Below are 121896 nucleotides of genomic sequence, written 5' to 3' on the forward strand. Positions count from 1 at the left end.
TAATGGAAATAATTTCTCATTTACGTGGACAGAATTGAGATAACAATCAGACTCAAAGTAGCCCTTTGAAAAAATGTAGGGTTTGTCCCTAGGAGGTGATGTATACCTAGCTGCTAAGAGAAGTCATCCTGGGGTGTTCCTGGGTACTGACCTGGGCTGGTAGTGGAAGCAGTTCATACAGAGGTGACTCCAGTATCTCTGCCCTGTCTTGCGTTGTGCCACAGCTTCAAAGTGCTGAGCAACAATAAACCTGAAAGTCTTTAGGAAACTAGTGAAGTTAAACAAAGTCCACTGAAAGTGGAGAGAAAAGTCTCTGGTAAGGCAATAGATTAGATACCAACCTTGCAGTTTCTTTGTTCTCTTTCTAGGTGTGGAATAAAGACAAGACATAGACTTTTATTCCAGAAACAGTCACTCTCCAGTGAGACAAACAAATTCTCCCCAAACTTTGCTGGTGACAGAAGACAGGGAAGGGTAATTGATGAACCATTGTGCAGATGTTTAGAGAGCTGTTAAGATTTATGGGTGAAGACTGTTCTACCCTGAAGATGCAGTGGTTTTATAAGGAAGAAACTGACATGTCAGTGGGAGATAACCTTCTCAATTTCTCTTCCTGTCAGTGTAAGCTGATTTTAGACCTAAGAGTAAACTGCAAATTACCCAGCTGCAGTTTTTGGATGGTACAGTACTTGGTGCAATAGAATAGGCCATTTTTCTATGTGATTTTTTTGCTAGAAATAACATGTCCAAGTCTATGACTGGACTGTTACAGGAAGATAAAATCATCATGTGCAATAAATAGGACATAAATCCTGGGATATACCATTTAAATATTTCGGTGTTGAGCAATTAAAGTCTTTGTGTTGATTAATTTGATTTTTTTGTGTCTATGTGTTTGAGATTCCTGCTACGGACTGTATCTAAAGACGCAGATAGCTTGAGCTTTCAAGTATCAGGCACTACAGCTAAGAGGTGTTTATGGCTTTCCCCCTCTGAAGGCAATAAAGGCCTTGAAGGAACAATTTTTATGGAGCCTTCAGATAAAAGATATTAGAGTAAAAGGCTGGTTTACTTTCTATGAACATGGGAAACAAAGGGAAGAAGAGTGCTGTATTTTTAGGATGCTAGAGAGAGACACTGTTCATAAGGTCTCAGTGTTTTAAATAAGTCTGGTGCTGAATATAATACCAGGTAAATAAGGAAAAAGATACTATCTGTATTGTGGAAGAAAGTTAAGCAACTCTTCAATTGAAAACTTTAGTGAATTTCTACAAAGTAATTGCCTTATGTACCTACTAAATCATTTTAATTCTTGACAGATAACGTACTAAAGAAAATAAAGTGGGATTATAATGGGGTTTGGAGGCTATGTACTTTGTGGGAAACCAGACTGTTAGGATAAATTTTTCCACTTGGTTTAACCTGTTACCTTGCAGGGCTCCTGTCATCAGAGACTAAAGTAGACCAGACTCCCTCACTGAGTTGCCATCTTGTTCTGCCTGAAATGTGCCCTGCTCTTGTACCTCCCTCTGCTGAGCTATCCTATAGCTATTTATTTTCCGGCCTTTCCCTTCTTTAGACAAAAGCAGCCTTGTGATGTTGATCAAAAGTGGAAGGAAAACTTCTTGATGTTATGCCGTTATTCCAGTTTTTAATGACGCATGGCCATCCTGAGACATTTTGTCATTTCTGTACTGCTTTTTAAGGTCAATTCTTAATAAAAATAAGCCAGTATGTTAATTGAGTAGATGATCTGTATCCCAGATCAGCTTACAGGATTCATAAATTATCAGAGAACAGGTCCAAATCTGTTTGAAAAAGTCATTGAGGTTAATTGCGAAGATGAAGTACAGCATAATATTACGTAGCACAAGCCAAAGCAAGGTGAGGTGCAGAGAGTTAGGCAGGGCTCTTACATCAGCAGTGAAACTGCCCACAGAGCAGGTGAGAGGTCTTGCTGAGAAAGCAGAAGAATGCAAATGCTTTTCTTTTTGTCCACAGTTTGCAACTTCTTACTCAAGTCTTTTTTTTTTTTCCCTTCCCCTAGAACATTCATTTAAAAGAAGAAAAAAAGTCTGACACAGCTTTGGGGGGATCTTAACCTTTAGCTTCCCGGCCCCCCCACCCGCATCCCCCATCTGCTTGTGATTAAGTGATGTTTCGAGGCAGATCTCTTATGATGGTACATTGGTTGTACACCTTGTAGAGTGTGGCCAGCTCTACCTACTTTCAAGCCAACTTTGACTGTTCAAATTATCCAGGGAATGGACTGCTGAATGGAGGTTTTTTGCTGTGTGAAAAGCAATGGGTTGCACTTTGATGTCAGTGAAGTATTCTGTTAAATTTGAAGGCAGGAGTTGAAAAGGGGAAAACATGGTTGAAAGCTCAACAGTGATGTTTAGCTGTTGCAGGATTCATACAGGCAGAGAGCTCTGGCTGTATGGATCAGGCTGAAGGTCTAGAAAACTTTTGACCTTGCTTATAGGCTGTGCTCCCTTCCACTCTTTCTGTTTCAGTCTGCTTATTTATTTTGTTTATTGCTAGCTAACAATTCTCACTTGTTATATAATTCTGAATGCAGATTGTTTGAACCGAGATTTGTGTTTTGACTTGCTTTTATGAGGTATCTGGTACATAAAGTAATTAACAATTAAACTGACAACTCAGGTGGAGAAGTCCTTCTGGTGTAAAGACATAATGTAAATGTTAATAGCTCTTATTTCAAAAGCAGTGTGTCTTAAGCTTAAGTCATAATAGGGAGTAGATAATATTTAGAGTACCTGAGTAGGTTCCTCAGACTTGGGAAGAATTCTGAAAGCGAGACATCAATTCAACTTAAAAGGATCAATGCTATGCATAGATCAGGAAGCCTTTTCCTGGACATACCACTGTAATATGCAAATAGGTGCCTATGGAATGAAAATTTACAGAATGCTGCAAATGACTGATTTTTGTTGGGGCTGCTAATGCAGTTGGTTTGGTGTGGTGAATGGTTGGATTGTAAGCCCTTTTGGGAAGAGAATATTTTCTCGTGTAAGAGGCTTCAGTGTTCTTCAAGGCCCCGTAGTCCTCTTGAACAGTAACCTACAACATGCACTTCGGCTGCTTTTGTGGAGTGCCACATGTGGAGTTAGGATTTGGTGGTGCAGGGAAAGAAGTAGGGGAAGCCCTAATGGCTTATTTTGACACGTGACCTAATTTACCTATGATGTTGATAAATGGGAAAAACGCATGCAGAAATAGAACACGCTATATATATTTCTGAATGCTTTTTTAAAATTCTCTGCAGCACTCTCTCCTCTGTGAGCATATAGGATTATGCATTAAGACAGAATTAATCCCTCATTGTGAAACACACAGGCTCAGCATTTGCCACGGCTTTGCTCTAAGAAAAGGATTCAGACATTGTGGTCTCCATCAAAGAATGGCAGATTCTTGGCAGAACCTTCTTCCATTTGTTTCTGCAAGTGAAACAGTTAATAAATCAGTCATGCATCATTGCTGGATTAGCAATCACACCCCCAAATGCTAATAACTGTTCTCACTCTTTCTCCTGAAGATTACCCTTAAATCCTATCAAAGGACAAGATGCCTTTTGCCTTGCCTGGCATTAGCACCCTAGTGACTTACAGGCAAAGTCAATAGTCAGTAAACTAACTCTCCGACATGGTGAAAGAACAGTCTGCCTTAACCAGACCCACTGTTTTGTAATATGGTTTTAGTTTCTCCTTTCTGTGCCTCCACTTTTTTTGTTTTTCCATCTCAGCGAGTCTGGCCACTTAAACTCGGGCTGAACAGAAGGAAGTTTGCCACAATGAATCACTCAAAGGTCTGTTGCAGGGTCTCACAGACTGGGAGAGTTTTACAAGGCTGAAGACTGTGGAGAAGCTGGAGCCAAGAAAATGAGGAGAAGGTAGGTACTTAACATATTCGCTCTTTCTTGTTAATAGAGCAGATGAGCTTATTTATCTCTTGTCTGCAGCTGAATGTGGTCTGTAAAACTGCTTGCTCGTCTTGGTCTGAAAGCAGAGAAACAGCACCAGAGGCAGGTCATAAATTTCCGAGAATTCATGGTCTGTGAGCTCTCCTTGTCTGCAGTTTTAAAGGAGAGTTGCTTAAGGTTGGAAGTTGGGCAAATAAATTATAACACTTTCCTTGGTTTTGCAATGTTCACCAATGAAATTGCTTGGCTCAGCAAGGACTCCTTTATTTACCTTGTAACTACTTCGTGTTGATTTTCATGGTGTTTGTTTATTATCACTGGGATTCATTTACAAAACCACAGTATTTTATATGCAGAAATAATAAAAAAAGCAAGATTATGGGTTATCATCACGTATTTCACTTTTAAGGAGCAGATATTTTAAAAATAATTGGGTTGGACACCTACAAGATACATACACTAAAATATGTTGAATAGTAATTTATATTCTTATAGTTTAATTACATTTTACTGCATGGAGGATTCATATTAATATCTCTGTTAAATATTTTTCTCACAGCCGTATAATTTTTTTTTGCTAATCTGTTATTAGATTTAAAGGATGGTCTGGAGATCCTAAATCTTCTTAGTACGCAGACAAAGATAACAGGATATAAACTGAGGTATAAACAGCGTTTAAACTTTATCTTGAATACATAACCAGTGATGCATGATTGTGCAAGTAACTTTTTCAAGTGCTTCCCAGTAAATATGCAGCCACAGTATGTTTGCAGAGATGTTCTTTCTGATGTTATCAGCACTGTTATCTGTTGGAGTGAACTGTTAGATAAATAAATGGGCTAACGCTCAGATCAGGGCTCACCATGTCAGGCTGTAAGGCATCGGGCTGTTTAATTTGGAACTATTATTTCCTTGGATCACAGAATAAAGTCTTCACCAAAATTTTAGTTTGTTTCTTTTCTAGAGACTGCAAACAAAAACGTTGGAAGGGGTAGTGTGGGTGGGGCCAAAACCAGTGCAACTGGACAAAGAGGAGACATTAAATTTTTGATCATAGAATTGGAAAAAATTACTTGACCTGCATGAAAAATCTATATGTAGGGAGAGCAAAAATGTAAAAAAAACCCAAAATGTGGGAGGCACCCAGACTGAAACCAAACTTTGGTTTGTACCGTGTGCTCCCTTAAATGAGTAAGTGGTCCAACTCACTACCATTTAATCCTCCACCCTCACCTGACACTTATTCCTCTGTGGCCAGAGTCTCAGCTCACAGGCCACTTCTTTTTAAATGTAAAGGAACAGGTACTTCTAATTTAATTAAAAATTCAGGTTGTGAATTTCATAATTGTGAACAAAGTATTTCAGTGGCTTTCAAACCACCTCTTCCCTTTCTGGTTTTCAAACTACATTTTTCTGGCTGCTTAAAACTCTGCTTCTTTGTGTGTTCACTGACAGACTTGCTGCCTAACTGTGCCTGTTTGTCTCCCAGCAGACCATGCACGTGGTCCTCACTGGTGTCATGCCAAGCAAAAAACATGGCATAGGAACCAGAGGGCCCACATGATGCTTCTGTAATGCTGGGTTGCCTTCTTGCAGCCTGAGATCACTTGCTGTGTGAAGTTTCATTTGTTCTCTTTTGGTTTCAGCTTCTCCTCAATTGAGGTTAATAAAATTTTGCTTGCTACATAAAAAATACGGAGGAAAAGCAGTGCAAGTGCAAATACAGTTATGTAGCAGCTACTTGGGAAATGGAGTAAATATTTTAGATGAAAAACAATTAAGAAAATGTAAAGGCCTTAAAACTTTAAACTGATGGTTTTCAGTCCTCTAAAGCTATGAAACCTGTAGTGTTCAGGGCCTTTGATTTCTTTCTTTTTTTTTTTTCCCTCTCCCCAAAATGCTTAAAACTTCTTGGCTTATTTTAAAAGGGAAATTCTTTTTGTAGCATATCAGTACCTTACACTTGTCTTTTTTTTTAAAAAAAGAAAAAATAAGATGTGCAGTATAAACATTTGCATCTTAGCTTTTAATATGGCATGCAAACCTAGCATGATGTAAGGAAAGGTTGTTAAGAGAATAGCAGACTCTAAGCTCTGTGGCCACCAGGAAAATCTGAATTAAATTCCTGCTTTGCCACAGACCTTTCTCTCTCTCTCTCCCTCCTTTTCTTTTTAAAATCACCTTGGGCAAGGTGCTTTGTCAAGAAGGTCTCTCAACACCTAGGCTGTCTCTCTACACAGGGGCATCACAATGATGAGTACATGACAGTGAGGTGCTTCAGTTTTGCTCTGATGGGAACTGTGTGAGTACCTACAACAGTCACCCCCTCTTCCTGCAGCAAGCCCTGCTCTGAGGAAGGTGGCTTCCTATCTGAATGGATGATGAGTAATATTTCAGTGTTGTGGTTTGGTATTCAGGCAGGTATTCAGTGGGCAACAGGAAATTGTGTGTGCACAAAGAACCAAATGTGAAATGCTGAGCCATATTGCCAAGCTGGAGAAAGATGCAGTGCTTCCATCTTGTGACATATGGTGTGTACTCCATTATGTTTCTTCATCCGCCTCAGGACACTAGAATCCTGAACCATGACTAGGTTTTAGAGGTGCTGTGGTAATACAAACACTAGTGCTACCACTAACCAGCTTGATTTTGTTTTAATAACGGTCTTCTCTGCAAAACCACAAACCAAAATTAATTACACAAGGCAGGGGAATGTGGAATTGCTACAATAATTAGACCAGGACAGCAGCCTTGGTCCAGAAGAATTGCTTTAAGCACAACTGTGCTGGAGAAAGTTCAGTCTAGCTCATTAGGACCAAATGTTAAAATCATAGCCAGCTCCTGAACTGTCTTTTTAAAATTGCCTTTCCTACTGGCTACTGTTGTCTGCTTCCTCTGCTTGATAGCAGCTCCCACCCGATGGTGACTGCGCTCTGTACCTGCCCTGGCATGGGAAGTCAGAGGCTGTGAACCTCCTTCTGTGCTCTTCAGAGAATTTCCCATCTAATGTGTGCTTGTGTGCCAATTTGTTCAGATAAATATGGGTAGAGGAAAACATAGGTATGCCTCTCATTAGGGTTAGTAGTTACAGTTTATTTATGGCACCTTCTAGTTCTTGAAACTCTCTGGGACTAGTGAATATCTTATGTTCCAATAATACTTGTTAGCTGTATCTACAGAAGCTTATTTTCCTGTTTTTTTCCTTCACCTGTTACGAGTCCTGACCTGACAGCTTTGCTCTGCCAAGTGAGAGACCTATTGGATTTTACACCTACTACTCCCTTGCCTGTTTAGAAGCTAGTCTGCGTATGACTGCTATCATGCTGCCATAGCAAATAACTCCTCACAGGGCTGAGGTTAGGCTTTTGAAGCAAATAAAATTTGTAGTCACCCAAGTTACATCAATCAGAATGGAAATTTTAACTGCAGTTGTTCTAAAGATCAGTATAGGATTAGTGCTGATGAAATGTTGTAATCCCTGATTTCTTAAATCTCCTAAGAGCAAGTTGCATCCATAGTGGCATCTCCTTGGTCTCAAACAGCTGTGAGAGCAATTCTAAGGCTTTAATGAGTCAGTCCCCATAGGGAAGGACAGCAATGTTCACTTTCCTGAATGGATGCTAACTTCAAAAATGGGTACTGCCCCGCTGTCCACGGCCTGTGGACTCCAGAAAACAATGTATTGGTTTGATAGTGATAGTAGCAAAGAAGATGATATAAGGCTGAAGAGGAAAAAGACCAAAAGAAAAAGTGGTGGAACAACTTGACAATTGCATGGAGATGAGGAAGGATGCCTGAGGGAAAAAAGCAAGCAATATGGATGTATTCCTTATGAAATGGGATAGATGGGATTAAAGAAAACCTAAGAAAGTAATATTGAAGAAATATAAAACATAGTCATATCTAGTAAATATAAGCATAAAAGAGAGGTTCTGAGAGGAAAAAGAAAGAGCAAAAAAGAGAATACGTAATGAAAAAGGTCTTGCTGAGCTGACAGAAGAATGCCCCTGGAGGATAAAAATACAAAACTATAAAGAATTGAATATTATGACAAGCCTGAGGTGAAACAGAAGCCTTGGCAACAAGGGAGATGAAGCACTTTGGAAGAAAGAAAAAGTAGGTTTTCAAATATAATACAAATGACACACATTTAGTGTTAATGTTAAGTGTTACTCTATTGAAAGCTGGTTGATCAAGTATTATGCTAAAATATCTAGATTTTCTTTACCTGGGTAGGAAAATCACTGAGAAAGTTGAAGTGCTGTAATTTTTTCATAGCCTTTTCTACAACAGGTCTCATGTTTTTATTACCATCACTGGACGGTATGGTGGATGACCCAGAGAGCCTGCTACCCAAGGACATTAATTTTTAGCAGGTCTAATTTCCTTGATGCCTGCAGCATGACACAGAGGAAAGATGCCCCAGATGGCTTAAGGCAGGCTGAACGTAGTTATTGTCACACTGTGGTTGAAGCAGCACAAGCCTCAGTGTGGCCTGCATATGTCTGAGTAATGTTTGAGAGCTGAAACCAATGCTGTTGTCATTACTCTTCATATTTGTATCACTGGCGGTCAGGTGCAGGACTGTAGTGAGGTGTGTCAGGATTTAACTTCATAGATGTGAGAACAATGTCAACATTTATAAAAATGCACTAATGAACATGTTTAATGTTTTATGTAGTTGCTTCCACTTTTCTGCCCACAGACACATCTTTGCGTCTCGTTAGCCCTGGCTACTGCTAGGAAACTTAAGTGCCAAAAACCCCCACCCCATTTTAGCAGGGCTGACAACTGAGGGAAACCTGAGCTCCTGAAAGCCTTCCTTCACTTTAAATGGAAAACACAGTCAGGGCAGTTTAATTTTTGCTGGCAGAAGCAAGGATACACTCAAATGATCATCTTATCCTACAGCACAGCAAAGGTCATAAAAAGGACATTTTTGGAAATTATTTCCTCTGTCCCTAGCGGAAGAATGACACTTCTTGTAGAAGAGGAGTTGCTTTATTCAGCTAAGTTTTCACTGAGACCGAAAGATTAATCTTCAGGTAGCTCAAACCTCTTAGCATAATTGATTCTAAAAATATCTGTTTAGAACAAGACTTGGAATATAACTATATTGTTTCAAGTGAAAGGGGTAAAGCTCCAGTCTAGTCCTTCATGAACATAGTAAGTGCTGTGTATTTGATTTACCTCTTTAAAGTAACTTTTCCTTAGAATATCTTACCCCAGACTCTTTAGTGCATCTGATTTATGCAAAGCAGCTTATGTGTGTGGCAGTGGTGAACTACAGCTGTTAGGAGTTCTTTGTATTAGTATGTGTTAATTCTTGTATCCCCACTCAAAACATTTATCCCTGTTCTTGAAAAGTAGAAAACCATCACCCTGTGTCCTATTACCTCCTTTATAAATTTTATTTTTTGAAGCACAGAAAAGAAAACAAAAGGATCAGAGTGTGAAACAGAAGCTATTAGATGATTGAAAGAGTATATATACAGGGTGACAAAGGATGCAGGCAAAATAAAACCCATCAATTGAAACTGGTAAATTTTCTAGGCATACAATATTCTTGAAAAATTATGATGACAGGAGTACAAGAAAAGAAACTTTTGTTTCAGGTCTTTGGAAAATTTTATTACTAGCTTTAAGGGTCATTGCTGCAAGTTCAACCAAGTTCTAGAAAGTGTTATTCCTGTTTCTAACAAACCACATTTGATGGGACTCTGGAGTACTGTCCTCATAATAATCCTCTTGTGTATTATTCTTGTATTTCTACACAATACCTCTTTAATGTATTGTCATGCCAACATATGCCTTTCTGTTGGGAAGTTTTCCACATAGAAATTATTCTAGCTACTTTTGTTGAACAAGCAAGCCATGGTGTATAGCTTGTTTCATTTACTCACATTTACACCTGCTCTGGATGAGAACCATTTTTGAGAGTTATGGAGTTTGACTCTACCACTAACTTTCTGTGTGATTGGTCTTAGAGACATAGGACTAGATATTCAAAAGTGTTCTTCAGATCTGGGTATTTAGCTTGAAGTGTTAATCTTCAAGTTCTGGTAACATTTTCAGAAATGCTAAATGCCTGCTGTGATCACAGAATTGTTCAGGGGAACACCACTACCTCTAAAACTCAGTCTTTTCAGTAGCTTAACCCTGCAACAAAAACATTAGGGTATTCAAAGAAGCAGCCATTTTGGACAAAAATAAAAAAAATATTTCTGTAGTGTGTCAGTTGCCTTCAGTAGTGAAGCGCAGCCAGTTCTTAGCAGCCACCCTTGTAAACCCTTTTAAAATGGGTGAATGAATGTCTCTGAATAGATACTTTTGTCTTGAGCCTGGTAGTAGCGAATGTTCATGCTGTGAGACTCCTACTACTAAAAGCAGCTTCAACACACTCTCATGGAGGCCCGTGACCAGTAACCTTACCCAAAGCTTTGTTGTAGCCAGGCACTCATCCTGCTGTGAATGGCATAGACGTTGTAAGGGGACTACTCACATGCCTTTTTATTTTTGTACATATCATCTGACTGGACTGGGAGTGGAGAGCTCTAGCTCTTGAGCTAGAGCAACAGTAGCAAGTTCCATTTTATGTTGACATAAATTATGATTTGCACCCCGACCATCCCGTGCCATCATTTCTCTCTAGTTCTGGTAAGTCAAGTTTACCCTCAATGCTTTGGAGGTCTAGAGACCCTTGGCAGATTGAGCTGATCAGCTGTGCCAGATACCTGATGCACTCTGCGTTCAAGTCCTGTCTGTTTCCTCCTTTTTGAGAGTGTGTTACCCATTGGTGTGCTTAGCTTTTGATATTTATTCTGGTGTGGTTTTAGAGTTTTCGTTGTCCTTCTGTGAGATTATTGTGTATTCTGCATTCATTGGTACAAAAAGGCTTGCAATGTGAGGAAATGTGGGTAAGCATCTTCCTTTGTGTATTTAATTTATGCCTATCCCTCCTGATAATATGTTCCATAGCTCAAGTATGTCAGCTAAAAATGCTCATCCCTGAGCACCTGACAGTTTTTCCTGATAAGCTTCAGATAGTTTCAGTATCTGCAAGGCCTGTTGTTATGGTAGTGGAGTGCTGCAAAAAAAATATAAGAATTAAATGGTTTACATATAGCTAAGTCCTAATAATTAAAGGTACCTTTTAGGTTAGGAACAAGAGCTTAAAATGTGTGTAGTTTGACTAGATGGGAAGCCAGCAGGAGCTCTACAGTACTGAAGTTGATGTGCTTTCATAGCCTGCTTGGAAGGCACGCAGCAGGAACCTGGACATTTGCAGTAGGCCAAACTGGAGATACCTAAAGGCATATACCATGATCCCCCACCATCTGAAAGGGATATGGGTGCAGCCTCCAGACTATGTTTTAGCTGAAGGTGGAAGAAAGGTCTGTTTCTCAATATTTTTCCTGCAGACCATTAGCATGGCTCTGTTGCCATCTTTTTAGCTGCTGTTGCTATAGAAAATAGTGGTTAAAGCTGGCAAGATAGTGGAATTATTTTAATTCAACATTCTTGAAGGCTGTGGTGTCTCTATTTGCCAGTCTTTAATATTTGTACAATGGTGGAACAGTCATGGGCATGTTTGCAAATCCCAGAAGGCTTGTCATGGAAATCTATTCTCTGTTGTTTGCTATGGATTATTTTCTAGGAAAGTTTCAGCCATCCACTCAGCAAAAAAGGCAATGGGTGAAAAGCATACACATAACTCCAACAGTCGATAGCTCGTATGTTCATGAGCAACCAGTGTCTGCAAAATGGGTCACCAAACTGTTTGGAAAAACCATACAGGGACAAAATGTGTTCCTCAACAGTAAGAAATATGTGTGAGTGATTGTGAATTAAAGAAGATCAAAATTAGTGTCAGCTGACAAATAGTATTCATTCAACACTGGCACTTAAAACCTCAAAGACTTCCTGGAAGCGTAGAAAACAGTTTGCTTGTAGGGGATGTACCTTACATAAACATAATGCCTCTTTTTAGTCAATCTTATGTAGACATTCTGAGAAGATTCAGTCCAACCAACATAAAATAATGCAGCATCTAATTTTCTGCTGCTTTGCAACTCATCCATTTGCATACATATGTCCAGCACTATAAAGACTGAAGAATCAAAAGTAAAGCTCATAGTTACCTAAGGAAATCTACAGGGAAAATACTTTAAAGCTATTTCAGTATGGTTACAACGAGGTGCTTCGTGTCAGTTTGATGTTGAATCAGTGGAATGTTGTTTCAGCAATGGGATATGACAGAGCGATAAAAGCAAGACTTCTGGTTTTCTAACAAAGCAGTTGCTGTCAGACTGAAGGCCAAGTATAGTACTGGAAAAAGTTGTGTTACGTACAGGAGGTGGTATACAATGAAATTTCTGATAAACCACTTTAGAGGTCTTCAAATATCTCAAATCATAGAGCTGAGGTAATGTGTAAGAAGTTACACAGATCCTCTGTAGTGAGATGCTTCTCACCCTAATCATAAACAGTTTGATCCAGAGGGACATGTAGGCATCCCTTTATGGATTAAAGCCCTAGTGCCTATATTGATTACTGAATAGAAAACAACTTTATAGGATGTTACAGCTTTTGTAATTCATTCAGATACTTTACAGAGATTGTGGAGGTGATACCTGGATAGGTTATAATAAATACACAGATCTTGGGAGCTACAATGCTTTCACTGTACTGGATGATCAGCACCATGTAAGCACAGTATAGAAATCCACATATCACAGCACTGTTCTGTTTCTTCTCTGAATGTTTTATTGCTTGGCTAAGTTAATTGTACACAGGCACAGCATGATGTTCCTTAGCTGCTTCCTTTCAAGCTGAGGGAAAACACTTGATAAAGGACAAAAACTCTGATTTGCAGCAGATCAAAGCAAATCCCATTTTAATTGGAAAATGTGAAGGCATTTCTTCTTATTTAGTCATCTTGCCTGCCAAATTTGAGCCTTCTATCTCCAGCCATTTCAGCACAAGTCTTTTTTTTACATTCTTTTGGTGTATATGTTTAGAAAAGGAAAAGTTTATTTTATTTTTCATACTGCAAAGTTACTGAACTGCTTTTGCTTAGTTTTAATGTTTGTCTTTTTAAAAGCTACCTGGAAGTTATCAGCTTGAAATGTGAGTTTCAGAGTTCTTCATAACTGATACTATAGTATTATCAGGAGATAAGGAGAGAGGAAAGGAACTTTCTATAGATGTTTATTAATTTTGCTTGTTAGTTAATGAAATTGTTACCTTTGCATATTGGTTACCTACAAAGAGGACTCTTTCCATAAAGACTTTGTTGACTTTTTGGACATGCAGGCTGTTGTCCCAGGATAGTGTTCTGCCAGTAGCTTCCAGTGGCTCATTTGTCTTTTACTGGAAGCTACCTTACCTTCACTTCTGCTAGTGTGACTGACTTCAGATCTATGAAATGGTCCATTTAAAAATCAAATAAGATAGGTTCACATTTCAGCAGAGCCCACTCATTTTGCAAATCTGTTTTGGAGTGCAGTCACATGAATTGTTGGATTGTGCAGGGTATAAACTTCTGCCAGGCAGCTGTGTCTGTGAGGAGCAGAGCTAGGAACCTGTGGCAGTGGATATTCTGTTGAAGGAACAATGGCAAGGAACAACAGCCTGAAAACACAGATTCTCTGTAGAATTAAAAGGGCAGTATTCTTGCTGTTCTGCAGACTCCTCTATGAGTATTTTCTCCTGTTATAATGTGGAACTAGTCCCTGTCTTGGGTGCTTCCAAGTTCTAGTTTTGCTAGAAATGTTTTACATGCCTTATGTCATGAATGTGATGAAGGAGTTGAACAGGTTGTACCTAAACTGGGAAGAAACGATACATAAATAATGGGGTTTATTCTTTTAGCATCTGATACAAAGACCTTTTAAAGGTAGTAGAAAGTCATGACTGACTTCAGTGAACATGGAATCAATCCCTAAACCAATAACACCTGTTCAGTGATACAGTCATTGAAAGACTAATCAAATGAATAAGAAATGCTTTTGCAAAGGATTCTAATCATCATATGGCTCAGCCTGGTTCCTTATCTGAGGTCCCTCAGTGGCATGACTGCTTTCATCTCTTTGCCTAGCTTTGCAATAGCCTGAAGCATCGTAAAATCCCTCAGCCCTATGCCTTTTGTTGTATATAAGCGTATTCTTTGCCAAACTGCCTGGAACAGACATCACCTAGCATTGAAGTCTATCTAAATAGGAATGTTTTGTGGTTCTTTTGTTGCTGCTGTTCTTGTTTTGTGTGGGAGGATGATCTGTTTTGTTGATTTAATACGTTTCTGCAATTTTAGACTTTTTAGTAGTGCATTTGGTGTTTGAAAGCAGCTGGATTCTTTTATCTCTAAATTTGCCAAATGGAATTTATTCCACAAACCCTTTGGCATTTTCCAGAATATGCTGCCAAACCTGACTTTTTTAAAAAACTCTGTAGCTTATTTTTTTGTGCTGTCTGTCATCTTGTTTTCCAGGTATTTTTGGTATAGAATAAAAGCTCGGAAATAAATGCATGAAGCGGGTACATCTCAGAAAGAAGCCTGAGTTTTTGAAGAAAAATGGCGTGAGCGACAAAGGCATATCAGAACATAGACCTGCCAGGCATTTAGGATCAAATGTAGATCATCAGTTTCGTGCTGTGGCGTGCAGAGAAATCTCAGAATTCAGTTGTAGCCAGTAATTGAGCACTTGGAAATTGTTTCTGTGAAAATGAAAAATCATGAAATACTGTGTTGATCATGCAGTGAACACTGCCATTTTGTGGATCAGTTTTCTATGCAAATGGTTTTAATTTTGTTTGGATTGATCTTTTCAGTGGAGGTCTGAGGTCCCAATGAAATAGGAAGGGATCCACATTCTGAACATTTGGAATGTCACTACAAGTATTTCTGTTGAGAACTGTAAGTGGAAAGTCCCAGACTGTTAGAAAAGACATCTCTAATCAAACATGATACAGAAGACATACATAACTACAGCTCCTGAACCCCATAATACATAACCTTTGAAACCTTTGTTTTTTTCTTTGTCTGAGTAGTTGTGTTGTATTGATAATCTTAGGAAAGCACAGTGATGATAAGCAAGCTAATAATGCCCCTTAAAGAGGTGAAGTGTGGGAAATTGCTGCCAGCATTGAAGTCTTGTCATATGTTGGACTTGTGATTGGTGACTCTCTCTCTCTGAAAAAGTAGAACTATCTCTTATCGTTGCTGGGCAAGAAACAGGAACATTCAATAGGAGGGGGTGTTCAAAACATTTGTGATGCAGTTTAGGAATATATATGTACTTATCAGGTTCTCGCTCAGTGCTGCCTGGCCCAGATGGAGTATTATGACATGAATCATTAAAGAGGTTTGGGTGATAACCAAGGTCCTGGCATTTCCCCATGTTTCTTGCATGCTGGGATATCTCCAGCTGATGTTAATCAGTGGGGATGGCATTTTCTCCACATTGACACTCTGCACTGCCAACTTCCCTGCCAGGCAGAACAGCTTAGAAAAAGGAGGTGGTCTTCACATTATTTTTTTTTATTCTGTATGATTCCTTGTGGTTGGGTTGAGTACTGGCATCTTGAAAATGTGTCCAATACCCATGTCTTAATGATCATCCACTCCCATCAGAGCAGAATGTTTTATTTATTGCCAGCTAACCTAAAATCCCCTGTAAGATAAAAGTGGAAGGATAATTTATTTGCATAAGCCAAATATAGACAGCAAAGCTAGTAGGTCAGAGGCAAGCCAAAAGAATTAAAAGCAGTTCTATCTACCTGTATTTTAGCTCATCTTCAGTTAACAAGCAGTCAACTTTGGTGCTTTATGGCTGGGATCCAGTTCTTGGACAAAACCCACTGGCTGGATTTAAATGTCACTGAAAAAACCCTCTGTTTAGCGGTTACTTGTATATGATAACTGGCCAAACTTTTCTTGGAATTCTGTTCAGATTCAAGCATTCCCTCACTTTCTCTTTGATTTCTTGTAATTTATCACTTACTTAGAGGTCAGTTTGAATATTCTCACACAGGAGAAGTGACGGTTTGCCTTACTGTAGAAATGCTGATGTATTTCAGATGTTAGCTAGACAGCCATCTCCTTTCCAGATGGCATAGACACTGGTTGCTTCACTTGGACTACAAACAAGTCATTAGCTCATTGTGAGATAAACATATTTCAGCTGATTGATGATGCTGAAACCTTAGTATGCAGCTCTTCACAAAGCCATATCCTACATAAACCAACACTAATATGGGGTACAGGTATGTAAAAGAGATCAGGAGTTAGGTACATTACCAATTCCGGAGGCTCATCATGCCAATAACCAGTGTCTTTGTTGAGATGGTGGATTTGAGATCACAAGAGTTCCCTGACCTTAGAGATAAAATGACAAGTTATTTTCTGAATCAGCAGACAAAAAGGGATGGAATGGATTTACTATTGCCCTTGACTTTTTAGGTGCAACTACGGAAACATTGTTACCAGTGACCTATTTAAACAGGACAAAAGCAGATTTTAGGTAATTTAAGGGAGTCTGTGGCGGGGAAGGCAGGGGAGAATTGTTTTCATTGCTGCTGAGGAGCAGGGAATATACAAGGGTTTTTTTGATAAAATGTGATTTTGTTGATTCATTCGGCAGTAAAATGTGCTCTCCATCCAGCAGGTATAAAAGTTAAGTCTGTGCATTGGTTTTCCAGTGTGTCGGAGTTAGCTACTGTGGTACTGTGGCATGTGATGGCATATTACAGAGAGGATGTAGATCAGAGGTCAAAATGAAATGTGATTCTGAAGACCCTTGACCGCGATTTTGTAATAACTCTATTTAATAACATTACATATGAGAACAAAAAGATTTCTTTGAATTAGTAGCTCTACTCTGTTCTTTATCACCATTTTTAATTTCAGCTACACCAGAGGGACTGAATGTTAGTGGAACTGTGCTAATGAGAGAAGACAATGAAAAATAACCATGGCCTTGACTTTAGCTTGTGTATATATATGTAATATTTCCCAATTTCTTTGCATATGTAGATAGATAAATTGAGAGCTGCTTAAAAACTGTGTACAGCACAGTATAATTGACAGGGAAAAGAGTCTTATGAAAAACTTGGGGTTTACCCATTAGTGTTTATTGCAACATTTTTGTTTGCAGTGGGAAAAAAAAAAAGGTTTTTACTTTCTCCTTTGCTCTTCTTCAGATCATAGACCCACTTCTTAAACACTGTGGATGAAAGCCCACCTCTGCTGAGGCCTGTAGCAAATATCCCATTGAATTCATTGAAACCAAGATCTTGCCCTGAATTTGTGAAGTGGTAAAGCACTACTAAACCACACATGCCATAATGCACACCCAAAATGCCAGTGGTTTCTTTTCAGGGATTGGCAAAAATGCTATTGCAAGATCATGGGGTATTAAACCAGTGTTGCTGTTGTCAGATATCCAGCAGCACCTTTGTTGGTATGCAGAGGAATGTTATTAAACACTCCGCTCCCAAAACTGTTCTTAATGTAAAATGGACAGTGTATATTTTTACATGTTACTTTGGGGTTTAAATATATTTGCCTATTTGCAGTGTTTTGGAATTTGCCTTTTATGAATACATGAGATTAATCTGCAGTTGCCTAAAAATGTCAGTATCATGCTTTAGCATGGTTTCAAAATACCACAGGTTTGTGTGTGAGCACACTGTAGGATAACCAACCTCTGAAGATCTCTGTTATGAGCTCCTCCAATCTATTTCTGGCTTGTTTCAGAAGAACTTTCTTTAGGCATAGAAGTGGAAGAATCCTTGGTGCTAAGATTTCCAGTAAGGACAGTTAACTCTAATTTTGTATGACACCTTCTCCCTAGGTACTGAAATAGTTTTGTATAGCTTACTATGCATTTCAGAAAGTGGTATTGCCCATCACTTCTGAATTGATCTAGTTATAAACTATGCATTGAAAATCAAAAGGTTTGTAATGAATACCAACTCCAGTCTGTACTGATCTGCCCAAGAACTGAGCACCATTGTTGTACAGACTGGAAGTGCGAGAGGAAACATGGAGCTGCAATAGTGGAGCTGCTTCCAAACAGTTTACTAGGACATGTGAAATAGATGAAGACGCACCGTGGCTGACACGTTTAAGGCTGTTGATATTTTTTTTTTATTGGGTATACTGTGATTGCCCAAATTATGGAGATGTTTAAACCAAATTGCTTTTTGTAAAGGACTCAGCTTATAGACTACACTGTTCATATGTCTCCATATTTAAATGGAATTTTATGTTTCATTCACTAAGTTAAAGATTACTTCCTGCAGTGGCTTAATACAGAAGGGAGACTCTCTAAAGGTGTAGTTCTTCTTACAGTCAAAAGATGGTAGTACAATTTCTATTCCAAGCGGCCCAGCAAAACAGAGCAATGGCAATGCATCTGTTGCTTGCATTTATAGGAAGGGATATGGGAACAAAAGAAGGATGAGAATCCATAGATGAAAACACACCAACCAGTTTGTCAGGCAGTGATTACGACCGTGATCTTCTCTGGGAGTCAATAATTCTGAATGTGGCCATGATGCCCAGGCTTAACTGGCTGTAGTGCAGCGATTGAGCCAGCTGGTGATGGACATCTGTAGTGAAGGGCTTAATGAAAGGCTTAGGGGGTTGAGAGAGCATGAAATGAGAATGTCCTTCTCACCATCTCTGATGTTTGCAATAAAGTCTCTGAAAGCAATGATTGATGTAATGAAAGCAGCAAGTTTAATTAGGCCTGACTATTGATTAGTATAATGTTAATCTCAAAGTATTTTATAGTGAGGTGCATGAGATTCATAGCAAGGAAATAGTGTTTCTGTGGGAACAAGTACTACAGTTTCCTTAATTTCAAAAGGAGAGAAGTCATCATGCACTAACTGCCCAAACAGAGATTTAAGACAGACTGTTCCCCAAGAAATGTGGACTCCTCCCATCTCATTTTATTTTCTAGGAATAAAAAGCAAGTAAGATACTAATGCTAAAGAAAAGGAACTATTTATCTGCTTTTTCACTAGTCAACAACGTTTTGTCTGTAATGAATGCTGTTAGAGCAGTTGTTTGCTTGGACATACTGCTGATCGTAGCAGAACCTGGGAAACTTATTTTACACAAGGGATACGTGATGCTGTTCAGCAAAGTAGAATCATTTAGGATCTAATATCCCCGGCACAGAAATATTTAGACGTGTATGATGCCGCATCTGAGCTGAGAAAGCAGGAACATGGCTGCACACAGTGTGTGCAAAGATTGTGATGGAACATTTGTATCCTTGAATAATACAGCAAGTACCTCTGTATGCACTGAGATGCCATAGTGAATCTGCTTACAAATTAGACTAATAGCTAACTTGAGATCCTAATAGAAGTGCTGTGATTTTAGATGTGTAGTATCTACTTCAAGAATTCCAGCTCTGCACTGCAGTGCCTGTAAAAATCATGCTCAGTCCTAACAAGTTAAGCCTAGGCACTGGAATTAGGCACCCTGTGGAGTCAATGAATAGCCTTCAGGTTCAGCATAGAAGTAGCCAAAAGAAAATAGCGAGCACAGGACTTTGTCCAAATTTTCTTGTTTTCAGGAACCAAGGTGCAGTTGAAAGCCACAGATCATCACATTTTTACACTGAGGATTCTATTACAGATGTCATCTACTGCAGCAGGACTGTATTTGGAGAAGGCAAAACAAGTAGTGGGATTTTTCAATTATCTTGCTTCTGGTTGAAGGGTACAATGAGATACATTGCCAAAAAAGCTGTGCAGGTAAAGGCGGAAGCCTGTTTCTGGGGGTGGGTATGAGAGCATTATGTCGCAAAACCAAAGGTTTGTTATCTGTTCTCTGATCTCAGACTCAGCCTGGGAGCATGAGGAAGTTTGCAGCTCCTAGAGTCAAAAGGTCAGTTCCAGGCACTGGGATTATCTGAGATCTGTGTAAATAAATCTCTGTATTTTCTGGGGAAAATGATGCTAGGAGCACACTCTCACCTTTGATTCCTTCCACCAAGCCAGAGCCCTCTCACTTCTAGAAATCAAGGAATTCTCTGTGCATGGAAAAGGACTTCTGCAAAATCTGAAGGAGTGAAAAGATACTGCTAATGAACATCATTGCAGCTCTTCCTCTTCCAACAGTCTTAATCTTAATTCACGGTGATTTCTGCAGCATTCTAGTTGTCTCTGGGAAATCATTTTTTCAGGCATGGCATAGTGTGTGGTTCCTAAATTATAAGTAATCCTCTCAAGTAGCTGATTTGGACAGGAGTGCTGGAAAAAGTTGCAATGAGTGTTTTAAATAAGCACCTTCACCATTTCCATTCCACTTGGAACACCAACACCCCCGGAAAGTTACTCAATTCATTCTAAATGGGAGGTAAAGTCATAAAGAGTTCTAACTAGCTGAATGTGTTGGTCACATTGGTCACATAATTCTCCTGGTGAATACTTTTGGTTTGTGTGTTTTAAGTTGTTTCCTTGTATTTAACAAACATAAAGACATTCCAAGGAAGTAGTGCTGTTTGCGGAAAGTTCCCTCTGAAGGTCCCTGGAATCTGGAGCCATCCATTTCAGTTCAGAATTTCTAGGGCACAAATGGTGTCATAGCAGGTGACAGTGTCTCTGCACTGACTTAGGTGAAGCAAGAGAGCTAAAGGTAATTATTTTTTGTTCTTTTTTGAGCTCCCTGGGCTCATGAAGTGAATGCTGGCTATGGTGATGGTGCCGAGGTACTAAAATGCAGGAAAAACAGGGAAGATGGACAAGGCAAGGACCAAATTGTGCCACCAGCTGCTCATTTGTTTTCCAAATAAAACTGTATTTGACTTCTCTTTTACATTTACATCTTCCCATGTGTATACCAACGCCTCAGTACCACCTGCTGTCTCATAACTGCTGCCCTGTAGTAACTGCAAGCAAACCAAGCAATTTTATTTAATAGTAAAAGCAGGGTAGACCTCTGGAAACAGGACACTGCATGTACTGTGTTCAAGAGGCTTTTGCTAGATATAACATTAAAACATGTTCAGATGTGGTTGAAATCACTAATGCCTATTAAAGGCAGAACCTGGAGGACTGGAAAACAGGTCTTCCGTGTGACTCTAGATCCATGAGACAGCTGAGAAGCTGTGCTGTGCCTCTTGGATGCAGTGCTCTCTGGGCATGAGACAATTTTGACAGCTTTTATTTTCTTTTCCAAATTTATGTCAATACAATCTAGACCTTAGCAGAGAAATATGAAAACTTGGATAATTTTCTGCCTGAATAAAACCCCTCTCTTCTGTAGAAGCTCGCAGAATTATTTCCCTTTTCAATTATAATGTTAATGGTTACGTATCTGAATTTCCTGCCTTTCTGGATAAACTAGTGATGCACAGATGTGGTTATCGCCTTTCACTTCAATGCTGCTAGAACTCTGTAATTTCAGATGGTCAATGACAAATGTTACTCTTCTGTTGCTATCTTAATGCAGCCTCCTGTGCTGTAGCTGTATAGATCCAGTGCAGCTTCTTTCTGCTCTATCCATTCTGCACCTACAATTCAGATCGAGATTTCTGGCTAACATTCTTTTGATGTTGATGTTATGGGGCGCTTTTTTTTTTTTTTCAGTCTAAAAGCATTTGATTTCGTATGCATTTTATTTGGATAGGATGGGTACAGAAAGAGTCAAGTAACAATGTTAATTGGCAACATTTCAGGTAGGGTCAATTTATTTGGTCTGGCGATGTAAGAGAAAATGTGGAAGCATTTAGAGTATTTTGGATTGAAAAGGGAAATGTTATGCAGTTTTGTGATTAGAAGCTTACAGAAACATACCCTGTAGAGCAAGGAAAATCATCAGATTAGAAGTAGATAGTAGAACTAGGAGGCTGTTTTAAGTCCAAGACAACCTTGCCATGAGCACAAACAACTCAGACTTCTTGAAATTCTGATAAAATAATACTTGACCCAGTAAATGGAGGATCATTCTCAAATGTTCCTTGAAAAACAGTCTTAAATGATGAGAGCTGTAGGCTTTGCATAGGAAAAAAAGCAAGACATCCTGACTGGGATGGACTGCTGATCTTACATCGGCCTTTTGCAGATCTCTTGATGCTGCCCTCCACCCCCCCACCCCCCCGCCACACACACACATTGCTTAGCCCTCTTAGGAATAGACAGACTGGTATTTAAGGTTTATTTGAGGTGAAGCACCTTGTTTAGAGATGGTGCTTTGCATCTTACGTTGTCATAACATGTAATTTCACAGAGCAGTCTATGTTCCACTCTCCCAGCAGTTGAACATCATCTCTGCTTCTCACCCTAGGGAGCGACTAGTTCATTGGCCATGTCATGCAATCATATCACAAAAACCTTGGGGACTGTCAGTGTTTAATCTGCCCTTAATGAAGCCTGCCAGATCAGCTTACACTATTTGTCACTATTTTCTGGCCTAGCTGCCAGAGCCTTGGCAATGATTTCTGCTTCTAAAACAAGGAAAGAAATAGGCAGGCCTGCAGTTGGGAGCATTAACTGAAATTGAAATCCATGAGAAATCCAGGCAGAAATCCACCTTTGATCTCTTTCCTGTGTGTTCTAGGCTAGATGAAATCAGATTAGTTTTAATCCCCATAATGACTATTTCCTTGGCTGAACCCAGGCAAGATCCATGCAGGGACTGAGGCCAGATGTATGGACTGCCTACTCTCTGGAGTAGACTAGAGTTCAGGAACCCTTGATCTGGAAAAGTCACAGTGAAGTGCAGCCTTGTGCACAGCACTATGGCTTGTTAGTGACCACGCACAGAGCCAGATTGTGTGTTTCTGCACTGAACTCCCTAGCATTTCTGGTTTATGAGTCAGTATGCAGATGCCTGCCAGCTCAGGTGGCCCTGTTTCCACATTGTAGACATGGCCTTAAGTATCTAATGGCCACCCTAAACACTCCAGGCAGAAATGTAGGTCTTTGAAACATGCCACGTAACCCAGGTGTCTGGAGATGCTAAACAGCTGCCAGGGCTGAGCAACTGGGCATCTCCCTCTTCCCAGACACATCAGGACCACCACAGAAGACACTCTGTGCCTATCTTCTCTGAAGCAGTTAGTCTGGCAAAGCTCAGAAATCACCTGCTCAATCTCAGAAAAATAGCTCCTGCCATCAGGGACACAGAAACCTGATTCTACTCCTAATGAACAGCCAATTACTGAAGCAGAGATTGGACTTTCAAGGTTAGTGCCTTAAACAACAGCCTGACTACTAGGCTACACAGCGGTCTCTGTTCCCTTCTTCACTCCCTTTGTTATTTAGTAATATCAGGACAGCAGCTTCAGGAGGATTCCTACCTTAGAATAATCTAAAAAGTTATGGTTAAATAAGGGAATGTTGGTTAAACTTTCAGCTGGCTGCTAGTAGATTGGAGTCCCAGTCTGTCATCTCTTGAGTACTGTAATTGCCTCTCATCTCTTCTCCAGCCAGCTTTTGTGAGAAAGGGAAGTTAACTCAAGAGAATGGGTATGTATGAATCCCAGCTGGAGATGGGCATTTTCCTGCAGCCCAGATGAGGATACCAAGTTCATGGACAGGGTTTAAGATCTTGGCATTTTGCGGTAGCTAAGTTAGGCAGCTCTGTGCTAATGTGCTGGCTTTTGTGAGTGTCATTCCTGTGGATTGCTTAAGCACAGAACTCTTGGCAGGGAGACCTGCAGACTGCAAGGCACCTTGTGGTTAGGAATTGACACCCCTGCCTGTGCCTCTTTGTAAATCTGTCTCTCCCTTTATTTACTGCTAAGATTTTTTTTCCTCATTCAAAGCATGTCAATCCAAGTAGATAGAAAGGAAGACCATTCTCTATAATAGGGCCATGGGAGGAAAGAGATTGCGGTATCGAGAACAGTATAAATCTGATGAGCATGTAATACCCTGGAAATAAAAGTAGCTTGTCTATGTAAAAGCCTAGCATGGAGTTACATGAGGTAGTGTGTCGACTACAGATTTCTTTTGGAATAAGTAATGTGATATTGTACAAAGGGTTTCCATTGTCAGTTCTCTCTATCTCTAAGCAAAGCCATATGTAAAATTGTGTTGCTAAGACATTGTTTTCGTAGGCTTGATATAACAACATGGGAAAAGATGTAGGAAATATACAATAAATGCTGCTGGAATGGTTGGATGCCATTTTAAATAACCACTGGAAGTCTGCCTTTCTTAGCTGCATGGTAGGCTGTAGGGTTGCTATTATGTTGGATGTGTGCCAAACAATGTCCAGGTTGTAACAGCTCAATTACATTTTTTTCTGAGTCTATTCACTGAGAGACCATTATTGCAGATCCTGGGCTGTCAAGAGAAGCTTGGACTCGTGGAGTGAGCTAATTCCCTGATGGAAGGAAACTAACAGCAAGTTCACAGGTTACAGCTGCATCTCTGTGTGCCTGAGTCCTGCTGTGAACGCAAATCTTTCTTTTGTTAGTCTATCTGCCTTCTCAGCAGTATCTCAGCCAGGTTTCTTACAGTGTGATCAGAAATCTGGGTAACTTGGGATCCCCGGGTAGCTAAAGGCAGAGTTTAAGGTAAGAATTGTAAGTGCTGTAGGTTAACATACAGGAAGTACGCTGGTACTGCTCAGGTGCCCACTCCTGAGACTGGTGCCCAAACAGGAAGCGGCAAGTGTCCAGGAGCTGGATACACACAAAATACTTATGTAGATAAGTGGAAAAGGATCCAAGTTTATGCTGCTTCCATGCTGAGCTGGCTAGATGTTACTTAGCTCAGTCCAGAAGCCACGTAACCATGTAGGCTTTTGCTGCGCTATGCTTTTCTGTGTTGGGAGAGTTGGGAAAACTATGAAAAGTAGTTCTTTTGTTCCCATTCTGTGTCAGATATTTGCTTCTTTATGTAAAATAAGCTATTAACTTCATTGCTTCACCTTGTTATGATACTCATTTCTCAGTTTGTCCCTGACATCTTTGTGCAATGTACTGTCTGAAGTTCAAGGTTTTACATGGCAAAAATGTCAGAACTATATGAGTTTGACAGCTTATCCCTTTGTAATACGCTTAAGAAATCTTTTAGTGCTTTTCTGAATATATTGTCTTTCCTAGGGGCACTGAATACATGTTTCACTAGACATTGTCTAATTATTGTGTAATTCTATATATAAGATTAATTCAGAAGTGGATGTAGATGTTTGAAAATATTTTCTGATTTCCATTCTTTTATTTTTTTTACTTTTAGATGGTGAAAGATTGTAAAACAGTGTGGTTGGTATGCCTTGTGGGTAGAACATGAGAGCCTTGGGGTTCAAAAGACAAACACCAGGGAGGCCTGACTCCTGTGTAATGTTTGACTAGGAATGTGATATTTGATAGATCATAAAAGTTTCAGTCATGTAAGGTGGTACTGAACTTTCTCATATCCAATTGAAGTTAACACCATGCACCAAATCTCCTTTGTTTTTCTGTATTACAGAGATAACATTTAATACTTTCACATCTTCATATAACACTTGAATTTCACAGAATAAAAGGTATGTGTGCACAGCTTTTGACAAAATACTGCTCTGAGTAGTTGTTGGAGTAGGTCTCCTGTGCAGGAAAATACAGTTTGGGTATTCAGTGCAATGTATGGAGCAGTTTTCTTCTTGAATTTAAAAGTCAAACTTTTCCCAGTTTGAGGGAAAAACCCCTTTTGGGGATTTTGTATTAGAAAATATCCCATCACTTGTGGCACAAGCAGTTTTTTTGTGAAACCCTGGTCTTGGTTCTTGAACACCTGCTTGGTGAGGCAACGTCCCAAACACCACCTCACCTTCAGGCAGTATGACTCTCCTTTGTAAAAGTGCATGCTGGTTTTGGCTGGAATAGAGCTGATTTTCTTCGTAGTAGAGTATGGGGCTGTCTTTTGAATTTGTGCTGAAAACAGTGTTGGTAACACAGGGATGTTCTAGTCATTACTGAGCAGTACTTCCACAGATTCAGGGCCTTTTCTGCCTCTCATCAACCCCACCAGCGAGCCGGCTGGGGGGCACAAGAAGTTGGGAGGGGACACTGCTGGGACAGCCGGCCCCAACTGACCCAAGGGGTATTCTGTTCCAAATGATGTCACGCTTAGCATATAAAGCTGGGGGAAGAAGGAAGGGGGCCACGTTCAGAGTGATGGCGTTTGTAGCTGTGACACGTAATGGAGCCCCACTTTCCTGGGGATGGCTGGATGCCTGCCTGCTGAAAGGAAGTGGTGAATGAATTCCTTGTTTTGCTTTGCTTACACACACAGCTTTTGCTTTACCTATTAAACTGTCTTTATCTCACTTTTACCCTTCTGATTCTCTCCCCCATGCTACAGGAGCAGGGAGTGAGCAAGCAGCTGTGTGGTTCTTAGTTGCCAGCTGGGTTAAACCATGACAAAGTGTCTCCACTACACAAGAAAGGAACATAAATGCTGTGGGGTTTGAAGAAATGCTTCCTGCCTGCTTTGTCCCACCTGGAGAGCCCCTTTGCACAGGGGAGTCTAGGAGGACCTTGCATAAGTTTTGGGGAAATGTTCTGTAGGCAGGTTGCTCTCTCTTGTTCATCTTCTGAATAGGAGTAGAGAATAAAAATTAGTCCCCATGTATTAATGTATTTCATGCTAATAAAAGTTGCTAGACCTGTAGACAGGTCAGGAGAGATCTCGATCCACTGAGTCACAACACAGATACCTCAAAGGTAGGGTTTTACTAAAGTTTTACCGATAATATTTTTCAAACTGTAATCACTGATTTTGTGTAGTTAAACAGGGGGGTTTGCCTTCTTAACCATTTGACTTTTGATTTGTATTACCAATAGAAGGGTTATCTGCAAGAGTGGCTGAAGATAGAGAAGGGAGGCGAGACATCTACCTACCCGTTTCACAGGGGTCACAAAACATCTGTGACATGGCTACCACTTCATGTCGTTCCCAACCCAGGCAGGTCTTTAGCTGCTGACTTAGAAGGCAAAGCCACCTCACTCAGCCCAACCCCATTACCGGAGGGCTAAACTTCCTACCTCCCCAGCGCGATCTGACAGCTCTGCCCTCCCCACCTCTGCTGTGGGCAGGTTTGTCTCCTCGGAGCTGAAAGGAAAGTCCTATAAACAGCACCGTGTCTTTTCTGCTTCTGCTCCACTGCATGCTCTGCCTCACTGACACACAGCTCCGTTCAGGTGCTTCCTTGAGTCTTACCGTAGCGTGATTTCATAATGTAGTGACTTCAAAGTGACTTCAGAGCTGATATTTCAGTTTTGAGTAAGGTAGATGTAAACAGCATTTGGGCTTACATCGTTTTGAGTGAGGTCCTGGTTGCTTGGAACGATAAACACACAGAAAAAACCCCCTCCACTCCATAAGATGCAGTATTGATTGCTACATTGAGCCATGATGTCAAGTATACGCTTCCCTTCCTCCTTGCTTCCCAGAAATGCTAAATAGTAGACCTTGTTTACTGGAATTTACAAATTATTTTGTCTTTGTGAGTGATGCAATGACAGTGCCCCCTACACTGTCGTTTAATTCATAATACCATTTGGGTTTTTTTTATCCTACATTTCTAATGCAGTTATTAAATAACTATATTTCTTGCCCCCCAGACAGTTCAGCTCTGATTTTATAATGAGAATTTCAGTGTTAGATTATTTTAAAAGAGAATCTAGGCCATATACATTATGTAAGGTTGCCATAGTAACAGTTTCTCCGAGGGGAAAACCAACTGTCTGTAGTTTCCACAGAAACCACTCCCCGCTGAGACAGGTGCCTCCAAGGGAAGTGAAGGGAATATAAATGAGACAGAGAAAAACACTCACACAGATGTCATATGATCTCTGCGGCATCCCCACGCTGTTACAAATTCAACCGAGTATTTCTGGGTTTATTTTCAGTTCGTTGTTTTTTGATTGCATGACTGGCGCCTTCTCTTGCCATGTAAACTCCGGCCACCCTTCCCTCGCATGGAACTGGTTTTGCAGCTGGAGGTACGGCAGTGTTCCACCGTGGCAGTGAACTGACCACAGCAGATACTAAAGCCCAGTGCTCTAGGAACCACTGTGCGTGGGAGAATTTAAATGGTAAATGAGAATTTTCTCCCTTTTTTATTAACTTCCCCACCCCCTCCCCCGACCCCTCAAAGAAGTCAGCAAAGACAGACAGGTATGGAAATACTTTCATCCAGAGAGGAACTGGAGAGGAGTGAAGCTCAACTAATTTGTCAGTTAATTTTTATTCTTTTGGGGTACAAGCATGCACTGCTAGAGAAAATGTATTCTGAAAGATCAGGATGTAGTAAAAAGGAATTAAGTCCTAGGATTTGTTAACTGAGAAAAAGTGGAGAAATTTCTTTAATGTGCTTTAATGTCATGGAGACATGTGTGGATTAACATTTCTGAAATCCTTTTGCACGTTTTTTTCACAAACAGTGTTGATTTGTTTTATTTTTTTCTTCAAGGGCAATAAAACCGTGACATTCATTCAAGGCTTAGTGCAGCCATAACTACAGATTAATGCGCTGGCTACTTCATCTTCATCCTGTCATCTCTGTGCTGCTTTATGGGGAAAGCAGGCTGACATGGTTATTAAATCTGGCAGCTGTGTTGTATGCACATGGGAAGCAAGTAGAGCACAGCATATAGAAAATGAGTAGCTTTCAGATAACAGTCCTCTTTTCACTGCTGCGAGGCTTGAAAGGCAGCCTAAAAAGCTCTTTCTCTTCTTTGTAATCACATCGCTGGATCAGTGCGCAAATATCACAAATACAGTTGCAAATGTAAGTATTCGTTGCCTGTGTGGTGCTTTCAGATTGCTAATTAGGGTTTGTACCTCAGTGTTCTGCTTGAAAAAGCAGAGAGATGAAAGCTGAAAACATCCTGACAGGGAAAGCTGCTCTGCAGTATTGTTCTGGCTTTCAGTGGAAGAGCTACTGAGGGAAAGGGGTGCATGAAAGCTTTCCAGAACAAATAGTTTGTGCTTGTGTTTGTTGATTTTTGGGACATCTGCTTGCTACTTTGTCTGTGAGGGGAGAAGCCAAGCAAATGCAGGAGGTACTTCTGGAGAGATGGTTTTCTGCTTAAGTTAGATATTATTTGATATTAAGGCAAGAAAGATACTTCAACAGTAATAGGACGCTTGTGAATTCTTAGGGGAGAAATCTGCCATGGTATTTTTCACCTGGAGTCTTTTCTTTAAAAATCCATAAATGCAGACCTGGACTTCTTATTAAGAAACTCGACAATAGCTTATTAACAGAAGTGCTGACAAATAGTCGTCATAAGGGGCACCAGTAAGTTTGCATCTGACCTGATAAGAACAATGAACATAGCACGGTGAGCAATGCATGTTTTTCACTAATCTCACTCTGAACATGAAGACAATCTTTATCTGCTATGTGGCATGAAGGCAGGGTAGTAAGGTGGCTGGGAAGCAGCGGAGTTGAAGGTTTTTCAGTGTTGTGGTGATACTGCAAGGAAGAGAATTGCTATTTGTTGGTGGGTTTTGGTCTCATAGCACTGAATAAACAGCATCTTGGGGTTTATTCTTCTTTTTAATTCAAAGCTTCTGTAGTGCATTGTCCTATGGAGTTTATGGCTAGTGAATTCTTACTGTGCTGTGAATGAAATCTGCTTATTGAAAACAGCCACTGATCAGTACCAAGTATAAATATCATATAATTGTACAAGAAGTGCAGGCTGTAGCCAGTTTGTGTTGCCATGTCATGTTTTTTGCTTTAGGTACGGGTTTTGTTATTTCTTAGGGACCATTGTGGTACTGTAAGCCATTTATGAGTTATGTGAAAATGTCATTATCACAGTTAACAGGTGACTGCCATTAAATGAGTAGGGAGAGAAGTATATATGTTGTGTTGTTTGCTGCACACAGGAGGCTAAACATTCGTGGTATAGCCCCCTTGACAGTGCTGCTATAAGACGAGTACGATTGGTGAATCTGTTGATTATAAAATGCTTTTGCGATACGTCAGTCTCATCTTACAGATGTATATGTAGAAGTGCCTGTCTTCATTATAGCAAGTGAAAGGTGATTTTGGAGCTTCTCTTTCCTTCCTCTTGTCTCCTTTCCCCCCTCATAAACAGTCAGAAATTCATAGCTTTCCTGAAACTTAGCGGTGAAAATGGTCATTTTTGATGACAGCTGTGGAGCTAAGCTTCCCAAGCCTGAGTGGCAGCCAGCCAACTGCCGAGGCAAGTGGTGACCTTTCAGGACAATGTCTCTCACAAAAATGTCAAAATACTAAAATGGCAGACATCAAATGCCATGTGCGCAGGGAAGGGTTGTCAGCTGGCAGGCTTTCAGCTGAAGGCAGTTAATCCACTGCTTGCCGGGATTAAACATTGAAAGCCCCTGCCTAAGTCTCTAACATGTAGAGATAATATTCATGTGTGTCCTGAATAATTTCAGAAGTTCTTCTGGGAAGATTTGGGATATGGATAGAAAATTTCAGAGGTGTTTTATTTAAAAATCTGCTCAGTCATCTTCCTGACGAATGTCCAGAAAAGCAGCTTTTTGCCTTTTCTTTTGCACTTTGCATTGCATACCAGTTTTCCTCCCAAATCTCATTCACAATGTAAATGGATCCTGATGAAGCCTAAGCAGAGTTCATTGATGCACAGCAGGATGCTGAAATTCTGATAGTGTGTGCACTGACTTTTTAGGCATATGCTCACTGAATATTAAACTATCCCCTGCAGTTCTTGGTGCCGCAGCCCCGAGCTGAGACTTCATTTGCTATTACATGCATCGATGCTTTGTAACTTTCTTGGAAGGCACTGAGGTGTGAGCTTTCCCATGCTTGCTGGTGTGTCAGCTTCTCAGATACCTTTACCCCTGGTAAACAGATCCGTGACACTGTGATTGCCTGCCTTGTTGGTTTTCCCCCTGCTGCGTAAATATTTCTGGGAGGTGTGAAACTGCCTGATCCTTTACCTCGGCCTGTAGGAAAGCCAGGCAGTGTGCATAGCTGATCAGGGAACTAACCTGTTCACCTTGTGGTTGACCCCACTTGGAGAATAAGAAAGAATACACCAGTGACTGCACCAGACCAGTCTTGTCTGGCCAGTTTGCAACTGGCCACAGTTCAAAAGAAATCTCGGTATTCTCCAGGCAAAGCACAGGGTGAGCTGCCAACACAGGTAATCCCTGAAAAGCAGCCAATGGCCAGGTTTGATGGTGCCAAATCCATTGTTACTACCAAGATGCTGAAAAGGAACATAGTCCTTTCCAGTATTTCTTTCCTTTTTACCTTCTCTTTCATGACAGGTGTTCTGTTTCACTCCAAGTTCTTTCTCTTACTACAAGCAAGCAAAATTTTATAACTGTGTTTTAGTGTTCTTCACTTCTATTCTTAGAGGAAGTGTCATATCGTCCATTCCCCTCTCCCTCCCCCTCCCCCCCCCTCTTTAAAACTGGGAACACTGCATTCCATTACGACCTTCTGTCTTCCGTAGTCATAGGAAAGCGTAAGTCTCCATGTTGGTCTTTATTTTTCAGTCAGTATTCTGTGATCACTCCTCTCTCCTATTCCCTACAAGAAGAATTATGAAGCAAACGAGGTAGGTAAGGACATATTCCCATAAACATCTTACAAAAATTAGTCCTTCCTCCTGCCTTTCCTTTCTCACTTCTTCCCATCTTTAAATTTCTACCTGCTTTGCCACAAGCACTTCTGTGATTTGAGACTTACTAAGATGTAAAAACCTGTCTGGAAGAAAAACATTATGCTCATCTAGTTGAGGAATAAAAAGGTAACTGAGGTACCAATTAACCTAACTTAACACAGATAGCTAGCCTGAGTTTTCAATTTTGATATTAAAACAGCAAACCACATGTAGACACAATCTATTTAATAATCCCTGATATAATGATACAGGGATGAAAAGTAATACAGGGATGCTGCTGTTTCTGTGGGCTTTGCATGAAGAAAAAAATCTGAGAAAAATAACAGCAGCAGCTGTAATTTCTTTTAAATCCAATTATACAGGGCTTGGTTGTTTCCTGAGCAGCTGTACAGTGTCAGATCAGTTCATCAAACATCAGTCATTACACCTGATATGAAATTCTCACTTGCACCAATGGCATTATCATTTTATCCTGCATTTATATTATTTATCTTTACTATTTCTGTAGCATCTAGCAACACTTCTAATGGAAGGCCAATGAGCCAGGTACTGTATAGAAACAGAAGGTAATCCTTGCCCCCAGATTGCTTGCAAGCTATATTAAAAATAAAGCAAAACCCTCTTATCATACAGTTACCAAGTTTCTTGTTTGGCTTTTTGTCTGAATTCAGAATACATATGTCAGTAGTATATTATAACTGAATTAGTTGTCAGGATGCCAGAGTTTGCCTAGACATGGGCTTGAAATTGCATGTAATTAAAGTAAGAAAATGACATACACTTACTGTGACCTTATTTCAAAGCCTTCTTACTGATTTACTTGGAGTATCTCCCTTAGGCTGCTAATGTTTAGCTATTAAGTTAATAAAGTATATTAGTTGAAATTAACTCGACTGACCAAAACATGACTATAATTACAAAATAGTTGTGGGCCACTGGTGAAGATTCCCATTACAATCATTAAGACACTATTGTCAATTACTAAGGTAATAAGGCTCATGATAAACTTAATTACTAAAGTAATAATATTCATTATTAAGTTTAATGAGGTACATTTACCTGCAGTTATTTACAGGATCTATATTTCAGTGTTAATTGTTGACATGTAATAGCAGCGACATGACACATGGCTGTCAGACTTAATTGACTCATCATGGATTATGTACTGTGATTCTAGTAGGTGAACAGGGGGGATCATAATATGGGATGAGAGTCTTCCTCTGTTTTTTCTGTAAGACCAATTTTTCCTGTTACTCTGCTCCTTACTCATCTTACAAGAAGATTTCAGGAGCAGTCACATAGCTGTTAACATCACCTCTTCTGCTACCTTTTGTTTGAACAGGATGGTGTAGGGTATGCAGTAGTTTTTAAACCTGTAAACTATGACTGAATCTGCCATCTGAAATCAGTCAGAGCAAATCTCTAGTTTACAAAGCCATACTATAATACACTCTTCAGTTCTGAAAATATTTAGTTTATTCAGTTTGTATGCTCTTCAGTTCATCCATGAGGCAAGTCTGCAGCATGTGAATAGTATCTATAATTTAACTGAGCAATGTAACTGATATAACTGAGCAAAAATTTATGATTATTCTTTCTGGAAATTTATATTGCACAACCCACTATGCTTTCTAAGTGCCATTTTTCTTATGAGGTCATAAACCTAGTTGTATATGCAGGAATAAAAAAAAATCTAAAGGATCCCAGAGGGCCAAATTGCAGCTGAAAACATCTGATACCTTTTATTTCCCAAGATTTTATAATTTCAGTTTGAAACTGAACTTTACAATAATATCTCTTTTTGCATTGACACTACAACTTGTATAACCATGGTGACATATTAAAACTAACCGTGGGCATTGGTGTCAGCCACAATTTAAATATGTTCTGACAGTGGCACTGTTGTCCCTTCCATAAAGCAGTTGAAAGAATCTAAATGAATGCAAGCTGCCAAACATGAAGGGCCATTGTAATCATCAAATGTCTTTTTTGGGTTTTTTGCATACAGGGAACAATGAATAAAACAGTCTGAAAGATTATCTGGCAGCATGCAATTAATCATAAATCCAGCTTGATCTGGATGGGTAAAGCAGTAGTTTATCAATCTGGTTAGCTAGTACTTTGAAAGGATTTTGCCGAACTCGTTAGTTCGGTAATATTAACACAGGTGCCTCTTTTTTGATGAGACAATAATATGATTCCAAAATGGATAAGCTAGAAGGTCAAGGGCAAAATAATTTATCCACAGGAGTGGTATGGATTACTGTTAAGGACATTCTGAAATCCTGTCCTATCATTCATGTATTTCAAAGCATTCCTAAAAGTAATGACCTAATTTTAAAGACAGTAAATCAGAAATAACCAAATCATAGCAGTTTGTTTGTCTTTTAGAAAGATGGATAGCCTTAATTTAAAGGCTTCAGTACTTTTGAGTCCCCTTTATATATCTAGGGGAGTCATTCAAACAAGTTTTATACTTTTTTTGTTCTGTTTTCCCCCTCCCCTTCAGTTCAGTGGGAATTCACTCACACAAGGGGCCTTTTCAAGAACCAAGAGGGTCTACAGACTGCAAGTGAGCTACCTCTGTTGAATGTGTTATAATGAACCAACTTCCATTCTTCTTTGGGTGGAGATAGTTTCACTGAAAACTGTGTCTTTGGCTGTGCCTTGACAGGTTGCAGTGAAGTACTTCCTCCTAGGTGGCAGGGCTAGTTTTTTGAACAAGGAGATTGACGCTGACTCCCTTGATGTTCAGAGTGTTGCCCTACTGACATATCTGAATCCATAGGTTGTTATAGCTTTGTTGCAGTATGTGTAGCACTCAAATTTTAAATTATTCCTTAGTTAATGCTGAGGCATTAGGTAATTGCTATGTAGAAGTGAAGCAATGAAGGCGAAAATTGATTAAAGAATTAGATCAATTAACACCCAGATTATGTTAGCGTGTTTGGAGTTCTCAGGTCAATATACATATTAACCTTAGGCCAAGACATAGGCATCCTATAAGTGAATGTAACTCATACTGCATATTCTCATGGCAAAATTTTACCCCAAAGGGGCTTCCAAACATAAGTGTTCCTACTGGGTGGAATAGTCAAAGTATTCTTTTTCTCCGTAAAATTAAGATTGTGTGAATTAAAATAAGAAACAGAGGATTTGTTCAGCATTTTTTTGTTTTTTAAGAGCATGTTGAGAGTTAACAGAGTGAAGCTTTTAACATGGATAGCTTTAGATAGTGCTTATAATGAACACCATGCTGTTGACATCGTAGGTCTTCTAGAAATCAATAATTATTGATGAGAAAATAAATCCTTACTTTCATTGCAATTAGGAGGCTCATGGTGGTTTGCTTTGGTTCTGACCTTGATTGTTCATGCACTGAAATAACAGTTGCAACTAATTCCTTTTTCCAGAAATGCTCAGTTGTTGGTCAGCATCAGAGAGTGTAGATAAGGGAGGACCACCATGTAAAACACTTAGTTTTATTTGTTGGGAAGTATGAGGTTATCCTCTTGGGGCAGCAAAGGGCTGCATCATTGGCTTAGGGTAATGCTTCTAAAATTTTTTTCTGTCCTTAAAATGTCTTCTGGAAGGTTTTGTTTTGCTTTGTTCTTGATGATGTGAGGGCAGTTAGATATGGAGAGGACCTCACCTGATTGCAAGTGGAGGGCAGAGAGAAGAAAGGTTTTTGATGCTCCTTGATCCTCAGCCAGCTAGCCCTAGGAGAATCAGAGCTGATGTTATGCAGCCCTGATTTATGGAGCTGGGAAAAGATTGTTTAGATACTTCAGCAGCAGAGACCCCACACTGCTGTGACCCTGTTGTCTGGAAAGCCTTCTCCTGTAACAATACTTCCCCTCTGTTTGTCACTGAGGGAAGTTTTAGTGTTGCCAGAGCAACAGGTGGCACAGTATCACTATGTGATCTTCTGTGCTTCTGGTGAACTATCTAAATAAGGGTGATTATATAGAGAGCTCAAGACAGCCCTTCAACTGATTGGTTTAATCAGGTATGGAGATTAAAAGTAGGTGTAGGGCTGCCTATCACACTGACAGTGCAATTCTCTAGGTTAATGGATTGCTGTCTCTTTACGGGACTGTCTGTCAATGGGTATGTGTACAAAGAAGTCGATAGTGGTTTGTTTATCTACTGATTCAGAACAGATGCTCAAATAGCACAATTTTCATGAAGGAGGAATTGATAAAGAGTGCAGCTGGGGTGTGGATGGTACAAGAAACTCCATCCATCATTTTCCAAAAGGCACAATGAATAGCTTCATTGTTGCTACTAACAATTGTTGGCCATTTTGTTTGCTATGAACAAAGTATGATCCCACTAAAAGCCAACTCGGAGAAATACAGTGACAGGGGAGTCTCTTTTTTTTTTCCATTCACTTGGCTTCATTCACTGAACAGATTCCACTGGCTCTGTCTGGACCAAGTCCTTCCTTTGCTAACCTGCAAAGCCTTCTTCAGCTGCCTAACACAGTTGTAAATAGGGAAGGAATAGCCCTGACATTGAGGAAATAGTGTTAGTACAATATGCAATAAGAAGAGCAATATTTTGTGTTGGGGAATTTTTGTAGGGCTGTATGTAAAGGTACTGTCTTAGGAGTGAGGTGCCCATGGGAATACGTATCCTCATACCAGAGAGTTTCCTTCAGTGCCTTGTGAATTCTGTCCTCTTTTGTTGAACTGAGTTTGATGTGTCTTGTTTAATAACTTCCTCTGCTCAAGGTTTGTCCTTATGGCCATCGCTGGTGCAACCCTTTATGTGAATTTGACCACACTACAGATAAATCTAGAGGACTTTACAGAGTATTTAATATCTTTTTTTATTTCTTGGAACAACATACCTCCCTGAGTGGAGTTTCTGTTTTTATCTCTTTACGTGTTATCATCTGTCTTCTCTTTGTAATTGTTGATTGAGGCTTGCTACATAGGAGAGGTGAATGGAGAAGAAAGAACTTTTCAGAAAAGAAATATGTGCAGTGTTTGGTCTCACCTAACCTCTTCCAGAGGTTTTTTTCTTTGTCTTTAATCAAAAATATTGTGCCCAAATCCAGGTGTGTGTTATTTTATAAATTATAGAAGTTATAGTGGTTTGTAGATGGAAAAGAAAAACAGTTGGAAGTGGACCCATTACCTGTTTTTACAATGAGGACACAAGCCTTTAATTGGTGTCAAAAACTAGTGTCCCAAAGCAGGCTTTCTTTCAAATATTACCCTTGTAGCAGAGGTGGTAAATGGTACCCTGGGCTGCATTAGGAGAGTATTGCCGGCAGTCAAGGGAGCTGATCCTTCCCTCTACTGACACTGGTGAGGCCACACCTGGAGTGCTGTGTCCAGTTCTGGGCTCCCCAGTATATGAGAGATGGACATACTGGACGGTCCGGCAGAAGGCCATGAAGATGATGAAGGGATGGGACCTCCTTTCTTATGAGGAAGGGCTGAGAGAGCTGGCACTGTTCAGCTTGGAGAAGAGAAGGCTGAGGGGGGATTTTATCCATGTGTACAAACACCTGAAGGGAGCGTCTGAAGAGAACAGAGCCAGGCTCTTTTCAGTAGTTCCCAGTGACAGGGCAAGGGACAATGAGCACAAACTGAAACACAGGAGGTGCTGTCTGAACATCAGGAAATGTTTTTTCTCTGTGAAAGTGACTCAGCACTGGCAGAGTTTGCCTGGAGATGCTGTAGTCTCCGTCCTTAGAGATACTCAGAACCTGACTGGACATGATCTGAGCAACCGGCTGTAGGTGGCCCTGCTTGAGCAGGGGGTTTGAAGCAGCTGACCTCCAGAGGAACCTTCAGCCCCGAGTGATTCTGTGGTTCTCAGATTCTGTAATTCTGTTAATGAGTGTCTAATAAAACTAAACATAAATAGCTACAAACATACTCATATCAATACATCCTCAGCATAAAAAAGGTAAATCAGAGTGTCAGTGGTGTGCTACACAAACACTAGGGAAGAAAAGAAAGCAAGCTGCCTATATGGCATCAAAAATTCATCTCTCAAATGAGTGTGCATCAGGACACAGTGGTGTTAGTGTACATATTCATGTAATTCTAAAAAAGATAGTCTCTGGAATAAAGCCTCTCCCTGTTGTTTAGCGTTCAGACTCCTACTGCAAAGGAGAGGATTTTAATGGTTCTCAAATAAAGGCACTGAAGTTTTTACATGCAAAGCAATCTGATTTTTCTTAGTCTTGTTCTCAGAAATAACTCAGTGATTTTGGCTGATTTTTTTTTTAGTGGGGCAAACATCTAGAATGAAAAATTTCGCCCCAGTCACTAAAGACTGTCAGTCTATTAACTGCTGAAAGCAGGAGCACTTAATGGAGAAATATGAAATTACCATGCTTACAGGTGATACTATCAAAATGCACTAAAAATGGATAATTGACAACAAAATACTTCTCTGGGTAGACATCATGGCACTCAGTACCTCCATGTAGCAAGGAGGTTCCTCAGTATAGATGTAACAAGATTTCTTAGAAAAAATCTGAATGGTAATTCATTCTGTTGAGAATGGTATTAAATATCTCTAGATTCTTCCCCTTCTAAAAAGTGATATTGGAACTTGCTGTAGAGGCTGAGGTTACTGTGGGTGAGGAATGACTTGAAAGGAAAAAGATTGGTCCATACATCTTCAGTTTCGTTTTTTTTAGAATGCTACTGGGAAAATTTAACTTTTTCCTTTATTCAAAAGTTAAACAGATTTTTGAATATGCAGAGTATTTCCTTTTTAGTATCCTGTTATTCTGAATTGTGCACATTACTGCTCTTGAATCCTCTGGTATATCAAGGGGTTCGCATGTGTTTTGTTTTAGGCATCATATCTAGGGATGCCAGTGGGACTGCATGCAAGATAAACTTCCTTTCTGGCTGACTTGTGCTTTTTGCTTTCTTTAAACTGTCCTCAAAATGACCAAGAGCTACAGCTTTAAAATAACTGCATTAACACAAGCAATTGCTTAATTTTAGCAATTATATTGCAATTATCATCGCCACCTCCTGTGAGGTCTCTTTTGACTTGAGCTTGAGTCAGAAAGCAATCAAGAGCAAGCAACAATCCTTTCAAAGCAAGAAGCCTCATTTAAATGTGCCACATTGCTGATATTGACAAGCACACAGAAAAGCCCAAGTGAATGCACAGAAATTTTCAAGGCCTGCTGTTCATCCAGACACTGGGTACTATGCAGTATTGCTTCACAACAGATTTTGTTCCGTACATGCAAACAGAATCACAGCATGCAAGCTATAATTTAATCCATGTCGTAGACAGGGTCAACACAAAGGCCTTGGTAGAGCACTGGGCTTCAGTCAGGAAGCTGTGACCGTTTAAACAGAAATCAGGGAGTCCTTGCTCAAGGAATGAGGCAGCATATTCATTACTTTTAGACCAATAAGAAGACTGAATGCTGAAAGAAGTGGGCTTTTTTTAGATGAAAGTTAAAAGAGTAGAACAAAAAGCAGACTGAAATGGAATTGATTTCATGTTACTATAAAAACATCATAGTGATATTGGATCCAGGTTATAGTGATTTTAATTTTATTTCATTCTGCGTATATTCAGATCTTTACTAATTTAAATAGTGTTGGTATTGCTTTTGCATATACATTTTACTTTATTTATTTGCTGGAGACAGAATATACAATATCCCCAAACTTTGCTAGCTAGGTAATACATCAAAAAACTTTTAAGTTCCTCCCTCCTCCATTAACATTTGCAAGGAATCAATCTATACATTTTTGTTTGCAAATAAAAAGATATAATTTGGTTGATTTTAGACTCACATTGAGTAAAAAATTAAAAATCATGTTTAATTCTTAGTCACGTCCTTTGTACTTCCATATTAATTATGTGTATGTTCTTATGTAAATTTCCCCCCGTAACTTACAGTTGCTATACAAACATACAATCTCATAAAAATACTTTCTTATGGACAATATGTTTTAAATATGTGCAGAATGCATAACAAAATTTCTGAAACATTTTAGCATTCTGTGAATTCCATTTCTTTTCAAGTCAGTGACAGCATATTAAACAGAGCTCCGTTCTATCAGTATACATTAGTTTAGCAGGTTTGCTTGAGTTTTGTAGACCATATAGAAATTTGTGATAGCATTGGTGCTTTCACTCTGCAGTGAGCCATTTGTCTACAGACTTGTTTGTTGTTCATGCCTTTAATAAGAACCTTTGTACGCTCAGTCTGCTGAGATTGTCTGTTACCCGTTTTTACCTAAGTTCTTACATGTGTGATTGACTGAAGAATTACTCTGGGATTATTTTGACCTTCAGTTCAGTTTTCTTAGGCTGCTATAAAATGGCATGACATAATTAAATCCAGACATGGGGGTGGTTTGGTTCTGATTACATGACAGTTTTAGCCATATGCTGCTTGGATCAGGGGACTTTAATTGGGTTCTCCTGCATGGTTAGAGTTTGTAATGTCTTTTGATATTAAGGTCTTCTTTCTCTCTCCTGCTGTTCAGAATACCTCTATAACAGAGCTTTGCTTAAGAACTAGCACGGCCCTATTTTTATAGGGGTATGGGTAATCACCAGGAACCTCACTTGAGAACACCTGGAATTCATCAAAATTCCCTCTTACTAGCCCGTTATATGAGGATACTGAAAACGGACTGTCGTGTTTGCTTGCAGGCTTCTGTAAGTACACATCACCATCCTTTAAATGCATTTCTTCATTCAAGTGAATGATTCTGACCTTTGTTGTGCCTCTGCACTCCATTCCATTCCAAGTGTTTAAATTATTTAAGTGTTTCCACATGCTGGGTAACTAGCACACTTTCTCTAGGCTTGCTGGGTAGAAAGGGGGTGTAGAAATAAGCTGGGTATAGCATCTTTCTTGGTATCCCACTCCAATTCAGCAAGCAGGCACACGACATAAAACACATGGATAGTCTCATTCAGGGAGAGGTAAACCGCTGATCTACATTGGGAGTGGGAAGGACAAGTCGCATCTGCACCGTGAGGCGCAGACCACTCTGGCCATTATTCAGGGTAAGTGTGTGTGTAGGGAGTTAATTCCTTTTAGCTCCTGGTTAAATCCATGGCTGACCTCATTGATGTGACAGTGAAATCAGCGGGAGTTCTCATATGCCTGAAAGAAAGGCATGTATTAAAGTGCTTTCTTTGAATCAAGGTCACTGCATTGCTAATCTGAGCAATTTTTCCTGTGATGGGCAAATGCATTCTGGTCTCTGAGCATCCTTTGCTCTTGTTGATGCAGAGGTTTGGTTCTGTGCCAAAGAAGCAAGTGGGATGTTTGCTGCAGAGTTCAAGATGAATAGGGTTTATAATGGGAGCAGGAGCCACTGCTATCTTGAAGGCAGTCTTTTAATTAATCATATCTATTTGTTGTATGACAAAAGAGTTATTTTGAATATCTCCCTTGAGTTCTTCTGTGTGAGCAGCAGTATCTCAGCCAACACAGAAGTGTGAGGAGCTGGGGAAGCTATTTCTTTTTGCTTGTGAACAAGCCCACATTGTAAAGGTCATACCTAATAAGGGAGATGGTATGTTTTTTCATACTGATTTATCTGTTGAAAAGATACTGCTGGAAATGTTTATACTACTAGAAAAGAGTTCCTTGGAGACAAGTCATCTTGTAATTTGAAATTAGGGTGGATTTGTGTGCTGCTGTTGTCAGGGGCTCTTTTTGGAAGCACCTGAAACTCTGAATGTAGGTCTGCTTGAAAGCCAAAACGTTTGTCCTTCTGAAATATTTTTGTGAACTCTAAAGCTAATGAACTCTAAAGCTAAGGACTATTTCAGTACTGTTTGGAAAATCCCACTAGAAGTGCATGCATCACCCCTGGACAACAGTGGAATGTAAATGTCATATCTAGATTCACTCACAGAATTTAATAGAGAAATGCCTATAGTGGAGTATAGCATGGCTCAAGGTAGCTTATAGCCAGCTTGGGCATAGAAGCACAGTTATGGCAGCATGGTGCCCAAGACAGGCTAATTTGCTTTACTTCTTGACTGAGTTCTCTAGTACTTCAGCAACACATGTACTAGACAGATATTTTAGTGCTAGCTTTGATATTTCTTGCTACCCTGCCTGTCACAGTGCAATCTAGACAAACCTTGAGGCTCAAAACCTCTCAGACTACCAAACCACCAGGTGAGATGTGAAATTGAGGCCCTTAGTCTGCAAGTAACGTAAAGCACACCTAACATGGCAAATGAAAGGCATGTGCAAAGAATAGTTTGTACTTGAAAGGCCTCCTCCAAGCCCTGTGGCAACTGGGGCCTGTGAACCACCTCTTACCAGGCCACAGGAGGAAATAAGGAGAAAACTTGCAAAGGTGAAATTTGAGGTTGTATGGTTACTGTGCTCTACAACCCCAAAGTCAGTCTTTACCCACAGTGGATGTATTTTTGGAGGCACCTCTCCTTTTGTTAGTGTATTTGTGTTTTATTTAGAATGAGTGACCTTAAAGGTGGCAGGAAATTTTAAACAAAACTTATCCTGCCAAAGCAATTACCGTGTTTATTGGCTTTCAAAGGATGCATTTCTCAAGTCAGTAAGGATAGGAACAGTTTGTATGTCCAAAATGTCATCAGTGAGAGCTTCAAAGCACTATAAATGTATCCACACAGTATTTCTGTGACATAGTATTAGCATTTTATATATTTATATATAGAGAGAGGGGTATAAAAGGTGAAATCACCAGTCCGGATCTAACTGGAGCACCAGTGAGAGTCAGATGGGATAGAAATCATACCACAGGGGTTGATGTACATTTTCTACATAACCCTTGTTTCCTTCCACTCAGCTTCTAATGCTATGTTTATATTTTCGGTTACAGTTACAGTTTTGTAACAATCTGCTACTTTTCCACTCGGGTGAATAGAGAAGCAGTGTCTATGTGCAGTGTGGCATTATTTACACTATTGAGTTCATGCAAGTATCTGTGATCTGATCCTTGGTGTGGCATTACTGATGAGCTTGGAGGAGACACGGCAAGCCTTGAAGAAAGGCAGATTCTAGATGGGGAGCTGGCAGATTACGGGGAGGTCCCAGCAATTGTTCGGCAGTGCAGGAAGGAGTAGTTGTAAGCCTGACCTTTCTCTGTAGAGAGCCATGAAGAGCGAGGTGCTGACAGCAGCTGTTTCACTAAGCCATTTGGAGCACAGGGATATTTCCTGCAGCCAGATGTGGCCTCCAAGGAGTCTTTTCTGGCATTCGCTAGACCTCATGAGGCACCACCAAAGGGTTAAATAGTTCCACAGTGTGTCACTCATTCTCTAATTAGGAAATGGTCCAAGAGCTCAAAGTTCAAAACGCACATGGTCTGAGCTGGGATTAAGCCCAAGTTCCCATTCATTGTAGCTTCATATGTTAGTGTGCTGCATCTGCACATGATCTCTTACCCTTGCCATTTCTGCCATTTGTTTTCCCTTTTTGAAGAAAAGCGAAACAGTTCATCTACAGAGTTTCACTACTTTTGTCACTACCCAAAGTGTTTCATTGCCTGAGCTTGTGTGCTTTCTGGGAATAACTTGTGACCCACTTTATAATTGAAACCAGGCCAGTAAAACATGACAAAAATGCTACTGCATCCTGCAGCATCTGCAGCTACTGCTGGAGAAGCAGGAGAGGTCTTCTCCCAGAAAAGGCATAGATGTGAACCGGTCAGGCTGAGCCTCGGGGGGCCTGAGGTTCCTTGTTGGCACCCAGGGGAGAAGCAGAGGACAAGCAAAATGGCATGCAGTTAGCATTGTGTTTTGAGAAGAAAGGGTGGAGTGAGGCTAGGCTGAGGCCACAAAAAGGGAAAGGAAAAAAACCAATTTTACCAAGCAAACAATAAATGGTAGAAGCCAGATACATGGATAGTAATAGGGAAGGGGATACAGTGAAAATGTTACCCCATGGAGCCTGCAACCTAGGGACTGGGCAGTTAAGTTCTGATGATTCATAACACAAATACCTTCTGTTTTCAGGTGCAGACAAATGTTTCCTTTTTTTGCTCACCAAAATCTTTCTCCTATACATTTTTTTCCTAAGAAATCAAATAATGACTATGTTTTCAGAAACTTCATTTGATTAAAACAGTGTCTCACCTTTCTGTGGGAAATACATTTCAATAAAACATTTTAGTGCTTGCTGGAAATCAAACAAGGGGTTACAGGAGCTTTTGAGACCTTGTGTTTAGGAGTGGCGTGGTTATGGGACTCATAGTTTTAGGTTTCCCCTCAGAATGGATGGTAGCTTCTGGGGATGACAGCCAGCTTTCTGCTTATGAAAAAAAAAAAAAGGTGATGATTGTGGTCTCCACCTCTTTCCCTCTCCTTCTTCTAGCCACTTGTGTTTACTGCTTCCCTCGGCTGGCTTTTGTGCTGTTTAGTATGGCAGGGAGATGAGTCAGATGATTAACCTGTCTGAAAAACATATCCAGCAAGACAGATTTGGTCTGTGAGCTTTCACACCGTTCCTGGAACATGTGTAAGGGAGGGGGCAGGCCTGTGCAGCCGGGAATGGCAATGAAAAGAAGGGGCAGGATGAACCTTTTGGTAAAAGTAGGCTGTTAAATCAGCTTGGCCATCTCACTTAGCTGGTGCTTGGGTTGGTACCGTTGGCGGTGCTGGTAACAATTTTCCTCCATCATACAAGACTTAAGGACGAAGAGACAGCTTCACCCTTGGCATAATTCTATGAGCGGAGTCACAGGAGTTATACCCAGGGTGACTTTGTCTAAAGTGTGCCTTTTCAATGTAGTCCGCTAAATCAGCTCATTCTTGCTCTCTCTTTTGTGTCTTTGTTTGTGGCTACACTGAATTAGCATCTTAAATAAATTGCCATGGGAATCAGAGATGCTATAGCTAGCTTGCTTTCTCTTAGGCATCTACAAACAGTCTTTTCATAGCAGTCTTTTCACAATTTGATGTACAGTGTTTGGGCACTTGATCCATATCCTTCAAGGGCTTTTGATAGCTATCATGTTGTGTAAAAATACCTTAACAGTGTAAGGTGCATAACATGGTATATGGTTGATGGATAGAAAATTTCTTGCACATGTAATTTATACATGCAGATGAAACATCTCTCTTTCTGGAGTGACTTATCACATATTTATTGCTCCTTATTCTCATTCTGATACATTGTTTCTGTATTTTGTGACACGTGGATTGTAGAAGAGACTAGATAACTTGATTTGATGAAGCAGGGAATTCTCTGTATAGAGGACAAGGTAAAAAAAAGAGCTTTGTAGGAAGAGAGAAGGCTGAAAAGACAGGCCTTGTGGTGAAGAGAGCTGTGGGAGCAGATCAATAAGAAAGAGAAACTCTGAAAAGGCCTTGAAGCTCAGGATAAGAAAGCATGGTTTTCATGGGGAGGTAGGCAATGTGGCTGGGTATGGAACAAAAGATGACCTCAGTTACACAGTTTTCTGTGGAGAACAATACAGGTGCATTGGGAGTAAGATCCAGGCTCAGTAATCACAATAATTAAAGTAATCAAATACTGTGATCACACAGTGGATCTGGGCAGAGATTTACATGTTAAAAATACTAGAAGAAGAGAGTTCTGGCAAAATAATGTTGTTAATGTGGATAGCGCCGGGTTAACTAAGCAGAAAATCTGGATAAAAGTATAGGCAGTGCAGGTGATATATTTGGGTGGCAGCTGATGGAGCTGTGCAATTGCACCAGAATCTCAGATATCATTGAAGAATGTGCCTAGTATGTCGCACTGTGAAGAAAATCTTGCAAACGTGACCCCAGCACACTGTGATGCAGCAATATGTGCCAGAACTCGCACACAGCCTGTCAGCAGAAGCCTGAGAGCTGCGATATGCCTTCCCATCTGAACAACGTGTAAACTTCAGCATCTGCTTCTTTACCAAAGCGGAGGGGGAAGGAAATGACTTGTGCCAAGACTGTACAGTAATGAATGTGGTGTGACTGGACTGCTTTAATTTGTCCCCAGAAAAGGATCTTAAAATTAGGAGCTGTCAAGGCATTTAATACTGTATGTCTCAAACACAGGGTAAAATACGAGACCGGAGAAAAGCAGTGAGCTGAAAAATAGAAATGCATGTTTATAAATGCAGGAGTCAATAGTAAAAGCTGGATAGAATATAACAGGAAGTAAGGTGCCTTGGGACGTAAGAGAGGAAGAGGTAGGTGCGGAGAGAAGAATTAATCAGAAAGGTCAGAGCGAAAGCCCAGTAGATGGCATGGATTTTAAGAAGGATTTTAATTATTTCCAAAGCAGAAGTGCTCGAAGAGGCTGAGGCTGAAGTACAAAGCGTGATATTTATGCGAGGAGGGGGGCACTATAAGAGACTTGATGAGACTGTTTTGGCGGCAGACCAGCCTCACAGCCAAACTAGAGGCATAAGAAAGTAGGACAATCTGGCAGGAATTAGGATCAGCAGCTGTAAGCAGGGTATTCAATTAACTAGGAACAACTCGAGTCAAACAACAAAGGAGAGAGGAACTTGGGGAGACAGGTGGGATCATAGATGGCTGAGGTAAGATCGGAGGGAGCTTAAGTTTCAGGGAGTATTCACTCCATGCAGTATCTCTTTTGTCTCTTTGTTAAGATCGCTAAACTGCCAAGGAAGTATTTACTTCCCTGCAAGATTACCTTTCCTTGAAATGATGTGGGGGGACAGACAGGTGAGCATGGTGTGGTGCTGAAGAAAGAGGAGACTCAACACCTCCCCTTCTGACAGCATTCAGTTGCTAGATCAGCATGGTTGTCTCACAGAGCCTTGCCTTAAGGTGCCTATGTTGTGACTGTGCTCTTTTGGGATGGTAAGGACCAAAAGAACAGGCAATTTATACGGAGGTGAAGAGAAGCAATCATAGTAGAATCAATGAAGGTCGGGGGGTCAGGTCACGAAGGTCAGGGTAAGACATTTGTGACAGAGAAATGAGAAACCCTAGTGTCAGCAAACAAGCGAGTTAGGAAATACAAGAATAAGAAAAAGGGTGGAGAGAAGAAAAACTGGAGACTTTGCAATTGAAACTTCTTTACAGTGAATTTAGGCTAAACTTAATGCACAGTTTTTTGTTTGTTTGATTGATTAACCTAAAAAGAACAATGCATTGGGGATGCCTGTGGGGTTTCTGTGTGTATGACTACACAGCAAACGTGCTTTTCCTGAAGTGACTTACTGATTATTTTTTTTTTATTATTTCTGCCTTAAGCATTTTACTGCCTAGCAGTACATCGTCAAGCACTAGCCCTTCCTAGTCAGTCCCTCTTGTTCCCCTGCTTAAGAATGAAACACAATATCTTGAACACCCAGAATGCGAAGAAGCTAATCATTGGCTCGCATTGTGGCTGGCAGGGCAGGCCCGCCTCTTTGGCTTGTGCTGACAAGCTGTTTATGTTTGTGCAAGGCCACCCTTTAACTCAGCTGCCTGATGGCCATAATGGGACCAACTGTCTGAATGCTGCAGGGAGCTAAATCTTCTGATCAGAGGCACAGTGAGTTTCAGTCTCTGATACTCCTGCGTGGACTCTATGGAACACTAGTAAGTAGCCTTCTGTCTCATTGTGGCTTTTCTCACAAGACTAAGGGCATGTTTTAGCAAGGCAGGTAGGTGCTGTCATTCAGAGAGGCAACTATTAAATATTTTCCTCTGAAGTAAAAGAGCAGCTACTTTGTATGCAGTGTCATGACTACAAGGACTACGCTATTTCAATCTCAAATGAGACCTTCCTGGGAGGCAAGAGGGAAGAAGTTAATAGGGACACAACCCATTTAAACTTGCCAGGTTATTTTTTTATATGACTTTAATTAATCTGCATCTAGTTCTCATTTTTAGCTGCGTTTCCAGTATTTGATCGTCCAGTCATGTTTCAAACAGCAGCAATTTTCACAAGGTCGTAAGTGGCGTTGTTTGAAAAAGTGTGAAAAGGCTAGAAATGGGACACTGTAAAAGGAATGCTCCCAAAAATGCTGATATGAGCTGTCATATTCTAAGATATATGCCTAGCAGTAGAAAAAGCAAAGTCATGTTCAGAGATTTCAGTCCTGTTTGCTGGCTGCTATTAGGAAATGTCTATACCTCCATAGAGTAAAAAACTGCAGATATGGAATGAGCTTGACTTTTTGCATCTTTAATATCTCCTTTCTAATGTTCAGAATTTTAAATAAAATATTCCATGTTTGAACAGTATTCTTCAGCTTAGTCCTGCATTGCAAATATTGATGGATTTTTCAGACTTTCTCTTTTACCTTTTACACCAGCAAAGAAAATCTTAATGTCCCTGTCAGAGCTGGACACCATGCAGAATCTCGGAACTAGTCCATCCCTGAAGTTTTGGCAAGTCTGTGTCTATATTTCATGTGGTAGCTGAGGAGTTCATCTGTAGACCTCATTTTATAAATGAAGAACATAAAGATGTGACAGATTAAGTGACTTTGCCATCACAGTAGAGCAAACTGTCAGCACTCAAGTTTATTACTAAGGTCACTGTACTATATTATTTCTTTTTCTTCCTTTCATTTATTTTACAAAATCCTATTGGGCAGTGTGAATAGTAATTTTTAGGGGTGACTCTGTGCACCTCACAGAGTTCAGATTGGAGAAATACCTTATGATTTGCTTGCTTATCCAGACTGCTCTGAGCTCAAAAATGTGTGGGAAGCCTCAAGCAGAGTAGGCTATAGCATTATTTTCAGTTCATCCTTCTTTTGGCGTGGCTGGAGGCTGGAAATGTCCCATATGGCATTATGACAGCACTTCAATATTGCCGGGATGGATGGTCCTTTCTCCAGAGTACTACTGCTTCAGCTCTCTCCTGAACCACAAGTGCCAGGATCTTGAGAAAATTCAGCTGCGGTTTTGAGTTCATGATAACTGTGTGGGGAAGATGCTGTCGCTGTAAGTAAGCATGTTCATTATGACTCTTTTTAAAAGCACAGGAATGCGCTGCACAGGAAGAACCTTACTTCTAAGTTTCAATCAGGTCTTTGTTAGTCTTGAGTCATGCCAAAAAAATAAAAGCAAATCAGAAGTGAGGCCTGATGCCATGTTCTTTTCAGCTTGTCTAGCTTGCCCTCTATGGATGTACCCAACAGGGGGATGCCCGGAGGGTTATGCCTTCATCTTTGCCATGTTGCTTGTGTTTTGGGGCTGTGCACAGCTTCTGCAGACAATCTTGACGCAGCCTGGAGAGCTTTGGCTCAACTCTCCCACTCATCTATAATGCTTTTAAGGACTGCATCATTCAGTGAGTCTTGAATTCCAGGGGGCTAGTCAAGCAATATTATTTGTAGGAAGCAGTGGCTAAGAGACAGTTAGACAAACTTTCAAATAAAACTGATGGGCAGCTGTTGCACTTAGTACGTGGGTCTTGATCCTCACAGTTGTTCAGCTCTGAGGCTGAACCTCCTCTACAACAATACAGTGCATGCATGGTAATGTATGAACTAAAGCTAATTACAGCAATAAGCTGCTTCTGTGTCAGGCTGTGAACACAAGCCAGAGGTTTTCAGTCACTCTCTCTAAAGTATCAGATAGATACTAAGTCTTGATTTTTTGTCTATAAATTAAGAAAGCAGGATGTCAGTACTTCAGTAACAAGGAAAGCCATGTAATACACATCAAGCATAAATATGCACCTAGGAGTTTTTGCTGTGCTCTCTCAGTATGTAGTTAGGAATAATAAATATGCTTACCGCATTGTCTCTCTCTTGACTAAAGAAAGAACTCCCTTGTGCATCATGAGCTCAGTGCAACATGGGTTGCTCTATAGGGGCAGACTGTGCCTGTTTGATTTACATCAGGGTAAACAGGCAGAAGATTAAAATTGATTTGTCTTTCTCCCAGAGAGATAATTTTCAAGATGTATTCACAGGGCTTGCTAAAACAGGAGGCTGAATCAACATCCTTCATAAAAAAAAAAAAAGCTGGCTTCTATGGACTGCATATGCTGTAATTGTACTTTCTGGTTCTGAGATGGTAGGCAGTTTGTGAAAGCAAAATGATTTCCTAATATCCATTCACTGAGCTTTCAGGTAGCCTGGGAAGCATATCATCCTCAATCTACAAAAGAGGGAAATGAAATCTGCAAGAAAGCTGGAAATAGAGCTAAGATCTGCTTCCCAGGGCTGTGTTTTTACTGCAATTCATTTCTCCCCCTGGCTCTGTAGGTGCACTGTATGTGGACTGTGGGATCCGTTGCCAACATTTTCCTGTGGCTGAGTCTTTAGTCTGCAGTTCTGCAGTCACATTTGCAATATAGCTATTGTTCAGTTATTCAGCAGTTAATGCAAGGTATTAATTTGGGGTTGACTGAAACCCTGACCTCTTCCCAAATGTACTTGCAGTTACCAGATTACAAAGCCTGTAACATTGAATCTGATCCACTAGATTTCCCCTTCTTTGCCCTTGAGAATGTCAGACCAGCTCCCAGAATAGATCAATCTCTTGGGAAAGAACAGCTCTCTAGATTAGTAAGAGTTTTGAGTTTCCAGAGCTTAATTCATGACACTGAGCATTTGAATTCTTAGTGAAAGCAGGAGGCTTTAAGGGTGCTTTTCATCTCAGGGTTTCAGCTTATTAGCAGGTACTCTGCTGATGCGTGATGCTTGATTAAGGTTACATAAGAGAGAGCCTGTGTGTAAAGTACCACATGTGCCCCCTCCCATCAGCTGAGTCTGACCAGAAAACTGACTTTCAGGTAACAGGAAAAGTCTAAGGGCCTGAAAGAAGCAGTGGCAGCCTTCTGTCAGGTTTGGATAGACTTGCTTGTAAAGTCACTCACCATCAGTACTTGGGTCTGTGAAGGGATAGAGACTGAGATCTGCAAGCAACCCCTTAGCAGCCTCCTTGGATAAGTTGTCCTCTCTTTTAAATCTGAACCCTCTCACTAACACTTTCCATGCTAATATCCTCAACTTTTACCCATACTTATGAAAGCTTTTAAAATCTTTCATTGTGTTGTGGTTGTTTTTTTTTTTTTTCAGGTCCATTTTCCTAGGTATTAGGTCCTTTTCTAGGTAAGGGATGTTGTTGCCACTAGAGTGAAACATACTGGATGGTTCTAAAAAATGAAAAATGCTGAGCATATGCAGCCTTTTCTATTAAAAAAGAAAAAGCAGCAGGGTTGTAGTACTCAGATCTCATTCATACATCAAGAGTAGAGGGTCTCTTTCTAATGTCTGCATTTTATATGCCAAAAGGTGGTATTACTCAGAGAAAGCATTGCACTTAGGAAAGAAAAGGATTGCAAGGCAGGTTATATGCAGAAAATTCATCCCAGGTGAATAGAGGAAATCTCTCAACCAGGAATTTGCCACAGGTCCAGTTCTGTAGAGCAGCCTGTGTGAAATATAATAGAAAACTCAGGTCAAGACAAAAAGAAAAGGGACCACTTCCTACCTTCCTTACCTGTGGCAGAGCGTGAATTGCAGTGGCTAAGTGGTCTTCAGGTCTGTGCTGCCTTAAATCTGTATCTACCAGAGTCCACTGGTTTCTTTGACTTCTTTCCCTCCTGTCTGATGTGCCCAGCCTCCCAGCTGGCCAGCAATGCTGAAAGAAACAAGTATCAGAGGCACCCAGATACTTGTACTGGCTGTGGTCTGTTCCTATGCTAGGAAGATGTTCCCTTCAGCTCCATAGGCAAGCCTTAAGCTTTCTTCTTACTGGAATCACTGGCTTACAGAACAGGCTCTCTGCATTGCTACTTTGATAGTGTGTAAAAGGCAAAGTTTTGCAAACTACCTTCTCTTAGGGTACATGCAGGATGGGTATAAAATTAACTGCAGCCTGCAGATGGTCCAGATTCCTCTCTCTAGCTCACCTCTCTCAGGCCCAGAAAGCAAATTGTAACCCAGTATGTGCTCAAGTAGGCGGGAAATATTCTAGATGCCGCTGCTCCTTCATCCATGAAGGAGCTTTTAAATGTTTCTGTTTCCTTCCTTTTTGCCTGTGTAGCTGGGCTGAAGGTCTAAGAAAGCAGCAATTTAAGCTCATAGCATAAAATGTCCCTAATTGAGTGGGTAGCTTGCTGTGTTCTGTCCTGGTTGCTGCTGTCTAAAAGAATTATCACGGCTGTTGTCGGCCTTTTCCTCTTATCACTGCTGGTTCACAGCATGTGAAACTGAGAAGTGTAGTACCCATGAAGATTCAAGGGTTGTACTGCAGTTTTGCTCAAAAAATTAAATCATACTGGGACTCACTTTCTTCCTGATATTTTTCTCCTTACATATCATCTTCAGCTGATGCTTTACCTAATGCTCCCTAAGGTACAGTATAACCTCTTAATGTACCCTAACCCTGTTTGTGATAGTAATATTCTGGCATGAAATTCTGCATGTCTTACTCTGTTAAAACTCACACTAACGGCAATAAGCAGACTGGTTACTTAAGGGCTGAAATGGGTCTGTGAGAATTACGGTCTTTTCTTCTATGTATGGTTTAATTTCTGCTTCTGATTGGGATGCTTAACTTTAAAGTGGTACCTACCTTTGGCCTTCTTTTCAGTTAGTTTTAGAATGTGTAAGAATAGGTTGATAGGTATTTGATGAGGTTAATATTAACTCCAGCACTGCAGTGGCTGAACTTTCAGCATATTAGTTTTCAGACATTGCCTTCGTGAGACCATCTGTCTAAAGAAATCTGCCTCTCTCTCTCTCCATTTTCCCCATCATTTTCTCCTGATAGCCACTCTCCTCTTTCACTTATGCTTGACACTCATATACACGTTGGAACCCAGAGCTGCATCAAGCTTCTCCTTGGTTCACAGTTGCTATGGAAAATGTTATGCTGTCACACTCCAATACACAGATGGGAAAATGTGAGCCAGGGCTACTGTGGCTCCGACTGCAAGGAAGAGGATACAGGAGTGGAAAGAGATGACCACATGAGTAGAAAGAGCAGGGGCAGCATCCTTGTATATCTGTGCAGGTACATAAATGAGGGTATTTGCAGCAGAGATATCTTGTGTTCCTACCTTCCCCAAAGCCCTGCACAGCCTCAAGGTTCTCAGCCTTTCACTCTGTGGAAAAAGAGCTTTTAAAGACGCTTCTAGTGTCTCCTAGCCTGAGGCCACTTATCCTTAGAGCCGGTCCCCAGCTCATTCCCAGCGCAGAGCATCTAGCTCCTTGCTGTGGTCCATGCCCCCGTGCCTCGACCACATAGTTCACAGCCTCTTCATCTTTCTGCCACAACTCCTCTCCTCCCATCCTAGAATTACCTTTTTTTCCAGGCCTCCCAGATCCCATCCTCCTTAACCTCTGTGCTCCATGCCATTTAAGATGCTTGTTCTCCCTATCTCACAGTCCTTAAAAGCTTCACCAGAGCCCTTGGCTCGTTGCCATATTCTCCTCCTACTCTCGGTCTTCCTCACTACAGCCCAGTGTTTGTAGTCTGGGGGCTGTTTCTTCTCCCATAGAGTCTCAGGTTCTGCAGTGCAAAGGTCTCCACATACCTTCTTTTTCCTTTCTTGTTGTACTTGAAGGCAGGAAAGAGGACAGGTCTAAACCGGGCACATACTAGCCCTTTGTATGCTGTAAGAGTGGATAGCTCCAGGCAAGGTCAGAGAAAGACTAAGCCAAGCAATTTATAAGCACGGTATATTTCTTAGAAAGCGTAGCCCTTTCTTTTTCTCTTGGCAAACAAAGTGTCCAGTATTCACCACATATCTTGTGAACCAACCTCAGGCCCAGACCTGCCTTTGAGCTGTTTGCTGTGGTTCTTCATGTGCTCATTTCTTTGTGTCACTGGTTACATAGTAACATTTCTGATTCTTGGATGAATGCTGTTTTCAAACAAAAAAAGGGATGTGAACGCATTACTTTTGGTTCAGAACTTTTCATGAATGCAGCCATATGAAAATGTATTACATCAGTGTTTCCTGGATACTTGCTTTTGACAGGAAGCTTACTTATGTGAATGAAAGTTTGTGAAAAACAGTAATATTGAGACATGATTTTATAGGAGCCGGGGCTGGTGGTTAATTTCTGACAGTAGCAAACTATGATTGAGCGCAGTACAGAGCAGAAGCATGAGCCTGGTGCAAACTGAGTATATCCCACCGTTTAAGGGTCATGGTTGCCAAAGAAGTATGACTTAGAGCTTCAAGTAAGTTTACAATCAGGACTGTGGGACTTACCTGCTGTTCCGTGGTATATTTTCATAAGCAGCTGTAGCATTTGGCTCACAGTCTTCTTTCTTCGCCTGCTCTGGTCCCTAATGCCCCACATCTCTGTCAGCTGCAGGACTCGGAGGACCCCTGTGAGCTAATTCACCTCACTCACCTTGCAGAAAATTGATGCATTTTGTCACAGGTCAACTTTCTGTGAGGTGATGAACTGTATCTGTCCACTGGGAGTCCAAACAAGCGCCTCAGTGCAAGGTAAGAAGTGGGAGTGTACAGCCAGAGGGGGAAAGGGAACCTTTAAAAACAGTGTAATGTTTGTGTTTTCAAATTGCATCCTTCCAGTATTTCACCTTCCCTGATGAAAACCACTAGGACAGGCTCATTGCATGCTGTTTTCCGGCTTGTTACTTAAACAACATGAAGTATCCAGCCATTAACTCCTATACTGTGAGCTTCAGCAGGCCAAAAAGGGGCCATCTTTCCAGCTCACTTGGAAGGAAAATGGCTGCGTGTCTGTCACCAGAACACTGAGAATAAGATCATGTGCCCCAGACAAGCCCAGATTCCTGCAGTCACAGATGTTAGTGAGAGTTGATGGGAAAAAGTGTCTTAGTGCTATGCTTATTCTCCTTTTTTTTTCTGGGGACAACCAGGGGGCTACTGCAGGCTGTAATGAAAACAGCAGTAGCAGTGGGGTTTCTCCAACAATGACATCAAGGTTATAATACATTATGGTTTTGTCTGAGCTGTGTGTTTTCTTTCTGTGGAAAAGAAGTTATAGAATCATAGAATCATTTAGGTTGGAAAAGACCTTTGAGATCAAATCCAACTGTTAACCCAGGACTTCCAAGTCCATCACTAAACCATGTCCCTAAGTACAAGTGATGCATTGTAAAGCAGAATACGTATGTTATAAAGCAAAATACCAAAAGCACTGAAACAGCCCGATCCTCATCTAACAGTAGGAGCAGGCTGCAAAAGATTGTCACACTGTATTGTCTCTTTGGAAGATAAGCTGACAGTTATATGCCTTTCTGGAAGGGGACACTGGGCACCAAGTTGAAGTACTAAGATAAAACACACAGCAAGTGAGGCCAGACCAACTGAATACAAGTTTACATCTGAACCCAGACCCAAGATATTCCATGTACTGGCTTTAAAATGCTGGTGTTAAAATGATTTATAATATCGCAGTTGATTCATCGTCAGTGCCAAAATTGCCATTATTTTATTTCATGAACAGTAAGTGTACTGAAGCTTTGCCTTGTACTCCTCCAACAGTACATTTGTCTCAGTTTATCAGACTTACGTTTTTTCAGTCTGTACAAAGTCTTTCAGCTTGTTTGCATCAGAATTTTCATCTAGGACTTAAACTACGACCAACTAGAAATCTGCATAAATGTATTTTAAATCCTACACCAAGTAGTCTACTGCTAAAATGAAAGGTGACAGCTGAACACAGGTTCATCCCTGGCTTGTTAATCCACCTTCTGTCATACAGGCAATTTCACAAATTCAAATTAAATGGCAAGGTACATCCTCCACCAAAGTCAGACCTTTCACCTGCCACTTTCTTAGTATTTAAAAGGCAGAAGAACAGGATGGAAAACAGGTTGCTTTCACCTATACTTTTGCAATTCAGCAATCCCAATGCAACCAGACTAGACTAGATGGAAGCAAGATCTAGGCCAAGAAAGATGCATATTCTGCCACCTACTGTGCATCACCATCTGTCCATCACTGACTGAGGAGGGGCACTTTTTCCTTGCTTTAATGAACATGCAATGAGGTTTAAAAAAAAACTTTCAAAGATCTACGTACACAGCTGCATATAATCAGTATAATCAATATCTAAACTGCATCCTATTCTACTCTTTTCCTACTGACATAGTTGATCTTGGTGCAAAATCAGGGTTGTTTTCTGCTTACATGGAAACCAACAGGGTTGCTTTGTAGCTGTTTGAAAGCATCCTAAATGGAAGCTACCATTCTTCTGAGAAGGAAAGTTGCTTCTAGCAGGTTGTTTTCCCTATCTGATCTGTTCTTTGCTGTAGTCTTTCCTGTATGAAGCTTTCTACAGTAAATTTTCTCTCACCATCTGACTGATCAATATCTTCCATCTCCATTTTTCCAGAAGACTGCCTCAAAGATCATAGAGACAGAGTGTGAGAAAGTGGGGATCAAGTGATGCCTTAATAATATCCAGGCAACAGTGAGGGGACACACAGCTAGCCTGTCTGGAGGCAGGAGCTATCTATGGACAGTAGGATACTGGTACCCCACATGAATGATACAAAAGAGGGAATGAGGAATGGAAAAGAAGAGAGAAAAAGATGGTAAGGATGATCCCTGGAGCTGGGAAAATGAAAGGTTATTTAAAATCAGTCTTCTATTTTTGAATCTTGAGTTTTCTTGAAGTTTTCTTATGTAGCTGTTATTTGTGAAAGCAGCCTTTTCTGTAAATGGACTGGGTTTTTTTCAGAGAACAGATATATTGAAGAGTAACTGAGAGATCAGTGTGAGTTAATGCATTTGCTCTTTGGGAGGACATTCAGTCAGCATGAGCATCACAAACTTAAAGTGATTATTTCCACCTACTCTCCACTTTAACACCATGCATCACCAAAACAAGAGTTCTTATTCCAAAGACAAAAGTCATTCAACCTGTCCTGGACTGTGATACTACAGTGGAGGAGAGAGCCTACATGTCTAGAAAATCACACACGGGCTACTCTGCTGTACCCCGTGAGATAATTTCTGCCCCCAGATTTGGAAGTCTGCTCTACAAGGATCAAGTCCTTTGATTTCATGGAAAATATCAGTCCTGATGAAAACAAGATTTATTCAGTTCACTCCACTTGTTTATTAAGTGGGAGAGGAATAACTCAACTGTTAATAAACCTTGTTTACTCCTGTTTCAAAAATAATGTTATTTGCTTCAGGTGATTGTATTTCCAGCTTTTGCTGCTTACTACCTTGATGAGAAGAGAACAGAAGAGAGGAAAAACACTAGAATGCAGGTCAAAGATGCACAACCATGGTAGCAGCTGAGCAGCAGGGCACATGAAATCTGTTCTCACGTACCTTTTCTTTGTGTGGGGTGCTCTGGTGCCTAATAATAAAACTAAGCTCAAGTGTAGCCTTTTACATTGGATCACTGGATTGTATTTCACTCATCTGAACGGCTGCCTGTTTTCACAAAAGCTGCAGGAATATAATACCTCTAAGATCTCTAGTATTCTACCTGATGTGACTGAAATTATTCAATGGGTTATACAACTATTGGAAGGTATTGTGACAGCACAGGCAAAAATACAGGCAAAGAAAATTTGTTCATAATTTTCTCCTTTGCTTCTACTGATTAGAGAGTCTTGATTTATTTATTTATTTATTTAATAATTCAGCTACTTTTGACATTAACAGTCCATTCGTGTCAATCCTGGATCCAGGTACAGGATGAGTATACAATCAGCATAATCCGAATTGTGCAAAGTTGAAAGTGAGCAAGTGACAAGGCTCAGGACTTTTAGGCAGAGTGTTTACAACGGTGTTTTTATTTTGTCAATGACTCACTGTACTGATTCACCCATGCTTTAGTAAAAGCTGCCTCATTTTGAGACTCTCACTGTTCAAATAGGGTTAAGATTATTCCCATTAGAACAGCTTGCAAAAGTTCTCTGGCAAAACTAAAGACGAAATAAAACTTGATTTTTTTTCTGTAAATATAGAAATATTTAAAAATATATTTATTATAATTATAAATATATAAAATTATATACAATTCTATTTTATTTATTATATATAAATAAATATTTATATTTTTAAAAATAATAAAAAAACCCCTGTAGTTTTAAGCAATGGCAACACTTCTTTAAGTACCATAAAATTGGCTTCCTAATTTTTTATTGGAAAAACAATGTTCTTCAGTACTGACTCAAAAGCTCTGAGGTATCCAAAAGTAGAGGTGACCCCTCAAGCCTCTAGTACCAGCATTCAATCAGGGCAGTAACCTTTAAATAGCTGAAAATAGGGACTGAAAGTGACTTAGCAGCTTCAAGTTGTGGACTTTCACTGGGTGCTTTTCAAAATGTGATGCTTTTGGTAAAAATGTGCATTCTTGTAATTAACGGCTCGGATCACCCCAGGGGTTCTTTGTCAAGCAGCTGTCTGCTGACTCTGAGAAAAGAAACCCCACCAAAGCAAACCAAACCCTCCTGACACAATAGATTTGCTTCCCACATGGAAGCATTTAAAGGGTGTAAGTGGGTCAGCATTCACTTCCCTGTTTATAAAAACCAGGTTCTTCTAAATGACTTGCTAAACTGCTGAACTATTTCAAGTAGTGCACGGGATTTCCACCCCCCACCCCCCACCCCCCACCCCTTCCCACCCCGTCCAGAGACGCTTTTTGTGCTGGGAGGGGGGGCTATAAGGTTGGTTTGCTTCCATGGGGGGGACCAGGCTGCCACCTTCCTGAGTGGTGTGTGATGTCTCAGCTGCTGGGGGCTGCCTGGGGGGGCATCTGCAGATGCCATCCTGGCATGGGGCTGGCTGTTTATTTTCAAAACCGTTGTACCTCAGCTTACTTGTAAGGCTCAGGCATGGGGACTTCTGCTAGAACTGGACTGTATATATTCCCTGGTTTGCCTGTAATTTGCAGCTTATGAAAACCAGATGGATGACTCCATGCTCTGCAAGTTAGTATAGGAATGGGAGCTTCTGACATAAGAGCAGCTTTTACAGAAAACACTGAGTTAAGAAGATTCAGGCTCAAGCTAGATTGCTTCTTCCCTCCCCCCCGCTTTTGTCTATTTTTACTGCATCATTGGTATGTGTCCAAGGAAAGTCAGCCATATCATTCGGAAATACAAGGGGATAAACTTTTGACTGTCGGATCTCTTCAGGCTGAGAGACTCCAGAGTAAATGAACTGGGAGAGAGAGAGAGAGAGAGAGAATTAAAAGGAGAGATTTCTTTAGGTGAACTTTTTTGGTTGTCTGCTCTGCCAACAGCAGTGTAAAATAACGAAGAAACTGCAGCAGTCCTTTCCCACTGTCTTTGTAAACAATGTAAGTTACCCTTTCACACTCGTCTCTGTCTGTGTGCTTTTTCTGCTTTTGAGTATTTTGTGAGAGCAGCGGTTTTGCAGCGAGTGAGTTCTTGCCAGGAGCTCTGCTGTGTGAGCGAGTGAAGGGCTTTGTCTGTCTTTCTCTTCTGGAAGTCAGGGCGGTAGCAGGGAAGCTGAGCAGTTTGCCACCACCTTTCTTTGACAGTCGTACTGGCTCAGCTTTAGACAGTTGTCGAAACCTTTAAACCTTTTCAGTATTTGTGCAGAAATGCGTTTGTAGTTGGCAAAAGACAATAGCAAATGTTTTGATTGAACTGTGTGTGTCAGGCTTGCTGTAAGAGCAGGCATTTCAAAAGGGGATTGTGTGATGCTGTGTAAAGAGGACAGGATGTGACAAGGAAAAACAAATGTTTCTTGCTCTTTAATGTTTAAAAGAAATAATTGAAACAGAGCCAAGGAGTTTGCCTAGGAAAGAAATAGTGATGTTTATTCAAAGCAAAATAGTGAATCTGTAAATGTGAGAGGACACTGCCTAGGTCTAATTAGGAGAGACATTTTACTTTTCACAGGTGTTCTGTTTTTTGAAGTTGGCAGTTGGCATTAATATTACTGTATTCTGTTGTTGTGCTTTTGTCAAGAGTAACTTGAGCCATTACCTGATGAGTAGCTATCCATAGGTTACTTACATCAGTTGATTTACCCCCTTTTAGTTTATTTTACTGTTTTCAAGATGCAGTCTAGGCAGACTGTCAGGCAGATTGCTAGGTTTAAGTAAAACCAAGGGATTATAATGCTAATATATCAGATAATACACCAAGAATAAGATAAAAATCACTCTGAACTCAAACATTCATTAGTCCAAAGCATTTACATAAGTGTTCATTTATATGGGGGCAAATAAGAACATTATGGTGGAAGTACAATGACTAAATGAATATTTCTTAGATAAGGATGTGGCATAAGAAACGTTGCTTTCTGTTCCAGCCATAGATTTATGATCTTTGAGGGCCATGGATTTATTACCTGGATAACATTCTGTGGCCAGCTATTGTGATTTAATAATCAGAATTCTTTTTCTTAAAATTCCACATTGCTGCTTGTGTAAGAACTGAAATTAAATTGACTAGTGGATACTGATGAGAGCTTCTAGACAATATGAATCTTTGGAATAAACTTCGGAATAAAATTATAGGGTTTGAAAAGCATATTTTCTTTTTCTGGTTTGGTTTTTAAAAATCTTATAAACTTGTTTATTTTAAAGATAGTCCCATAATTTTCTGGAAGGTAGATTTGTGATATCTGAAGCCTGGACTGGTTACAGAGAGAAGTACCAGGAAGCTATTGTACCTGGTCTTGGGACTGCCTCACCCTGCTAGAAAACAAAGCCAGCAGAAAAAGGAGGTTATCCCTGTTTCCAGAGAGTTTTTTGGGGACGATCATTCTGTTGGCTGCTGACAAAATAAGTCTTCTGTGCTTTGGCCCTCATCCAAAACTGCTTACTGTAAACCAAACGTTTCCTCAAACTTCTCAGTAAAGCATTTCACAAACTGGAGTTGTGAAGAAACTCCCTGGTTCGATCTGGACCTGAAGTGCCCACAGTTTGACTGTAAAGAACAGCTTGGGGCTTTCTTAATTGAGGGCTCATTTCAGTTCTTGAGATTCATCCTTTTTCAGGAGAAATGGCTTTGATGCTCCTTTAATGGCTTTCCTCAGGGAGAAGGCTAAACAGAACTTCTTTGTTGCTTCAAGGGACACCACTAACACATGCTGCTTGCGGGCCAGAAGGAAATGTGAAGTGGGTTTTATGACAGAACCAATTCTAGGTTTGATTATAGGGTTTCTGAGAAGAGGGAAAAATTAAAATAATGGAAACATTTATTTCAGCCAACTGGGAAAAATCCTTTGGTTTCTTTGCGTAATTCATAAAGAGAGACAGCATGTAACATGTCAGATATTAGAAGTACATATATTTTTAATGCCTTTTTTGGGGGGTGGGGGGTGTCTTAAATGTTTGTCGTTTTCACAGAAGTGATTTTCTATGTACTATCTAGAATATATGAGTTCAGTGAAATCTTGGTTTGAGACAAGCAGTGTCCATGGTCTGATAGCACGAGTGCTGTCTGAATTCTACTATATCCAGCAGCATGCAGTGTTTGGAAAATCAGACCTTACCTGGACAAAGATGACAATACTGCTGGGGAATTTCCTCAGCCCCTGATAGTATTTTTCTCCGGCAATCCCAGTTTTAGCCTGAAGGTCAGGTTGTTTGCTGGAAAATCCCAGATAATTGGTGTTGAAGCCATCGTGAAAACATGCTGGGCCTGTCTTTGCCTGATAATGGAATTTCATTAATTCATAACAAAACTAGGATTTGGACAGCTTATATAAACACAGTGATACTCCTGATTCCTTTGAGGAAAACTGAGGAATTAAATGAACTGAAAATATTTTGGGTGTCCTAATGCAGAGAACAAAGTGTTGTGCATTACTATAGTGGAGTTGAAATTTAATCATCTGCGTAAAGTATTAAACTTGCACTGTTTTGCCGAAACATGTAATACTGTGCCTAGACACATGAACTATTTATACAAAAACAAAGGCACAGTGTATGGTATGTTAGGATAAATCCTTAAGCCAAGTGTGAAAGAATTGGATTTGATCAGTTGGCAAGCATATTGTCTCATCAAAATTGTGTGCATCAGCATACAAGTGTATCTAGTTTGAACTATTTGTTTGTACACAGCAGCAAACCATATGTATTGCTCCAAATAATAAATTCAGTTTATAAAGAATGATTCTTAATACAATTGCATTATAGAGGGTAATACCTCTTCAGGTTGAAATAGTTGTTTTAAGGACAGTACAATGTTCTGTATTATAAACAGCCACTAATTCCAAAGAAGCCCTAAAAATTTTCTCCTGGAATTTTGCCCATCCAGTGTTTTGCAGGGTAACATATATGAACTAGCTTTTTCCAGTTAGCTTTCAAGGACTATGATGAAGAAGGCCAGTGACTGTCAGATTGAAATCCACTATTGCAGATCCTACACTTAGCTGACAACTTCAACCAAAGTTAGGTATGCTATTTCCAGAGACTGCAGGTTGTGTGGTTATGTTATTGCTGATGTTTGTGTGTTACAAAAAACAGGAGGGCTGCTCAGCATTTGAAATGCATTACATGAGTTGAAAAAACAAGGCTCTTGCAACAAAATCAATATTTATTGAAAGGAATAAATGTTTTAAAGGAAATAATGATCGTTTGGAGGTTTCTAGAATGCTGAAGGGAAAAGAACAAGGCTTAGCATTCACATAAATAGACTTTACCTCTCTATACCTTCATTTTTGCTAGATTACTTTTAAAGACACACTTGCTTCTCTTAGAATTTGGGGCCGCTATTCTATTTGCTATGTGACATGAATGGATTGGAGGCAGTGCCTTGGTGTACTGTAAGGTTTATGTTTACATGTGCCTGTAATGGAAAGAGCTGCTTGGTTGCAAAGACTTAGCAAATGCAGTTTGGAAGAATTCCTTTTTATTTTTGATCAACTGGAATAGAGTCCACCTCTCACAGAACAGAACTCAGGATGACCTTTGGAGAGATGAAAATGGCATTTCCTGTCAAATTTTCTGAATTGTTGTATTTCTATAAAGACCAGATTGTATTTCTGTGGTTTAAATAACTAAATATTTATTGTATACTTCGTTACATTAAAGACATTTATCTTTGTTTTCTACCATAGACACTCTTGACATTTTCTGTCACAGGATCTGTAGACATATCCTGGCATTGCATGTCATAATAAGAAGAAGGCAATAGAAGTTTTATTCCGAAGTTTATTCCAAAGATTCATATTGTCTAGAAGCTCTCATCAGTATCCACTAGTCAATTTAATTTCAGTTCTCACACAAGCAGCAATGTGGAATTTTAAGAAAAAGAATTCTGATTATTAAATCACAATAGCTGGCCACAGAATGTTATCCAGGTAATAAATCCATGGCCCTCAAAGATCATAAATCTATGGCTGGAACAGAAAGCAACGTTTCTTATGCCACATCCTTATCTAAGAAATATTCATTTAGTCATTGTACTTCCACCATAATGTTCTTATTTGCCCCCTTCCTTCTATTGCCTTTCCTTCTAATAATTGGGGTGACTGGCGATATTTGGATTGGGCATTGCTTATTTTACAAGGGGAATCTAGCTGGAAGTCAGTAATTTAGTTGTATCACTGTAACAGCAGTCTGTAACTGGAATAGTATAAAGTGAAATAAATGACGTAAACATCACTCTAATGCACTGTGTGGGGATAGCCAAGGATCTAGTCAGCTGAGAAGTCTGCTGCCAACCAGGCAGCGTTCCCATTTGCCAGCTGGACTTTAGGGCAGTAACTCAAAACCAAATCCCATTCAAAAGGAAGATTTGAAATGGCAATTGGTATATAGTTCTTGAGATGCTGAAAAGACTGCGGCAGGTAGATGTTGGCTGGCTCCATCCATCCTGCTATTAGGTAGCTGCAGTAGGGTTAAAGGAGGCACAGCTAAATTAAGAAGGAGACTAATCATAGACATGTGAAAAGTGCTAGCAGCATGTATTCTGGCACTTCTTGCATTACATCGTGATCCTGTTAACACAAGCATCAAAATATATCGGGTATAGCTGGACTGCTACAATAGTTTACAAAGAAACTGCTGCTGGAATGGCTATGATCTTTTACTGCTAGGTATTATCTAGGCTATAATAACTTAAAGAATATGCCCTGCCACTAGGAGAAGACAAATGACTTAAAAATGTGCCGTAATCATGTATACCCTAAATGTTCCCCTGGAAGAACTCCAGACAAGTCTGCTTTTTACAGCCAACACTTTTGCGTATATGTAAAAGTATTATTCATTCTCTCTCACTTTAGAACCTTCTGAATATTATCACTTTTGGATGCATTTGAGAAGCAATTAATTAGGTGGATGGTGATCTTCAGTCCTTACTTGAGGGTGGATGTCCTCTCTGAAAGAGACAAAGATTGGACTACGTGCAGTTACTTTTGATCGAGTTTTAAATGCATGAGATGAATGTTCAGCAATCTGCCTGCTCATAATCCAGTATGGATTTATTTGTCTTAGTGTTATTAGTCTGCTTAAACATGTGTATGATCAGTTTATTTCTGGGTGATTTTCTGTTCTTTTGTCATGTAATGCTATTTGTTCTGTGCTACCATGAGCCTCTGTTCTTGATTATTTTTTTTATTTCAGCTCTGGAAATGCTGAGTGACAATCCCCTCTTTTTCTGCTGTTCTTTATGGGTGTTGGATGCTAGGTTTGAGGACATCTCGTTGTTGAACTTGTTATTTGGAAAATTGTAATGTGTGCAGTGATGGCTTAAAGAAAAAGTGAAAGTTTTAGCCTCTGCAAAGATTTATACTGTGCCTGCCTCCTTCTATGTCAAAGTTTAGTAGAACTGGGTTGTTTGTGAGCTTGAGGGTGTGTTATATACCAGTGTGTTTTATGAACTGCTCAGGAGTTGATTTAGCAAGGAATGAGCAACGGCCCAATTATTCTGAGCTATGTAACTCTGACTAGTATGAAAATATAAATGTGCAAAGATGCTCCTGCACCTTGTGCAGAACAAAACCCCTTTGAGGCAGTGATGGCATCTTGAGCAAATGCACTTGACACAATTACTTACAGAACAACAACAAAAAATGCACTCAAAAGATTTTGCTGAACTAGGAAATGCTCTTGAAAAAATCCCAACAATTATGTTTTTGTGTGCCTTTGAATGCATTAATCTCTAAAGTGGTCCTTGCAGAGACCTAGTATGTGTACCATATTTAGGCCCAGCTATATTTGGCCCACGATCTATATTATTAGAGAGCTCGCATACTCAGTGACAAACAGGACTTCCAAAAGAGCAGATGCCACTAGGTTTAGTGATGCCAGGTGTCTTCAAGGCCACCCTGGTTCTTCTGAGACCAGCTATATATTGTAAATACTGTAAATCAAGCTGCTTAGAAATTCCTGAGGAACTAAAATGACCCCCAGGAGTGAAAACTCTGGACTGAGGCACAAGACTTCTGCAGCATACATAAACTGTTGAAGAGGAAAGACTGCTACGGTTTGTCTGCATTCGCACAGTATTTTTTTTCTTCCTTTTCCAGTGAGGAAACAGTATTCATGAAATACCCTCCTACAACTTTCTTTCCCGTAATCCCTATAATGGTGGAAGTTTTACTGTAAACCTTCAGGGATTAACTACCACAAGATAAGCTTCTGCAGGTCATGGCGGGGGGGATTTGTTATCCTGAAGGCAGATTTAATTTGATGTTTAAAGCTCAAGTAATTGCACTGTACTGGGGTTGGGAAACCTAGGGCCCATAAATCAGGTAGCAGCCTAATTTTGTACCATCTGAGGGTGTTTTTTTTGTCCTGAGTGTTACTCTGAGAAAACACTATGACATGGGTTAGTGTGTGGTCTTCCCAGTGTGCTTGAAAAGCTTTCTGGACCCTTTGCAAAGAACAGGCTCTTCTCTTTACTTACTCCCTAATCCTTAGTCTGTGCAGCATAGTCTTGGGAACAACTGGTCTTTCTGCATCTCAGCTCAGAAAACATTTTATAATAAAGAGATAAAGTTAAGTGTGCACCATGAAGATTTCATCCTATTTATCAAATATGCAGTGGTAATATTTTTTTGTCTTGCATCTAAAATAGCTGGAAATAAATTTTGATTGTGAAATACAAACATATTTGGAGACACTTCGTTATTAATCAAGTATCCTATGAAGTATCCTCTGCTACGAACACGGGCTGAGAGAGCTGGGGGGGTCAGCCTGGAGGAGAAGGCTCCGGGGAGACCTTCTAGCAGCTGCCAGTGCCTGAAGGGGCTACAGGAAAGCTGGGGAGGTACGTTGTACAGGGGCCTGCAGTGATGGGACAAGGGGGAACGGCTTTAAACTGGAAGTGAGTAGATTTAGGTTAGATATTAGGAAGAAATTCTTCCCTGTGAGGGTGGTGAGGCACTGGAACAGGTTGCCCAGAGCAACTGTGACTGCCCCATCCCTGGACGTGCTCAAGGCCAGGCTGGACGGGGCTGGGAGCAACCTGGGCTGGTGGAAGGTGTCCCTGCCCATGGTGGGGGGGGGTGGAATAGGTAATCTTGTAGGTTCCTTCTAACCCAAACCAAGGTAATCTTGTAGGTTCCTTCTAACCCAAACCATTCTGTCATTCTATGACTCTATTGTAATTACAGATGAATAATTTCCCATTCATTCATAAATGTAATCCTTTATTTAAAATCTCTCAGTGGAGATAAATGTAATTCTTTATTACACAGAGAACAGAAGACAGTATGTAACAGAGGACTGTTTTAGAAGAACTGCTACATGTTCTGCGTAGGCAGAGAACCCCTCATCCCTTAGCTTCCTCATTCTAATTAACTTTTCTACTATTCCCTCCTACAAAAAAATAATAAAAACCCCAGACTAGACTGGTGCATGCAAAAATGTTTGTATATAGTAAGGTGAATTTGCAAAAAATGAGTAGCTCTGCTTCCTGTTCTTGCAAAATCCAAAATTTTGTTTGTCTTATCAGAAGCTGACACATTGCATGGTGTTGAATATAGGTAAGCAGAATAACAGGAAGGCTTCTTCCCTTGTTTAACTTTTGGGATAGATTTTTATCTGTGCTCCTGAATGGAGGACTTTATCCTCTCAACAGCCATCATTGTTTCACCTCTGGGATGTGCCCTCCCAGAAGGGTCTGCTCTGAATGTGTGCACCCTCCGGAGTTACCTATATTGAGGAAGGTGAACAACTTTTAAATGAGGAGAACCAGGATAGTGATCAATGCATGATTTTTTCAAGCTCTGTGGCATTGCTTTTAGAGTGATATAGAGTACCTCAGCAGAGAAACAAGATAAATATCACTTAAGAAAATATCACTAGAAGTCTTTTTTTTTTTTTTTTTTTTTCCCTTAAGGATAAAGTAAATTTGAAAGGGTAGGAGCAAGTGGGGAGAAATCCTAGGTTGGCATTGTATGTATTCACTGTGAAAGGGTTGTCTGCTTGGGGCGATGACTAGTGAGTCCCCATTGTTGTGTGTCTGGTTTGTCTGACGTAGAAATGGGTGTACACGCTACAGGTACTCTGTGGCCCTGAGTAGCATTCTTCAGGCAAGAGTAGTGTATTAAGGAAGCTGTCTGATGGATTAATTTCACCTGACATCCCTAAATGGCAGGGCTCTGCAAAGTGATAAAAACAGCCCTGTGGAGCCATTAATGTCTATTAGCTATGCCAACAGGGAGTGGCTACTATGACAGCTCCTGTGATGTCTACACTGAGTATTTTGAAGGTTTGTCTGGGTCAAATCAAAAGTAAATCTAGCTTAGCCTTATAATTTGGGTGGCGGCTGACAGTGGATGTCTACAGAAGGGCATAAGAACAGATCAGACATACCATGGTACTCTCCAGAATGCTCTTTCATGTTTAATGGTTTGTACTTCCAGTTTTGCTTCTGGTAGAGGTGGTGGTTTTGTATTTTGAAATCTTTAATTTATTTATCCACCGTGAATTTGTCCCTCTCACCTGGAATGCCTGTAAAATATTGCCAACTGTAGCATCTTAGGGCAATGAGTTTCACATCTCACAGGGTGAAGGAGTGTCCAGCACATTACTGGTAGCCTTAAAAGAGGTTTCTCATCAGTGGGCAATAAAAAGGAAGAGTAAAAAGCAATAGATAGAAATTGTGAATGAAATTTAACTCAGAGTACAGCATGCCCCACTTACCAAAAACCTAGCAATTGCTGTTTCATCAGGCTTCCAAAAACGTTTAATTGAAATACATCCTAACAGCTCCTTCCTGAGTTAGGGAAGTTCAGTACCTGAGATAGTGCAGAGTCTGTATGTCCTGTTTGTAACTTGTTTTCCACATGGATTTCTCAATTACTTTTAACAGCAGAGCCTAGATCTGGTTACCTTACACACATCTCTAATGGGTTTTGTCATTTACTACATATAACCTGTATCAGTAACAGCATGGTACATCTTGTCACAGTCATCACAAGGACTACTTCTAAAGTGTCCGGCAGTTCTTATATCTGCTCATAGAGTTTGCAAAGGGACGAGGATGCTAAGATCTGCTCCTGTTCTCTGACTGCAAAACATTCAGCTATATAAGCTACTATGTTGCTCCTCTTTCTTTACAAAAATAGTCCAAAAACTCATCCAGATTAACAGCTGGCTATGAAAACTTGTTTCATAGTTTAGAAAGATACTTAGTGTCCCAGATAGGGTTAAATGGCGATAGTTGAATTGTGTGAGGCATTAAGACATGAGTTACCTATCCTGGCACAGGATTTGTGTTCTGTGTAGCTGGTGCCTTTCGCAGTGGGATTCTGGTATCTGGAAGAGGTTTTCAGGTGCTATCACAATCCAAATGATAATGTGGCTGATTTAAGACAATACTGTTCTTAGGCTGTCCTAATGCTGGTGTGTTTTCCAAGTGCATTTTTTTTTAATTATTTATTTAAAAATACAGCTGCATGCACATAGTTATTGTTTTGTATACTGCCTCCTAATTTGTTTTTCATGTACTTAAAAATGTACTGGGTTTCCTGTGAAGTAAAATGGATATATTTTCATACAGGAATGAATGTACTGTGTATCCCAGTTCAGCTTGGGAGAGTCTTAAAATTGTGTCATATGAGTGATTCTACTTTCCTCCTCTTTCATTAGCTGTTACTTCACAAGTTGTGATGTCAGTTGAAAGGACTGATACTCATGCAAGCAGGTATGTATGAGGCTCTTCTAAGAATGTGATTTTGTAGAAGTCTGGCCTATGTCAGCACTGGGGATTTGCTTATGAGCAGCCTGGCGATGCCCCTGTAGGAACCTTGGGCATCTAGCCTGAGCCTGCCCTGCATGATGAGAATGTGGAAGAGATGTCTAAGAGAAAGCTTAGTAAGAGTTATTTTTGGAGATGAAGGATAAAGGTAAACACCTTTTACTACTGCTGCTCCATGCAGCTTATGCCAGGTATAAAACCTTGTACCTCAAGGAAAAGGCTTGAGGAAAACCTGGGCTGAGCCAGACTAGCTTCTTGGTAGGCCCTGAGAAAGGGCCTCTAGGACTGCCTGGAGATCCAGCCTGCTCAGGGGTATGGTGGGCTTTGCAGTCACATAACCACATCTTACTGGGGCTGTGCTGAAACTCTGCTGTGGAAACTTATAGTGGGAATTAATGCATTTCTGCAGATAAGGCACAAGATACGGGGAGCACTTTGCCTCTGCTGTAGAAAGGTTTCAGCTTTTTCCAGTAACAACAGTTCTTTAAATAGGAGCACTGGCATGCGATCAGCAAATGAGTGTCCTTGCTGAGGACTGGAAAGACATGTTTACTGGGTGAAGGTCAGCCATTGGGTGTTTCCAAGTTGTGAACTGCTGGAGCTGACTACTGCTAAGTCAAATGGAGTGGCTGCGTGAGTATGGAGGAGGACACCGTGTCACAGCCAGCCCGCTCAGGTTCTGTGCGCTTGGGGCTCCCCATGGGAGCTGTAGGTGGCTTTTTGTTACTGTTGTTTGGTTCGTTCAGCTCCTGTACCTACAGCCATTGTTAAAACCCACGGAGCTCCTTTTGCCAAGGTTGTTCTGACATTGTTTCTCACTATTGCTGGTGCTGCCAGACTACCTGCTGTATGCAGCTGCGTGTTTACCTACTTGCCGTGAAAGTTCAGTGTTGCGTTTTTGCCAAGGTAAAGAGCTTGCCTGGGTAAACCTCTGCCTGCCACTTAACGCTTGAGCAAGGTTTTCTCTGAACCCAAGGACGATACGAATGTCTAGACATATTGCTGTGTTTTAGAAAGACATTTCCATTCTGAAGAAAACTTAGACATAGAAGGTAACATCACTGCTGGACTCTGGGCAAGAAAATGAGGTGGGTACTGTACAAAAGCTATGGTAAATATGGAACTGCAGCAACCAATATTTTGTCTTCTAAGGAATAAGTGCTGCAAAGGATTTGAGCCCCAATTCAGCCTGCTCACAGGCTGGAGGGGGGTTCTTCCTGCCCCCTCATTCTTAGTCCCTCTCCCATGATGTGATTTTGGCAGAAACCTTACCTGTGCAGGCACCCTATCTGCTGTGTGCTAAGATGTGAATCCTTTCAGTTTCTGCCTCCATTGTTTGCTTTTTAAATGCTTAGATTCTGTCTGCTGTGTCTTGCTGTGAAACACCTGGTTTTTTCTCCCAGTTTATTTTCCATATGCTGTATCTGCTGGAAAATAGGATTTTGAAGGCTGCAAGAAAAAAATTCTAAAGGGCTCGTAGTCTCTAAGTTGATTTTGTGAAGTTACATGGCATGTAGTGATTGCCTGGTGTTGACTTCTCCCTTGCTGATTTGAACTTTGTGCTAGTTCAACAAAATCCTACTGAAGTAAATGGAAACAGAAGCAGAGGAACTTTAGTTCTTTTTAGTCAACAGAGAATATATGACTAAGCCCCAGCACCTGGTGTGTATCATCTCTTCTGAAGGGAGAGTTGCAGAAGTGTAAGATCAAGCGGAGGTGCAGTGTGGTGCTGGGTCGGAGGAGTGTCTTAGGAGGGAGTGGAGGGCATGGTCTCTGGGCAGTTCAGTGTTCACTGCACAGCTCAGTACAAAAAGCACTGAGCGTTTGCTACTTGCTTTTACTTTTCTTGCTATTGCTCAGCAACTCTGAAGAAAATGCCTAGAGCATTTTTCAATGTACCTTATACTAAAATTATGTAGAAAAGGCCAAGGACCTCTTTCCAAATAGATTCCTGCCCAGCCTCCTGTTTTTTCTATGTACTACCTGATGGCCTGTGCCTGGAGGGGTTAACAGTGATTAGTATGGAGTCTCCACGCAGCACTTTTATTTCAAGTAGCATTTCGGAGCTGATGTTTATGGAAGCAGCAATGATTTGATGTGCAGTTTTAATTATTTATCAGTTCAGTTTGGTTTTATTTGAGCCTGTGTACCTATAAAGGCTGAACGGAGATCTGTCAGCATTAAGGAAACAGGTAGGCCTAGAGAGTCAAAAATGTACCATCGTGAGGGAGATGTTACCAGCACTAGGTAGTTAACCAGGGTAGGCTTTTTTTCAGTACAGGTGCTCTGACTCACTGCTTCGGATGGCAAGCGTACGATTTAGAATCCTTTTACCTAGGCCTGCACAACACCTAGCTCCTGAAATAATTACTTGGACCTACCTCACTGCAGATACTATTTTTTTTTAATAGGTCACCCGAGAATATGACATTTTATTAAACATGGAAAGGCCCTGAATGACAATTCTGAGGCTGTAATTTAACCTGATATGTGACAGTTTAATCCTATACTTTCCCTTGGCATGCCCTTTCCCCCTCATTTCCTACCCCTTCTCTCTGAAATGTCGTTTGTGAGAACATTGGCCATTTGGTTGGGGATTTGTGGACTTCCAGTGTAAGCACTCAAACTGTCCTTCATGTGCAGTAAATCCAGTGTGCTCCAAGTGTGTTGGAATTTATTGTGCAAGGCTGAAAATGCTGTCCTGAAAACCTCAGACAGGCAAGTAGCCTTCAAGTCGATATCATATCTCAGCTGAATGATGACTGTGTGATCACACAAGCTCTGACCTGCCAGTCTTGTCCTTTGGTGTGTGCAGGGCAGCCACCAGCAGGTCCTGTCTCCATCCAAGGACAGGACAGCTGGGGAATGGGCTCTGGGGATGGAAGCAGGACTCTTGCACCACCGAAGGGTGCTGGGAAGGGACACTGCAGAGGCAGGCAAAAGCTGTGAGGATGGGGAGAGAGAAGAAAAGGGGGTATCAGATGCCAGCTATAACCTTTCCCTCTACGAACTGGAGTATAAAGCATTAGTATATTGATACCTTAAAAGGCCCACTCATATATTTCAGGTGTTCACCCTGTTACAAGCTTTGCTTACAGGCTGAGGAGAGGAAGGAGGAAAAAGCAACAAAGCATGAAATATGTAAAACTATGAAGCAAGGCTTTCATTTATAGCAGTGGCTTCTATTCCTCTTATTCCTGTGCCCTTAGCAGTTGAAAGCTTTTAAAGGGAACTTAATTCATGACATCAACATCTGACAGTGGTGCTGAAGGTGAGCCCACTGTCATGCAGAAATGACAAAATACAGTTTGTTTCTGGTGACTGTAGTGCCTGGCCCTGCCACCTCAACAGCAAATACCCAAAAGAGGAAAGAGAAGGAATAACACAGAGGGGAGAAAAGCAGCCTGTGTTTCATGCTGCCTGACTTGCAACATCGGTGCTGGGGACAGGCAGGGAGTGCAGTCACACCAGCCAGGCTTGGGTCTGGCTGGGCAGGGAGGCCAGGTTGTCCCAGCCTGGGCGCAGTTGTGCGGCAAGTCACAACCTTGGCAAGCTGAACTGGGCGTATTCAGAAGGTAGAAGGAAATAGAATAAGGTGGCAAAGGCTTGGAAGGATGGGTGCTGAGAGGGCTGGGAAGGTCTCCATCAGCCTAGCATTACATTCTGGGCAAACCTTTCAAGTTCTTTGTCTCCCAGGCTATGACAAGCCATGTGTTGTGTCACAAGCTTCTGGGGAAAAGCATCTGCTCCACTGGATCACAAGATGGGAGAATGATTGTGGCTCCAAGCTGTGGCTGGTGGGGAGGAACCAGGACCTAGCAGAGGTCCTTTCAGGTCAGATGTGCCCTCTAGCTACAAGCCCACAGTGGAAAGAAGCTGTGGCTCTTCCCAGACCATGTGAGCTGCAGCCTGGGCTATCGGAGAATGTAGAGGCAGGGCTGGAAGCTGCCCTTGCTGTGTGGGAGCTGCTGGGGCTGCATGGGTGCATAGCCACAGTGGGGAAAGGTGAAGGAGCCTTCACCACTGCTGTCTTGTGAGGATGACTAAGGCCCCTTGCTTGCTGGTGTGGGCATGGTCCCACAATGACAGGCTGTTTCACCTCACTTGTGTTCCTGGCGCCATGGTCAAATTAAGGATGTGGAGCCTGGTGACAGCTCTAACAGCCCATCCTCTCCTGTATTTGTGTTCCCAGACTAGCCCTCATTCCCAGCATGTCAGCTTTGGGTAATTGATTCCTGGTCTCTCCCACCTCTTATTTTCCAGTCAGTCTTAATTGCCAGGACTGTATTAGCTGGCCATTTAGTTTGGGCTAACCCAATTTTATTTTTTTTTTCTGCTGACCTTAAAGTATCTTCTGTACAGCCGGCTGAGTTTGACTCCCTTCAGTCAATGTATAGTACAGGCTTCAGTGCAGACCATTAATCTTAACCTGGAGTGTTTGGATGAGTTATTTAATATTAGGGAAGAATATACCAATATCTGCCTATGGTCTGTAAATTAGCTGTGGGGTGTTTTGGTAACTTGCTGTTTGTGGACTCCCTAATAATATGAATTCAGATTGTGCTTGGAACAGGGAAAAGAATAAATTGTTCAAAAAACATGACATTTACAGAGCATGATAACAGGGGCTAGATCAGTCTTTCTTGACACTGCGAAGATGGCATGTGCTATGTATTTTTTTCTCCAGAACTTGCTTCATTAGTCAGCAGTGACGCAGATAAGTCAGCAGCGATGATGCAATGATGAGTGCAGCAAATTTCTGAGGGAAAGTAGCCTGTTCTTTTTTTTAAAATAAAGAAAAAACCCAAAACCAAGCACATAACAACCCCCACTCCCATCTCCAACTCAAAAGACATACGCATGCAGTAAACCTATTTGAAACAGGCTGGTAGTAATGTCTATGGGGGTAAAGTGCAAGACTGTTCACTGAGCTACAGCTCTGTTTCCTCTTCACTAGGAGAAGAAACCCACATATCAACATTCAACCTGTAAGAACAAAAATCTCAAAGGAAATGCTGTGACTTTTGTTTCATTTTCCTTGTCACAGTACCACATTTTTGTTTTTTGAAGAGGCAGGATTATTTGCAGAGTATCAGCTCATTGTCAGTAGGCAACTTCTCAGAGTTAATTACAAGAGAACTGCACTTTGAAGCAATTTCTCATTTGGAGGCGTAGATCCCTGTGAGAGTAGCTGCAGCTGTGACTCCTGCAGTCTCCTTTGGCCATGAGGTATGTTACGGGATCGGTTCTGATTTGAGGGGAAGGTGGTCCTTACTACTGACCGAAATGAAAATAATAATTTGAGCAATATTTGTCATTGTTTTAGTGTACATAGATTTGATGCCTGAAATGAGCAAGGAAATGCAAGCAGCTAAGTGATGTATGTATGCTTCTGTCCAAGTCTTCCATCTCGGTTCTGGGGGTGCCATACCTGAATTTTCTCTCTTGATTTTTAATTGTGTCTTTGTTTCAGTGGCAGAAACAAAAGGCCTTGGATCTCCTTGTGGTGGGAGTGAAATATATTGCTTGCTCTTTGCAATGGGGGTTCTATAGACAGTTTAAAAAGAAAACAAAACCCCCCTTAGCCAAACATTAAAAACCGCCCCTCCAAAAATGTGCCTGAAATCTCTGGCCTTTCTTTAAAACCGTGAATCTTGCTGTCCATATGCCTGTCGCTTCTGACCTGCAGAATGTTGGAGCTAAAACGAAACATACCTTGTTCTTTCTCTTTGACAGAGGTCAGTCAGCACACATTGAGGGAATGAGAGAAGCAGTATTTTGGCACAAGCACCCAAAACCCTAACATGCACGCATGCTGCCTGAGCTTTCATTTCAGGTTATAAACTGGATTACAACATGCTTTCACCATGTGGGCATTACCCAGGGAAACCAGGCTGGATCTGCCTGATGCATAAAACCAATCTAACTAAACGATTGCCAGGTGGAAAGTAAATGATGTATGCAGAATCTATATTTTAAACAGAAATTTAGATTACATTTCTGTCATGCTAAATGATTATTAATACTATTTACCTCATCAGTCCAATAATGGAATAAATATTATATTCTGGAAACTGTGCTTAAAGAGCTTAGGACAACATTTTAAACTTCTAAAATAACTATATCTGTTCTAATTAAGTCAGAGTAGGACAGAAACTATTTAAACTCCACATTTTTTCTTCTTGATGCAAATGGACCTTTGTGTCCTTTTATTTGTGGGAAGCTTTGTTAGCCTCAGTTAGCTGAAATACTTGCATATGATTTGTTTTTTTCAAAAGATACACTGTATTTAGAGATGCAAATGCTACCTTGTCTGCAAAACCCACCAGCTGTTACTCTGGAAGACAAAGCTAATTCTCTGTTGCTTTACTTCAGTAGTGTCTGTGTATTCACAAGCATCTTTTTAACAGCCTTCTCTGCATAGCTGAAAAATACCAGATACCAGATTTTTTGTTATTTCCTTTGGTACTAGCCTAGTAAAATGTGAATTGATCTGTGATTATTTTTTTTTTTAAAGAAGTAAAAAGATTACCTAAAAGAATACACCTTTCCATTAATGTTTTTACAGAAGTTGAACAAACTGTTAGCTTCGATTCAGGCATTCCTTGAATATGAGATTACTAATTGCTGCTTTAAATATTTGACTCGAGTCTGAGTCAAGTCGAATACTCAGCTCTGTAGTAGCAGAAGCGGCTGCTGGTTTGTGTGTCAGTAGCACAGCTTTCTGGAGAGGTTCCTTGCTTCTGCTTTAAACATCTGGAGAGACAAAGAGTGTTTGTGGGGTCTTTTGTTGTTGCTGAAAGTTGGAGCCGGGAAGAATTATGTTCCAAGAAACACTTTGGATCCTGGAAAAATCAGGGTGGAATCACTAAGTGTTAAGCTTTATCTCCTTTATAAACGAAAGTGCTTTCGTTTCATCTGTGGCGACTGTCCTGGTAATGGATGTTACGTAATATTTACTCTCCCTTTCAGAGTTAAATCCTTTTTCCAATTTGCGAGTAATATTTGCATATGTATTTCTTAGCTGCATTGACATGCCAGATGCACAGTGGTAGCTGTCTCCGCCTGCTAATCCTGTAATAATATTGTGGTGACCAAATTCAATGGCCCTGCGCGGAGCCTCGAAACAGCTGATTGCTGAGTAGGGAGGAAAAAAAATCACCCAGCGAATCTCGTTGCAGCTCTCTGCTGCATCCCCATCCCACAATCCCTTGCACCATTTGCTGCAGTCTTTCTACACAGGCTGAGTGAGAAAAAGATGTGCTAAATAAAGATTGATTGGTTTGAATCCTGAAGGGGTCTCCCACTTGTAAATGACCCAGGGGAAAAAAAAATTCATGACGACTTCACTGGGCCTCCTCTTATTCTTCCATTTTTCTTTCCACCTGTCCTCTTCGTGGAATGGAGCATCATTCCTTAGAGCACAAAATCAGTTGTGCATCTAATAATGACTGTGCTGTGATAGGGATTCTTAAACAGTTTTATGCGTGAGACTTGAAATATTAACAGATGATGGTTTGTTCGTTTGGATTACTGCGGAACTACAGCTCCGTCCCTGCAAGGATTTTATCCTCAGCACTGCACTGATTAAGCTATTTTTCTACAAAGATGGGTAGGTCTAAAATGCTCAAGTTTGCTCAGTGTTATTCCTGGTGGCTGCTGCTGGGTTGCTCCTTCTGGTTTGGCCCCCGGTCGTTCATTATGCTTCTGCATGCTGTAAGAATGAAGAGGGTTGCTGTGTTTTAAACGAGGCACCAAGCTGATTGCAAGAGTGGGAGAGAAAGGAATGCAAATTTAGCTTATCCAGCCTTTTACACAAATGGACTGTGTGGCGGTGATGATTATTAATTTCCTCGGTGTTTTATGTATTGGCTAATTTGGGGGCTGCTGCTAGAAATGGTTTGAATCTGTTCCTTATTCCTAGAGGCTGTGGCCCGGCAATATATCTGTTTTAAGGATTTTTAAACCCCAGCTCCCCCAGTCCTTGAAGCAACATTGTTGAGGTTCCCCACCCTTTCTTATGGCTCTTGAGGCCTAACTGTGCCTTTGGAAGCGTTGCCATTGGAAACCTATTCATTCATAATACATGAATAGACCCTCTGGGTGGTGAATACCATTGATAAGAAGAGGATGAACAGGCTGCAAGCAATTTGTTCTCCTCGGGCTGCACTTACGGGCTAGTTGCAGCTCTGGCTGGGTGGAGTTCAGTGATAGCAGTGTATCAGCAACAGAGAATTCTGCTCTTTTAGGAATAAATCCTGGGAACTGGACAGTTCTAAGTTTTCCTAATATCTTTTTTCTCAGCTGAGCCACAGAAACTAAGAGAGAATTTGGTAACTGCTGAGGAATTCCAGAGCTCATTTTTAAGATACCTGTAAAAAGGTGCATTTTTCTACTACGTGGCTCTATTTATCTGAAACAACTCTTGTGGAACTGTTATTTGGTGTATCCTAACTTGGGGTTTTTTACCTTTCCTAATGCTTTAGGAAGTTCTTTTCATATGGGTGGGGCCGTCCTGACTTTGGTTCCCAAAGGCATGCACGCATAGCAGGGCAAGGCTTTTCACTAGCTTAGAGTGCCAAGCCATTGTTTTCTCCCTTCTTTGCTGTATAGTATATTTTGAATGAAAATCGATAGTTGTATCTCCAGGAATAAGAAAAAGGAACAATGTTATTTTTGGGGTGTCTGGAGAAGTAACAATCACTGAGCCTCAAAGGGCTGACAAAGGGTATACCTTCCAGGACCCTTTTCTGCACTTGATTTAGCAAACCTGAGCTGGCTTTCCAGTGTGTGCTTCTCGTAGGTAAATGGGTGGGGGTTTATGTCTTTTTTGCTGCAATGTTTCATAAACCTTTGGCTTTGCATGTTTAAATTATGAAGCGTAACTACATGGAGAAGTGATTCTCAGACTTGTTTGCAAAGCTTGTGCTTCAGCTGCTCTTTATTAGATTGTGAGACAAAACAAACTTCTCAAAAGAGTTCTGGCAGTTTCCGATCTCAGAAGATGCTACTACAAAAAAGAATGTTTTTCTTGTAAAATTAGTGTTACTTTGTTAAATTTCCCACTGCTAATAGATTTGAAACTTTGGTTGCTGTTTTGAGGAGCCGCTGCGAGCACCGCAGTAAATCAGAATAAATGTTGTCTTTGGTGAAATTCAGAAGCGTGGTCTAAAATCTCCAGCTTTTCCCCAAATAGTCTTTGATTGTACAGTTGCTTTCATTGAGTCAATGGGCAAAATCATCCTTCTTGTAGCTATGTCACATGCATCAGAGGTGGAATTGGCTCAGGGAGGCTACAGAATCCTGAAAATTCTATACTCAAAAAACTTCTTTTAAATGAATCACTTATGTAAGAAGTTGTTGAAATTTTACTTTCAGGTGTATGTTTTAAACCTGATTTTTGTGAGCACAGGGATAAATGACAATCATGGCCTGCTGCATTCCAGACAAAACCTCAAATATTAAAAGCACTTTTCTGAATTTTTAATGGTTTCTTTCACTGACAAAGCTTCAAGTGTGATCATTTGAAAATTAAAGTGGCTGGCATGAACCTTGTGCATGAAACGCTAAGAATGACTTGATTTTGCAACCAGGAGAATGTAAGACTAAGATGAAGGTCAGATGAAATCAATATGAAATTTTTCAGGCATCAGTTTTCCTTCTGTAAACACTGTTTTCTGGTGTAGCTGTACTTGATGGTGGAAAGATGAAATTACAGAAAATAGTTTCTGGAGAACTTTCTTCTGTTAAATGACAGGCAGCGTTCACTGGAAACCTATTCTTTCATATCTTACGTACATTTCTTTTTCAATAGTTTCTGCTTAGTCCATAACAAAAAAATGACACTATTCATAATGTGTCTGTGTCCAGTTTGGAAGCTATGCTTTTGATAAGAAGTCTTCCTGCTTCTGATTATCTTCCCTGGCTTTTTTTGGGTCCCCACCCCTAACTTTTTGGAGAGGGTGAGTGGGAGGCAAACACAGCTGCATCTGTGGTGAAATGAATTTTCTTTTGAAACACATCACCACAGATCTGCATGTTATGCTGCCAAATGCACGAAGATGTTAATGCATATTTTATAGTCTGCTTTTTCTACTCCATTTTGTGAAAGCTAGATATTTTGGTTCCACTTGTTGTAAACCCATTTTTAACTCAAGCTTGTAAAAAGTAACACAGGTTCCTGATTGATCTTCTAAGGTTTATTGTGTGTGATTTGTGGCATTTAAATAGGTAAAATTAATTTGTGTTTATGTAATATTCATATTTTATCTTACTATGGGGAAAGAAATGAAGAAAGTGAAACAAATGATGAATCCTGAAATCATGCATTTTTCCATCACGAACAAACACGATATTTTACAAGTATTATAGCAATTTTTAACCTTGCAGATTCCCCTTTCTTGGAAGAAAAGAAAGCAGGGGCCTACAATAAGTATTTTCTATCAAATTAAACGTCAGTTACTGCTGTTTGGTGTTTTAATTGTGAATAACTTCATGCTGGTGTATTTGCTAGCACAGATGTCATTCCCCAGGAACCTATTATCAGGGAAGTCAGTACAGCGTGATCGATAATCGCTGCATTATCCTAGAAATAGCCACTTGCTCAATCTAGTAAGTAAGCCATACCTGTATGGCTAAATACACAGCTCAGGAAGAACAGTCTTAAGCTCAACTCTGCCAGATTAGTGTGCCATGCATTCAGCACAGGAAGAAGATGTGTTGTAACACTGCAGATAAAATGCTACAGGTCATGCAAATCATTGTGGAATTGAGTGACCTTTGAATGAGCCTGATCAGCATGGAGGCAGAGGGCTTGTTCTTTCTGTCTTGGAAAGCCTGAACCATCCTCAAGCCAAATATCAAATTGTCCGAAATGGATGGCTAAAAACTGGGATAGAAAATGTTTGGGGAAGAAGTTACTACCTCCGGAGTGTACCTGCAGTGAAGGAGCCCAGCTGGGCTTGCTGCTCACGCAGACAAGGAGCCCCTGTTTCGCTGTGGGTGCAGGAGGACTGGCAGAACTCGGTGCTACAACAGAGATGCTGTGCTCCGCTGCCCAGAGAGCAAGTCCACACCCCCCGGCACTCCAGCCCGCTAGAAACACTGATGGAGAGGACTTCTTGCTGGGCCACCCTGCCAGGGCCTCCGCTTGTCAGCTTTTCCTAAATTATTTCAGCAGGCAGTTTACTTATCTCTGAGGTTACTCCTTTCCTTGTCCCCCCAGCTTCTCTTTACACACATGAATTCTGTTGGCTATAATCTGTTCCTCCAGCTGAAAAGAAACAAAGTTTTTCTCTCCCTGCCCCTTGTTCCAGGACGGGAGGTGTTCCAAGCCTGCTGGTGTTCCTTTAACCTGTGATTTTAATTCTATCAGTCAATAGACTTCTTTTCTCAGTCTTTCTTTTTCATGCTTTATATGCCAGGGTTATGAAGAGTCTTAAGTCCTAAAAACATAATTCTTGCTACTCTTTCTGCCTAGAATGCCATTTTTCTTGCATTTATTATTTGGATGTGCTTCACATATCCTTTGTCCTACCCTTGCTGATTCTCAGCACCTATCAGTTGCCTCTTCTTTGCTTATTTTTTTTTTTTTTATCATAAGGATTTTCACTTCACCTACCTCACCCGTACTGCTGATGCAGATTTCAAGCACTCCTATCCCAGGGGCTGGACAGTTCTGGAGGTTTCTTCTTGGGGGCTTCCTGGACTCCAAACCTACCATGTCTTTGGCAACACCAGCACTGATAAGGGAAGAAATTGTTAGTGGGGGGCAAATTGTTAGGTGAACCATTTTCAAACTCTGTGGTGTAGCCATTTGGCTGGCGCAGTACTAGTTTAAGTATTTTGCCAGCAGTATGGTAGATGGAAGAAATGCTGTGTTTGTTAGCACCGGCTGAACCTACGGGCACAAAAATGTTTTTATTGTGGGATTTCTTTAACAACAGACACCTCTGTCAATTTTTGAGTCCAGAGGCAACGTGCCTTTCCAGAATGCCTGCTCAGACAGAGGTGTTATGTGTGGTGTTGTAGACTTGGCTGACACTTTCACAGGCTCTCATCAGTGATAAACCATTTTAGAAGTTTAATTCTTCACTGTTTTGGCTTTATATGAATTCCTGCATAAGGATGACATATGAGTGAATTAGTTGTGGATTTTGTTATTTCATGGAGTTTATAAGCCACTTTTCTTCTTTTCTTCTTTTCCCCACCCCACTCCAGCAGTGTGCAGGGTAGAAGGGAACAGGACCCATATGTCAGTGGTCTAGGATGGCCAGTGAAGGCTCCAACATCCCAAGTCCTGTGGTCCGCCAGATTGACAAGCAGTTTCTGATTTGCAGCATATGCCTGGACCGTTACAAGAACCCCAAAGTACTTCCCTGCCTACACACTTTCTGTGAGAGGTAAGTCCTTTCCCCATGCTGGTAACTACGTATTTGTGCCAGGCAACAAGCACAGAACAAAGCATCCTTTAGTGGACAGGGACTTCTCTCTTTACTTTTAAAGGTCATGTTAAGGCATGATAAAGTCTGGGAAGGCTGGAGAGGCAGGATTGTAGAAAAACACCGTTATCTGTGGAAAGCAGAAAGAAGAGACAGCAGTGGAATATTTGGAATACATCCCCTTCATGCAAGAGTAAATAAAAAATAAATCCGATGAAACTAATGAATGTAGTTACAACAGTGTGAAAGGTGATGGCAGTCAGAATTTGGACCTCAAATTAATGGCCTTAAATTTATACTGATTAGCCTACAATTACAAAAAATAAAAACTTTTATTTGTTGATTGTCCAAGCTTTAGACGTGATATATACATTATTAATAACCTGTGATTAAATGTCTTCATTATACTGCAGCTTGGTTGGCTGAAGTGGAAAAACTCTCTGAAAAGAGATGTGATAACACAGCAACCTGCCTTCTACTGTATCCAGATGGATGAATTGAATATACATAGTGATACTTTAATGTTAAATTATACATCAAGTGGTGGAGAAAATACAGCATCTGCAAAAAAGTTAGCTGAATAATTACTGGTTAGAGTTCTTTATCTGATGCTGAGATGCAACTCTTTGGATTGTATGTTTGCTGGCAGGAGAATTGTAATAAATGGTATTTTGTGTGAACATTTAGTTCAGGAGATTTCTACCTTATAGTTAGAATTGTGGTGTGCATATCTAATTTTGCACAGGGTGCAAGAAAAATCATGGATCTCTCAGCGTGTCAGATGAGCTGCTTTTTTTGTAGAATAGGAAACGCTGACTTTAGTAAAGTCAGCAGTGAACCTCTCGCTGAAGCTGGTGACGTCAGGATTTTCACCACCATGTCTTCAGCTTCTTGACTTCAGTTCATATGCAAATCCTAAAGTCAGCTTTTGTTTTTCTCTATAATCCTTTTACGATGATCTGGTTATGGAGAGAGGCTGGAAGAACTCTGCCAGCGTACTGCTGATTGCAAAGCCTAAGCTGGCCTTTCACAGAGCCCTTACTAGCAGGTCAGGAGGAGGGCTACTAAGGGGGCATGAAGAGTGGTGCTAGCAAAGCCCTCGGAAGTGGCTAAGAGCTGTGTACCTCTGCAAGGTCACGCTTTCTTGGTTGGCATCTCCTGAGGAATTTGGTGTAGCACTGCTCCACTTAAGAACTGTGTTCTGCTACGGGACTATACTGAATTGCCAGTTGCAGTTGGATGTTGCATGCCCAACAGCTGTTAACTTGATTTTCAGGGCCAGAAGTGGCACTAAGTGTCACCTAGGCCAGTCTGCTGCAGATTGTTGATCACAGAACTTTTGTGTCAGACTTATATTCTGTAAAATTTAGTTTTTCTCTAAACACCTCTACAATACCCAGCCCCAGCCCCCAAGTCGAACAGAAACAAAAATCTCCAAAACTCCCCTTAACATAAACTGTGATAACCTAGGACATGCTTCTCTGTGTAGTAAAGAGAACTCTGTTGATTCTGGCTAATTGCCAAATAATTTTCCTAATTGAAATAAATGGGAAAATTTCCATGGGTTTCATTGAGACCAAGTTTTAGCTCTGAAACACTAAATCCACAAATACAAGTTAGTAAAGGAGATTATATTGGAAAGACAAGGGTCAGCCACCGGCTGGTCAGTTAAAGACACAAACTGAAATACTTGAGGCAATAACATAATGTCTGACAAACTTTATCTGATAGTTTATCATTTTTACTATCCTGTGAGCAGGACGCAGTAGATTTCTGGAGGCATGGATCCACTCGGTACAAATATCTCAAAGAAAGGCATGTAACTCTTCTAATGATGTCAGTTTATTGAATCTTTTTTTCACGTGGCAGAGCAAAAAGGTTTAAAATAATAATAATAAAAAAATATCCACATAACCACTTTTACTTCTGAAGCCTTACTTTTTGTAAGTAGGGGTAGCACTATTTCAAACCAGTTCTTAAACTGAATGGGTTTTTTTTCCTCTTTGGTGATACTGTGCCTTTCTCTCCCCTTCCACCTCCCTTCCCCATAGGTGCTTACAGAATTACATTCCAGCCCATAGCTTAACCCTTTCTTGCCCCGTGTGCCGCCAGACCTCCATTCTGCCAGAGAAAGGGGTTTCTGCACTCCAGAACAACTTCTTTATCACCAACCTGATGGATGTCCTGCAACGAACGCCAGACAACAGCATTGAAGAGTCCTCCATCTTGGAGACTGTCACTGCTGTTGCTGCAGGCAAGCCACTCTCCTGCCCCAATCATGATGGAAATGTAAGTGAGATGAACTCCTGTCATATGTACAGGTATTGACATGGACTGACTAGTCTGGTTTGTTATGGATATTTTGTTATAAAAAGATAGTGGGGGAATTGGAATAACGCTAGTCCTTTGATTTTGTAATATGCCAATAAAAGACAAGTAATTCTTAAAATTAACTCAAATGCCTTTAGTGGAGCACCTTAAAGCAGTCAGGATATTATTTCACCTTACCAGTCATCTTGGGCGGTACTGTCTTTTAGCACATTTGGTCAAAATTGTTGTTCTGCAAGTGCTGACCCTTGTGCCTTTGACTCTTTGGGATGGATTTCCACAGCTCTCTTGCTTGTAGAATCAACTGTTGCCGTGGGAACCTGTGTGCTTCTTTAGGCAGTAAATGGACCTGCACACTGAGTGAGGCAGTACCAAAAGCCATGTAAATAAAAGGGTGTCCTAGCTCAGGATGCTTTTGGGTCAGCACAGGCTAGAAACAGAGTTTCTGTTTATCTGCAGTTTTTTGTGCATCTCACAGATCAGTCCTTGAAGGCTGCTTTGGTGTTTTTTCTTCCACCTACTCTTCTTTTGCCCATTGTCCCCCTACATACACCCCGAAATCATATCGGTGTATTCATTGGCAAGCCCCCAATGGAATAAATATTCCCAGATTATTGCAAGAACAGCTCTAACTCTGCTTACTTCACAATTTTCAGTGTTAACCTGTGCAGCTTCATGGTAGGCATATGAGCTCCTGTCTCGTAGCCAGGCTTATGCAAACATGTAAGTAGATCACATTACAAAGCTGAGCAGTGCTGTGTTGTAAACTGAATGCTATGCTTCTATGCAAGCCAAGAAATATGTGCCAGCATTTTAAAACAACGTTCTGGGAACTGTTTTATTTGATACTCGGTGTCAGTATATTGGTTGTATAGTAACAATTCAGCTGATAGGTAGTGATTACTCTTACAGAGGAACAGCTTGGTTCCATCGCCTTTACTGACCTGCTGGATTTAGGTGGACTTGTAGAAGTGATTTGCTGTATACTCTGATTAATGAATAACTGGTGTAACTTTTTTAACGTGTACTATACCCATGTGTGTATAGTGGCTACTGATTAATACATTCCTAGGGGGTTTTTGCATTTTATTGGTTCTCCTTAAAATGAACCATAGTTCTTTTCTGACACAGCAATTGTGATAGGATCCATTTGATTGTGAAATGCAGAAAAATGTAAAAATGAAGGTATTACTTGTTTTGCATTTTACATTATCAGCTGATGATTCTTTGGGTGTGCTTAGAAAAAACAGGTTTGCCTACGATTAAAAATACATCACCTTGTAGCTCTCTGAGAACTATTTTCCAAGGAAAGGTGGATTTCTAAGTCCTCTAAACCAAATTTACTTGGCTTGCCTTGAAACATAGCATGCCTTTTAGGATGCTGAGTAGTGTGTGATGGGAGTATGTTCTTGCTTCAGTAAGTATCTGGGAGGGTTGGGGGCAGGCTGAGGGTGACTCCAATTTAAAGCTTTGTGGAGCTAGGAAATGAAAAGCTAAAGTGCACACGTTAGTCCTTTTGATGGGAGGAGCTGAGATAAGCTTTGGGGAGAGCTGCTGGAGGCTGGCCAGGTGGGTCTGGCTGAAGGGCAGGGTGCGCAGGGCAAGGTGCTGGGCACTTTAGGCCTGACTGAGGAAATGGGCTTTTGTTGGCTTCATGGGTACACAGCACGAAGGCACTGTGTGGCAAGTGCCTGGCTGCTAGCAGCTTTGCTGGGGGCTTCAGGGGGGAAAGAGGATTGAGGTGGTAGCTAGCGGAGAATGCCTTCACAGAGCCAGCAGTCATTCTGCATTGAATCCTCTCTCCATTAATTTTTACACATTTCTTGGGGTAGGGTCAGGCCCATTGTATTTTTACTATCAAGGGAAAAATTTGCATGAAGTGTATTTCATTTAAATATTAGCAGATTTTCTTTCTATTAGCTTGGAAATAAGTTTCTGTTTAAACAAGTTTTTTTCAATCTTTCCAGCCATGCTGGATTTAAACCTCTCTGATTAAAGTCAGATAGAAACTGATGTGCAGATACTTTCTCATTGGCTTGCCTGTCTGCCTGTAACTTAGTCTTCCTCAGGTCATGTAGATTAGATACTTTGCCTTCCAGTCGGTTGCTTATTCCCACCACTCACATTTTCCATATGTGTGTGTTTATCCTATTCCTTCTGTGCACATCCTGTCATTCTGTCATGGCATCTTTGTTGTGTGTGTTCTTATGAAAAATGAAACTTTGCTTGTAGTATCTTAACACAAGAGATGGTTTCCTGTGCTTGAAGTATAAACAAATGCTTCCTCGTGTTCACCCATCACAGAGCATAAATCTTGTTAAATCAGAGTAATAGGGCACATATGTAATGGCATTTCTGAATGTAACAGAAGATTCTAATTTTCTACCTACACGTTAAAATGAGATTGGCTTTATTCTCAGCTGCTAAACACCTGAAGCTCTTGTTGGATATAAGCAGCCTGGCTTGGAAGCACTGATCTGCAATCATTTAGGGGTAGGTACAGGGAAGGCTGTGAAATTCTAGGTCCATTGCTTCAGAATATGTAATGAGTGGTGTAGCCTTTTTGCAGTCACCCATCCTGAAAAGTCCATGCTTGAGTTTTGTTTGAATTTTAAGTGAAAGCCAGCCCAGAGTCTAGGATCCATGCTTTTACATGTGCAGTGTATTTTCTGCCTATAGAGTGTAACAAAAGAGCATACCCAATATTAAATGAAACATTTGTAACAAGAAAACATGCCTTATCTCCGACCAGCTTTTTCTCAAAAGGTCACAGAACAGTTTGGCAACTTGACAGGTGTAAGATCCTGTCTAGAAAAACATTTCCTGAACTTGTGCAGGTGTTGCTTACTGCCTGTATGCTTCCCTTGGAAAAATAAAAAGCACCTATTCTTTTACATTTTATACCCTGTTTTTTCTCCGCACCTCTGTACTTTTCACCATGTCACTTACTCATCTATTTCATTAAAATATAAATATTTTTTTCTGTACTCTGCACAATATTCAGTGTGTCATTGAGGCTAAATAAAACATTCAGGATGTCAGACTATTAATGAGCATTAGAAATAATAAACTGAGCTCACTGTTGGTGAAATTTTATTCTGCCTCACAAGGAACATTTAATACATTTAGGAAGCAATAGCATGACTGATCCAATCATATCTGACTGAATTGAGAAGTCGTACAAGAGATTTGGGTGGTTAACTTGTATGTAAGCATGTTAAGTCATGATATTCTTGGAAAACTTTTTTTTTAAAGTTTGCTTATAGCTTTCAGGTTTATTGCATGTGTAAGGCAAAAGCTATTACTAGGGAGAACAAAACCCCACATTCTAAATTTTACCAGATATCTGGAAGTGCCCTCAGGTAATCCAAACTAATATTCTTCTAAAACATACATACATTCTTCAAAACATACAAAGCTAAGGTACATCTAGCCCTGGGACAGAGGAATTAAGCATGTGGATGAGATGAGGAAGAAGGTTGGCAAAGAGCAGACTCATCCTTTTTCTCTGGTCTGCTATGTTAATTCAAACAAAGAGAAAGCAGAGAATGAACAATATTGATTTTTCAAATGTGATTTTAGAGAAGAGGGGCTTGTGATTGGTGAGAGCCTTTTTCTCAAGACCTGAACTTTGAAGGGCTGGAATTCATGTGCTTTGGCTTTGTGAAATCTGATTCAGAAGTACCTGCATCCTTGATTATGCAAATTAAAAAGTTCCTGTAAATTCAGTTATACTAGAGTACTGAATATATGCGTGGGTCTTCAATTAGATCATTGTGCTGAAATATGCTGCTCTGGTTTAAGGTGGGAGTTAGCACATGGGATTTCAGAACCAGTGGGTATTAACTCATTTCATTAATGGTGATGGCAATGTGTTCATTGACTTCCATGGAAATACAGCTGAAGCCAGTGTTGGATGCCATAGTATATTCTGCCCTGGAGCTCTCTTCAGTTTGGAAAGGCGGGAGCTGGGCAAATGTCGGGTTTTTTCTGAGATGTTTTGTAAAGCAAACCTGTTATCATGAAATGCTTTCTGGGAATGTCACAAAACATGATGCCCATGCTGGGCATGGCGGGGAGAGAGGAAAAGCCAGTAATACATGTCTGTCTGTAGTTAAAAATTCATCTTACCCGATTAAGAAATGCTAGACAAAATCTTTGGAAATTAGGCTTATCTAGGCACTTGCAGCCTGAATTGTATTAATATTTATTAATTAATATTTCTCCTTCAGCTATGGCACAATCCAAAGATTTTTATGGGAAATGAAAGCTGCTTCACTCAAAACGTTTTGAATTTGACCGAGGCAAAGAAGACTATTTCTATGCAGACATATACATTAGGTCTTTGTGGTCTGCTTGCTATTACCATTCTGGCTTATGTGATTCTCTGGTGCTTGAACGGAGATGAAGAACATTGATTAGGCTAAACTTTATTACACCAATGCGATGTTTTCTTTCTTGTATATGTTGCTGCAAATATAATGATCACGACGTGTTCAGTAACAAACAGAAATATTAAATTATTCTGATCATTGTGTCCAAAGATAAAAATACGGAATAAGGACATGGTAAAATATCTTGAACCAAAGCATTAAATTATGAAGAGGCAGAAAGATGAACATTTGACACTCCTTCAAAAGAAATGACATTTTTTGACCATAGAACAAGACTTAAGAACTTCCTAATAAAATATTGTTCTTGTTGCTTGTTTCTGGTTGCAGATTTCTGAAGCCTTTGAAAAGAATTTAAATCCTAAACTCTGTTTAATTAATTTCCTGTATGTGTCGCAAGATTGCATCACATCTTAGTGCCTACCAAAGTAACTGTCAGGCCTCAGAGGATCTACAACTGTGAGACTGCTAAACTCACAGTGACTAGAGTAGTTTTGATGGGGGGTGTCATTGTTTAGAAGGTATACTTTTTTTTCCTTGTGATATATTTGATCTTACACATTTTATTTGGAACAGCTTTTAGATTTTCTCTGAAGTGGGTTACACAAATGGCCAACAAATGACTAAACCCTCATGGCGTGTGAATCGCACATCTTGTGAAATGAGATAAGAGGAAAGAATGGGAATAAGACAGAAATGAGCTTATCAGAGGAAAATCCCTATTAATACTAATATCATGCAAATCATCGTTCTTACTCCCCCCTCCTAATTCTCAAGATGTCTTGGAGCAGCCAGCTACTGTGTGCAATGCTATTTCAGATCCCTTTGCTCACCTGAAAACAGGCGGTTCTACACAACCATCTTGTTGTCAACCAATATCTCCAGCACAACTGTCTCTGTGCAAGAGTTCTAAGTGCCAGAAGCATCAGCTGAGTTGTTAAAAGATTCTGATGCTATGTTCTGAATGCAAGAGAGCTGCCAAAATCTTGCTTTGAAGCATATACTATGAGCTTCCCTATATACTTTTAATAAGCCTAAAATACTTTGTGCCCAAGGACTTCCTCACTGTAAAAGAAAGCCTTATGCCAAATTTGCATATATGTGCATTATTTTGGCTAACATATGATTGGGGCATGGCACTTTTCTGTTTCTTTCCCTTCATGAATATATTCAGAATTTGGGATATTTATTACATGTAAAGATCTTTTTTTATCTCCAGACAGCATCTTACTGGGTACGTAACAGGTTGAAACAATCTCCTCCTCTTTCAAGTGTAGATCAGCAGTCTTAGTAGAATCTCAGATATGAGGTTTTGATGGTTTTAAGGGATTAGTAATGGGATATGGAGATTTTTCGCTGCAGCACGTTGGTTCATTCAGGGTGTTTTTCTCGAGCAAATAAAAATGCTGTTTGGTGAGCTCCATCGAGTTCATGCTCTGCAGGTGGCCCTGTTAATGAAAACCAGCCTAAGTTTACACTTTCTTTGGCTGATCCTCTGGGGACACTAAGGATTGAGTTAGTGAGGGGACTTGAATGCCCTGGTTTTGTGAGTTGTTTAATGGATTAATTGAGAGAGACACCAAAACTTACTGTTACACAGTATAAAGATGATGGGGCCAGCCTTGAAGGCCAGCATTCCGTTTCCCAGGCTGCTGTTCAGACACTTTCTGATAGAATAAAATGCATTTAAACTGGCATTTTGATATAAATATGTAAGAATAACAGCCATCTTTTATACATTAAGCTATTGCTGTCTAAGAAAGGAGAAACTTTGTCTCAGAGATTGGATAAAAACATGAGTTCAAGGCCCAGTAAGATGTGCTTTGAGTGAAGTTACTGGTGCCATGTTTGAATTCAGCATTGTGCGTTTTTCCAGGTGATGGAGTTTTACTGCCAGTCCTGTGAAACAGCCATGTGCCGTGAGTGTACGGAGGGAGAACATGCAGAGCATCCCACGGTACCGCTGAAAGATGTGGTGGAGCAGCACAAGGCTTCCCTCCAAGTCCAGTTGGATGCTGTCAACAAAAGGTATGGAAACTCCACTGATTATTTTCCATTTTCTGTTCTACCACTGGCTTCCAGTGTTACTTTGGGTAGATGTTTTAATGTGCTGGTGCCATGGACCTTTACCTAGAAAAGAGGGATAGTGAGGCTAGCATAAGGAAAAAAAAAATCCATTGAGTGTGATGCACTGAGGGTTTAGAGGAAAAAGCAAAAGATTCCTATCTGTCTTTCACAAAACAGAGGCCATTAGAAATGTAAGTGTCCTCCAAGGAAGTGGCTTAAAAAGTTGAGAAAAGTACTAGCCAGTCATGAATTTCATGATAAATAAATAATACTGGATGCTTAAGAGACTAGTACAAACACTAAAGTGGCAGAAAGGCTAAAAAAAAAAAAAAAAAGAAATAATGAGGAAGATCTAGTTATATCTTCCTGAGTAGTCACATTTGCATAAAAGACAGAGGGTCTGAGGCCTCGTTGTTGGAAGTGCTTGAAGTCTAATGGCTTTCCACAAGGGAGGGCCCTGGCTTAGCCTTATTTTATCAGACCAAAACCACTGTGTGGTTATAAAAGCAATAAACTTACTTCTGGGAAATGACTGAGTTTAAAGACAGCCTGCTGATGAGATGGCTTCATCAAAAAATACCAGGGCAAGGGCCAATGTTTAATGACTTTTGAAACAGCAATCTTTGTAATTTAATCCCTCCCTCAGGCTTCCAGAGATCGACTCAGCACTTCATTTTATATCTGAAATCATACACCAGTTAACCAACCAAAAGGCTAGCATTGTAGATGACATTCATTCCACTTTTGATGAACTCCAGAAGACTTTAAATGTGCGAAAGAGCGTGCTGCTTATGGAACTGGAAGTGAATTATGGCCTTAAACACAAAGTAAGATGCATGTTTTGTTTCAATGAAAAGCTATTAATTTAATCAGCCGGTTTTTAGAAATGATGCAGGATGCCAGTTTGACAAATTGTGTCTGAGATCCAGAGGAGAACTTTTTCCTGAAATCAAGTGCTGCAGAGCCTGGCTTGTGGGTGCCCAGCCTTAGAAATGGAATCCAGGCGCTGTATGGGCAGGTAGCCCTTGGTGCATGGTATGTGAGGATCTGAAATGGCCAACACACTAAGCAGGTATCTGCTTAAAACCAACATGCTGATGTGCAGATGACAATAAGAACATCAAAGCAAAGTCTGAAATCCTTGGGCAGCAATCCTATGAAGTCCCCAATGAAGATACAGGCCAACATTTCTCTCAAAGAACTGAGCAGGCTTACTGTTTCACTTTAAAGCGCTGTTTTCCTTTCAAATGCCTGGTAACATATTTCATAGTAGATGTCACTGGTTGGAACACCTGAAGGGAGATCTTGTTTTCTCAGGGGAATGCAGAGAGCAATAGATTCCAGAGGTCTATCCACTCTTTTACTTCCTACCTGGATTATTTAATCTTCTGTTTTTCCCCCTATATTGTAGACTAAGCTTCCGAAGAAGAATACAGAAATCTGCACTTTTACAAATAAAAGCCTGTAGCCTGGTGGGTAGAGTTTTTGTTGGGGATTAATAAGTCTGAATCAGGCAAATTAAAGAATTTAGTTCTTGTCTTCCTGGGCATCAGTTGTTTGTTTTATACAAAAGAAAGCTTTCTTCCCTCAAAGGTAGCCTTTAAAAGAAAGTAGCATCAACAACTGGAGTTTCAAGAGTGCCTGATAATATTGGCATCTTTGGGCATTCTCTGCAATTACTGAGCAGCTTGAGCATCTCCAGATGTCTGAAGTGGAAGAATGGTGCGTTTCTGGGTCTGGAACAGGCTTCACCATTAGGAAGGTACTGAACTGCTGAGCCTGTGAAAATGGAGTAATACTAACATGTGCACAAGACGTGCAGGGAGCCCAAAACCCTTGGGTCACAGAATTTAGTCATCTGCAGAGCTAAGCAGCAGCTGAGGAGCTTTTAGCATCAAAAATTTGGACTTAGATGCCAGATTTATCTAAATGTATCCAAGATGTCACAAAACCTTATTTTCGTAGCAAGCAAATATACTCAGGGTGTGTACAAAATTCACAGAAGATGGACTATGATGTTATATTATCTTATTGTTGTTTAAAGGGATTTAAAATAGTTTTAAAACTCTTTTGGGCATTAGACAACCAAATTTTTACAAAAGCTGCACATAAGCAGTAAAAGAGACATCTCCCTTGTTTGTATAAAAAAAGAGCAATCGAAACTGGATTTTACTTCTGAATCAATAGTAGTCCTGCAAAATAATTCAAACCCAAATATTCCATCATTCTGATGATGTACTTTGCAAAACTGAAAAAAATGAAAGGGCTACACTTTACTGAAAGGAAGTTGGTGATTCAATTTCAGTTGTCCAGTGGACTGAAAGAGGCCTTGTGTAAAATGCTCTAAATACATTTTAAATATTGGTTGTGTGTGGTAGGATTTAAAATTTTCCATCTTTGTAGTGAAAGAAAACTGTATTGAGAAAATAATGGTTTTAAAACATAGCTGCAAATTGTCTTCCTCCTCATTCTGTAGTTTGTTATCCCAAGCATAGGAGTTTTTGTCATCCTGGGACTTCATGAGCTATGCTATCTGTTTAACTACTTATGTCCTTGAATGAAGACAAAGCAGATTAGAAATGCCTTGTGTTGAACCCCGAGAGTTCTAAAGATGCTTATAAAAACAGATAACTTGACATTTCAGTGTAGTCTTGAAATTTGTTCCTTCTGTTTTGCCTGCAAAAGATTTTCTGTTGTTATCACTTTCCCTCGTCAGTAATTCATCAGCCAGGATTTTTTCCAGTGGGTGAAAAGCTTTGTACAGTTCAGAAGAAAAACGCGAGAGAATGCAATGTCATGACATTATGCGTCTCAGCAAGGGAAGAGTATCTCATAGCAATAAATATACCCAGTCTCTAAGTTTACTTTAAAATCAATTGAAATGTTTTGAAAATACTTACTTTACAGTGCTGGTCAACAAAGTAACTTCTCTGATCCACAGTAATGTCTGTGCCCTCACAGTTCTTTGTGGGAAAAACATACCACATGTGTGACTGGGTACTTTGGTTTGGAGATTTCATCAGTGGAGAGTATGTGGGGTAGCTGGAATTTTTGGGCTTTCTTGACTGTCATGAATTTCTCTGCTAGGCTGTTATAATTCAGGGATCCTTTTTCCAATTCATTGCAAAACTGGTTACAAAAAAAAAAAAAAAAGTTAGCCTTCTTCCCAGCCCACACTTAACAATTTTGAGGTCAATACTGTTTTAAGGATTTTAGACCAAGGGCCAGAACTGAGCCTGTAATAAAAGGTCTTTCTCAGTCTTAAATATAGAGTAGCTACTTGCTGCCCACCAGAATTTCAGGCTACTCAACCCAGTTCTTCCCAATATCCACAATCCATCCTTTAGGTTTTGCTTTCCTGCCTGCTGAAATGGGGCATCAATTTACCTGCTTCTTCTGGGGAGACTTTTCCTTTCTGCACTTGCTTAGATAGGAATCACACTTTTCCCCAGGATGATATGCATCTTTGTCTGTCGCCATAGTGGAGTAACCCAAGGTTTCCCTTGGTTGTGAAGAAATAATTTCAAGAAGTTTCTTGCAGCCTCCCTTATTAATGGGCCAGATGACTCCAAAATATCTCTTCCTCTGTGTACACAGCTCAATTCCCAGAAACTATCTCATTAACTGTGAGTGCTGAGAGTTAAATGGAGCAGGGTTCAAGCTTCTATGTTTGCGGTTTTTTTTTGTACAGGGTACCTATTTTTTGTGTTGCAGCATGATATTCCATGAACGCGTCAGGGATCAGTGCAGTAATTTTTCTAAAATGAAACTTTCAAATAAACTCTAAAATAAAGCACTATCAATCGGGTTTCTACAAAGGCCTTCAGATATAAAGCATGATAAAACTTACCAGGATAGTTCTTGTAAGATGACGCTAATCTAGTGTTTGGTAATGCACACAGGTCCTCCAGACACAGCTGGATACCTTACTTGAAGGACAAGAAAGCATTAAAAGTTGCAGCAACTTCACCGCCCAAGCCCTCAACCATGGCACTGAAACCGAAGTTCTGCTGGTGAAGAAGCAAATGAGTGACAAGCTGAATGAACTGGCTGAGCGGGACTTCCCGTTGCAGCCCCGTGAGAACGATCAGTTGGACTTCATTGTGGAAACTGAAGGCCTGAAGAAGTCCATTCACAATCTGGGGACTATTTTAACCACCAATGCTGTTGCCTCCGAAACGGTGGCCACAGGTGAGGGACTGAGGCAAACAGTGATTGGACAGCCCATGTCCGTTACCATCACAACGAAGGACAAAGATGGGGAGCTCTGTAAATCTGGGAACGCGTACCTCACTGCTGAACTGAGCACGCCTGATGGGAGTGTAGCAGATGGAGAAATACTTGACAATAAAAACGGCACTTATGAATTTTTGTATACTGTTCAGAAAGAAGGGGACTTCACTTTGTCACTCAGACTTTATGACCAACATATCAAGGGCAGCCCATTCAAACTGAAAGTGGTGAGATCAGCAGATGTGTCCCCTACCACTGAAGGGGTTAAGAGGCGTGTTAAATCTCCTGGCAGTGGTCATGTGAAGCAGAAAGCTGTGAAAAGACCTGCAAGCATGTACAGCACTGGCAAAAGAAAAGAGAATCCCATTGAAGATGATTTGATCTTCAGAGTAGGTAGGTGACTTGTCCGCTACCTATTGACATAATTAAAAACAGTGCAGAGAAACTAGGTGAAAAAATCTACAAGCTGATTTACTGTAAGGTTAAACATGTAAGTAGAGCAACCTGCTAATACCTTCAGGCCTTTTGACTTCCGTTCATATGTAAATTTTAAAAGCAAGTAATTCAGAAATTCTGTTTGCAGCAAATATTTAATTGGTATTTTGGGTTGAGAAATGGATACATTTGATTTGGGATGAAATATTTTACCACCTCTTCTGTATTCTCTTGGGCACCATAAAATGAAAATAAGATCAATGCCTCAGATTAGGTTACATTGCTTCTTTAAAAGGTTGCATGGCAAGAAGGGAAGTAGGACGACTCCTTCTCCAAAACTATTGCCCTAAAGATTAATCTAATTAATTAACCTGGAACTATATAGCCTAAATCCTGTTGTGATACATAGTTATTTCATTATGTCGGCATAGGGCAAAATTACAATTTCCTTTATTTGCCTTTTCCCCCCAGTATCTAAATACTTTTGGTTCTTTATAAAGCGTAATGTTACCTATAAATCTGTGGACTTCTAATGACTGGTAAAAATATAACATCTTGGTATCATTTACTGTGATTTTCTTTCAGGTCTTTTGATGTACTCTGGTTTTAAGCTATATAATAATAATGATGATTCATAATTTGGAAGGTCTGTACAATGTGGTATTGTATTTGTATAATGTCTGCTCCTATAGTTAGAAAATACTTTTCACTTTGCACAGCTGAAGAAAAAAGCAAGTTAATTCTTAATAGGTACAAGCCAGGATTTCAGCAGTACGTGTTAGCAAGTTTGACAACCAGTTAGCAAGGTGGCTTTCCCCTTTGTAGCAGAGAATGGATGGTGGTTAATCCTGGGGGTTTTTTTTTAGTAATTCTATTGAAAATTCATCTGGACACCATTTGTCAGTTGGTTAACCCTGTCCATCTGATTCCCTATCTGTCTTTATTTCTAATAGATTCCTTGTGTTGATAGAGAGTACATGCAATAATGTAAAGGTTTTGTATCAGAAAACGTATTCAGCAAGCATGCTGAATGCTTTGCTTGCCGAATAGGGCAGTACAATGTGGCTTTGGATGAAGCCACACATAAAATGACCAGCTCTCCCAGATGGCCAGTGCATTTCCTAGGAAGAGGATGACCCCAGAAATATAACAACTTGCAGCATTTTTTTACAAAGGCAGTTATATCCAGCTTTGCTGTAACTAAAGCTAAATTTTATGGTGACTGCCGAGTCAAAAGTTAGAAATATGATGTAGAACAGTTCATACTGAAGTCAAGCCAGCCCTACATGGCAGTAACTGTGGTTTATCTTCCCAAGCTGGTAGGCGACCTTTGTTAAATGAGTACCCAGACATAGCCCTTCCTCTAGCAGGAGGGTGTTCTTGGTTGCAAAAGCTATTGCTGTCGTCACCACTGGCAGAGCCCCTGTTAGCAATTGCATGGGGAGAGAAGCCCTTGCATGGGGCAGAGCGATCAGCCTCAGGCTCCTGCTGAAGTACAGGGGGACCCGTGGCTCTTTCCAAATTCAGTTTCACAGCTGGTACTGGTAACAGTGGCAGAGGGTGTGTATAAATGTAGCCTAGCTCGTTATTTGGTCCTTTCTGAGACAGGGTTAAACAAAACTGTTAATAATGTCTGAACGGTGTCTAGAAAGAAAATATCTCTCTAATCTGTTCTGGAACAGCTGTGATGTGTTCTGTGCTAGACAGAGAAGGGTTTGCATGGATAGATGCAGCAGGAAGAGGCCGTGGGTCTGTAGCAGCTAGGAGCCGGGTGGGAAAGCTTGCACGGAACACTGTGCCTGTGAGTAACAGGGGAGGCCTTTACCCGTTGTGGCTGACACCCTCACTGGATGCTAAGCCCTCTTGTTCACCTATATCAAGCATCAATTTGTCCTGGTGTGGAAATTGTAGAGCTAAATACTTAAAAAAACCCAAACAAACCAACCTCCGGAAATGATTTAAAAAACAGTTAATATTCCTATTACAATGCTTTTGGTATGCATTAAAGTAATTTCAGCTTGCGATTTCTGCTTCTGTATCCCTGCTTCTAGTGAGCAGTTTCTAGCCTGACTATCAAATAGTGGTATGGCTCTGGTTTGGGTTTTGGTGCTGGTGTTTGATGGATTTTATCATTTTTTTAGAACTATTCTCACCAACACACCATAAACTCTAGAATTCTTAAATGTTTTCCAAAAAGTGCAAGGCCCTTTCTTTCTGTTGTGATGCGACCATGACTGTGTGCTTTACTTTGGAGTTCTGCCTCCTCCCCTTCTTCCCCATTCTAACCCCTCCCAAAAAAAGAAAAGAAAAGAATTAGAACAAGAGCTACACATGCCTCAAGAGTTTTTGCTTGATAAAACCTCTCAGGAGTGTCCACATTTGGGATATATGGATTGCTATTTTATTGAAAAACTGAGCTGAGAGTAATACTTCATCATATTATGTGTTCAGTCCTCAGCCACCCATTTCACGGAATGACCAGACATAGAGATGTCCCTCTGGGCTTCTGTGGGCTTATGTATGCATCGCCTGAAAGGTCTCTTAAGCCATCACAGCTGTAATGCTCTAGCTTTTTACACTATTCCAAAATATGCAAAATTAATGAAGACAGGTAAAACTTCTGACATTTTCACAGGGATTGCCTTCATGGATTCAAGAGTTCGTTTAGTTCCAGTTTCAGCTCACTTCAAAAAGTTAAGGTTTGGCTCATGTGTTGATGAGGTAATGTAAAATAAAGTTTATCATTGTTTTCCAACACCACTATGTAGCTCTATTTTGAACCCATTGTTGAGTTCTTCTGATAGCCCTGGCCAAATCTGGATATTTTTTTTTTTATATATATATTTGGGCTGCCAGAAGTTTGTACAGCTGTGTTGGAGAACCATACTGTAATATTCCTATGGGCATCCAAGTATATGGAATATGCTATTATATATATGCTAATATAGGGGCTTTTATACACAAGTAAATTGATCAGCTGCTAGAAGAAGATTGTTCTTGTGCTAGTATTAACAGAGATAGCATTAATACAACATTAGTACAGTTAAGTGCTTTCATTCATGGGGAATTGTGTGTTGTATCTGTTGCCAATTCTGTGTTATTCATGGCTTTTAAAATGACATGTGGTTCTATTCAGACATTTTTAAGGTCAAGCTATTGACTGCACATTCATACATTCATGTAATTTATTATTTACAAGAACAGAGTATTTCTTGCTTTCTCCTCTTCTCTCTCAACCATTTATATCCTCAATCTTTTTTAATTTTTTTTTTAAACAGGCGTGATCTCTGAGAGTGTGTCCATGCAGTATCTGTGTAAAATGTACTTAGTTTATACAAATGAAAACAAGAATGTGCATACGATACCCAGAAAATAATTGTTGTGTGATGGTTTTTGCTCCCTGTACAAGTGGTAGGAAGCACCGAAGTGAAAGGGAAGGCTCTTTTCCGTTACCCTGCTTTTGTGCCTTAGACCCATGCTGAGCAGAGGTAGATGGAGGGGAGGGATGCTCACAGTGTCAGCCAATTCCACCTTTCCTGGTAAATCTCTTCCATGTCCTCCAAAGGAGGGTTAAGAGCCATGGGTGCACCAGTTAGCTGCTTTGTCCAGGACCCCACCTTGTGCTCTAGCTCTGCCAAGCTGTGCCGTATGCCTTGGTATTTTTTCTTTTCCGGCACTTTTCGTGACTGGGTTCTTTGAAGCTTTTTAGCAGCAGTGCTGCAATTTCCCACTTCAACTGCTTTTTCTCTTTGTTTATTTATACTTGGGATTGGCATCAGATACAGCCAGATGGGGACTTGGCTCTCTGCTAGAAAGTTCAATTTTCATTTTCCTCAGACTGTGTTTAGTTGTCTGTTCAGTCATGTAACTGAGCATCTAAGTTTAGCTGGTACATTTGATGTATGTAATTCACTCTGATACTTTTTTTTTTAAAAAAAGGGCCTTCTGTCAGCCTCCTTACTAGGTGTTGATGTTGTCTTCTGGTCTGTTACCAATGCTGAAAGCAAATAGGAGCCTTATTGTGAACTTACTCCACATAAAAACTCATGAGCAAGGCCTGTGTAAAAATAGCTTCAGTGCAGTTTAAAGGCAGGCTTAGGGGGAGCAAAGGGATTCTGATTCTTGATGAAGTGTTTCTTTAATTTTCTCTGAAGGCCTCTGCCTGAAACTCTGCATTGGATTGCAGAGGCTCCTCTGATGCGCTTTCATCAGTTGCTCTTCATCCTTTGTTTCAGAACTCTGGAAAAACCCCATTAATAAGTAGTGTGAAATAGCAAGATGTTTTCTATACAGAATTTATATTTCTGTAGAAATAGGAATGCCTAGTAATGGGGAAATAGAATTTCATTTTCCAGTTCGTCAGCTCACATCCCTTTGAGGCTTGTGATGAACTCTTTATGGGTTTGCGATAGCCAGTGTGAAATTTGCCCAGGTCTACATGGCATAGTTTTGCAATCGTACCTGTACCGGACAGGGGGTGAAGAACTGTGACATCACATTGCTGGCAAAATCCCCACCATGGGTCTGATGTCCTGACAACAGAGACCTGGTCTTGGTCCAACTCATGTCATTCAGGTTTTTGCTGCTGTTCCAGTAATGAACTGCTTCTGAGATGCACCTGCCTCTAGGATTTGTGCATACCTAGCTGTGGCAGCAGGGGCTCTGCTGCAGAAGCAAGGCTTTGAGGTGGTCCTGGCCAAGCTCTGAGGGACAGATGCTGTGTAAAGCTAATTAATACAAAACAGCCCAATAGGGGATAGCCCCCAGTAGTCAGGGACTATCTGCCAGAGTTCCGACTGAATTAGTCATTCCTCTTTAAAGGTTACAAACATTGTGTGCCTTCATCCAACAGAATGATTGATCTTAAAATGTACATTTGCATGGGAACTTGGATTAGAAACACTGACATTTATTTTACAATACGCACATAGCTTGTTAACAATCTGATTCAGTGCAGTTTTACTACACAGCCTTTTGTGTTGAAGTTGTATCTGAGAGCATCACATCCTCATAACGTGTAAGATTTGATGAAATATCTTTTGGAACTCTGAGGAAAAAAGAAACAAGCTATGGAACAAGAAAAACAACTCCATGATACCTGTCTATGCAGTATGTGCGTAGACCTTTCCACGCTGTTTAGTTTTATCCTTTTTTTTCAGCACCATGTAAAGAACAGTCCAAAAAGAAGTATTCTAAGTGTTGTAGTCAGGAAAGGAGTGGTACTTACACAACAGGTTGTGGCTACTTGCAACCTCTGAAGTCTCCCCATTAATCTGTAATCTTTCTGCAGGGTTTTTGTATCTCTGAATCCATTCCCTTCCTGCTGGGGCCAGTGACACAGTTTTTCTTTGTGTTTTAGGAAGCTGGTAAATCTAGGTTAGCAAGCAGGGAGGTTATTATTCATATTAGTAAAACTTACAAAGCAAAAAACACTCCTTCTATTACTATAAGCATGAAAAATGTACATTGTACAACAGGTTTGTCCAGATGCCCAGCACTTTCAGAGCAGATTCTTATTGCAGTTACATGACGTGATTTTTAACTTCTCCTGTGATGTTAATGGGCTTTAAATTTTGTTCTTGCTTCTTTTTGGTGAAATTCAATCTGGCCTCTGTTGTGCAAGAATAAAAGAAGAAATTATGAAGCATTATATGTATGCTAGATTGTCTTGAGCTGCAAATGGATACTCTTTTGTTGAAAGCGTATCTTCAAAGCTAAATTAATTGGTTTGTGCAGGCTACATTCAGTAATACCAGTAGGAATTAGATAAGTCTAAGGCAAATCTCATTGTTTATTATCTGTATATGGAGATGGTATAAAAGGAGCTATTCCACAGGCCATAGACCTGCTGCCTAATAACTGTTCAGCCTTCCCCTTTTGAAAACTCTGCTGCCATCTCACAGTCTCCAGGAGCTTGCCAGAGAAGTTGCAGTAAAATCTCTGTCTTTTCCTCCTCTGTGCCGCGCAGTAGCTGAGCCCAGGAGGGCCTTAGGGCTGGGCAAAAAGGCACGAAAGACGCAGGCTTTCACCTCTGAACCAGGCTGCTTGGGAAACACTGGAATGAGGATCCCACAACCGTCCTCTGGTTCCAGCCCTGTGTATTTGACATGTCGGTGCCTCCTTCGGCTAAGGAGAGATGGGTGACTGCCAGTGGCTGAGAGATGAGAAGGCAAAGCATGGGGTGCCTTGATACCGGGGGCGGTATCTTGCAGTAAAAATTTTGCTGAAGACTCTCTTTCAGGAAGGTACATCTATAAGACGGGAATCTCTGTTTACAGGCAGGAGCTATCATCCTTTGGTATTAGGCAGTTGCAGGAGCCTGCTTTTCCAGCTTTTTTTTTAACTGCAACTTTACTACAAGCATTCCTCTTGTCATCTGAACTGCTGCCACTGACTGTGCTTGGATCCAGAGCTTTGCTGGCATAGTGAATTATTCAAATCAGAAAGTTCAAAGTTACCTGTTTTCCTCTTGAACATAAGTTAGGAAGTAAGCTGTGTTTCACTAACCTCCGCTTTCTTTGTCAGAGAAATTTGTGCCACTGCAGAGGGGACTATATAAAGGCCTGTGTGCAAATTAGGACCTACATGATGGGTTTAATAGCTGCAAAGTGCTACGTGCAAGGACGTTGCATGGAGCTGAGTTTCATCTGCACACTATACTGATAAATTACTATTTCTTAAACTTTCTGTGAAAGGTGACTATGGCATTCCTGGGTAATTTCTTCTATTTTGCCTTTGATGTATGTTTACAAGGTTCCACTGAACTCTCTGAGTAACTCTTTATGTAGGTCTCTCTTATCTCTAAAAATAAAATTCCTTGACTTTCAAGAACATTTTTCTAAGGGTAAAGAGCATACATTCCATAAAGCTTGTGCTAGTTGGTTCCAGATGCTCTAGCTTATGCCTCTTCTTTGCTAACAAATGTTTTCCCTTTACTCTCAGTAGTAAAAGGAATGCTTCTCCCTTTTCATCCATTCTCTTTGGCTAAAAGGCAAAAAGGAAACTTATCATCAGCATATGGTGGAAAAAAAATCACTGCATGCATCCCTCAGGCATTGCTCGTTAAAAGAATACACAGAAATGGCTCAAGTGTGGGTAACGTAATTGGTAACTCACTGTTCCCAGAGCATGTACTTTCCCCTTGCAGTATAAAAATTGAGAAGTATTTGCCTTGTTTAGAGGACGGAGCATATGGAGTTCAAGAAAACAAGCCTTGAAACAAAGGGACATGCTTGCAACACCAAGCACAGAGGAATTGAATGTTACTTGTTAGCCAGTGACAGGAAATACGCATCCCATAGCCATCACCGCAGCAGAAAGAAGGGTTGTAACTAGCATACATGTAAAGGAATTGTAAAGGAATGAAGCTGGGTTAATTAACATTAATAATATACAGCTGTGGCTTCAGGGGTGGTGGGCTGGCTGATGTGGATAAGGTGCAGCTGTGGCTGGTTCTGCTGAGTAGATAAATAGCTCTAAGGGGGAGGGAGGGGAGGGGAGGGACTGGATTGGGTGAAGAGAGAGCACTGGAGGAAGAGAGGCCTGGAAGAAGCAGAGGGAGGAGAGAGAGTGCCCCAGATGTAGGAGAGACAAGGAGAGGCCCTGGGAGAAGCAAGGGGCCTGGATGAGGAGAGGCTGGCTGGTAAGAGGAGCCTGGAGAAGGAAGACCCTGGATGCAGCAGAGGCATGAAGCAGGGTGGCCTGGCCTGAAGAGGCTGAAGAGACATCCTGGACAGCAGATGAACTGTTCAAACCTTGTGGGGGGTTGGTGGCTGTGCTGGGGCAAGGTGTGGGAGCTGCTTATGGAAGTTAACCTGGGATGGGATGGTAAAAGCCTTGTTGCAGCTGGCTAGTTTGGATAGTGCTGCGACACATACACATCCCTAATGAAAGTTAAATGCAAATTAGAGCAAATATATATGTTTTATATTGGGCATCACAGTAAGAACAGTTTTAATCATTGAGCTCCAGGATATTTTGGACTGACTAAAATAAAAATAAAAGTTTTTTTCAGTTAAAACCATATATTGAAACCAATTAACGTCTCATATGCAGCCAGTGAATTCTTGTAAAAATACTTCCCTAGGAAAAATAGCACTGTATCCAAGTCTTGGAGAGAGCAGCTTACAGAATATTTTTGTTTCAGAATTTATTCATTCATCATGAATAACCTTGAGGTCCAAGATTATAACTGCAGTCTTGTCTAAAGACCCCTGAGCCTTCTTTACAAACAAAGCAGGAATTTGGATACTGTTCCTGTGCTCCAGATGTAATTTGGACCAGCTACTTTACAACTGATCTCTTAAAGACAACGGTTTGCTGTGTGACTCTCCTTGGAACATCTCAAAACAAACATCTTAAGTAATGAAGCACCTAAATTTAATGAACTCTTGTGAAAATTTTACATCTTACAGTTCCTTATCCCCTTAAGCCACTGAGGAAAAGACTTAACAGTGCTATGTAAATCACTGTTGTATTTGTCCTGGGTAAAAGTGGGACCTTTCTGTGTGTATGCTGCTTTATTGGAACCATCCAAGGTCCTTGCGGGAGCATTCCATCTCCAGGTGGTGTTCTTCGTTGGCCCACATGTCCCAGTCATTCAAAACCAGTTCTTCACCTGAGTTTCTCTTTGAAGGGAATTTTTAAAGCCTATGATTGAGAACTGTGTATGAGTGAACAGAAAACTTCCCTGTCTTGGAATGGCCCCATCCAAAGTGATCACCAATATGTTTCATCTCAGCTTTGTGACTTCACTGAGGAGATTTAGCTGATTGTACAAACCCTTGTCATCTGTCCAGGTTCTTATCTTAGCCTCCGCTCCTTTCATTGCCTTCTCAGGTGAATAAAAATCCACAGGTGAAGAAAAGGTCATTGCTTAAGGAAAAACATTTCACTTAGTTCCCTCATGCAAGAGACAAATTGTGAAAGTTTTGATGTGTGAGGGCCAAAAAGGCTGATGGGGGCTTAGATGGCGTACATGCCAAAGAGTAAGAACAAGCCCTGCTCATACTTAGAAATGTGTGTCTGTTACTGAGATGGTTCTTTGAAGCTGCAGCGGTGATAAGACCTCTTCAAAACAGAGACCAAGGACATAATAAATGCATGTGCTGGCATTTAGGTCCTAACTGATTAGTCCTGTCTAACCTGATTTCTTATGTGCTTTGTGTTCAATTTTAGGCACCAAAGGAAGAAACAAAGGGGAATTTACAAACCTTCAAGGGGTAGCTGCATCTACAAATGGAAAAGTATTAATAGCAGACAGTAACAACCAGTGTGTGCAGGTATGAGGATATGCCACTTCCAGTATTTTTCTTTTTCTCCTTGCCCCCGCACCTTTGCCGCCTTTGTAGTCCAGGAAAGATACGTTTTGAACAATTCAATTTGAAAATACAGAGGAAGCTTAACTTGTTTATCATCCATTACCATTCCATCTTCTTGACCTGCAGCTATCTTTTTCAGATGTTCACTATATCTAGTATGTATATCAGATTTATTTCCTTTCCTTGTGATGTTTGGCAATGAATGAGGAAAACAAGTAGTGCAATAATCTGGAAAAATGCCTTTTTGTAAATATGATTTTACATTGTAAATTTATCACTCTGTGTTTTCAAGTATAAAGCTAGGGCAAGGTGCCATAAATATGATTTCCTAAGTAAATACAAGTAAAAACATAAGCATGTAGATGTCCTTTTTAAATGGCTTTTTGTCTACTTAATTGACTTTTCTGTCTGATATCATGATTAAATCTTTTCTGTGGTAGCGCCCCTGACACTCGTGATTTCTTGGCTTCTGTAACCTGTGTGAAAGCCGAGCTGTGTTTTTTCTTTTGCTTGCCATGTATCTTTTTTACCGTTAACAATTTGTCATCACTCTTCAGGCTGCCCATGTGGTAGCAATGAACAAGGCAGCAGTGTGCGGCTTGTTCTTCAGTATGTGAGAACTAGCAAGCCACATGTAGTAAGAACTTGTTTCCAGGCCTTTTCAAAGAGATAGAGTTGAGTATTCATCAGCCCCCACACACACTGTAATATGCAGCCGCCTTAGAGGAACTTCAGTGTCTAATTACCTGTCCTGGGGACACAACCAGTGGACCAAATTTTTCATGGCTAAAGCACCTCTGAGGAAATGGCCTGATACTTATCCCCAAGCCGAATAATTAAATTCTGAGATTCTCTTTTAGCTTCTATTCCTATCTTTTCTACAGACTTAGTGTTTGACTATGCCCAAGTCACTCAATGCCTCGGTTTTCTCATGTCTAATATGGCTATATGCCACTTCATTCCAGCTGAGGGGGACATTGTGAAGTTTAATTCACCGATGTTTGTAATGTGCTTTGAGAATCACTGAAGAAACAGTGCAATGTAAGTGCAGAGAACGTCTTTATTTTGAAATTAGGACCCAGGTGGAAGCCTCTTCTTAAACTAGGCATATAACTTTCAAATATGGTCTGTGTAAAAGTGCTTCACGTTCCTAACTCTCTTCCTGACTGTAGTGTTCATTACTAAAATCTAATCTCCAAGAAATAGATTATGTTATTATGCAGACTTAATTTTAAAATGAATGTTTTCTGTTACAGATATTTTCCAATGATGGACAGTTCAAAAGCCGTTTTGGCATACGAGGAAGGTCTCCTGGCCAGTTGCAGCGGCCAACAGGAGTGGCTGTGCATCCCAGTGGTGACATCATTATTGCAGATTATGATAACAAATGGGTTAGCATATTCTCATCAGATGGAAAGTTTAAGGTACAAGTTACTATGTGAACTCTCCTGAGGTTTCTCTGTTTTACAAAGGAATGCAAAGTAATTTTATTTTATTTTTTGTTAAGAAACTACATAGCTTGGTTGTAACATCGTCCGGATTCCATTGTTGTGATGTGGAAACCCATGACACAGGCATGCTGTATAATTAATAGGAGGAGGTCACAGCTCTGATGTTAATGTTATACCGAGCAGAGATGATATGTTCCATTTTACAGTCCTACATACTAGGTGCTTGGATGCCTTTCTGTAACTTAGTCAAGGATAGCTAGCGTAATCAAGTCTAGTTGGACCAGCTCAACAGCCTTCATATCATTAGTATGCTGATTAGACAGAAAGGTGTGTGCATGTATGTATATACACACAGACAGACATAAAAACTTATAAGGCTCTTAAGTGATATATAGAGGAGAAAAATAAGGTAGCAGACTGATGATGACTTCCTCTATTTACTCCATACCTATCTGCAAATCAAGTGTATAATTGATGTGTGATCCTATTGGTAATAAATGCAAGGGCAGGCAACCCAGGATGTTGTTCCAGTGCTACAGCATAGACAGGAGTGTTTTAGGTGGGGTGATGTGCACTGGAAAAGTTGAAAGGCAGTAATAATGTCTTAGGTTTCATAAAGCAGAAGTTCTGAGAAAAGCGCACCTCTTACATTCATAGCAACTCCGATCCCTTTAATAGGAGTAAAATAAGGCGGCAGCTGCTACACTACACTGGTGCTTGCCAACCTGCAATATTTATTTTGCTTGGGTTCAGGTGCAATTCCAGAGAGAATTTAAAGTTGCTTCCACGTGGTGCTGTTCTCTGAGAGCGTGTTACAGAGTCTGGCGAGGCATGCTAGAAATAGCCGCCTATAGCAGAGGTTAGCAGTACACACTGCTCAGTGACATAAAGGAGCTGTAGTGAAATTTCTACCACGGTTACTTAGTTCTAGAGTCCTGCATTGGCAATTGCCTTTTTGGCTCATTTTCTGGCAGCCTAATGACAAAAAAACTCAAGCCCTGAGCTGCTCACATGTATACCAAAAAATGGCCTTTCTTTGAGTAGTCTTTGCAAAGTGACAAATGCTATAGCAAATGGGCAATTGTGCTTGCATGTCCTCAACGACCTCCATCTGGGAAACAGACATGTGTACAAAACAATACTAATAAGCAATGCAAGTGTTAAAAAATACAAATTACTTGCATTTGCAGAGAGTATGTGATTTTACTTGTCAAGTAGTTTTGACAATGTACAGCTACACAGGAAAACCTTGGTTTTAGCTGAAGTCCTTGAATGAAATGAAGATACCAAAACAAAACCAAAGAAAGATGTAATTTAGTTAAGAATCCAAATACTCTGAGTAACCTAAGCATGTTTTAAATAGTTATTAACATCTTTAATGTGAACTGGCTTGATCTGGATGCAGCACATAGAGGGCTTGTTTTCCTTCCTTCTCAAGGCATGCTGTAAATCCAGCATTTTGGATGCTGCCAGCTCTGGAGGGAAAAGCCATGGCTCTGGAAGAGCCAGGACTCTATGGGCTGTGTACTACCAACAGGGAGACGGGTATTGGAAAAAAAATAATGAATTATTAAGGTAGTTCCCTCTGACATGGAGCCTAGCTTTGGGTTTAGTTCATGTTTTTGTTGAATCGTAAGAGCTATGTAAAGTCGGCAATGTTTGTGTGGTTAATACAAGTTAATGCATCGGACTTTATAGTTCTTGGGACTAGAAATGAGATGAAACATCACTGATATAAAATACTATTTTTAGATTGAATACAACAGACTATATTTATGAGAGAAAAATATACAAATGCTTGTAGAAGACTTTTATATATGGAGGACAGGCATAATCATACTAGCTGAAGCACTGTACATGTATAAAACAGATCTAGCCTGTGGGAATCTGCGCAGCGCCTTGTAATTTCTTGTGTGTTGGCAATGGCAATTTTTCCAGGGGCTTTGTCAGATTAAATTGGGCAACCTTGCTAAGATACACAGATAAAGGGATGGTGGTGTTCCCCTTCAAAGGGCTGTGCCTGCAAGTCATTGTGGAAGAACTCTGATGCAGGTGGTCTGCTAGTTGTCAACCCGGCATTATTAGGGGGCTGTTTTGAACTTAATCTATTACTGTTGTCGTCCCATTCCTTCTGTATTTAATGACACTTGCTCTCCCGTAGCAGCATTTTAATAGTCATGTGAGCCAGAAGGCAAATTTCCCTTGGAGCCAGGCCCAGGCATCTCCCTGATAACAGCACTGGGCTGACTCACCCCAGCAACCTCCACTGCCAGGCAGAGAAGTGTCACCTTCTGCAGCTGCTGGTAGCGACAGAGGCAGAGGTCCGTTTTCTCAAGGCTGTAAAACTTGCAGAACGCAGAGGTGAACCAACTCTAATCTAAGGTTGCACCAAAACACGAGCTTTTTTAAAAAATGCTTTTTAAAAATGTCTTTAATTTTTTTTTTTCTTTTAGTTTTTAAATTTCATGTTTAAAATGAAAGGCTGTGGTGCTGGCTTCCTCTGAAAATTACTCTGCTTAAAGAAACTGTTACAGAAGACGTATCGCTAGGCTAAGGAGAGAAGAACGCACGGTGAAGCAGCAGTATTAGCTTCCGTGCCAGTGGTGGTGGTCAAATCTAGTGGAGGAACTGGAGAACAGAGCCAAGAGAATGATTCTTGGTCCGCTGAGGAACTTCTTTCTTTTTAATCTTGAAGGGTTGTATCTTAAGGTAGCTTGTTATCAGCCAAACAGGGCTGCACGTCAAGTTAAGATCAAGTTTAGGTGAGTGGGGAAAGATGAAAGGAAACATTTTATCTGTCAGATTTTTATTTTTTCTTGTCTCAGGAGAAGAATTAAGCAGGGAGCTGCTTGAGGCTGGTTGCATGTTCAGATAGGAATAGTTCTGTGGAGTGTGGTTAAGTGGTCACAGTTGAATGAAAAGTCACATGCATGATAAATCCGTGTATTGTGTGACCTTGCAATGTGTGACAATGCTGTACCTCTGCATTAGGGAGGCTCTCAAACAGGAAAAGACGGTATGTTGAAAGTCTGTAAATTTATTCCTGACAATTGTGAACCTTTCAGACAGCAATAAGACTGGTGGAGCTAAACTTAAAGCCCTAAACCTTCTACTTCTACAGTGGAAAAGTCTTTATAAATTTTTATATAGGCTAGCTGATTTTTTTACCTCTAGGAATATCCCACAGCAGAATATTTTCCACCCGGGTAGGGTGACTTTATAAACACATATTTGAAAACCAGTCTAAATTCATAACAGCCTATAAAATAAGGGACATAATGTCCTTGACTGAATTCAATTAAACACATGATTTGTATTAAGGGTTCAGATGATCCACTATACTTTATTCATTTCTAATGGCAGAAAATTCTGAAAATACTTCCATTCATAGACTTAACAGGAGTGACTGGATTTCATAATGTTCTGTTCTAAATAATCAAACCTATAATTCTAAGAAACCTTCTGAAATAAAAATATACAAAGCATATGTTCAGCCAGACCCAGTAATGTGTCATCAGCATATTTTCATCTAAACTGGAAACAGAGATTTTTAGTAAAAAGCACCGCAAACTCTAGCTGGGCATACTTTATTGCTGCCTGCAAATTATATTTTAAATGCTGGCCCAAGAATAGTGATTTTTATTACTCTTCTCAGCACTGAGTGCCCATTAATGTAGTACGTGATTTATTCATTATTTTTTCCTTATGTATTTATATGGGCAGGAAGACACTGTACTCATGAGTCTGAGTCATTTTTCCATAGGAATCCTGGAAAGATGGTGAGGAGGTGGTGCAGTGCACAAGCAGACAAACACACAGGCTTCCCAGAGGAAAGAAGGGATATGATTTAATCACCCCAAAGGAAATAAATCTACTGATTTGCATTTGATTTATGTTTTTGCTGCTTTGTTGTTATGCAAACCTGAATACGTTTTGTAGGTCTGCTCATATCTTTCCCCTGCTGAAGGCAAAAGTAAATTTTAATAGTTTTCCCTGGGGATATTTTAGCATGATTTAATTGGGTATTTTTTGCCTAAATATTTAGCAATTTATAAAAGCATATGTACCTAAACATAAAACAGACACATGATCATTGCATGCTGGCTAAGCGCATAGTCTTGAAGCTGCAAGTTTTACTCCCTGGAGTTTTCTTTATCTGAGACTCAAAGAGGTTGCGTAGTAATGCTGGTGACTGTCCCAGACAGCCTCGGGGAACCTAGATGGCTTTATTTTGAGACGGCTCCTATTTTCACCTGCAGCCCCACCCCTGAGAAGGTACAGTGGAAGAGAAGCACTGGAGTTACTAAGGGTAGCTGAGCTCCTCCAGATACTAACATGGCTGTTTGCTTTGAAAACATTAGGGAATCAAGAGAAATGAGTTGGTAACGGATCTTCTCTGTGCCCTGTAATCTGTCCCACCTTAATCACAGACTAACTGAGCTTCAGCTCTTACTCACCACTTGCAAGAGGGAGGAGAGAGGGGCAGAGAAGTCAGAGGCATTGCCCGTTCTAGGTGGTGACGTGTCCCACCCTGCAAAGGCTGAAAAATGGTCTTGTTTCCTGAAGAAGATGGGTATCTTAGTATCTGTTTCATTTAAATTCCAATGGAAACAGGAGATTACGTTGTCCACCAAAGGGATGGACCTCAGTGTGTACGATGGGTCTCACAAATTACTACAGGATCTGAAAGTTCTCAGATCCATAATTTCAACACAGCCTGTTTGGTGGGTTGCCTATCCAGTACAGTAAAGAGACTGGCAGGAGACCAGACTTTTGGAACCAAGTTGGATAACTGCTTCCAAATCTGTTCATCATTTAAAAAAAACAACCAAGAACAGAAAGCTAAGTTGCTGCATTCCAACAACCCCACCCCCCTCCCCCCCAAATTAGGTGGTATTTTCATGATCTTTTTTTAGCTAAAAGGTCAAAGCTCAACTGATTTAATGTAGATTAAACCAGCTTCTAGAATCTCTGCCTAAAAAAAAAGAACAGAATGGTGAAAAATGTGAAATGGGTTGTGAGGTGATTCTAGCATCATCTTGGTTACGTGCCCAGGTAGCTCATGGGTTTTTTGAAGGCTTTGCATCAATTTCTGCTTGCTCTGGGCTGGATAGGGTGCTGTTGCCTAGATCCCCTTCTTTTTTGATCCTACTAAAGAATGCTTCTTAAATTTTCTGATTTATTTTGACAGCTCTCTAGCCTTTTGAAATAATTCACTGTGTGTGTGATCCACCTCACCTCCACTGAAGGCTTTTTCCGTTGGTACTATACGGAATATCGTACACGATTCCCCTCCTGTTGCTGATTAGGCTGGCAGATGTTTTCGGTAGTCACAAGGCCTATTTAAAATGATGGAAATAATTTTATTTACCTAAGACAGGAGCAAGCTTTGATTTGTTTAGTGTTTCAAAGATTATTTGCTGTTGGCAGCACGATCCCATCTCCTTTGCAGGTTTCAGCTGACACTTCATGTGTCTAATCAGCAAGTGAAGCAATCTCACAAGGATCTGGTGGAAGATGTAGAGGTTAGCCTGAGCTTTAGATCTGCTCAGATTCTTTCCAAGAGCACTCAGAAGCTGTGTGGTGTCTCATGCACCCCAGAAAGTCAACAGAGGACATCACAGCTTACATCGCGCCCAGCTGGGATGCTCCAAGAGTGGGCTCTGACTGCTTTGATGCAGCAGGCAGTGATAAAGGCACGTTTCCCTGTCCATAGCCAGGTGGTCGCTGGACACACCAACAGTATGCAATAGCAGGCAGAAGTCCTTCAGGCCTGGCTGCCTATCCAGCGGGTACGCTGCTGCTGGCTGTACAGCCACCTGCGGTGGTTTCTGACAGAGGCTGTACTTTGTCTTGATAAATCTAATGATTGTGTTTCTCATGGGTTGCATATTTGGACTCAGTTGCTGAGGTGGCAGATTTACCACTGTAGAAAGAACATACAGAAAGCAGTCTTTATTTTCAGCTGCAATAAAAATTATGAAGTACACAATGACAGCTGATAAAAACAATCACTTCCCTCTGGGAAACTTTTAATGACAAAAACGTCTCTCCTGCTGTGTGCCTGTAATACAATCTTTGAACTGTACTAAGTTATGTCTATCAGGCCAACATATTTTCCTGTTTTGTTTTTTCCTTTTTAGGCCAAAATTGGGTCTGGAAAGCTCATGGGCCCTAAAGGTGTTTCTGTGGATCGTAACGGACACATCATTGTAGTGGACAACAAAGCATGCTGTGTCTTCATCTTCCAGCCGAATGGGAAAATAGTCACTAGGTTCGGTAGCCGAGGAAATGGTGACAAGCAGTTTGCAGGTACACTTGATGGTAATATGTAAATCCCCTTTTCTTGCCTCTTCTGCTCACATTTGCATGATGTTTGAGCATGTTGAAGACGCTGGATCCTACTCATTTTTCCTGTGGGCAAAAGGTTCTATGAAACATACAGCTCTTATTCACTTCACCATTTGTTTAATTGATTAGGAAGACTGCAACATCTGTTCTGCAAATGTAGCTGTAACCAGATTGTTTTCTCTTACCTCTCTGTGCCTGGAAGCATTTCAGATCAGTGACCCAAGGAAGACTGATCTTAACTAGCATTTTATAAATGCTTTGTAATGCCCACACTCAGCTGTACATGATAATCAGCTTAAACACCATGCCTTGTGTTTCCAGTGATCAGATACAAATTAACCAATGCCATAAGTGGTACCTTCCCATTAGAAAATTAGTGTAATGGGATAGTGTTAAGATTGAGATCTAGAAGACACAGTTATGCAAACGGAAAATGCCAGTTTGGGGAAATTGCCATTTATATTTAACCCACTGCTTGCACATGGTGTCTTTCAATTAGAACATGCAATTAAGTTTGGTTTTGTTGTTTTTTTTTTTTTAAATAACGAACTGACATCTTTTGAGTGAATAGCTGTTCTTTCAAAATTTGAAATGAAGATGCCAAATTACATCTGCAGGTCATTTTGCAGGTGTTGGGTCACTCTGGATATGTAGTTATACATTGGTCTGATGGTCTGACTGTTTCACAGCATAAGAAATAGCATCAATGGTATAACTGCTTTTATCTTAGTTGAGATCTTTTGCAATGTGTTACGGCACAAGTGCCATATATAGAATTTATGAGAGCTTTGGCTCTAACACATACATCTAAGTGTCACCAAAATTTTCTGGGTATGTCCAGTTTCTTTCATTTTAAAATTTGCAAGAATACCTCCTGAAAATAAGTGTGCAAATACTCTGTAACTGCATTTGAGAAAGGCACCACCTCTTCTTGGTGGTAGGCTACATAACACAAATGAATTGTCATTACTTGAATGTTTTCAGTGTAAAGGTTTTCACCCTTTTTATAATTTACACTGATGTACTGTGAAAATTGAAACTGAGTTCTGATCTGTTTAATAACTCAAAATAGCACCAATTATTTTGATTCAGGTACTTGCCTGTTTTCAAGTTACCATTTCTATTAAAGTTTGCGCACATAGTTTCAATACATATAGTAAAAATTGCGCTTTTTTTCCCTGAGAGTGTTCTTTTAAGTAATTTTGTATTTATCCTAAAATTTATTTGCTCAAATGCTTGTAAGAAGTGAGCACAAAGCACAGATTTCAATTAAGATGTTACATCAACATTTTTGAGAGCTACTTTCAGTGTACCCAACTTTATGCCTAAGCACTACATGCTTTGTCTTGTTAATAAGCACATAAATATCAACATAGTCATCTGTATATGAGAGGAAAGAATAAGAAATTATTAGATAACACTAGCTGACAACTGGTTGAAATAGAAATTTTGTTTTCAAAAAGGCATGCTGAGCTTTTTAAAACATTAAATGGAATCACTCTTAATTTAAGATTGATATTTCCAATGTGACTATTATTGCTCAGGAGACAAATACAATATTCTGGCAGGCTGATTTTTTTTTTTTTTTATTATTTAAGCAAACTTTTTGATGTAGTGGTATTATTTATTCTTTTTTCTTTCTCTGCATTGCAGGTCCTCATTTTGCAGCTGTAAACAGCAACAATGAAATTATTGTTACAGATTTCCATAACCATTCTGTCAAGGTACTGTCAATTAATGGAAAATTGGAAAGCTTTTTATTTTATCATGGTACTTTCTTGGGGAAAATAAAGAATTGTTAAAAACAAAGAGATCCCACTCTATATGTATGAGGTGTGATACAAGGATGGCATAACGAGACCTTTGCATGAAGTGCATTGCTTAACGGAGATATAATCCATTACCTTTGGTGCCACTATAATGTTCTCTAATTCAGTTGCTTAAACATAAGATGTACCTGAGATAAATAATATCAACTTTGTTATATTAACTCTCTGCTAAACCTCTTATTTACCCTGTCTTCTTTCCTATTTTAAGTAAGTCTGTTAACTGCTTTTGAATTTCACAGTAAAAACTTCCTACATTTCTAGTTGAATAAAACTATAACGAAGTAAAGACACCTGACAATTTTTAATTCCATACCTATAACCTTTAAGATCAGTGGATCCATTTACAACCCGATATTCCTAACTGTGTAACAGAGACCATCAGTTCTCATCTAGTATCTCCTGCACCGGGCAGAACTGGTCCTTACCCCCACGGGAAGTCCTGACTCGTGGCCTGTTGAACAGTCATGGTAACACAGGGTGGTATATTTGTTTGTCCAATAACAAACAAGACAAGGATACATGAGGATGAGATGTCATGTGGTGGAAAAGGCATACGAAGGAGCTACAGGCCATTTCAGAAATGACTCACCTGTGCATGTTTGTTTTCAGGCCATGACATTACCTTTCAGTCACTTTCTGCGCTTTTTCCCTCCCTCAAGACGCAGCAGCTGCAGCAGCACTGTCCTGCCTGGCTTCTCAGGCCACATGTGCTGGTCCGTGCACCAGTGAAATCCCTGGGATTTCACCTAACGGCTGCCTGGTCTGGTTGAATGGAAAGATGAACCCTCAGTCCAGTTCGTCAGTGTTCATAATTGAAACGATCAAGCTTACGTATTCACCCAGAACAGGGCATCACTGAGCGTAGGCACCCTCATGTCCTGAGTGCTGCTGAATCCTCCAGCTTTTGAATAGTGACCTGGCTCTTGTATCCTCTTGGAATTAGAGAGGAAGTAGCAACTACAACAACGAAACTGAGACCGCTGCAGGAGCCCTGAAGATTATTTACATGGTTTAGCAGCAGGAGGCCTATGACTCCATAAATTACCCCTCCACCAGCAGGGCTTGCTGTAGCAACAAGAATGCCTGGAGGGAGTTAACAACAAGGGCAAACAAAAATGAAAAAAGGCAAGTGAAGAGATGTAAGAAGTGTGGCATCTTGGTGAATTTATAATTACTGCATTCTTAATGAGAACAGAGCGTCCCCATCTCTCCCTGGTGTGACTCAATGGGGTACAAATGTTATTTGTTACAATTTGGTACTAACTGGAAAAGATTCTTATTTTTGTAGTGTTCTCTAAATTAGTACAGATAATTGTTGACACTCTGAAGAGTAATTTATAATCTCAGTGATCCTCTTGTTTTTTTGTTAGATGGTGGGGAAAAGAGTAGAGAGTACATTTCATTTTAAATAATAAATTTATAGGTAAATAAATACATTTCACTCTTATAGGTCCTAAAGCCTCTTCCTGCCACCAGTGTCTCGAATTAAATATCCTCACTCAGCAACATTAGCCTCCCTCCCCCATTAAGCTTCAAGCACGTTCCTTCCTTCAGACATCTTCTACGGAACATCCTACACAACGTAGACTTCTCTCTCATTTGGCCACTCGCCACCCACATTTTAACCCAGGGAGACAGCACTACATCTTTGCCCGTTGGTTTGGTTTTGTTGGTTTAGTTGACTTTTTTTCTACTTTAATCATCTGAGGCACCAACCCAGTACTTCATTAATTTACTCCCCTAAGTGCTTTTTCTCTGTTCACTGTGGGTGCTCAAGAAGAGGATGATTTCCTCACATCTTCCACTTTATTAGCACTTAAGCGTGCACTTGCCACTTGTCAGGTCCTTGCGTTTTGGGCAAGGCACAGCTGGTCTCTACGAACAGTGTCGGACCTTGTGGCCAGCTGGGCCTGGGTCTGGGATGAACCAAAACAGATGTCTCTGGTACTATGTAAACGATACATCCTGTATCTCACTTGGTCCCCTTGGTGCATGCACGTCACTGGCAGAACAGTCATTCATCGGTTCCAGCTTTCTGCTGCCTAAACCTGTTACCGTCACAGAGAATTCAGCTGTGGAACTGTCTGTACAGAGAGCAGCACGCCGGGATTCCCGGTGTTCGTTGGTGAATGTCAGAGAAGAGCGCAGCTGCTCAGTTCTCTTTCTGTAGGACTGACTCCCAGTGCTGTGTCTGCCCTCAGCTGCTCTTCATTCGAGATGCACGAGCTGTAGAAGGGCTCCTGGGGCCCTCCACCTCTGTGTCTGAGCTAATCCAGATCCTATGGGAGAAGGGAAATACTGTGTAATGGAGCTGGAGGGAGAGCTGGGCATCTTTTGTCCCATCTGCAATGTGTGTGTGTGTAGGGGGGAACTCTGCAATTTCTAGCTTTGTTAACAGGTGGACTGGGAGTAGTAGATTAGTAATATTTGGTATGATGCCATATTCAGGATTTTGTTTTAACCCATACAGGTATTTAACCAGGAGGGAGAATTCATACTGAAGTTTGGATCAAATGGAGAAGGAAATGGACAATTTAATGCACCAACTGGAGTAGCTGTAGATTCTAATGGAAATATTATCGTAGCAGATTGGGGAAACAGCCGAATACAGGTAGAAATTTCTGTATTTCAAAGGTGCTTGATCAGGAAAACTACTGGATTAATAACTCTGGCCATTCAAGTCTTCAGACTTCCCAAGAAACACGATAGCGGCATTATAAGTGATGTGGTTTCTAACGCAGTCTTTTACGTGCCTCATCGCTGGTCTGTCCGCTTTTAGAACTGGTGGTGTCAGATCATGGACCTCCCCGTGTGACTGCTAGCAGCTCAGGTGGTTACCGTGACCAAGGCTTTTGTCTCCCAAAAAGTTCCCTAAAAGCTGTTTGATGACTTAGGAGGCTTGCTGACATGATAGTAATTTATAATCACCGTAACAGAAGATTGGAGACGTGGTGGAAAACATGAACAATCAAATGATCTGTACAGACCCTTAGGCAAATGCAGCAGGTTTTTATAATCTTTTTAAAATCCTGAGAAAATACTCTGCTTTTAATTTATGAGAGTTGCACTCTTTCTGTCTTTCAAGTGCTAATCACCAAGTCTTCCTACTTGCCAAAGAATATCTGAGTGAATGTATTATTTTCACTGAATATAAAAATGAGGGAGCTGCTTATGCGTTGTTCTCAGGAAGCAGTGTCAACAGCGTAAACAAATTCCTGGTTTTCTCTGTGTGGGAACCTAAGAGTCACGGTAGCCACAACAGTAATATTTGTTAGGAAGACAAGGTGTTGGCTGAGTTCCTGATTGAGTTTGATTTATTGTAGTTTACTATTTTGAGAACAAGGAACAGCCAAAGCGCTCTTTTTATTATTATTTCATTACATGTTTAATTCTTGCCAAAGATCCTGGCAGCTTTAATTAGTTCCTTTTAATAAGAAAATACATTTCTATATCAACTTGTATATTATCAGAATAACAGATCAGATTATGCCCTTGTTTATTGTAGTGTATATCAACCATTTCTGAAATGAGAAGTGTAATTGAGAGCAGACTTGCATCCTCTATTTTCCTTTTTTTTATTCATAACATTTATTCTGTGCTTTCTCACCCTCAAAGGTTTTTGACGGAAGTGGATCATTTTTATCCTACATTAACACCTCTGCTGACCCACTGTATGGCCCCCAAGGTCTGGCCCTTACTTCAGATGGCCACGTTGTAGTTGCAGACTCCGGAAATCACTGCTTCAAGGTGTATCGATACTTACAGTAGCAATGAGCTGGGGAACTGGATAATCGTCCACCCTTAAGACAAGACTGGTCCTAGAGATCCAATGCAGGATATCTCCTACTTTGAGTTAATTTTTAATAATGAAGGAGTCTTTTACGGACTTCTTGTGTTAATTTCCAAACTTACCTTGTTTACATAGGACTTGCACCTCTTACGTTTCTCACTGAACTTTTTGTTGCAAGGGTTAATACACAAAATCCTCTTTAACTGAATTCATAAAGACAACGCGATATTAAATGCAAACTGCAACTAATGGAACTGGAATTAATTAATTAGGCAAAAATGAGAAACATTTGGGAAAAGTCCCCAAAGCTTTTTGAAGACTGCAAAAGGTAGCTCCAGCTGAGAGCTTCCAAATTTGAAGAATTATCGTTGTTATGCATTATTTAACCCAGAGGTGATCCTGGGAATCTTCTAAATCTCATTATCATGGTAGGTATTACACTTTTAACATTCTTCAGTCTTACTATCTATAACAAGTAGGTCCTTTTAGTATAAGGTTAAGTCTCACAAAATCCGTCTAGCTCTAACTGTCAGACCTAACACAGCTCAACATTTAGCACTATGAGAATCAATGCAAATTCCCTACTTGTGTGGGATTAATGAAGGATTGTTTCATGTGCTTGTTTTTCACTTTTCCTCTTGCTCAATGTGCTGGAAGGACTTTGCAGAGACCTGACATTTCTAAAGCTCTGGAAAAACTTAATTGTAGTGATATATTAGTGAGAGCTGAATTTCTGTGTAACAACAGACCTTTTGACACCAAACTAGTTCGTTAGGATCAGGGTTATTACAATGTCAACTCAATTAACCTCATGTGTGCCACTCTTTCGTATGTGTTCATTGCCATGTTTCCTTAAGGCAACTCACTGTATTAACTAATAAAATAAAATGCAGCATCACACAGGACAGAAAGCCAGAGAGGTACCCCTATGGAGGACCTACATTATACAGCCAAAGGAACTGTGGTAAACAGAGGTTGTATAGGAAAGCCAAGGGTTACCAAAGCTATTTGTTTTTACATGAGAAAAAAAAAACAAAACACTGCGAACAAGAATTAATTTGAACCAATTCCTGAAGTCCTTCATCAAAGGGAATTTTGTTAGAGGACAAAATAAGGACTGTGAGATTTGTTCCAATTTGTTTGTATGTATGTATGTATGACTGATTGACACAAAAATAAACAAAAAGTAAATGTAGGTTATTTCAGCAAACTGGAACGTATGTATGCCATTTGACAATGGCAGCACTCTGAAAAATGTCCCTCCCTTCTTCCTGCCAGATCTCTCTACTGTGTTCTTTGTTGAGGTATTAATTTAATTGGAAATGCTTACACTCATGGTTCTGTTTTTAATATTTTTTAAGTGTGAGCTTGTCCTTTTTAAAGTAGCATTTGCTTTATTCTTTTTTTGAAATCCAATGGTCAAAGGATGAATTGGTACCATAGCCTAACACAGATAGAGTGGTGCTCACTCTTAAACCTCGTTTGAGGAGCTGGTGAGCTTGCTGCCAATGCCAACAATAGCCTGGGAAGCACTGTCTGTCTTTTCTCATTTTTAGGGCCTTGAAACAAAAGGGCACTGGGTCAGGAGCAAGGGAGTATTTTAAGCATGTTTGCAAAATGGAAAGAAATCTTTGTTATATTACTCATTATAAGTATTTGTCTTATTTCTAAAAGGTTAAGGTTGTTGTTTTAATGAATTTGAGAAAACCTAATGGTTTTTTTTGTAAAGATGCATTTTACTTGTAAAAATGCAGACCTGAAGGTTCTTAAATGTGGAGTTTGTCTGTTTTTTATTACCTTTTCTTAAAGATATTTCCTCTTCTTTCCCTTGTTTATTTTCTGCACATAGAGCCAATTTACAAATTCTCCTGCAAAGATAAGTTTCCTTATTTCATTGGAATAAATATTCTGTGTATCAGGCTTAAGGTTTGGACTATATAATGTAGCTAAGAAACTGGTGGTAACATTTTTGAAACGTTAAAATTCAAGTTTGTTATTACCAAGAGAATATAGTATCCTCTGCTTGAACTGAGTTTGTCCTAAAATTCTGAAGATGGTATCTCAGTCATTACACAATAAACTGTCCTATCAAAATTTAACAAAGTTGTAAATCAAATTTTCTGATGATCAAGTAATTTCCTTTGAAGTGTCCTTACAAGCAACTTTCTGGCAAACAAACAATTTCTGACATTGGAATGCCCTTAAATGGCAAATTTCTCAATGAAGAAAAGGTACGCAGCGTTTTAACTGTATTTATTAACAAAGAGAAGAGGTTACACAGGTTCTTCGAGATGAAAACTTTAAAAGAAAATGAGACATGTGCTGTTGCTGTCAGTTATGGATAATATTAATCAAATCTAGTTCCAAATTTGGATTGTTGTAGTAACATTTTACTAAATTTGCATGGTTTCCACTCAGGAAACATTGCCAAATCCTCTGCTGCCAGGAACTCTGAGAAGCACAGAAGTCAGACCCGAACCTGTATATCAAAACATATATAATTAAGGCTGTCCTATTCCATGTATACACTTTTCTTCAAAAGATTTTCAGTCCCCTGACTTGTTTGCCAGGATTTTGTATAACCTGTGTCAGTCCAGTGCATCCTGATCAAACGTGGAATTCTGCACGCAAGCCCCTTACAATCTGGCTAACAGCTGTTAGGGGCAATGTGGATTTTTTTCTTAAGACTGAGTAGTATTTTGGGTTTTCAGACATTATCATCACCGAAGCACTTTACTGCATCTGAAAAACATCACTAATTTGGAGTTCCTTGTGATAGCAAATGCTGCCAACTACAATTTCAAATTCAGTGGCATAGGGCATTCCCTGCCAAAGTCTGACCTTATCTGCCTGGCAGCAGGAAACTGAGAAACACATTGCTGTTCCGGTGCTGCTGAAGCCAACTTCGCTAAAGCCCTTGGCTTACAAACCTTACAAAGAGCAACCAAAGCAGAAATTCTCTTCTAAAAAGCTGGCACGTATTTTGCTCATCCAATTAAGTGAACATCAAAATTGCACTACTTGATTTGCTGAGTTGTTAGCATTTATTAAAGGCTTTATAGGCATTCTGCTGCCAGATTTCAGGTATAACCAAATGTTCCCTTGACTTCCCTGGAATGCTAATTGACTAGCAGCACAGCATGAATGGTGAAAGTATGTGCTTCTTTTAACTAATCTTCAACTCAAAAGTAATCTCAAAAGGTTATCAGATCTTGTGTAATTTGAGCATTTTAGGACAAACTAGCTGACTGTATTTTCATTGTTTTGTGACTAAAATAAAAGGATCTATTCAGATAAATCCAATATAAACAGTAGGGGATTTTTACATAGGCTAAACCAGCAGCAATGTAGCTGAAAAAGAAAAGAAAAGAAAAATGGTTTAGGCAAGCATTTGCCTAATGTAGATGGAGAGTTATTTATTAGTAAATGCTCTTCTGTTCTGTAAAAGCTTTGGATTTTATGTCAATATTTTTTATAACAAAGGATCTAGTGTTGCCATAATAAGAACTATAAGTGCCCGATATATCGTGTTTGTTATAAAGAAATTACTTTCAGTTGTGGGTTACAGCTAGTAATGAAATCATGATGTACACTGAAAATTTTCTTCAAGAGCTGTGAGCAGTGATTGTTTTGGCCCATTTGTAATGAGTGCATGAAAGGTATTTGTGCTACGAAGTAGGAAGGTTCCTAATTGGTTATTTCTGATGAATGTGCAGCACTTCAGTTGATGTTTGTGAGCAACACGGCCTTAACCCTGACACTTTTGCTTTGGCTTTATGACATGGGAATGTTCCCCAAGCTGCACGGTGTATGGCAGTAGCCCCTGTTAGAAACCTCTACTAGTTGATACGCTGCAGCTTTCCAGTTCTGGGAGTGAGTCTGTCTTTTTATTTTTTTTAAGGTGTTTGTACATTCCATCTTTGTACGTCAATCTCATATGTTTTGTGTTCATGTCAGCCTTGCACTCTCTTGACACTCATAATGAAATATTCTTCTCACCTGTTTATGGGGTGGCTTTTTTTGTTGTTCTTGTTGGTTGTTGTTTTTTTTTTTTTAATCCCTGTGAGGCTAAATACAGACTTTGTCTCCTTAAGGTCAAGGATGAAAGACTTGCATCAACGTGTTTGCGCGCGCGCGCGTGTGTGTGTGTGTGTGTGTGTGTGTGTGTGTAGTTTTAGCTTCCTGTGTGCCACGGTATTCTTGATGCTTTAGCTGACAATTAAAAAAAAATTACTGTCTTGGAAATGTAGGAAAACCAGAGTCAAATGTGTACCTTTACCACGCACAAAAATTTCAAATAATAAAAATAAAGCTTGTTTCCTCTGTTATTTTCATGGTTGAGGATTTATTTTTCATATGTCTCATACTCACTGTCCCTAACAATAGCTCCATAATGCAGAAAGATAGGTAATTTTTTCCAAAACGAAACCCTGACACCACAGGCCAAGAAAACTGATTGTTTCATGGGTGTAAGCTTTTATGTAGACACAGAGGAAAGAGGCTTGGGTTCTTCGTGGGAAGAAGGTGGGGGGTTGGAGCTTCCTTGTCTCCTCCCTTCCTTCTTCAGTTCAGTAATCCAAATTAACAGTTGCATTGGTGGCAGTAAGATTATGAGCTATAAGCTTTTCCATTTGTATCATGAAAGTATACAGGAGTGTACTATAATCTTTCAAGGGTCTGCTGCAAAAAGCCAAATGTAAGTTATTGT

General features: G+C 40.3%; 1 protein-coding gene across 19 annotated transcripts; it reads left to right on the plus strand.

The window, feature by feature from the left end:
* Positions 1 to 3840: 3840 nt before the first annotated feature.
* On the plus strand, positions 3841 to 121516 carry TRIM2 (tripartite motif containing 2). 19 transcript variants are annotated; one of them, XM_027779917.2, is made up of 14 exons: positions 46942 to 47073; positions 53766 to 53908; positions 55788 to 55989; positions 80773 to 80954; positions 83045 to 83282; positions 89589 to 89740; positions 90426 to 90606; positions 93682 to 94405; positions 103625 to 103728; positions 105024 to 105191; positions 111362 to 111530; positions 113223 to 113293; positions 115869 to 116009; positions 117014 to 121516. In XM_027779917.2, exons 4-14 carry the CDS (start codon positions 80821 to 80823, stop codon positions 117164 to 117166), a joined length of 2235 nt encoding a protein of 744 aa, XP_027635718.1. In that variant the 5' UTR covers positions 46942 to 47073; positions 53766 to 53908; positions 55788 to 55989; positions 80773 to 80820; the 3' UTR covers positions 117167 to 121516. The 19 variants fall into 19 exon arrangements, with proteins under 19 accessions (XP_027635725.1, XP_027635728.1, XP_027635721.1 ...); XM_027779920.2 differs by lacking the exons at positions 46942 to 47073; positions 53766 to 53908; positions 55788 to 55989 and adding exons at positions 28487 to 28691; positions 68445 to 68499; XM_027779921.2 differs by lacking the exon at positions 53766 to 53908.
* The last annotated feature ends 380 nt before the right edge of the window (positions 121517 to 121896 follow it).

Source organism: Falco peregrinus, chromosome 2 (genome assembly GCF_023634155.1).
Source record: "Falco peregrinus isolate bFalPer1 chromosome 2, bFalPer1.pri, whole genome shotgun sequence".
NCBI lineage: Eukaryota > Metazoa > Chordata > Aves > Falconiformes > Falconidae > Falco > Falco peregrinus.

Bases quoted from the DNA above. Each gene is read 5' to 3' on its own strand.
- TRIM2 (XM_027779924.2), top strand. From the start codon at position 80,821: ATGGCCAGTGAAGGCTCCAACATCCCAAGTCCTGTGGTCCGCCAGATT. The intron at 80,955-83,044 runs GTAAGTCCTTTC...CCTTCCCCATAG, and splicing joins CTACACACTTTCTGTGAGAG to GTGCTTACAGAATTACATTC. The intron at 83,283-89,588 runs GTAAGTGAGATG...GCGTTTTTCCAG, and splicing joins GCCCCAATCATGATGGAAAT to GTGATGGAGTTTTACTGCCA.